Below are 144,179 nucleotides of genomic sequence, written 5' to 3'. Positions count from 1 at the left end.
AAATAAAATTTTGGCATTAGAATACAAGTTTCGTTTTGAAAGTATGTTATTACAAGGATTCTATAGGTAACTTTTTGGGCCGAGTGCAGAGCCTATATCTCCTTGTATTTTTGGCTTGAGTTAGTATCCACACTTTCTCAGAAGACTTATCAATGTGTGGTGAGGATTTTGTAAGCATTTAAATGTTTTTACAAGTAAATGATGTGATTTTCTTGTTATTAGCATCATTTAATATACTATTGACAAATTGATTGAGACATCTTTTGTTATCCACTAGAATACAATTATTTTTATTGTTTTTTTATTATTTTTATTGATATATTTGATTTTTTCAATATTCAAAGCTCATTTTAAAAAAAATAGAGTTTGATTCAAAGTACTGCCCCTTGCCTTCCAAGAGTGAAAGTAAAAGTTACAAATTAAAAGTGATGGCACGGTAAATTACATAGCTTTCTCGTCTGTCCACAAAACTCTATAAACTGATATAATACAATCTTTAAAAGGTGGAAGAAATCCCATTATAGCCATACCCCTGAAAACCTATTTGAACATTAAATAGGCAGTACACAAATGTACATTGTAAATTGATTTCACATTTATGATTATAACTGACGGCAGTATAAAAAATTAAAGAGTGAACCCCAACAAAGATTAGTGTTGAAGTCGAAAGGAACAAAAGAAGGTACTAAGGATCATTACTCTCGCAAAGAAAATGTTTAGGAATGGAGCTCAATTTGAAGAAAATAAGGAATAACTGAAATGAAAGGATGAAATGAAAGGATGATGGGACAAGTTGAGAAATTTCATCCCACTGATAAAAAAAAATGATAAACAAAGGAAGTTATGTAACAAATTCTGGGAAAATGGATGAGAAAAATTCAATAAGAGATGTAAAAGGAAAGTTAATTATAGGAATATGGAATTCATCAAAATATTAAAACAAAGTAGAAAGGCCTAGGGTAACAATTTTAAGAAGGTATCCATGCATTCTTTTATTTTTTTGCACAACCTTATGGCCACATTATTTCAGAGTACAATCTCTCTCCCAAATTTACCTCCTTGCCACTTTGTTGATTTGGCCAAAGGCTCTATATTCGTACTTGCCGCAAAATGGTGTTCAAAAACCCATCTCAAAAACAACTTTTGTTTTAATTCGACTAGTCTAGTGTTTAATAAGCCATAAAGTTCTGTTTAAACTCTCACTACTAGCTCAAAATAGAAAAAAGGTAGGATTTATAGTTCTACATTTAAATAAAGGATATTTATTCTTAAATTGTTGTCATCTATAAGCTTATAGTTTTTGTGTTATTTATTGTAGTGTTGGTGCAAATGGGACTTCTTTTGTCAATAGTATTGTCTTTGGCAATGCGACATTTTCTTTGACTAGGAAAAATAATACTTTAAATAGTTTTGCACCCCACCTTGAGTCACAAATTAATCCAATTCTTTTTCTTATTGTCACCCTTCCCACTCTGCTCTAGAATCTACCAATTTTGTAGGACAAAAGCATTATATTATTGATATATCTTTGAAAAGAACATGGAATGTTTCATTTTTTTTAAACAAAGCAAGATGTAAATGTAGAGGCTAGATATAACTTTGGAGAGAAATATGTTGTATAAATGAAAGATTTCATCACAGATCATTTTGGGAAGGGAAAGCTGAAAATGAAAATTTGGCAAAAAGTACACATTCATTGTTGTAGGAAAAAAAGTGATATGATAGTTTACCACCATTCATTGATAGATATTATGTATATGTATTGTAAGATGTGTACAACTATCACGATCATTGATTGAATGTAGGATTGGTGAGAATATCATCTCAGCTGGTATTAGCACAACCTTTGAAGCAATTGTGTTTGTGTTCGTCAGGTATCCTTTTGATGTTGGTGAGGGATGCATTGTTGATGGTGTTCAGGTGAGGGATCAAGCATGATGAGAGTAGCCAACATTCTCACTTTTTAGTTTGCCACAATCATTTATTCTTTATGGTCACTCCACATAGGAATTGATCTTTTGGCCAATTTTATTTCGGCTACGAGTACTCTATTTTGTTGCAGATGATTGTAGAAGAAATGAACATTCTCACAACATTTTTACTAAACTCAGTACTAGCAAAAGACAAACATAAGACAATAATCAATAAATCATTTCCGATATGTTATTCACATAAGTTAAGCTACAATGACCACTAAGAACTTTTTTTCCCTATACTATTTTTTCTTTTGCTACAACCTTACAGTGTTTCCTTTGTAGCATCTTGTACAATTGCTTATATATCCTTCTTAAATCAAGATCCTAAACTGGTTAATAATCAACCCCATTTCCAATAATACTTCTAAGTCATTATTCCCGCCCAAAATGGTAATGTCGCCACAATTCTTCAAACATTGATCACCACAAAATCAATACCTCCCAAATGAAATGATAATTAACTCATAGCTTCATGTCAGCGCACTTGAATAATTCAATCGGTATTTTTGGTATTACATCGTTAGTCCGAGCATTTGATCATTGTTATTAGTTTTGAACCCGTCATCGAATCAATGGTCTTTAGTTTTGAACCCGTCATCGAATCAATGGTCTTCTCTTCTTTGCTCCAGTAACTTAATAGTAATTAAGTGTCATGATAAAGATACTTGGAAAAAGGTTGAGGGTCAAAGAATCATCAATTGCTAAATTAATAGGCTTTAAGAAAACTGCATGCACTTACAATCTTTGAATATCTAGTCGATAAGTTTTTAATATTTAGTTGATAAGTTTTTCAAGTCTCAAATGTATTTCCTTCATCTTTGAAATAAGAAAACTGCATGCACTTCCAATCTTTGAATATCTAGACGATAAGTTTTTAACATGTAGTTGTTAAGTTTTTCAAGTCTCAAATGTATTTCCTTCATCTTTGAAATGTGTTTGCGGCACTTCATTATCGAAAAATGGACAAATTTTAATGGGAAAATCATTTAGAGACCTTCACTCAATACTCAAAATTAGGAGCAACAAATATTACTCCATATTGCATGTTTCTCATAATTGAAAATAGGGGTAAATGCTTAAGAGACTGGAATGGATTAGGCTGTAAAGGTTGTTAGCGTTCTCATTACCCACCCACCTTCATTGCTTGTGTGAATATTGAAGTGGATGGCAGATGTGATCAGTATGCTTTACGGTTGGAGAGATAAAGACAGTTCATCTTTTCTCTGTAAGTGGAAATATTGTCTGGTTCAGCTTTCACAGGGACCCAGTACATCTTGTGCTTTGCGTGCATCTGTCAAGTTGCAGTCGAACCAGTTTTTCGTCGGTTAGTGGGCACATATTTTTCGACGGTTAGTGGAAAGCTTATACAGCGAAGCGAAGAGTTTGAAAAAAATGAAAAGAGTTCCCAAAACTCTTATTTTATTAAAAATAATGTAGAATTGTTTAAAAGTTTCTTAAATTGATAACAGTTAGAAGTGTCCTCAGGAACTTTTTATTATATATGCACTCCCTCACCATGGTTGAGTACCATCTTCCAATTATTTTTTGGGTCTCTACACTCAGGAGTTCATTTCTTTCATGTTCCTACATTTAGTGCAATTAACAATGGTTTGCAAAAACAATTTGGCAACTGAAATAGAAAGAAAGTATCATTTTGTAATTAGGGCAACTCTGGTTAATGAATACGTAGTAGTGGTAATTTCTCCACTCTTGTTATGCAGAACAATTACCACTATGCATGTATTCACTAACTATGGTTCCCTTGATACAGAGAAGACATTAGGCAGCCATCTCTACTTGTGTATAGAAACTGTTGAAAATTGGAGAAACGCTCCTTTTATTTATTTATTTAATTGTTTGTTTCTCACAATCTTTATTTATTTTCTTGTGAATCACCAGACACGACGGAGAGCTGAAAAAGATAAGATGGTCGAACCTGTGGTGAAACAGATGGAAAAACCAGGCGTAGACGTGGCCAAACATCTAGATCAGTCAAATATTTTGAAAATACTGTCTTATGGCAGCAACAACATGGTGCGAAACGTTAGATCTTTGGGTTAGGTGGCGTGGGAAAGACAACCCTGGAAAAAGAAATTTCTATACAAAGCACTCATATTATCAGAGATCGTGCTTTCTTTTTATCAGATATGAGAGAGATAAGGCAGCCAACAGCCCTTCAGACATAAATCTTCTGAAAAGTTGACTGGATCGTAGTTTGTGTTGATTTTATTGAGATTCTATGGAAAGCAGCGACTTCATCGTTGTTCATCAAAATATTCAGAAATTCTACAAAATCTATAATCAGAATAGAGGCTCAGAAGATTGGATCGGGTGAGTTTGCGTTGATTTTATTTATATTGCATATTTCCAAAATATCTATGACAGTAGCTACTTCATCGCTGTCTATCAAAATATACAAATCTGTAAAATCAAAATATACCCAAAATCTACCTTTAAAATAAAAACGACCAGTACTCAGGGCAGTGTAGTAAATGAAAGTGCAGGACTATATAATTAACCAATTAACCAGAGGGCTTACGGCATAATATTAACTGGCCTACTTTCAGCGGATCTGTGGTGCAGGGTGGATATGTAACTTTTGTAGATAGCGGCCATATGTTTTACGGCTTACGAATTTTAGCATGCAGAGATTTGTAGGGGAAATTTATTTTATTTTATTTTATGAAGATTTATGTAGTTATGGACCAGGTTAATTATAAATATATTAACTGCTGTAACGGATAAATTTAAATTAATTATTTAAAATGATTTTAAAAAGGTTGTAACATTGTATTGTATTGTATTGTATTGGCTAAATTTATATACTGTTTGAGTGGGTCTTATGGTTAAGAACATGTGTTCCCTTTTAAGAGGTTACAGGTTCAAAATCAGAGGGGTAGAGTATGTAGACTTAGCAGTCTCTTAGCAGTCTGCAAGGAGGTAGGTCCCTTGTCCCACAAACAAAAATTCCATGTTTAACTTAGCTGTGACCTTAAAAATAAATATTATTATTATATATAACTAATTTTGAAAAAAAATTAAAATTAAATATATTTATAACCTTACTTATTTTTTTAAATTAATTTTCAATATTGAACTTCCTTTTGTTATCATCTATTGAAAATTATTTTTTAAAAGACAAAAGACATATGCATTAATGTTTAAAGTATAATATAAAATAAATCGAGTATCTTATATTTTACTTATAAAGATTATAAGATTAAACTTATATATCATTATACATATAACTTTTTGCTCTTTAATAAACCATTTTTATATTTTTTTTACTGTTCTTTTTTAACAACTTACTAAAAATTATTTTTTAAAAGACAAAATACATATGCATTAATGTTTAAAGTATAATATAAAATAAATCGAGTATCTTATATTTTGCTTATAAAAATAATAAGATTAAACTTATATATCATTATACATATAATCTTTTGCTCTTTAATAAACCATTTTTATTTTTTTTAGTTTTCTTTTTTAACAACTTACTATATTATTTTAAGACATGTTTTTAAAAAGCTAAAGATAACATAGACATCAATGTTAAATCAAGATACAAATAGAAACAAGTGCATGTACTTTAACGGCTAGGGATTTAGTAGTAAGTAATTAATACACCGAATGATTTTACATTGGTTGTAGCCCGATATTGGTATTGGTTACAGTTATATAAATATAAAAGATATAAATTTGTTTATATATATAACATTAGTTTTTATATAGGTATTTGTTTATGTGCAGATAAAAACAATTTATTTAACTAACTAAAAAATTAAAATTAAACTATACATTTTTATTTTATTATAAAATAAAAATTAATTATATGATGAAAATAAAAAATATATATATATTTTTTAAGAAGTGTATATATTATATATAAGACTATAAATGTATGATATGTTGAAAATATTAAAATTACAAATAAATGTTTTATTTTATACAATTTAATTTTTAATATTGCAAATTTTTTGGTTGTTATTTATGGAAGATTATTTTTTAAAAATAAAAAATACATATGCATTAATGTTCCAAGTATAATATAAATAAAGTCAAATATTATATATTGGGCATATAAGAGTAACAAGATTAAAATTATATATTATTTTTTTGTTTTTGCTCTTTTAAAACAATCTTTAATTTTTTTTTTTTTTTTCTCCCTTTTAAACTTCTGAGTACTTACTATCTATTAAGGAATATTTTTAAAAGAAAAAAGACATAGAAATCAATGTTTAATTTTTTTCCATTTATAAAATAATAATTCTTAATGTTGTATTTTTTTCTCTTTTTATAAATTAGGTTGATTATATATTAATTATTATAAGGGATAAATTTAACAATAAGTAATTAATCATTTAAAATGATTTTATCTTAGTTATAGCTTGATATTAGTTAAAATTATAGAAATATAAAGATATGATTTTGGATATATAAATAAATATAGCATATATATATATATATAAAATTTAAATTATACTGTAAATTTTTATTTTATTATAAAACAAAAATTACACTTATATAATGCAAATAAAATAAAACTCATAAGTGTATATATTATATATAAGAGTTTTGGTTTACGATGTGTTACCAAGATTAAAATTACATAAATTTATACCATTTTTTATTTTTAAATTAATTTTCAAAGTTCAATTTCTTTTGGCTGTCATCTATTGAAGATTCATTTTTAAAAGGAAAAAAGTGCATATGCATTAACATTTAAAGTATGATATAAATAAAATAAAGTATGGTATATTTTGTTTATAAGAATAATAAAATTAAAATTACATATAATATATATCATTTTTTGGTTTAAAAAAAAAAAAAACAAAAAATTCTCTCTTTTAAACTTCTTACAACAATATTTTTAAAAGGAATAATTTTAAAATGTAAAAGAGGAATAATTTTGAAAGGCAAAAGATAACATAGGTTTCAATGTTTAAAGAAAGATACAAAGAAAAACAAGTATAAGTGTATGCATTTACAAGATGAAAATTACATAATTAATGCACATGCCATTTTTTTGCCTTTTCAAAAAATAGTTCTTAATAGTTTATTTTTTTCCTTTTTTTTTTTTAACTTTATTTCATCCACTAAGGAAGGAGTTAGAGTGATTAAGTATGAGTTTAGAGTGGACGTGTTAAAAGGAACTAGTTATTTATAGAAATCAAAAGCTTCGGTATTATTTTAATTATGCTTTTCGATTACGACCTCCCTCGACTTGATATCCATTTCTTCTACTCTATTCCTCAAAGAAAAAGTGTATTCTCTAATTAAATAGATTACTAATTAAGAAGGAAACCCCCAAATCTCCCAGCCAAGTTGAACATTGCCTCAACTTATTAGACATACCTAAAAGGGGACAAATGATTTGTTTATCCATGGCAAGTGGGTAGGTAGGTGTTTGATTATTAGAGTTACCATATAAAAAGCGATACATAAAAATAACAAGACATATGGAGCTTAATATGACATGTTGTTATGTTCTCTTGTTCCAATGTTATCATGTAGCAAAGATTCTTTTCGTTTTCATTCTTTTATATCTATATCTTACGTAGTGTTTTCCTTTCATGTTTACAGACACAATTTTTCCTTTATTTTTAAATTGTAATTTGATATTGATAAAATATGGACAGAATTAATATATGTGTGTGTGTGTGTGAGAGAGAGAAAATCATTTATTGTTAGTAGCTTTTTTGAATAAGAATAGATGTCTATTAAATTGTAAACCAATTCATTCTTTAATAAACCATAATGCAATTGATTCTTTGATGGATCGGGTGGCAATGTTTACTAAGGGGATGTTATGTGTGGTGACAATAGGGGATATACAATTTGTTCGGATGTTGAAAATTATTTATGAAGATGTGTTTGGTCTAAATCAATAATTAATTGATGAACCTATATATTTTTAAGAGTATGGAATGAAAAAAGTTCGTTCTTTAAGTTAAATATTCCAGAAGACTTGGAATATGTAGATCCCCGTTGAGGATACAAGAATACATATTAAAATGTATGAATAAGAATGATGATACAAATGAGAGTGAAGCCTTGCTTAAATACCCTAGGCAAGTGTCCCTTTGTGAACGATCATGTTCTATTTAACATGCCTCTTCAACACTAATGAATAATCATCTAATCATTATTACAAATATCATCATCATTTATATTTATGTTATTTATATATTTTTTATTCATAACATTGGCTTCCTCTTCAAAAATATTTTTTCTCGAAGCTTACTACTGAAAGGGCTTGGTCTCTTTTCCTGTTTCAAATATCTTCTCATCTCAGTGCTTTCATCTTCGTTGATACTAGACAATATGATGCTCTGAGTGTAAAGAAAATTGTCAAATTGAGAATGGATTTGACCATCCTAGATTAATATTTTGTGGAATATTCCGATCACTGGAATTTTGTAATGAATTGTTATCACAGGACTAGATTTTACAAACTTCAGTATTCCTTGGAACATAAATTTGTTGTTTCTATTTTGAATGGTTCAAATACGTAGACTGACTTAGTTGTCTTCTTCTATGATTTAGATGTCGATAAAGAATTATTCTAATTGGATTTCTGTTTATCATGTGTGTTGCAGTTTCATGATTTACTTCAGGTTCTGTCGTTATTGAATTGACTACTGAATTGTCACTTGGAATTTCTATTATTTGAACTGCAAATTCTGAATATGTTTTAACTTCTATTTATGTTTCATTGTCTTGTGTTGTAGCGTTTATTGGATCAATATTCATTCTTTTTTCTTCAACTTGGACTATTGTATCTGAAGATTTTCATGTTTCTTTTGTGATAATTTCTTCAAATTTGTTTTGTAATGATTTCTTATCATTTTTAAGTTTTTTTAAATTGAATGATGTATATTTTGATTAAGATTTTTGAGACATAAGAGTTCTTTGGTTTCTGATTCATCAAAATTATTTTCAATGTTTTGACTTTTAAGCTTCTCATATTTTAGATTAGTCTAATAACCTCTGTTTCAAGTCTTTTAAGCACAATTTTTTTTCTTCATTCTCTGATAGAATTTCATTAAATTTATTCTCGACACATTCCTTTTCTTCTTCTATTTGTTTCTTTCTTTCCTTGGACTTCTTCACTTTCGCAAGTAATTTTCGGCAATGGTCCCTTAAACGCAAAATTTCCTCATCCTTCTCTATCAATTCTTGTTCTAGTTTTACAAGTTTTTCCTCTCCTTCTATCATTTGCATCAATACATCATCTTGACATTCTTCCACATCAAATAACTCCCCACATGTTGGACAACATAATTCACAATCTTTATGAATCCATGGATATTCTATACAAGACAAACATTTAGTCCAAAATAATGTTTGTTGTGTGGAACTCATCTTTTGATCTTTTCTTGAATTCCTTTATGAAATGATTTTTATTTTTTTAATTAAATAGCCAAAGGGCTGCCATTTAATATATATATATATATATTCTTTCTCTTTTTCTTTTCTTTTTCTTCTTTTTTTGAATTTTATGTGATACCTTTTCCACCCAATCTCATCGCCTATGATTCATTTATTTACCTATAATCAAGAGTGAAAATAAAAAACACATTTAACATTGGACATAACAATTAAATTGTAACTCGTCGATTTTTATGGATGACTATAAAACAAGGCAAGGTTTAGAATGAAATCTCTGAGATTAATTAAATTGGCGACTATAAATTTTGTTATAAGAGGTCGTCTCGATAACTATGAACATTGGGATGATGTGTTGGAAACTGTAACTATTGTTGGTCTTCATTTAATGTATTTGAGTCATCATGAAATGTACTTGTCAAAAGAATAAAGAAAATAATTTTTATTATTGTAACAATGACTTATTAAAGCATGGGTTTCATGCTTGGGTCATCATTTTATTAGTCAAAATCCCCATTGTGGACTCCTATGATTAATATTGAGTTTATAGAGTCATTTTATATTCAAAGAGACCCTTCTTGGGCTTTTGAATCATGTAAAAAGATTTACTATTGAGTCAAATATAATTTATGTATCCTCCACTTCAAGTCGGCCTAAGGACACTAATTCAACCTCACTTGGAGCCTATAAATAGATGCAAATTGAAGTCATTTAGAGTATCTCATCTCAAGATAGTTCTATATCTGAAGAGAAGTTGGAGAAGTGCAAAGTAGTTCGAAGTGGGTCTAAGGAAGTTAAAGGAAGTGTGAGTTTGGGGAAGTCTAAGGAGAAGAAGAAAATTAAACTTTTGGTGTCTCTCTCTCTCTCTTTTCTGCCCTAGTTTAGGAGATCGAAGTCTTCCAAGTTTCACTGATGTCACAAACATCCTGATGTTGGAAGTTGTTTCCAAGTCGAAATTGTTGGAAAGGAGGTCGAAGATCTTGGAGGCTAACTTAGTTTGGAGGGAAGGTTTGGTATTTGTCTATAGTGAAGAGTCTCAAAGAATTTTATTGACTTGGTTTTCCCCTTGAGGGGGGTTTTGCCCTGGTATAATGCCTACAACTTGTGTCTCTTATTTTTGTGATCTTCTTTTTTTTCTAATGCAAGAGTCGTGCCTTCTATTCAAAATGTTCAAAGGGTAAAATTACATAAAATACAAACAACCATAGGCTAAACCTTTTAGCCCTAGGTAAAAGCCTCACCAAAATGAAAAACCCACCAACTAGGTCCTAAAGACCCAAACAATAGACCCGAAGTAACTCAAATCCAAAATAAATAATGCATAAAAGGCCAAAAGACCTGGACCCACCAACATGCACGATAAAAGACCCGAACCCACTAATATGCACACTGTTCCCTGACTGTAGATTCTCCTCGCCTGATCCAACGGTGGAGGATCATATCACATGAACCAAAAGGACAGAGAATTACCATGCGATCACCTTATGACCCACTGCGCAATAAAAGACCTAGACCCACCAACATGCACATTGTTCCCTAATCGTTGATTCTCCTCACCTGATCCAACGACGGAGGATCATATCGCATGAACCAAAATCACAGAGAATTATCGTGCGATGAGGGCGGTATTTTCTCCCCAACCTTGGCCACGTGTTGCGTGGTGAGTGGAATTGCTCCCAGCTCCGAAAAACTGCTCCCGGATTTAAGGACATGTGATAAACCAAAAACCACCTCGAGGGTGGTATTGAAACCACGGGAAGTAACGCGGGGGGTTTTGAGTCCGCTAAGAAAGTTGGGACTTCGGTCTCTCACACCATCCCAACTCCCCAGGTGCTTGAACCAAAGGAAGATGAAAATCTTCTTACCATTCTTGATGTTCTCCATCTAATCATCCGAGAACCACTGTTTGCCGAGCCACTTCCACCTGAGACTTTTGGGTTTGTGCTTACCTAGGCTAAGGAGACAAACAAAAACCTACATCCCAATTGTAACATCACTTCTGAAATAACACTTCATATTGAACCTGAATCAACTAGACCCCGTCTCTGTGACTCTGTTTTGAAATAACATTCTGTCCTCATCTGCCTGATTGAGACAAAGCTCCCTCAATATATTTTGAGGCATCTCCTTCCAACTTAACTTGACCCTGCTTTTGGTGTAGAGCACCCCTTGATTGGCTAGAATGTCTGCCAATTTATTTGTCATCCTTCGCACATGAGTAAAACTCATGGTATGCAAGCACAGAAAGTGAAACTGAATCCTTTGAAGGACTTGAAGTAGCCTCCGGTGCCTTGAGACTTTTTCCGGCTCTGTGCCACAATAGATTCTCTTGACCAAGTTAATGATTAACTCAGAATCAGCTTCAATTATTATATTCTGGAGATTGTCCTGCTTCAGGAGTTCTAAACATTGCTCAAGTGCCATTAATTCTGCCATATTGTTTGTAGCTCTTCCCAAATGGAAATGAAAAATAAAAAGGATGCATCCATTTTCATCCCTTAACACCCCTCCAAAACCAGCAATACCCGGGTTGCCTTTTGAGGCCCCATCAATGTTGCATTTCAAAAAACCCTGAGGGGGAGGATGCCAGCAGTTTGGATTATTGACCAGTTTCTTCACCTTCCTATCCATGCCCTGTGGTATAAGCCCCTGCATACCCAACTGAAGAAGTATCTACATTTTAACTTTTGAAGGTGGATTCTTTGGGGAAGTTCGCACTAAAGTTCCCACTGTCTCCTTAAGCTGTCTTAAGATCTGTGCAATAATGCGCTGGGAGGAATTTTTTTCATTTTTGAAGATTCTATAGTTCATTTCTTTCCAGACATTCCATATTATGAATCTTGGAGTTAAAGCCCAAGCTGAGTGAAGAATTTCATAATCAGAGAAGTTTCTTCTCCAGTTATTAAGGGTATTGATAATGCTTCCTTTGTCCCTGTCTGTCTGTTTGAAAATTGTGGCAAAAGTATCCCACAACCTGGAGGTGAAAATGCAATTATTGAGAAGGTGCTCCATCGTTTCCTCTTGGGATTCACAAAGCTGGCATCTAGAAGGTCCCAAAACACCCCTCTTCTGAATGTTTTCCCAAGTCAAAATTTTCTTATGATGTATCAGCCACATGAAGGGTTTGATTTTAATCCATCCTTGATGCCTCCATAGGTTCTGCCAAACCCTGTCCGGTTCATTGGAATCCAGCTCCAGGATTATGCGCTTTGCCTCCTTAAGATTGAAGGTACCTTCATTATTGTTGCCCCATCTAAGTTGGTCATGCCCCTCTGAAACCAAAATTTTCCTTTGGTCCAACATTGTCAGAAGTGCCTCAAATTTTGCTTTGAAGGGGCTATCATCCCTGTATTCCATATTCTTCCAGGTTCTCCATTTTCCTTCACTATTGGTTTGATCCCAAAAATATTTTACCCTAAGTAACCTTTTGATACCAGTTTCTTTCTTGAGGTCCACAAAGTCCTCTCTTAGTAGTATAGGTTATTGTTTCCATTTATCCTCCAAAAAGAAAGCAAGATCTCCCTCTCTGATTTCCCAAAAGATATTGTTTTGCACTAGGCCTCTAATCTCCCAGGCTTTATTCTAGATGTAGGATCCTTTTATGATGCCAGTCATCATTATGTGATCATTATCTTGCCAATTTCTAGCATATTTATCTTTCCAAATACGAGCCCACTGAGCCTTTGGATCTATTACCCAACGCCACCATAACTTTGCCCCTAAAACTCTTCTTAGCACTTCTGGATCGTCCAATCCAAGACCTCCGTGGTTTTTAGGTTTGCAAATCTTATCCCAGGCTACCAAGGCCCATTTCTTTCTCTCCTCCCCCTTACCCCAAAGAAAGTCTCTTTGAAGGATTCTAAATTGTTGCAAAACTCCTTTTTGGAGCTGGAAGGGCTGAAAGCATGTAGACGAGGATTGATTGAAGTACAGCTTTTGTAGGCACCAACTAGCTTGCCAAGTTTAAAGATCTAATAGTCCATTTCCGGGTTTGATCTTGCATCTTATTAATCACCAACTCCCAAATGCTCTTGTGCAAAGGTTTATCAGTTAGAGTAACTCCCAAGTATTTGGAAGGAAGGACATCCCTTTGAAAGCCTAGAATTATGGAGATATTCCTCTGGATAGAAATATTAATGTTAAAGAAGAAAACCTTAGATTTGGAGAGATTTACCTTCATACTTGCAGCCATGGAAAAATCACTCAGGATTTGTTTATAAGCTAGTGCTTCTTTAACCATTGGGATGAACTGCAACATGGTGTCATCGACAAATTGTTGATGGGTCAAAGCCTATCCAGTCTCAGAGAGTTGGAGACCCTTGATGTTACCCACTTCTTTAGCATGCTTGGTAGATCGACCAAGTTCTTCCATCATGAGGATAAAGAGAAAGGGGGAGAGTGGATCTCCCTATCTAAGGCCTCTTGAAGGAGTAAAAGTCTTGGATGGAGAACCATTAACGAGAATTGAAAAGCTGGAAGAAGTTACCAGGGCCATATTCCATCTTACCCAGTTATGGTCAAATCCAAAGGCTAGAAGGACCTTCCTGATATAGGTCTAATTCAACTTATCATAAACTTTGGCTAGGTCTAATTGCATAATCATTCCCGCCTTCATATTGCTTTAAAATGAATGAACCACCTCATGCGCTTGAATGATGTTATTGAGAATTTGTCTACCCTCCACATATCCTGATTGCTCCATAGAAACTAGAGTAGGAAGAAGGGGTTTAAGTCTATTGGCAATAACTTTGGATATTATCTTGTACACCACATTGCACAAAGATATGGGTCTAAATCTGTCTAGAGTTTGAGCAATGTCTTGTTTGGGGATCAAAGAGATGAAGGATGTATTGAGCACCTTCAAAATGGTTCTATTCTTCCTGGAGTCCTCCACAACATTCAGAATATCTTGCTTGACAATGTTCCAGCAAGCTTTAAAGAAATCCACATTGAAACCATCAGGGCCTGGCGCTTTACCATTCTGCATTTCTTTGATGACCTCACTAACCTCCTCTTCAGTCACTGGACTATTGAGATTGAAATTATCGTCTCTTGTTACTAGCTTAGGTATGTACCTTGTTAAGTCCCTGATAAAATGAGATCTGTCTAAAATGGTCTCCTATGCAATACTTCGAAAGTGCTGAACCAACACATCTTCTATATCTTCATGAGTACTGAGTAGTTGACCTTCGGTGTCTTTGATCGATGAGATCCTATTATGAGATCTGTTCGCCATTGTGGATCTGTGGAAAAACCTAGTGTTTTTCTCCCCTTCTTTTAGCCATTGGACTCTTGATTTTTGTCTCCAAAATATCTCCTCTTGTTTACATAAGTTCTCCCAGTCTTGATGATGCTTGGTGACTTGATCATTTCTGACTCTGTTAAAGCCATCCGTGATAAGGTCTTGATTGAGTTCCTATGTTTTACCTTCAATAGCTTTTCTCACTTCAAAAATATTACCAAATTCATTCTTGTTCCAACCTTTGAGTCTGATCTTGATGTGTTTTAGTATTTTGTGTAGCTGAAACATTCTTGTACCCTGAATATGTAGATCCTTTGTCCACCATTTTGCAATGTTGCTGATAAAATCTAAGTGGGTGAGCCAGATATTCTCAAATCTAAAAGTCTATTCTTGGGGGTGCCAATGCCTTAAACCTCAAGTTGGACAGGCTAATGGTCCGAGCCTCCAAAGGGGAGAATTCTCACTGTCATTTCCTTATTTGTGACCATAAGTTCCTCTAAGATTATGAATCTTTCTAACTTTGAGGCTACTTGAGACTCTCCTTCTCTCTTATTGTTCCATGTAAAGAGGCCATTACTCATATCAGTGTCAACTAGCTTCATATTGTCTATAAAAGTTTGAAATTCTATAGAGTCTTTGTTTAAAGTTCTGGTTCCACCTTTTTTCTCTGATAGATATTTAATCATGTTGAAGTCCCCACCCATGATCCATGGTACTCCTGCATGTCTATCTCTTAATTCCACAAGAGAATCTAGCAGCTTGAGTCTATCATCCGGTCTTTGGGGGCCATAATCATTTGTAATCAAATAAGTCTCTTTATCTCCCACAGGCTGAATAACCACTAATAAATAATTCCTAGATGCCTCAGTATCTATTATGCCAATATTTTGGGGGTTCCAAACTGTAAGTATACCTCCTGTTGTTTTATCTTCTTTGACTTCTAGAAACTCATATTTATTGAACCATTTACCATGTATTTCTTTTATTTTTTGAATGGAACATTTAGTTTCCTGGATAAAGATCATATCCGGAGCTTCTTGTTTCATTCTATTGCTAAGTATTCTTTGTTTTCTTTTACTTCTTAGACCTCTGATATTACAAGATGTGAACTTCATTATGAGATATTTGTAAAGGAGTAGCTGGTTAGATCTTTCATCTTACCTAAATCTATCATTAGCTTTCCACATTTCATTAGTAACTCATTCTGCTTTTTTCTGCATCTTTTCCTTCCTGGATTTCTAGGAGCTAATCTTGGTGTGTTTTTCATAGTTTTCACACCTTCATTGCCTTGCCTTTCATTGTTTATGTGCCTTTCCAACCCTTTAACCTGAGTTTTCCATAGGAACAATTGTTGTACTCTATTAAACTCTTCTTGAGGTAGTGAGTCTACCCCTCCCATTGTCGCTTGTTTCAAGAACCCTTCCAGATCTAGATGTTCTCTATCAAGAATATCCTGTAGTTAATGATCCTCCATTTCCATCTCACTCTGGGTCATTTCTTGGTTCATTTCTAGTTCTCCATCGCTCAATGTAGTCTCTTTCTATTTATTAATATCCTATGTTTTCCCACTATTTTCTTCCTTTTCCTTCTCCCCTGGTTTACCTTCCATTACATGATCTACCTTTGTTGTCTCTTCCTCTTCTTCTAGTACTTGGAACCTGTTCATACTGGCCTATTGCCCTTCTGTTTGATGTTTCTTTGGCCCCCTTTTGGCCCCTTTTCCTCTATATCCCACTTTGTGAATGTTTTCAGTGTCTTTCACTGTTGTAGCCTTACTTTTGTTCTTTATTTTACTGAGAGGGAAGTCTGTAAACAGGTGCCCATGCTCATGGCACCTACGACATCTGAAAGGAATATGTTCATAATCTACTATTTGCACCCATTCTTCATTAAAAACTTCCAATATGACCTCATCCAGTAGAGCTCCAAAGAGATCCATCTCCACACATATTCATGCAAAGGAAGTATATTTTCCCCTTCAGTTTTCTAGTAATCTAGAGGTAGGGAATAATGTCTTACCCATACCAGGACCGAGGTGAAAGTCTCTCGCTCCGGGACAAACTTCATCAACCAAGGCCACATGTAGAGGCCTGCAGCTACATAGAAGTAGGGCCCACCTTCAAACACCCTGTCTTTGTCCTCAATATTTGTAAAGACCACAGTGAAGAAGCCCTTTGACCCAAGATGTAGGTCTATGCCTCCTTTCAGTTTCTAGTGGTATTTAATCCATGCTTGTAACGCCTTTTCTATGGGCAATAATCCCATGAATTTACAAATGATAACATAGGTCCGCATGTGGTCCCTGTGCGCCTGCAGAGCAGGATCATTTAAAACTACTCTTGGTTTGACCTCAGCCTTAGGTTTACATGGCCCCTTTTGCATTTTGTTTTCTAGTTCCTATTTCTTGTCTTCTTCCTCATTTTCTTTTGTTCTGTTATCCTCCCTTGTATTGGTCAAATCTTGTTCCTCTTCAATGTTCCTTTTCCCTTCTCCTGAAGGACCTCTGACAATTTCTATAGGTTTCTTACCCCGGCTGGCTACGACTTGACTGTAGGAGGGAGTGGAGCTCCCCCCTCTGTGTGCCTACATGGAGTTCAATGCTTGCAAAATCTTGAAACCCTATCTTCTTTTCGAAAATTCCCGAACTCTGGTCTTGTTTTTGTAATCTTCATATACACATAATATGGTAATTTCTTAATGAAAGATAAGGTAATAAAGAAGTAAAATAAGTCAACACACTCACAAGGAATTATCAAGAAAGAAGAATCAAACCCTAATATAATTTCTTTGATTTTCCAACATGGTATTAGAGATTAGGTCAGGAAAAGTCGAAGATCACTTTTTTGGAATGGATTCTCCCTATTTGATGAACTACATATGAAATGGGTATCAAAATTGCTAGAAGCTAGATCAAGAAGGTCATATACTACTTATTCAACAAGGTCAAAATTCAAGGATTCTTGGTTTCTCTTGCAGGTTCTCTTAATCATGGAAATGCATGGATTGTTGATAGTGGAACATCGAGACAAATGACAAGAGAAAGTAAACAACTTCATACACTATCAAAGGAGCCATATTCTCATGCAGTGGAATTGGGTGACAACAAAAGCTATGTTGTCAAAGACCTAGGATCAACATCGTTGAGGCTGGATAATGGATTGAAGTTGCACACCAACAAAATTCTATATGTTCCAGGTTTGAAAAAGAATTTGCTTTCTATTTCTCTTTTAAAAGATAAAGGGGAAAGAGTTGCTTTTGTTGATGGAAAAGTTTTGGTTTGGGGAAAGGAATTTAGCATTGATAAAGCTAGGGTTATTGGAGTTCATGAACGAAACCTTTATAGAGTCATTACACCACCTCCTCAATCTTTGGTTCATATGGAAGTAAGTCCCATTGAGCTATGGCATAGGAGGTATGGTCGTATACATTATAAGGTAATTGCTACTTTGAGTCAATTGGTTCATGGTATTCCCGATATGATGTTAGATCATGAAGGTGTGTGCAATGTATGTTGTTTGGGAAAACATACTAGAAATCCATTTCATAATAGTGAAACTAGGTCTAAAGAAATATTAGACCTCATTCATTCTAATGTGTATGGGCCCATCTCTAATAAATCACTTGAAGATCATCTCTACTATGTGACATTCATTGGTGATCATTCTAGAAATACATTTCTCTACCTCCTCAAAACAAAATATGAAGTATTTGATAAGTTCAAGGAGTTTAGGGCCGAAGTGGAAACCCTTATCGAAAGAAAGATAAAAAAATCTAAGGTCTGATAGTGGTGGGTAATACAATTCTAAGGAATTGATTGCATATTTTAAGGAAGTGGGTATTAAGAGGGAGCTCATTATTCCCTATTATCCCAAACAAAATGGAGTGGACGAAAGGAAGAATAGGTCAATTGAAGAAGGCATTCGAACTATGCTCCTTGATCAAGACCTACCAAATTATGGGGAGAACCAGCAATGGAAACCATATACATTCAAAATAGAAGTCCTAATAAGGGTCTTGATAATACAACACCCAAACAAGTATTCACAAGAAACAAGCGGAGTGTGGATCACCTTCGAATCTTTGGAAGTCCAACATACATCCATGTTCTGAAAGACAAGCGAAAGAAGTTGTATTCTACAAGTATCAAGGGAATATTCGTTGGATATAGTCTCTCTTCAAAATCATATAGAATCTACATCAAGGAAGGAAGATATATTGAAGTAATAAGGGATGTCATATTTGATGAAAATCAATCATACAAGAAATAAAAAGGTATTCCTATTGATTCTGATGACAAAGAAGTTCCCATATTTGAAGAAGACGTTCTTCAGGAAAAATCTACTACAAATCTCGAAGAAGAAGGACCAAGTGATCCTATTCAATTAGTTGTCATCCCAACCACAAGGAAAATGCCAAATTTTTTAAAACCTACATTAGAAGATGTTGAAGGACATAAAGATGCGAAAGGAACCTTCAGGGAAACAAAGAAACCAAATAGATATTTTGGTTATGTTGCATATATGATGAAATTGATTAAAGCATAACCATCTATATTCAAGTTGTGCATCAAGATGTTTAGAAGAAAGCAATGCATGAAGAATATCAATTCATCATGAAGAATGAGGTTTGGGAAATCGTTCCTAGACCTAGTGACAAACTGGTTGTCACATCCAAATGGATCTATAAGATCAAACATGTTGTTGATGGATGTATAGACAAGTACAAAGAAAGATTTGTTGCAAGGGGTTTCTCTCAAAAGGAAGGCATTGATTATGAAGAAAATTGTGCACCCACAACAAGGTACACTACCATTATATCATTGGTTTCATTGGATGCTACAATGGGGTGGAATATCCATCAAATGAATGTGAAGACCATATTTCTGAATGTGACCATTGATGAGGAAGTGTACATCGACAACTCGAAGGATTTGAAGTTAACAGTAGGGACTCTCATGTTTGCAGACTTATAAAGGCCCTATATGGTTTGAAGCAAGCTCCTAGGGCATCGTATACAAGGATGGATGCATATATACTTAGAATTTGGTTCGTGAAGAGTTTTGTTGATCCGATTTTTACATCAAGGTCGTGAATGATGAGCCTGTCATTATTCTACTGTATGTGGATGATTTATTCATCACAAATGTGGAGCGAAGAATTCAATAATGCAAGAAGATGTTTCCATCTAAATTTGAAATGAAGGATCTAGAACTAATGCACTATTACCTGGGTCTAGAAGTATAGAAGGGGCCTAGGGAGATATATTTGAGGTAAGGAAGTACATCATCAAGTTGTTGCATAAATTCAGGAAGATGGATTCCCAGCCGATGACTACTCCTATGATCATCAATCTCAAGAAGTTGAGGGACTTTGACTCTAGTCTCATGGATCCTACCTCCTATCAATAGTTGGTGGTTCCCTAATGTATCTGGTAAATACTAGGCCAGATATATCTTTTACAGTAAACATTATTAGTCATTTTTGGTTGGAGCCCCATTATGATCACTGGATAGATTCCAAACATATATTGAGGTATCTTCGTGGCACTATAAATCACTGCCTAAAGAATGATAGTAAGGAATTCAAACTATTTGGTTTCATAGACTTTGATTAGGGTGGCGGTGAGACCAATGGAAGGAGAACTACCAGAGGATGTTTTAGTCTAGAAGCCATTATGATCTAATGGATGAGTAGAAAGCAAGTGTTGCCTTAAGTAGTGTCGAGGAAGAATATGTGGCTACATGTGAAGTAGGAAATGAGGTTATTTGGTTAAGGAAGTTTTTGACATATTTTTTCGAGAAGTCTCCAGGTCCTACTGTGATTAATTGTGAAAATAAAAGTTGTATCAAGATGTCTAGAGATCTTGTGTTTCATGCGAGAACAAAATGTTGAAAATTGTGCAACAAGAAATGCTAAATTTAGAATGTGATAAAAATAGAACTCCTAAAAATAGCACTTCTAAAAATAGCAGTTTGGCCAATGAGAATTTTGGCCACCTTGGGTGAGAGGTGAAACTGCTAAAAATAGAATCTTCTAAAAATAGCATTTTGGGTCCCTTCCTATTTTTAGCAGTTCCTGGTCTAACTATAGGAAGTAAAAATGGATTTGGTCTTAACAGCAGTTTAAAATATTAATTAATTAATCTCCACAAGTTAATTAATTATGGAAAATTAAACTTGAAGTCTTTGTGAGATCATGCAATTATTTTCCCTCTTGATTTAGGATTTTATCCCTTGATTATAGGAGATAAGGTTCAGTTCTATAATGAGAGGATCAATTGACTTAGTTTTACTTAGTCAAGTCCAGTTAGATTAATTTAACAAGTTGTTAAATTAATGAGATATGGTTTGTTAATGCTTTCATGCATGTGACAACTATTATTTCAGATAACTGAGCATTCCCTCATGGATAACTAATGCATGTCAGTTCAGACAAAGACCCAGTTGAGTTCAGATGAGGGACAATGTACTATCATATGCTTGGATATTTCTAGTAAGTATTCCTTGCATGGAGAAGGATTTATTTACAAGAGAATTATGTGATATAGGAGATTGGAGGACTTGTGGCCTATATATTGAGGCCTAGGTAGTCTATGATATTCATCTTTTGATTGCAGAGAGTACATGATAGCTCTTGAGCTGATTCTTTTTATAAACAAAAGAGGATTTCCACTTGATTGATAATACAGATAGGGGTTTTATGCTAGTGTTTTCCCTAGTTATATATCTTGTGTTATGGTTGATTATTTATCTTGATTAGTTATATGTGTTTATGCTTGATGATGCTCATGAAATCGATTATGCTTCCACTTAATGTTTTGTAGAACTAGATCAAGTATTATGCTTTAGTACATTGCATATATCAGTTTGATCTACAAGTGTGAAATTTCTACATGAAACATATCAACAATAAGTTCCACTTTATTAGGAACCTGGTGCATGATGGGATTGTGAAGTTGGAGTATGTCTTGACAGATGAACAGGTAGTAGACATACTAACAAAGGCTCTTCCTAATAAGAAGTTTGAGTATCTGAGGAACCTGCTTGGTTTGGTAGAAATTGTTGATTGTATTAATATGGAAGGGATTTGTTGACGCTTTGCGAGTGAATCATTGCTTGGGAAGACATTTGGCTGACACTTTTTGTTGATTTCTAAGTCCAAAAGTAGGGAAGGTGGCATTGGTCGTAGATCTCTGACCATGGATACACACCTAGCTCCCTGGGTTGGTGGTTAGCAAGTAAGCCCGATGGTACCTAGAGGGGTTGAAAGCTTGAGTCCACCTTATTCCCACTTAAATAGATTACCCTGGTCAAGAATCTAGTGCATGGCATTACGGTGCCAAAATTGATGAGAGACCAATGGATAGATTCCCCTAGTCAGGAATCTAGTTCATGGAATTACGTTGCCTAAAGTTCTTCATTGTTCATATGGTTTGAGATATTCCATTGTATTTGTATATAATGAATACCTCCCTAGTTAAGACAGTGTGTTGGAAATTGTAACTAGGTTAATCTTCATTTAATGTATTGGATTCATTATGAAATGTACTTGTCAAAAGAATAAAGAAAATATTTTTATTATTGTAAGAATGAATTATTAAAGCATGGGTTTCATGCTTGGGCCATCATTATATTTTTCAAAGTACCCATTCTGGAATCACATGATTAATATTGAGTTTATAGAGTCATTTTATATTCAAAGAGACCCTTCTTATTCTTTTGAATTATGTAAAAGGGCTTACTATTGAGTCAAATATAATTAATGTATCCTCCACATCAAGTCAGCCTAGAAGAGATCAAGTTGGCCTAAGGACTCTAATTCGACCTCACTTGGAGCCTATAAATAGAAGTAAGTTGAAGTCATTTGGAGTATCTCATCTCAAGCTAGTTCGATATCTCAAGAGAAGCTAGAGAAGTGTGAAGTAGGTTGAAGTAGGTCTAAGGAAGCTGAAGGAAGTGAAAGTTTGGGGAAGCCTAAGGAGAAGAAGAAAATCGAACTTTTGGTGCCTCTCTCTCTCTGTTTTGTGCCCTAGTTTTGGAGATCGAAGTCTTCCAAGTTTCATTGATGTTAGAAGTTACCTTATGATGGAAGTTATTCCCTAGTCGAAGTTGTTGGAAAGGAGGTTGAAGATCTGGGAGGCTGACTTGGTGTGGAGGGAAGGTTTGGTCTTTATCTATGGTGAAGAGTCACAACTAATACTATTGAAAGGAAGAATTTTCTTAACTGGTTTTTCCCCTCAAGGGCGGTTTTTCCCTGACATAGTGCCTACATCTTGTGTCTCTTGTTTTTGTGATCTTCGTACACACATAATATGGTAATTTCTTGATGAAAGATAAGATAATAAATAAGTTAAAGAGTCCAACACACTCACAAGTAATTATCAAGAAAGGAGAATCAAACCCTAAAATAATTTCTTTGATTTTCCAACATGGCGGTGTGTTTGATTTGGGTTGCCAACATGGTTTGGTGTCCACAACTGTGAATGAAAGACTAAGTACAACCGCCAGGTAAGTCGCTTCTCCCTTTTTTTAAATTATACAATTCTTTTTGAAATTCGTTTTAACAATAATTTTTTTTTTTTTAATGACTTTTTTTTTCTTAATTTTTTTTTCAATAATGATCCTTTTATGTTTGTTTTTCCTTCTTCTTTTTTTAAGTATATATACATTTTTTATTTTTTATTTTTTTACCTTTATATGTTTTTATTTTACTTTGCTCTTTGTTTGTTTTTTGAATGACTTTTTTTTTCCCTCTTTGACTCTTTTTTTTAATAAATTTTCTTATTTTATTTCTTTTTTCAAACTTGGATATATATCTATATATATATATATATATATATATATATATATATATATATATATATATATATATATATATATATATATATATATATATATATATATATATTTAATATTTATGGCAAAGGGCCCGATAGTGAAAAATGGAGAACCTCCAAAAGCTTGTAGCAAAATTCTTCAACGACATCAAATTTGACTCAAGGTTAATGTCAAAAGACCTAGATGAGACTGACTCTATGTAGTGGTTGAGTGGCCAGAAGATAGAACTACTCTGATATGAAATGGAATGAACAAAGTTAGTTCTTCAAGTTAAATACTCCAGAAGACTTGGAATATGTAGATCTCCATTGAGGATAATAGAATACATATTAAAATATATGAATAAGAATGATCATGCAAATGAGAGTGAAGGCTTGCTTAAATACCCTGGGCAAGTGTCTCTTTATGAATGGTCATGTCCCATTTAGACATGCCTCTTCACCACTAATTACTAATTAACTAATCATTATTACAATTATCATCATTATTTATATTTATAATATTTATATATATTTTATTCATAACAAAGTATATCTATATATATCTATATATATATTAGTATGATTAATTTTTTTATGTTGAAACTATTTGGAAAATAAATCAACAATTAATATTAAATAATGAAAAATCAATATTTCACAAACAATCTTGGAATTTATTACTCTATTCTAGAGCATGTAGTTACAAAGCGGAATTAAATGATTCCTACATATTGACATAATAAACAAATCTTTATTATTGTTTATAAATATAATAAATAAAAAATAAACTCGCATTTATTATAAAATAACCAATATAGATTTATCTTAACCACAAATATACTAAGAACTAAGAGGGATCAAATCTCATTATATGCAAACCTCTTTTTAGAATGCAAAAAATGAAAAAAGATTTACATATCAAGAGGTTTAATCCCTTTTAGTGCTTGATAAATCAGTGATTAAGATAGATCTATAATGGTGTTTTGTTTGTTTTCTAGACAAATCGCTTCTGCAGATAAAAGCAATCTCCCTAGGTTCAATGGCCTAATCTAGAAACAACCAAACAAACTATAGTATATTTCCCTAGAGATAATTGAAATATAAGAAGGTATGCCTAGTGTTCAGTGCAAACTTCCTTCTTCGCTTCACCTACTCACTCTAGCTCCAATTTTAACTTCCAAAAACAGAACATACAAATTAGCAAAGGCAAGAAAAGAGATTGAGATATACAACACGATACAATCAAATAAATCTAAATAATAGATCAATGAACCTTATTCTACACATGTATAATCAAAGACATGATGTATGGGAAAAGCAATGCACTTTGTGTTAATGATAATAGAGAAATATTTTAACCCTTGATGTTGCGAATCTCTGCTAGCCTTCTCATCCTTTCTTTGCTACAATGATAAAGCCTTCAATATTTCAAATTAATAAGGATGGATTATGGACCTTCATACTAAAACTGACAACATAAGGGTAGAAGTAGAGTCTCCAAAAGCCAACCCAAACTCTATAGTAGGTATTACTTTTATAGTAAAAATGAGGAATTTTTACATCCACCATACTAGGACTAGATCCAATTTGAAAGGAGGTAAGTTCTATGAGATAAAGGATAAACCCTTGTTAGTAGTAATTCGAGATCATATTCAACAGAAATGGATGAATCAACTCCCAAAGATTCTAGAGAGGGAATCTTTGAAATTCTATTTTAGTTTTCCTCATTTCTAGGTGTCATCACACTTTTAGTAAAGGAAAGATGTGCTGACCAATGCAAGTTGCATGTATGCAATATGGTCCATCACAGATTGTCATGAGGCTAAGTACGATGGAGTCTTAAATTACGGTTTTGAGCCAACTTAATCCAGGATTCTTATAACATTTGGAAATAGTTTTCCTTTTGGCCTTGCAAGGGATTGATGCAAAGTGCAATGGATGATGAGAGATACAAGTTTGGAGAATTTTGACTAAGTGTGACTAAATGGCCTATAACACTCTTTGTCTCTTTCTATAGACCATGCACAATTTTTAATGATTTAAATTGTAGTTTTGAATAATTTATTATTATTAATATTTTATATTAAAAATTGAATAAGTTAAACATTTTCCTCTTATTCAAAAGTAACTAAATTATGTTACCTTTATTTACTTTTTCTTTTTGACCATTAAAATATTTTACTAATATAAACATTAACACACACACACACACACACACACACTATATATATATATATATATATAGTTAGTTAGTTAGTTAGTTATTTTTTTATTTTATTTTATTTTTTCCACGAAAAATCAGGGTAGGTCCACCGAAAGGGACCACTCCCTCCTCCCCTCCACCAACCCATGAGCAAACTAATCTGAGCCTAACCCCAAAGTCATCAAGGATATGAACCCACAACCTCCCAATGGAAAGGTGTTTTCAAAACAAGACCTTGACCAATTGAGATAAATCTCGAGGTATATATATATCTTAGTTAATATGGATATTCAAATAGTTTATTTAAGTTTTATATTGAAATTTTTATAAGAGAAATATAAGTTTTTTCTTTCATTTTAATGTAAAGTTATATAAAATTATATTATTTAACATAGAAATCAAAATATTTTATTTATTACTCAAAGAGTGAAAGTGAAATATCAATGAACCAAGTGAACATAATGAGAAGGTGATTATTAAAGTTTTATAATGATTTTAATTAAAAATAACCAAATATGTATAATAATTTATGTTTTTTGAGCTAAGAGGTTCATTCTACAATCAGAATGAGGGCGATGTGTCATTAGTCCATGCTCAACTTATACATATTTGGTTAGCTTAATTAAAAGTATTATGAAACAATAATAATCACATTCTCATGGTGCTCACTTCTTTCGATGATATTTCAATTTCCGCTCTTCAAGTAATAAATAAAATATTTCGATATCTATGTTAAATAATATATATAATTTTACATAGATAAAGTAATTAAATATATATATATATATATATATATATATAGAGAGAGAGAGAGAGAGAGAGAGAGAGAGAGAGAGAGAGAGAGAGAGAGAATATTTGAATATCCATATTAACTAATAAGTGTGTGTGTGTCTTAGTAAAATATTTCAATACTCAAAAGGAAAAAGTAATTAATGGTGTTGGGTCCTTCGATTTTGAAGGAATAGAAGTTGTGGAGGACATCTTGGATAAAGTTGTCAGAAATAGGGAACTGGAAAATAAAAGTGGGAGTGAAATATTTTTTGGGACTTGCACATCAAAAAATAACAGTGTGCACCGAAAAATATGGAACCAAATTTTGATACTGTTAAAAGGAAGCCAAGGTAATGGCTCCAAGTTTTGCAAAACTGCGGATCAAGTGAATGAGGGATCAAAGACTAGATCAAGCGAGCGTGGCTATAAAAGAAGATGAAAAGCAGTAAGAAACAATTTTAGACTACATTGCAAAGTTTAGAGAGCACTATAAATTTTATAGGGTGTTGTAATGTTTCGATCTGAGTTGTGTGAGAGAAAGATTGCTTATAGGCAGATCTAAACATGTAATGATCTGTTTTGATACTTGTTTTGAGATGTAATATTCACGAGAGAGTTTGTAATGTGTCACGAGCTATATAGGAGAAATGTTGTTGTAATTGGGCTCTGTTGTTTTAATAATAAAGGAATAATGAGAGTTCAGTCATTTGTTTATGTATTTTGCAAATGAATGTATGAATGGTTGTGCAGACTACATAATATCTATTTCTAGATTCTCTTCTATATTTCTATGGTTTTGGCTCACCTCAAATGAGACACTCCTTTGATCTAAGGGAGTGAAAATGTCGATAAAGTGATAGACTACACAAAAACCTTTGTTGGCACCCTAGGCCAAACCCTAGGTCAAACTTCATTTAAACTTTTCAACCAACAAATGGTTCCATTGCTAGGAGCTCAAGCTTCTTAGGGGATCTAGATCATGTGACCATGGTATATTTTCCGGGAGATTCAAGAATGGTGGCATGAGAAAGTTGATCACTTTGTTTTGCAGCAAGCAGAATTGAGATAGAAGGATCAAGATTGGATCTGAGAGGAGGTTCTCTATGTCGAGCCTGCTTGTGATCAATACGAGATCTTTTGGTGCAAGTTTCCTGAGGAATTATAGAATTGGTTGACTCGATTTCAGAATAAATCAGGTGATGTGGCATGGCCGAGGGTTGTAAAAAACTTGAACTGTAGCTTATCTAGTTGATCTTTGTGGGTTGGATACATATTTAACAAGATCTGCCAATTTTTGAGTTGACGTGACTCTTAAAAGCTACATCGTTGAATTTGTGTCTAAGAAGTACCAATCCCTCTCTCGTGAAGAATTCATATTCAAGTTTGGGCTATGGGGACAACTACTAAAAGAGATTCCTCTTTGGATTAAAGTACTCATGGTTGACGACAGTCTATTAGGTGTTCCATAAGGTCAAATGGAAACTTAAATTTTTAGTATTGGGGGAATGGATTAGGGGAGAGGAATGTAATGCAGATGCAGGAGAATAAAAAATTCATTCTAATTAATTAAGAAGTGTTGTGGAAGGCAAGATATTTTAGAGTGTTTTAGAGGGCAATAATAGTTAACGAGTGGTGAGAAAGGAAGTTGGGGAAGTTAGGGTTAGAAGAAGGGAATTTTAGCTCATAGGAGATGTTGTAAGAAGTTTGGTGGTGCGGAACAAGAAAATGGAGACTTCGGAGTTGCAAAAAGGAAATGAGGAAGAAGGTTCTTTTTCTAGAAAAGTAGGAGCTTCCAATGGGAGTAAAGTGGAGGCTTTAGACATGGCTAATCAAATACACATGGAATTAGAAGGATTTCAGATGTCTGAATCAACAGACCAATGAATATGATATTAAATGAGTACACAACAATATATGATGATTTGTATTTTATGATGAGGCAGTTTTTCTTTGAGGACGATTAAGTACCAGAATATAGAACCCCACAACATATGACACTAAGGCAAAGCCTCTAACACAAAACTTGACCATGGTCTTGACCTGACCAAGCCTAACCATGACATACATTTAGTCAAACACTTAGTAAGTATGCAACCTATAGGTGTAAATAAGAGATCTGAGTATAGGGGTCTCATACTTATCTAAGGTTTTCCATTATTGGGTAGGGTCCCCCTAAGTCAAATTTTTGTAAATAATCCACATTTTGAGGAGTGGAATTCAATTCGCGTAGTGTTTTAGGAGTCATAGGGGCTTTAGGGTAGGTCAAAGCCCCTTATTTTGTAAAAGAATGGGATTAAATTTTATGTTTTGAGTCTGCCCATGGTTTGCAGACCATGGTATTGTAAGGGAAAAAGATATATAAAGGGATGTCTTAGTAAGTCAAAGGCATGTTATGTTACGCTTGGACGTTTTGAGTCTGTAATTTTTATATCTTTTTGTATTCGGGTGAAGGGGAAGGCTACTTCAACTGTGCATGCGGAGACCTTGGTAAGTCTGCAACTATGTGCGCAGGCCTATACAACTATGTGCACAGGGTAAGAAAGATCGTAATTCTAAAGATTTGAAGATAATAAAGAAGATTTTGAAGGCAATTCTCTGTACTTACATGTTGTGCTATTTTACGCAATTGTCGTTCACCTTTGCGTTGTGCAACTAAAGGATAGATCAGGATTGACGTATGAATGTTGTTACAGTTAATTACAGTTAAGATCCATTGATTTATGCATAATAGATATAGTTTATATCTGTGAATAGTATTTTTGCATCAATAGATTAGATTCAGTATAATACTAAGTAAGATCGCATAGCACAGATATAGATCTAAGGCTAAGTCAAGATCCACACTCCATATACTTCCGGATGCAAAACCTGGTTCCAACATACCCTAATATTGCCTTGGTTGAGACTGTGGTTTGCATGAGAAGATTGTAGCCGAAAGGGTCGATGGTATAGTGTTTTATTGCAACTAACTCTAAACCTGGGTCTAAGCCCCTCAAGCCAAAAATCATGAATCATTATTTCCTAATCACTTTAACTTCCATTCCATCCATTAGGTCATAGATACATTGTCCATTTATTTACAAGTAAAAACATGAGATAACCATGACATGAACCAGTCATATAACCATTCTTATAACCAAGATTAAACCATGTAAATATCAAAGATATGATAGCCATCAAATACATATATAAACAAGTGCAAAGGTAAGAGGACGTAGCTTACATTAATCATAGGAAAATCTAACCAAGTTTGGGACTTCCACGCACCACCTGAGCATAGACATGGTTGAACCAAATGTTTCTTTTAGCTAGTCACCCCCATGCCATATTCCAAGCATGAATGTGGTATCTCATAGAACAACCAATCAAAGAACAACCAAGGGAATCCAAAGGTTAAACCACCTCCACCCTCATCAAACCATGATCACACCAAAACCGGTGCTTGGATCACCACTGAACTGAACTTGGAACACCATCCAGAATCCATCCCTATCCTTGAGGAATTTTCTGTTTTCTTGTCTCTTAGGCTTTACAACAATCCAAACCCAGATCACTAGGCCCAAACTGAGACTAGTCTCTCAGGCTTTACCACAATCCAAACCTGGATCAATAGGCCCTAAACTGAGACTAGTCCCTCAAGCTTTACCACAATCTAAACCTGGATCAATAGGCCCTAAACCGAGACTCCTCCCTCATGCTTTACTGTGTATCTCGCCAAAATTGGTCAAGGGATTCCAATGCCTTTGGGAATGAACCTTGATACCCCCTCTACCTCAGATTGTAAAATCCATCCGTCAAACTAAAGCTCAAAACTGAAATAAACATCTCAACACCATGGCATCTGAAAAAAGGAAAGGCTAGGTTGAAAACCACTATCATAACCCGACAAAACCATGCCACCAAAAACAAGAGAACCATACATTAACATTCAAAGCCATGCATGTCCAAACCAGCTATGAAATCACACGTGCAAAAGGTTACTTGCAAGTATTCCTGATGAAGCTTCTTGATCCTACTTTTCCTTCCTTGATCCTTGCTTTCCTTCCTTCCTGTTTTCTTGTCTTTCCTTCCTTGATCTAGAGCTAGAGTGCTCCAAGAGAACTATAAGTGACCAAGAGTGAGAGAGAGAGAGAATAATGATAGAATTCCAAACTTGAACTGACCAAGAGCTTAAATTGATAGAAGCTTAACACTGACCAACCTTGACAACTGATCTTCGTAAGAATTTTTATTAATGGGGCCTCTAATTTCTTCATTTTCCATTATTTTCCTTCAATTTCCTCCTCACATGCAACCTGAGACCTTTCACCTTACTTTTCTCTTACTTTTCTTTATTTTCAAAAATAAATGTGGAAAAAATGCAATTTTGCCTCTTTAATGCCTTTTCCCTTGTCTTTTCCAATTTCCTTTAGCCATAAAGACATCCAGTGATGTCCACTAGGATATCTTTGCCCAACATCCAGGTTGGAATAAGTGTCTCTTACCCGTGATCTTATTTTTTCCTTTATTAACTTTTATTACATGAAATTTTCACCAGAGATGTTACATCAGTGTCCTGATCTTCTCTTTGCTAAGGTACGTAAGCTTATTAAAGTCTAGCTAGTGCATAATTGATATAAGGGTAAAGGTAGTTTTGATAGTATTGGTCATCCAAGTTTAGCTAGTTGTTCTCAACTGGGTTCACAAAGATTCATATTTTTTTCCTTAAGACAATCAACTATGATCGGAGTCATAGCTAGCTCACTTACGAGATACCTAGAATTCTCAGGAACGGGGGCTGAAGATTTCGAACAACACTAGTATTTATGCGAGGTTGTCTGGAGAGCTTGGCATACCCGTCGTGCAATTAAGCTTATTGAATTTCAAACTATGTTGCAGGATAAAACGCTAAAGTGGTTTATCAAATAGATTGATGCTAACCGCAACAGCAGTATGGATCTAGTCAAGCAAGACTTTCTTTAGGAATTTAAGCTACCTTAGTCAAATCATCAACGATTCATGAAATTATTGGATATTCACCAGTGAGAGGGAGAATTTGCCTGGAAATGTATGCAGCGTTTTAAAGATGGTAATAGAAAATTATCTTATCCTATTGATCCACATCATAAAAGATATTTCTTTATTATGGCCTTGTTACAAATGACTCACATTCCTTTATCTCAGCAAAATATTGCTACATTTCAAGATTCTCTAGAACAATTGATGCATATAGAAGTTATGGGTGGTTATCCGCAATACTAGAGAACTAGTGGTTCTTCAACAGATCCTACTATTGTGGATCTTTAGAATCAAATTGCTACCTTGACAGACAGTTTAACATATTTTTTTATTCAGGCTTCTGTGATCCATAATGAATTATGCAAAATCTTTCTGTAGAAATCGCATAAGAGAAATTTTTGGCTGTCGTGTTTCTAACCAACAAGTATGGTTCATCATAAGGACCAGATGAAGAGGCAGACCATGCTAAATGCTTAAATAGAGAGCAATGTAGAGACCAAAATTTCACGTAACGGCTATATTTGAACACTAATATTTAAATTATGATATTAATTTATTAATATATTAAAAACAAATATGATTAAGTAACGACTATATTAAACGGCTAGTTTTGGGAAAATAATATTTAAATTATGATATTAGTTTATTAATTTATTAAAAACAAATATTAATAAGTAACAACTATATTAAACAGTTATTTTTTGAAAAACAATTTATTAAAACCAAATATATATATGTATATGTATATGTATATATATATATATATATATATATATATATATATATATATATATATAGATATATATAGATATATATATATATATATATATATATATATATATATATATATATATATATATATATATATATATATATATATATATATATATATATATATATATATATATATATATATATATAAGAACTAACAAGAATAAAAAAATCAAAGTCGAACTCCAAACAAGGAGGGAAGTCAAAAACTATAAAATGGTGTCAAGACCCTAATCGAGACAAGATCATTTAATAAATAAAAATAATTAATAGAAATAAAATAAACTAAATAAAAATAATTAATGGAAAATAAATAAAATAAAACAAAAATATACACAAGTCAAAAGAAAGAAATATATATATATATATATATATATATATATATATATATATATATATATATATATATATATATATATATATATATATATATTCAAAAATAAAATCAATAAATAAAACAGGGTCAACAATAAAATATGGGGTTGAGGCCCATAAAACAAATAACAAAAGTACTAAAAGGAGTTAAGAATGCATAGGATGATAAAATACTTAAGAAAACACGAAGGGTCATGAAAATAAACTCTAATGAAGAATAAATTAACAACAAATACTATAAAAATGAAACCAATACTATAAAGATATTTAACCTTCACGACCCACAAGACTTCATATTTGGTGTACTCACTATCAAGTGGAAGGAAATCATGTCACAAAATGCCCACGACTAAGGGGACTAGGACCAACAAGTGAAGCGATGAGAACTCCTCCACTGCAATCGTCTGGAGTTGCACAAATTCCATCTGCTCTTCCTTTTTATGGCCATACAAAATTCCAGTCATTTCCAAATCCTCAAGGTATTTCTAGCAATGATTATTGTGAGATCTGTCGAAGTTTTGGTCATTCAACTTGCCTATGTCCTATTCTCCAGAAGTATTCCATTGTTCCCAATAATGTGTTTTGTGAATTTTTTGGATCGCCCAACCATCATACGGATCAATGTCAGTCCTTGGATGCTTTAGCTGATCATCTTGACCGTTCATCCTTCCATATCAATGAGACTCCTTAAGGACAAGGAGGGGGAGGTCTCAGGGGAGAAAGGACAGGCGAAAAAAGCTCGATTAGGTGTTATAATTGTGATAAGGAAGCACATGTTGCGAGAGAACACCTTATGCCACGAAGACCTTGGTGTTCATATTGTCTAGTGAATACCCTTGCAATTGAAGATTGTCTTGAACTTATTGCTCAGTGGGAGGTGCGCAATGAGGATAAAGGAGCTAATTTGGTATGTGCAAAGCCTTGGGATCCTAGTCCTACAGTGCAACCTAATATCAATATTGTTACAAGAGGAGAAAATAATACTGGAGCTAATGTTGGAACCCCCTATCAACGAATTATAATAAGGCCTGCATCTCCAAAGAAGTCTTATGATCCAAATCAACAAAAGGAATACTATAGGGACGTAGTTGAACATTTCCTTCAGTCCATTTCTTCACAAGGATATCAGAATGAACAACAAGAGCAAGTTAAGGCATGTGATGAGAAACATTATGCAAAACATTTCCAACTAATAATGGATTGGTTTAAGTTATTTCTACAAATTATGAATGATGAACAAGTCACTGTTTAGTTGCATAAAATGTTAAAAACTATTGTTAAGGATGATGTGTTTTCTAAAGAACCAATTTTTGTGAATTTACCTTAGCAACATTCCATATGAGTAAGACATAACAAGAAGTGAATTGGAAGGGAGTTTTGGGTAGATGCTCCGATCTTAGGTTTTCTAAGTAAGGACTCCATGTTGGATTTGGGCTTGGATGCCAATATTTTGTCGAGAAAAACTTGGGAAGCTCTCGGAAAACCTAGGTTGGTCTTTTCCCCTATTCATTTACGAATGGAAAATCAATATTGTATTCTTCCTATTGGTAGACTAGAGGATGTTGAAGTTGATATTGCCAATGTCAAAACATATGCAGATTTTGACGTTATTGACATTATTGGGCATTGATTAGGCTTTTGAAAATGATGCAGTCATTGATTTGAAGTGGAAAACTATGAATTTTGAAGTAAATAGAACGCGGGTCATACAACCTCTTGATCCTTATTAGGGCATGATATTTACTGAATCTGTGGACGATGTTAAGTCTCCTAATCTACTGGACCAATTATATCAACTGACCGGTGGGAGGAGAGAGAATTATATCAACCCCGTGGCAGCTGGATCTATCAGTTGGCAAAGTATTTAAATTACTGATGTTGGCTCCGATGTTGCGATGAAATATTGTCAACAAGGAAATCATGAAATTAATTCTCGACATTGTGCCACTATTCGATGTGTCCACTAGATTGGTATTGAGGTATGTGAGTTTCCCGTATTCCATGGTACTAATTATGCTGTAAATTTTATTAAATAAGTTGATTCATACATAGAAGAAAGTCAAAAGGTTCCTCTCATGAGTTTTTCTTTGCAAGCAACCCCCGCAGGATGGTGGGAAGCCCATTGAGATCAGCTTCAAGATTGGAGCACAATTAAGGTTGTCCCACTTTATTGGTTTCTTACTCTGAATGATATTTTACGTAAAATCCCCACTTATGATGGTCATACTTGTCCAAAAGAGAAGAATACGCTTTGTTTTTCTGTTTGGGAGGTTAATGGTATAGTAGTTGAAATGTGGCCGCATCTATCTATCCATTCTTTAGGAAATGTTTTGCAAGTTTTCTATTTGCAAGAGGAGTTGAAACGTCAAACAACAGATTGGGATGTTTTATCTACCCAGTTCTGTAGAGACTTTTCTTTTTCTGATGCTGAAGAAAGGATAGTGCAATACCTTCGAACTATCAGAGGAGTATTATTTTCAGGTGGCACACTTTGGCAGAATGTAGTAGGTATGGATATCTTGCACACCAATATGAATCATGGTTCCATGAATTTTTGTTTGTAGTAAAGTTAATAAAGATATGAATGATGACCTGGAGGAGCTAAAACAATTTTCCTTTAAAGAGTCTGAAGGGGAATGAAAAATAAAATAGCATCTTATACATGATGCTTTGCATATGTAGCCTCTTAAGTTGAAGAAGATGAATATTAGGACAAAAGAGAAATCAAAGCTTGCTTCTATTGGGGACTATTGGGATGATCAAACCACTCGAGAAATTTTTTTATCTACTCAAAGAATACGAGGATTTGATTCCCTGTTTTGTTTCAGAGCTAAAGGTAATTAAAGGAGATCTGAGAGAAATAGAAATATCAATAATCCATATGTGAATCTAGTTAAATGTCATCCCTACAGATTGAACCCGTGGGTCAAGGAGAAAGTGAGGAAGGAAATTGACAAAATGCTAGTTGTTGGTCTTATATTTCCGGTTGATGAAGTTGAATGGATAAGCCCCATTGTCATCCAGGATAAGAAGGTTTCAAAGGAAATTTGAATGTGTTTATTACTATAGTGTGTTGATTACCGCAACCTCAGTAATGTGTGTGCGCATGACCCATTTCCAAGTCCCTTTAGAGATGAAGTTTTGGATAATGTTCGAGGAAATGAAGTGTATTATTTTATCAATGGTTTCTAGGGATATCATCAAGTCCATATTGCAGATGAAGATAAGAATAATACCACATTTAATACTGAATGGGAGTCTTATTCTTATAATTTTATTCCATTTTTGAAGAAGAATGCACCCATTTATCCCTTGCACAAGAACGTCAATAACCTGCTCCACCAAGCGATGGTGACTTCATACCTAGAGGTGAAGAAGAAACTCGTGGCTCAGGCCGATGAATTAAATGCTCAGACTAATCAACTGAATGATGCATTCCAAGCAACTAAATGTGTTATTCGCAACCTATACCTGAAAGAAAAAAGACACTTTCTCACCTTGAGCATGCTATCCACTTTACATAATCAATAGCTCCAAGATCTTGTCCAGTCGTAGCCCAGTGGTCTCTATGCATAGATAGTGGAAGAATTTTCAAGCAAGGTGTTTACACTTTTGGACTCATGGAACTCACATCTTTCTGCATACACCCCATTTAAGTAATCGACTCTTCAAAGTGTTATAGAGTTGGGGCCTCCGTTTGAAGGTGTCGCAACCAATCTAAGCGGAAGCTAACCATCACAGAGTTCAAATGCAACAAAAACACATTGACTTCAGGGTGAGTTAATGGATTTTGATTGGGGAATGTTCGGTCCTTCATTTTTGAAGGGATAGAAGTTTTGGAGGACATCTTGGATAAAGTTTCTAGAAGCAGAGCACTAGAAAATCAAAGTGGCAGCGAAATATTTGTTTTGGGACTTGAGCAGCAGAAAATAAGGGCGTACGCATAAGAAGTTGGAACTGATTTTGATACAGTGAATAGGAAACCAAGGTAATGGCTCTATGTTTTGGAAAACTATGGACAAAGTGATCAAGGGATCGAAGACAAGATCAAGTAGGTGCGACTATAAAAGAAGTTGAAAAGAAATGAGAAACAAGTTTAGACTACATTACAAATTTTAGAGAGCACTACAAAGTTTATAGGGTCTTGTAATGTTTGGATCTAAGCCATGTGAGAGAAAGAATTCTTATAGGCAAATTTGAACATGTAATGATTTGTTTTGATACTTGGATTGAGCTATAATATTCACGCGCGATTTCTTAATGTGCTGTGAGCTATATTGGAGAACAGTTGTTGTAATCGAGCTCTGTGTTTTTAATAATAAAGGGAGAATGGGAGTTTTGTCATATGTTTATGTATTTTGCAACCCATTTTAAAATCTTATACATGATGTTATTTTCTTTTAAATGTATAAGTTAAACTTCCGCAAATGAATGTATGACTGGTTGTGTAGACTACATAATATTTATTTCTAGTTTCTCTTCTATCCTTCTATTGTTAGGGCTCACCTCGGATTAGACACTCCTATGATCGAAAGGAGTGAAAATGTCAGCGAAGTGCTAGACTATGCAGAAACCTTTGTTGGTACCCTCGGCCGAACCCTGGGTCAAAATTCATTTAAACTTTTCCACGAACAAATGGTAAAATAATTTAGTTACTTCTTAATAAGAGGAAAATGTGTAACTTATTCAATTTTTAATATAAAATATTAATAATAATAAATTATTTGGTAGAAAATTTGAGAGAGAAAAGAGAGATATCAAACACACAACCAATCACACTTTGATATATTTATTGATCACAATAGTTACAAATATATAGGACATAAATCACTGACTCCAGTACATCAAGATCATGACTACAAATCATGCATTGGAAACAACAACATCTAGACTAACTCCTTGTGATTCATAATGACAACTACACATGACATGGAAGAATTACTTCCAATGCCCTCCTTTAATGCTTACATGGAAAACACATATTACAACAATAATAATAATATTTGTCTCACAGATCTTCATTAGCACTTATACCCAATTTGAAATATCTCAAACACCGCTCTTTCCTCACTACCACATCTTTGAGTTGTCACTTGATCCATTTAATACATAATAGCTTCATAACATATTTGATGTGCTTTGCAGAATTGATGCTTATCGACCTTCTGGAACATGATAGGTTGGCGTTGATACTGAACCATCCTATGGACATACCTCCATTTGCTGAACACATGGTTTTCCGTTGTATTCCGCAATTATCTAGGAAGACACTCTCAGCACTGAATCCCTTTAGAAGTCAATTATACAATGTGACCTCTTAAACACAATCAAATTAACCTATAATATGATGTTCCTAGCTCACATGACGACACCAACTTATAAAAAATTATGCATAATCAACTTAGTGATATGTTCTTGTGTCACCGTATACATCAAAAATCACTAATTTGAAAATATGTTAATCTGTTCTATATTTAATTTTCTTTTTTCAAAATATAATTGTTGCCTTGTGAGAGTCATCAGGGGGAAGACCCTAGGTTCGAGCACAAGAGTCTAACAATGGTCTGTTGTAGTCTAGGACAATGCCAACATTTTCACCTTACTCCAAAGGGCAAGGAATCTCACCCAAGGCACTTTGCGACCAAAAGAGAGAAGGGTTTAGCATGGAGTCATGAAAGTCTTAACCGAGTTGCATTTGATCAAATACATGAATACATTATATAAAGCATAGAGTTAACAACATACTCATGATATCACATGAACTACTTATTACATGAAATTGTTAAGTCATTCAAAAAATTTAAAGATCCCTTATACTTAGGGCCCAGATACATAATAAATCACAACTTATCTTAGTAGATCTTTCTATCAATCATAACAATTAAGAATTAAAACATCACTCAACTTCCGCTTTAAAAAACAACATGAAATACCTGGGTCAGTTCCACGGGTAGTGTGCAACTTCACAGACCATGTCTTCTCGGCTCCTGCGATCTTCCCTCTGTTGGCCGAAACAAGGATCCTTTTCACCTTACCTTAACCTTGCCGAATCTAACCCCGCTCCTTTCTTAGTCCTCTCCTTTTATATCCCCTCTCTTTTAGCTGGACGGCCAGTTCTTCCCCTCAGTTGCTTTTGCACCTTCCCGCTCCCTCAGCTGTCTTTGCCTTCCACTGCCACTTTTCCAAAACTCTTGTGCAATTGCTTGTTCCGCCAATCAACAGTTGCTGCCACCCATTTCCTTCTCAACCCTTGGTTAGTCAAAATTGGTGAAAACCTTTTCAAAATTTAAACAAAGGCCCCAACAGGCCCCGACCACAATAGCTTGACTCGTCCCCGAGTCAAGTCATTTCATCCTTTGTCAGTCCTGATGATCCTGTGGGTGGTGGATGCACTATTTCTTGCACTAGTTCTGTTGTATGTTGTGCAGGTGCTTCTTCTCCTTCGATAATTGCTTGCAGGGTGGCATATGCTTTTGTTGTGCCTTCTCGCTCCTGTAGTTCCCCCATTCCAAACGAAGGCTCCAACTCTGGGACAGAGGCCATTGTCTGCTGCCTGAACACTGTGTAATTTTGAATGGCGGTGTCCCATCAGGCGAGAATTGCATCGAAAACCTGAGTAAACACTTTGGCCAAGTGTGACGTCAGTCCAGTTAGCTGTTAGATTTCAATGTCACTCCATTACTACCTATTCGAGTAGCACACCTCCTTGAGGAGTAACACCTACATTCGAACCGGTGACTGCAGATCATTGATTATCTTCTTCATCTGTGTGGACTCCTCCTCTATACTATCAACCCGAACCTGGAGGGTGTCCATTTGATCGTTGATTTGTTGCAGCTCGGTGGGGTCTATGCAGTCTTTCATGTTCGCAAATAGAGTCTATATTTGCTCTCAAAGGGGGTAGACCAAGTGGTTCTTCAGTGCAAGACTGCCAGACTAGTCAAGGACCTTGTTCATCAGGGCATATCCGTCAGAGAGGGCATTGGCTAAAGCTTTCTTCTTGGCTTCCAGCTCCCTGAACTTCCCCTCGACCGACCTTGCATAAATTTCTATTGGATCTGGTAATGCAAATCTCACCGTCTCCAATTTCCTCTTCATCTCGGCATTATTGGCTGCCAGGCACGAGTATGCTACTTAGATGTGGTCTTAATAGCTAACCAGTGTGTAATTATCTATGTCTGTTGGTACTTCAACATCTGCCTCGGTGATGGTTGACCATAGTAATTTGAACCGTTCTGTGACTTGGTCGAACTGGGCCTGCAATCTAGAATTTTCTTGCTACAGGTGATCATGCTCGTCGATCACCATCTACAACTGCTTCGCTTGTCGTTCATGCTTCTGGGACAGGTCCTCATGGAGCCTTTCAACTATGTGTGCTGCCTACTAAATAAATGAAAACATATGGGCTAATTACCAGTGCTAGAGTGTCTCAACCTGCATTGTGCTAGGGTCTGGGAACTGCTGTTGTAGGGGTAGGCTGCTAGCGATGGACTTGTTGGAATGGGAGGTAGGTGAATGGGCTTGCTATGATGGAGGGGTAAACTGTGGAGTGGATAGAATGATGTTGTGAATCAGGCGGACTGAGAAACTTATAGGGAAGGGTGGCAGGTACGGGTCAACCCTTCTCCTATGTAGAGTAGAATCCAAGTTTCCCCATTCTGGTGGGTCCCAACCAAGCACCGGGAATGTGGTGAGTTCTATAGGTTGCGTCCCAGCGGTATGAGCAGTGCCTTTTGTCTACCTAGCTAACTGGACTTCTGCTTCCACATTCGTCCCTCTCTAGCCAGGCTGAAGGGTTTCAGATAAGGTCATGGAGGTTGATGCGGTGTGCGGAGATGACTCCCACGACTGGTGTAATGCGGTGGAGGTGGTGGTGGGGATCTCTTCAATGATGGTGGTTGCAGGGATTGATTTCTTGACCTCCACAATGAGGTCAACAATCGTAGTTGGCAAATTAACTTCCAAGTTCTTGACAGTTGGGCTTCGGGCGACTCGCTTTTTCTTGGGCTTGGGGACCCTGGGCTGAGAGGGGGCTTCTGCTACTTCTGTTGGGAGCTTCATATCCAGTGGCATCATGAAGATTGGTGCAAACATGGTGGAGCCCTGAAATATGGTAGGTTAGTTTCTCTCACCTTACCCGAAGGTAGTGATTGTTTGTCGGATCTCGAACATCCTTTCTTCCATCTGGAGCACCATTGGCTCGATTTCGTCCTCGGCTGGCCGTTTCTTACTGCTCTTGGCCATGAGCCCACTTCCTTATGTAGCGCTTCCTCAATTAGGACAAACCTCAGAGGCCTCATCTTAAATGTTTGAGGATGGGCGCACCTTGACTGCAGGTACATATGCACATGTGAGACGCCAAACCAAAGGTCTTATAAGAACTCGTCTAAAAAAGCCTTCAGTATACTTTCTATCAACCTAACGGTGGCTAGCATCTGCTCATACCAGTCCCTAAAGGCTATCTTGTTGATCTCCCTTGTGTTGGGGTCTCCTGATGCCTCCAGGGGTTATACCAGAGCGCAATTGGTTGTCCCTCAAGGATGGGTGTCATTTTCCTATCCTTCAGTGGCCTCCATTTCCACTTTACCAGTGACATCAACAAATATCCAAACATAAACCTAGTACCCTTTCTGTATTCGTCCTCACATGCCTCAAATAGCTTGTTGAGAACATAGGCTAACCAGTTGAGCACCTGCCCTCGGCAATAATGTTCCGCAATTGAGATGGCATCCGAGGTGCATTCATTCTTTGTGAAGTGTTGCATCGTTTTGCCTGCAATGAGGTAATAGGAAAATCTAATGTCATCCTTCTTGAGCTTATCTAACTTCGCTCCTCTCCCACCCTGCTCGGTCCTATATCTGGCATAAATGTTGTCTTCACTCTGCTTCTTGCCCTGCTTCGCCCCTTCCTGGAATGCGGGCTAACTACATTTCCACCCTCGTCCAGTCTTGTGAGCTGACTGATATCTTCCATGTGGATAGGGTACTCCTTATCTGGCCACAACGAACCTCCATGCATCCTGCTCACTAGTAGCTTGGTACACTGCATCACAAAAGATTGAGTGTTGAACACAGGTAGGCTCCTCAAATGGAGGATTGTTGATCTCTGTAATCCCTTGAATTCTTCCTTGACCCTAGAGGACTTAGTGCCATTATCCTTTAGGAAATCCTTCATGCAAACTTCTCTCTTCATTGTCGGGACTGGAAGGAGTTTGTGAAGTCATTGTCTATCAGATTTTCCTTGTCATACTTTCCATATAAATTGTCGACTACTTCAATTCATGCATCCAATATGTCCTATGGAACTGATACAATTCCTTTCTCCATCTCCTTCCTCTTGTGATAAACTATCTACACTGGAGGCTTCCTGCTTTTCTATCTCTGCTCCTGTTCTTCAGAGCGAACTTGTAACTCTTCTGTTGTCTGCAATTGGAATTTTGGAATTCCCTTCATTCTTCTAGGACTTAAGTAGTAGGTCCTGACATGATGTTCCCTGCCTCACGAGGCCTTAATAAATAATTACTTTGTCGATATTCCCATGCGTTTTGGATAGACCTTACCGACTTGGATGTGACAACCCTGACGTGGACTCGAGGGTACGGAGTGGGCTGCATGGTGTATTTATTCTATCATGATGTGTTTATTTATTAACTAACTTTATGCTTAATGGGAAAAGATATTGCGGCTCCTACTTTGACAGCTGCTTATTTAGTTACTTAATTAAGAAATGACTACTTATACAACGGACAGGACGGGTATCTGTGTGGTCATAAATGTTGGGAAAAGTGCATGCCTATGTGTATTTTCTGATTAGGATTACATGTGTGGCCACTGGCTCTACTGACTTGGGTTGCAGGTGTATCCACTGACACTACCCCCCCCCATTGATTCTACTGACGGGGACTACATGTGTGCCCACTAATGCTACTTCTCCCCCCCCGACCACAGATGGGTTGTGGTAAGAGAAAACTCTACCACAAACTTATTGATATCTGCCACCCATTCTATATATATATATATATATATATATATATATATATATATATATTCAGTTGTGGAAAGCTTTCAGGCATGCACCATTCACCCATCCATGCAGTAAGACTCCATCCAGTTGCACAAGCCTAACCGCACCCGAATCTTAGATTTCTGTTACTATGAATGGACCTAGCCAGTGCATCTGCAATTTCCCTGGGAACTTCTGGAACTTACTGTCATAAAGGAGCACTTTCTCCCCTACTCCAAACGACTTCCTCTTGATATGCCTATCGTGCCAAGATTTTTGCCTCTATTGCTCCACTGATTGATGGAATTATGCTAAAAATTGGGTGTCATCAAGTTCCATTAGCTGGTTTAGTCACTCCCTTAAGGCACTGTTGTTTTTCATTCTTGTGGCCTCTGAGATGAACATGCTAGGTAGTATAAATTCTGTTGGTATTACCACTTCCCTTCCATATACAAGTTGAAATGGCGTTTGCTCATGGATTCTTTCTAGTGTCACCCTATATGCCCATAGGGTCACGGGTATTCTTTCATCCCAGTCATCCCTATTGGCATATACGACTTTTGTGAGTCCTTTCTCTAGTATCTTGTTAAACGCTTCTACTGCATTTTTGGCTTGTGGGTGGTATGGGCTGCTCTTTTTGTGTTGAACCATGAATATCTTTAGCAGATACTCAATGGTCTTGTTCAAGAAATGCATGCCTTGGTTGCTTGTGAGGCTCCTTGGGCATCCGAACCATAAAATGATGTTCAAAAATATGAACCTTTCCATTGTTTCTATTGTGGAGTCCTTTACGGGTGTCGCCTCTGCCCACCTTGTTAGGTATACTGCTGCTGTTATGATGTACCTTGCTCGCGAATGCCTCGTTGGTGGATAAATGGGTCCAATGAAGTCTACCGCCCACTTATCAAAGATTTGCATTGCGTGGATCAGGTGTAGAGGAAGCTCATCATGTCTCTACAGCTTTCCAACCCTTTTACAGATGTCGCATGCCCTAGCAAATTATTTAGAATCCTTATGGATAGTTTGCCACCATAGTCCTGCATGGAGTATCTTTCTTGTGGTGGCCTTCCCTCCTACATGACCTCCTACGACCCCTACATGGCACTCCAATAAGACATCATTCCTTTCATGCTAAAGGACACAACACCTCAGTATTTGATCTAATCCTATCTTATAAAGGTGTCCTGCAATCAATTGGTAATCTGCTGCCCTAACTACTAAGTGTCGTCTCTGTGATACTATGTATTCTGCTGGGCAGGAACCAGTTATTAAGAATGAGGCGATTTGCTCCAGGTGATCCAGAATTGCCTCTACTCTGAATAAATTGGCACCGTGCAACTGATCATCTAGTGCTCCTTCATTTTCTCTTGTTTCCAGCTCCGACAAGTGGTCTGGTCCCACATTGAGTCTTTCGGGCTTTACCACTACTTCAAACGTGAATTCTTGGAACAGCAATAACCATCAACATATTCTCCCCTCTAGCGCTGGCTTGTTTACCAAATATTTCATAGTAGAATGGTCTGTGAAAATTTGAACGACACGCGAGTAAGTAGTGTCTGAACTTCTGGAGAGAGTAAACCATTTCTAGGGCTTCTCTTTTGGTTGTTGTGTAATTTCTTTCTGCAGTAGACAACTTTCTCCTAACATAGTACACTAGATGGTCCATGTTTTTCTCCCCTGGCTGTTATTCTTAATAGGTTGGTGTGTTTTTTCAATAGACTATATACTCTCTAGTCATCCCTGTAAACTTCTAGGAACTTATGAATATAATATCTGAATGCAGCTATGACGATTCTTGAGAAGATTGTTGGTGCATTATTCAATCTGAATGGCATGACATTGTAGGCATATGACCCCCACTTTGTAGTGAATGTTGTTTTCCTTTTATCTTCTTCAACTATTCTGACTTACTAGTGGTAACCTAAGAAACCATATGTGAACGAATATGCTTCGTTCCCCACAACATTGTTTAGGATCTAATCACTAAAGGGCATGGGAAACAGGTCATGCGCGCATGCGTTATTCAGGCTCCTGTAGTCGACACATACTCTGATTTCAGTTGCATCCTTTTTGTTTTGAATAACTATCAGACTTATCCATTCAACTTCATCCACTGGGAAGATGATTCCTGCCTCTAACATTTTGTCAATTTCCCTCTTAACTTTCTCTTTCACCCTTGGGTTTAATCTGTATGGTCTATGTTTTACCGATCGGGCATCTGGTCTCAAGACAATTTTCATCTCCCCAAGGTTTCATTTTATTCCCTTTATTTCTACCACTGAAGCCGGGAATAGGTCTTGATATTCATATAGTAAGTCAAAAATTTCCTTAGTGGCTTGTTCTTCCCAGTAGTCTCCCACCAGTGCTATCTTAGGCTTTCCCTCTAACTCAATGTTCTGCTTCCTCGACTTCATTGGTAGAAGGTGAGCACCTTCCATTAGGGGGCTCTCCCAGATATCCCTCTCCCCTTCCATTTCCCCAAAGGCTAGATGTCTCAGTCCCTCCATCCCGTCATCGTCATCTGGTCCTGTGTCTACCCTGTCGCACGCTGCATATCCTGGTGACTCTATCTCATACAAATACTGCAGAAAACGTTCGTTGGACCCTCCTTCAACCAACGACTCCGGTGTGAACAAAACTCCCTTTATTGCTTGGAGTGGCCCTGCCATTTGTGCCTCGTCCCCTTTGAATGAGAAGTTGATGACAAATTGTGCGTCCATGGTATCCCAATCTGATGTCTACCAACGGTGCTCCTCTTGGACATACCACGCTCGGGCAACAAGTCCAAGGGTATGTATAAATATGTGTACCCACTGATCCCTCGGCATTCCTCTTCTTTTCCAATTGACCATGCAATCCTTGATGTGCTCCTTTGGACTTGAATCCCCCTTGTATTTTTCCTTATCCTGTGGCTGATTTTCATCCTGGGCATACCTTTCCTTCATGGTTAGATTGATGCTCAGCCAGCCTTTCAGTTTATTGCAATGCATTCTCCACCATCTTGCCAGAGTTGACATGAGGCCGATATTTAGATAGGAGATCCTTTGATCCTTTGTTACATCCTAGTCTACTCTTCCTAAGAAGGTGTCCACTGGCTCAAGGCCATGATACCTCGAGTGGTCATCTATCTCCATTTCTCCCCAATTTACTCGGCTTATCATAACACACCATCTAGTGGTCAATTCGTATCCCCCCTACTGCCATGCATCCCATGCAGCTTCTGAGCCAGCTTTCGAGCTTTGGATACTTCACTAGCTTACTGATCCTCCAGTTATGGGGTTGATGTAGTCCTCCCTCTTCCCTGCTGTGAGCGTGTATAGTTGGTCTAACCCTCCTGGCTCATCCCTGTCATCTATTGGTTTTGTGAACCTAGGCCCTTGGTAGGGGTCTAATGGTTGGATCACCCTTAACCTATCTGCTTCAAAAATCATCAGTTCCTTCATCAGGTCTACGACCGCGTAGTTATTGTATGCCCAATCAATCCCCAGGACTGTCGGGTATGGGTCCTTATCCCCATGATGTCAGTCACTTCAAATTATGTGTGCATCTTTACCCCCACCACATCAACCTCTACATTTTCCAATCTCCCAATTGGCAGTATGTAGTACTAATTTTCCATTCTTAGTTGAATTGGTGAGTATTTTAATTGAGGCTTCCCCATTTCCTCCCAAGTTTTCCTAGGTAGGATGTTTACATCCGACCCCAAGTCTAACATGGTGTCCCTTATCTGGAATCCTACCACTTGCGCATTGATTCAGAACTCCTTGCTGCTTCTTCTCTTGTTCCATTTCACTCTTCTGGAAGCCTTCTCTAGCAACCCTGCACCTGGTTGATCGAATTCCTCTTCCTCCATGAATACCACAGCCTTTAGACTTTTTATCAGTTCCTTCAGCATGTCTTCATCCTCAACAATTATCAAGGACAGTTTAAACCATTCTCCAATCGGTTGGGTGTGATCAAGCATGTGGTTCCACGGTCTTTTAGTATCCTTCTCCGTGGTCATCCTTTCGAACAACTTAGTTGCTTCTTGATAGTGTTTCTTTTGGAGTTCAGGCTGATACCCCTTCAATGGAGACATTTCTTTAAGGATTAAGGGGGGGTCCTTTGTGTAGTGGTCCTCCCTTGTCTTCTTCCCTCCCCTGGTGACTATATTAATATTAGTTGCAGGGAGGCCATCATCAGTTCATGGTTCAACATTCACCAAGTTGGCCCCTCTCTGTCTGGTCCTTTCTTCCCACTTTGAAATGATTTTTGAACAATCCTCCATTGCATGGGTATTAATTTGACATTACGAGCACTAGGGTCTCCTCGGCAACGAACATTCTCTAGCAACATGCCCTTCCTGATCGCAATTGTAACACCTCATAGGCCCTCTTCCTCCTATTCTTCCCCCTCACCCATTTCCTCCTCGTCCCCCCTAGTTTGATTCATTGACCCTGAACATGGATCTATCCAGCCTTTCTGCTAGGGCATCTAGCACTCAACAGTGATTGGTGTGATGCGTCGTTGATGCGCAAAACTCACAGTAGGTATTGTTGGTGATGTTAGAGTACTTTTTCAAAATGTGGCACATCCGTGGAAGGTGTCCATATGCCCTACAGACTTCACAAAATTCCTGAGTATTCCTCCCTGGGAAGGCTCCTTGCGCTCCCACCGCTGCAACTCTTGCTGTTGGTTGGGATCCTCACGATCCCCCAACCCCACCTATATGATTAATCCCTTGCAACCTCGAGCATTCTGTCACAACGTACCCCTCCACCATGTAGTGGGTGCAACAAATGTTGGGTCTGGCTGGATGCACTAGCTAAAGATCTTTAAATTTCTTTGTCAAGGTTGTGATCTGGTTCTGCAGGCCTAAAGTCGATGGGTCTTTTAGGCTTTCCCCTCCCCTGTACTCATGCTGGTATCCTGCCACAGCTTCTATGCATGATGCTTGTTCCAATGCATCCTGGAGGGTTCCTATCTTCTGTTGTGTTAGTGGCATTCTGGTCAAAGGCAATAGTGCCTTAATGAACCAGTCCCACTGGTGGTTTGGGTCCAGAGTGTAACTAAACTTGGCAATGGCATCGTTAAACCTTTGCATAAGCTCCCAAGCCATCTCCCTCTCCCTCTGCTTAATTTCCCAAAGTTCTGATAGCCCTTTCTGATCTGTCTATGATACCTTGAATTCCTGCACAAATCCTCTCTTGATTTCATCTACTGTGAGGTTCTGATTCTGATCCTCCCACTTTATAAACCAGTGTAGAGCCCTTTCCATCAGTGTGGTTTGGAATTCTACTGCCCTTACATTATCTAGCATCTAACGGTCCCTCCAAATAGCTTCGAAGATATACTAGTTCTACTCTACATCCTCATTTCCTCTTCCTGCAAATTCGGGATATCTGGTAAAAGATCCCACCATATTTATCTGGGTAGGCGCTACCAACACAAACCCTTTGCACCTGGGCTGTTGGGATCCCTGTAGTCCTAAGTTACTAATATTATTGGTTCTTGTGTCACTCCCAATGTTGAACTAGATTCAATATTTCTCCCACGTGCTATATACCCGCATCGCCTTAGCTATGCTAATAATAAATTCCTTTGGACTGTGATAAAGTACTAGGGGAAGATCATGGGAAATGCTACCTACGACTTGGGGGTATTGCTGCTGACTCTTAATGGATGCTTCCTCTTCAATGAATAACCTCCTCATCACCTCACCTGTATCCTCCTTGCTTCCTTCTTCATGCCCATGTGGCCTCTTCTCTTGTGATCTGTCTGCCGCAACCTGTACTTGTGATATGGCTTCCGCAACCTGTAGGGAAGGTTCATCCCCATTTCCTCGACTCTTCCATCTTCCTTCACTACTCTCACTTTTTCCATTACCATCTTCTCCTACCTCTTCGACTCAGGGTTTTCCCTTCACCGCTCCTACTTGTTGGCGCCCCATCCTTTTCTTCCCTAGAGTTTGAATCACTCTCACCTGCCACTTATCCACTAGAAGTGCCCTTCTCTATGCCCTAACATCTCTTGCTTTCTTCAGCTCTTCAACATCCATCCCTTCAGCAGCATCTCTATCCCTCAACCGGAAACATTCCCCCCTCTACGTCTCCCACTGGTACCAGGGATTTACGTTTCCATCCCCACAAGTAGGCGAAGACAACAGTACTTCTTCCACCATAAACATCTTGATCCAAATCAACAAAAGGAATACTATAGGGACGTAGTTGAATATTTCCTTCAGTTGATTTCTTCACAAGGATATTAGAATGAACAACAAGAGCAAGTTAAGGCATGTGATGAGAAACATTATGCAAAACATTTCCAACTAATAATGGATTGGTTTAAGTTATTTCTACAAATTATGAATGATGAACAAGTCACTATTTAGTTGCATAAAATGTTAAAAACTATTGTTAAAGATGATGTGTTTTCTAAAGAACCAATTTCTGTGAATTTACCTTAGCAACATTCCAGATGAGTAAGACATAACAAGAAGTGAATTGGAAGGGAGTTTTGGGTAGATGCTCAGATCTTAGGTTTTCTAAGTAAGGACTCCATGTTGGATTCGGGCTTGGATGCCAATATTTTTGTCGAGAAAAACTTGGGAATCTCTCGGAAAACCTAGGTTGGTCTTTTCCCCTATTCATTTACGAATGGAAAATCAATATTGTATTCTTCCTATTGGTAGACTAGAGGATGTTGAAGTTGATATTGTCAATGTGAAAACATATGCAGATTTTGACATTATTGACATTATTGGGCATTGATTAGGCTTTTGAAAGTGATGCAGTCATTGATTTGAAGTGGAAAACTATGAATTTTGAAGTAAATAGAACGTGGGTCATACAACCTCTTGATCCTTATTAGGGCACGATATTTACTGAATCTGTGGGCGATGTTAAGTCTCCTAATCTACTGGACCAATTATATCAACTGACCGGTGGGAGGAGAGAGAATTATATCAACCCCGTGGCAGCTGGATCTATCAGTTGGCAAAGTATTTAAATTACTGATGTTGGCTCCGATGTTGCGATGAAATATTGGCAACAAGGAAATCATGAAATTCATTCCCGACATTGTGCCACTATTCGATGTGTCCACTAGATTGGTATTGAGGTATGTGAGTTTCCCGTATTCCATGGTACTAATTATGCTGTAAATTTTATTAAATAAGTTGATTCATACATAGAAGAAAGTCAAAAGGTTCCTCTCATGAGTTTTTCTTTGCAAGCAACCCCCGCAGGATGGTGGGAAGCCCATTGAGATCAGCTTCAAGATTGGAGCACAATTAAGGTTGTCCCAATTTATTGGTTTCTTACTCTGAATGATATTTTACGTAAAATCCCCACTTATGATGGTCGTACTTGTCCAAAAGAGAACAATACGCTTTGTTTTTCTGTTTGGGAGGTTAATGGTATAGTAGTTGAAATGTGGCCGCATCTATCTATCCATTCTTTAGGAAATGTTTTGCAAGTTTTCTATTTGCAAGAGGAGTTGAAACATCAAACAACAGATTGGGATGTTTTAACTACCCAGTTCTATAGAGACTTTTCTTTTTCTGATGCTGAAGAAAGGATAGTGCAATCCCTTCGAACTATCAGAGGAGTATCATTTTCAGGTGGCAAACTTTGGCAGAATGTAGTAGGTATGGATATTTTGCACACCAATATGAATCAGGGTTCCATGAAATTTTGTTTGCAGTAAAGTTAATAAAGATATGAATGATGACCTGGAGGAGCTAAAACAATTTTCCTTTAAAGAGTCTGAAGGGGAATGAAAAATAAAATAGCATCTTATACATGATGCTTTGCATATGTAGCCTCTTAATTTGAAGAAGATGAATATTAGGACAAAAGAGAAATCAAAGCTTGCTTCTATTGGGGACTATTGGGATGATCAAACCACTCGAGAAATTTTTTTATCTACTCAAAGAATACGAGGATTTGTTTCCCTGTTTTGTTTCAGAGCTAAAGATAATTAAAGGAGATCTGAGAGAAATAGAAATATCAATAATCCATATGTGAATCTAGTTAAATGTCATCCCTACAGATTGAACCCGTGGGTCAAGGAGAAAGTGAGGAAGGAAATTGACAAAATGCTAGTTGTTGGTCTTATATTTCTGGTTGATGAAGTTGAATGGATAAGCCCCATTGTCATCTAGGATAAGAAGGTTTCAAAGGAAATTTGAGTGTGTGTTTATTACTACAATGTGTTGATTACCGCAACCTCAGTAATGTGTGTGCGCATGACCCATTTCCAAGTCCCTTTAGAGATGAAGTTTTGGATAATGTTGGAGGAAATGAAGTGTATTATTTTATCAATGGTTTCTAGGGATATCATCAAGTCCACATTGCAGATGAAGATAAGAATAATACCACATTTAATACTGAATGGGAGTCTTATTCTTATAATGTTATTCCATTTTGGAAGAAGAATGCACCCATTTATCCCTTGGACAAGAACGTCAATAACCTGCTCCACCAAGGGATGGTGACTTCATACCTAGAGGTGAAGAAGAAACTCGTGGCTCAGGCCGATGAATTAAATGCTCAGACTAATCAACTGAATGACGTGTTCCAAGCAACTAAATGTGTTATTCGCAACCTATACCTGAAAGCAAAAAGACACTTTCTCACCTTGAGCATGCTATCCACTTTACATAATCAATAGCTCCAAGATCTTGTCCAGTCGTAGCCCAGTGGTCTCTATGCATAGATAGTGGAAGAATTTTCAAGCAAGGTGTTTACACTTTTGGACTCATGGAACTCACATCTTTCTACATACACCCCATTTAAGGAATCGACTCTTCAAAGTGTTATAGAGTTGGGGCCTCCGTTTGAAGGTATCGCAACCAATCTAAGCGGAAGCTAACCATCACAGAGTTCAAATGCACCAACAACACATTGACTTAAGGGTGAGTTAATGGATTTTGATTGGGGAATGTTCGGTCCTTCATTTTTGAAGGGATAGAAGTTTTGGAGGACATTTTGGATAAAGTTTCTAGAAGCAGAGCACTAGAAAATCAAAGTGGCAGCGAAATATTTGTTTTGGGACTTGAGCAGCAGAAAATAAGGGCGCGTACATAAGAAGTTGGAACTGATTTTGATACAGTCAATAGGAAACCAAGGTAATGGCTCTAGGTTTTGGAAAACTATGGACAAAGTGATCGAGGGATCGAAGACAAGATCAAGTAGGCGCGACTATAAAAGAAGTTGAAAATAAATGAGAAACAAGTTTAGACTACATTACAAATTTTAGAGAGCACTACAAAGTTTATAGGGTCTTGTAATGTTGGATCTAAGCCATGTGAGAGAAAGAATTCTTATAGGTAAATTTGAACATGTAATGATTTGTTTTGATACTTGAATTGAGTTGTAATATTCACGCGCGATTTCTTAATGTGCTGTGAGCTATATTGTAGAACAGTTGTTGTAATCGAGCTCTGTGTTTTTAATAATAAAGGGAGAATGGGAGTTTTGTCATATGTTTATGTATTTTGCAACCCATTTTAAAATTTTATACATGATGTTATTTTCTTTTAAATGTATAAGTTAAACTTCCGCAAATTAATGTAGGACTGGTTGTTTAGACTACATAATATTTATTTCTAGTTTCTCTTCTATCCTTCTATTGTTATGGCTCACCTCAGGTTAGACACTCCTATGATCGAAAGGAGTGAAAATGTCAGCGAAGTGCTAGACTACACAGAAACCTTTGTTGGTACCCTCGGCCGAACCCTGGGTCAAAATTCATTTAAACTTTTCCATGAAAAAATGGTAAAATAATTTAGTTACTTCTTAATAAGAGGAAAATGTGTAACTTATTCAATTTTTAATATAAAATATTAATAATAATAAATTATTTGGTAGAAAATTTGAGAGAGAAAAGAGAGATATCAAACACACAAACAATCACACTTTGATATATTTATTGATCACAATAGTTACAAATATATAGGACATAAATCACTCACTCCAATACATCAAGATCATGACTACAAATCATGCATTGGAAACAACAACATCTAGACTAACTCCTTGTGATTCATAATGACAACTACACATGACATGGAAGAATTACTTCCAATGCCCTCCTTTAATGCTTACATGGAAAACACATATTACAACAATAATAATAATATTTGTCTCACGGATCTTCATTAGCACTTATACCCAATTTGAAATATCTCAAACACCGCTCTTTCTTCACTACCACATCTTTGAGTTGTCACTTGATCCATTTAATACATAATCGCTTAAGAACATATTTGATGTGCTTTGCAGGAATGATGCTTATCGACCTTCTTAAACATGATAGGTTGGTGTTGATACTGAACCATCCTATGTACATACCTCCATTTGCTGAACACATGGTGTTCCGTTGTATTCCGCAATTATCTAGGAAGACACTCTCAGCACTGAATCCCTTTAGAAGTCAATTATACAATGTGACCTCTTAAACACAATCAAATTAACCTATAAGATGATGTTCCTAGCTCACATGACGACACCAACTTATAAAAAATTATGCATAATCAACTTAGTGATATGTTCTTGTGTCACCATATACATCAAAAATCACTAATTTGAAAATATGTTAATCTGTTCGATATTTAATTTTCTTTTTTCAAAATATAATTGTTGCCTTGTGAGAGTCATCAAGGGGAAAACCCTAGGTTCGAGCACAAGAGTCTAACAATGGTCTGTTGTAGTCTAGGATAGCGCCAACATTTTCACCTTACCCCAAAGGGCAAGGAATCTCACCCAAGGCACTCTGCGACCAAAAGGGAGAAGGGTTTAGCATGGAGTCATGAAAGTCTTAACCGAGTTGCATTTGATCAAATACATGAATACATTATATAAAACATAGAGTTAACAACATACTCATGATATCACATGAACTACTGATTACATGAAATTGTTAAGTCATTCAAAAAATTTAAAGATCCCTTATACTTAGGGCCCAGATACATAATAAATCACAACTTATCTTAGTAGATCTTTCTATTAATCATAACAATTAAGAATTAAAACATCACTCAGCTTCCGCTTTAGAAAACAACATGAAATACCCGGGTCAGTTCCACGGGTAGTGTGCAACTTCACAGACCATGTCTTCTCGGCTCCTGCGATATTCCCTCTGTCGGCCGAAACAAGGATCCTTTTCACCTTACCTTAACCTTGCCGAATCTAACCCCGCTCCTTTCCTAGTCCTCTCCTTTTATATCCCCTCTCTGTTACCTGGACTGCCAGTTCTTCCCCTCAGTTGCTTTTGCACCTTCCCGCTCCCTCAGCTGTATTTGCCTTCCACTGCCACTTTTCCAAAACTCTTGTGCAATTTCTTGTTCCGCCAATCAACAGTTGATGCCACCCATTTCCTTCTCATCCCTTGGTCAGTCAAAATTGGTGAAAACCTTTTCAAAATTTAAACAAAGGCCCCAACAGGCCCCGACCACAATTCCTTGACTCGTCCCTGAGTCAAGTCATTTCATCCTTTGTCGGTCCTGCTGATCCTGTGGGTGGTGGATGCACTATTTCTTGCACTAGTTCTGTTGTCTGTTGTGCAGGTGCTTCTTCTGCTTCGATCATTGCTTGCAAGGTGGCATATGCTTTTGTTGTGCCTTCTCACTCCTGCAGTTCCCCCATTCCAAACGAAGGCTCCAACTCCGGGACAGAGGCCATTGTCTACTGCCTGAACACTGTGTAATTTTGAATTGCGGTGTCTCATCAGGTGAGAATTGCATCGAAAGCCTTAGTAAACACTTTGGCCAAGTGTGACGTCAGTCCAGTTAGCTGCTAGATTTCAATGTCGCTCCATTACTACCTGTTGGAGTAGCACACCTCCTTGAGGAGTAACACCTGCATTCGAACCGGTGACTGCAGATCATTGATGATCTTCTTCGTCCGTGTGGACTCCTCCTCTATACTATCAACCCAAACCTGGAGGGTGTCCATTTGATCGTTATTTGTTGTAGCTCGGTGGGGTCTATGCAGTCTTTCATGTTGGCAAATAGAGTCTATATTTTCTCTCAAAGGGGGTAGACCAAGTGGTTCTTCAGTGCAAGACTGCCAAACTAGTCAAGGACCTTGTTCATCAGGGCATATCCACCAGTGAGGGCATTGGCTAAAGCTTTCTTCTTGGCTTCCAGCTCCCTGACCTTCCCCTTGACCGACCTTGCATAAATTTCTATTGGATCTGGTAATGCAAATCTCACCGTCTCCAGTTTCCTCTTCATCTCGGCATTATTGGCTGCCAGGTGCGAGAATGCTACTTAGATGTGGTCTTAGTGGCTGACCAGTGTGCAATTATCCATGTCTGTTGGTACTTCAACATCTGCCTCGGTGATGGTCGACCATAGTAATTTGAACTGCTGCGTGACCTGGTCGACCTGGGCCTGCAATCTAGCATTTTCTTACTACAGGTGATCATGCTCGTCGATCACCATCTACAACTGCTTCGCTTGTCGTTCATGCTTCTGGGACAGGTCCTCATGGAGCCTTTCGGCTGTGTGTGTTGCCTAATAAATAAATGAAAACATATGGACTAACGGCCAGTGCTAGAGTGTCTCAGCCTGCATTGTGCTAGGGTCTGGGAACTGCTGTTGTAGGGGTAGGCTGCTGGCGATGGACTTGCTATGATCGAGCGGTAAACTGTGGAGTGGATAGAATGATGCTGGGAATCAGGCGGATTGAGAAACTTATAGGGAAGGGTGGCAGGTACGGGTCAACCCTTCTCTTATGTAGAGTAGAATCCAAGTTTCCCCATTCTGGTGGGTCCCAACCAAGCACCGGGAATGTGGTGAGTTCTATAGGTTGCGTCCCAGTGGTATGAGCAGTGCCTTTTGTCTGCCTAGCTGACTGGATTTCTGCTTCCACAGTCGTCCCTCTCTAGCCAGGCTGAAAGGTTTCAGATAAGGTCATGGAGGTTGATGCGGTGTGCGGGGATGACTCCCACGACTGGTGTAATTCGGTGGAGGTGGTGGTGGGGATCTCTTCAATGATGGTGGTTGCAGGGATTGATTTCTTGACCTCCACAATGAGGTCGACGATCATAGTTGGAAAATTAACTTCCAGTTTCTTGACAGTTGGGCTTCGGGAAACTCGATTTTTCTTGGGCTTGGGGACCGTGGGTTGAGAGGGGGCTTGTGCTACTCCTGTTGGGAGCTTCATGTCCAGTGGCATCATGATGATTGGTGCAAACATGGTGGAGCCCTGAAATATGGTAGGGTAGTTTCTCTCACCTTACCCGAAGGTAGTGATTGTTTGTCGAATCTCGAACATCCTTTCTTCCATCTGGAGCACCATTGGCTCGATTTCGTCCTCGGCTGGCCGTTTCTTACTGCTCTTGGCCATGAGCCCACTTCCCTATGTAGCGCTTCCTCAATTAGGACAAACCTCAGAGGCCTCATCTTAAATGTTTGAGGATGGGCGCACCTTGACTGCAGGTACATATGCGCATGTGAGGCGCCAAACCAAAGGTCTTATAAGAACTCGTCTAAAAAAGCCTTCAGTATACTTTCTGTCAACCTAACGGTGGCCAGCATCTGCTCATACCAGTCCCTAAAGGCTATCTTGTTGATCTCCCTTGTGTTGGGGTCTCTTGATGCCTTCCGGGGGTTATACCAGAGCGCAATTGGTTGTCCCTCAAGGATGGGTGTCATTTTCCTATCCTTCAGTGGCCTCCATTTCCACATTACCAATGACATCAACAAATATCCAAACATGAACCTAGTACCCTTTCTGTATTCGTCCTCACATGCCTCAAATACCTTGTTGAGAACATAGGCTAACCAGTTAAGCACCTGCCCTCGGCAGTAATGTTCCGCAACTGAGATGGCATCCGAGGTGCATTCATTCTTTGTGAAGTGCTGCATCGTTTTGCCTGTAATGAGGTAATAGGAAAATCTGATGTCATCCTTCTTGATCTTATCTAACTTCGCTCCTCTGCCACCCTGCTCGGTCCTATATCTGGCATAAATGTTGTCTTCACTCTGCTTCTTGCCCTGCTTCGCCCCTTCCTGGAATGCGGGCTAACTAAATTTCCACCCTCGGCCAGTCTTGTAAGCTGACTGATATCTTCCATGTGGATAGGGTACTCCTTATCCGGCCACAGCGAACCTCCATGCATCCTGCTCACTAGTAGCTTGGTACACTGCATCACAAAAAATTGAATGTTGAACACAGGTAGGCTCCTCAAATGGAGGATTTTGATCTCTGTAATCCCTTGAATTCTTCCTTGACCCTGGAGGACTTAGTGCCATTATCCTTCAGGAAATCCTTCATGTAAACTTCTCTCTTCATTGTCGGGACTGGAAGCAGTTTGTGAAGTCATTGTCTATTAGATTTGCCTTGTCATACTTTACATATAAATTGTCGACTGCTTCAATTCATGCATCCAATGTGTCCTATGGAACTGATACAATTCCTTTCTCCATCTCCTTTCTCCTGTGATAAACTATCTGCACTGGAGGATTCTTTCTTTTCTATCTCTGCTCCTGTTCTTCAGAGCGAACTTGTAACTCTTCTGTTGTCTGCAATTGGAATTTTGGAATTCCCTTCATTCTTCTAGGACTTAAGTAGTAGGTCCTGACATGATGTTCCCTGCCTCATGAGGCCTTAATAAATAATTACTTTGTCGATCTTCCCATGTGTTTTGGATAGACCTTACCGACTTGGATGTGACAACCCTGACGTGGACTCGAGGGTACGGAGTGGGCTGCATGGCGTATTTATTCTACCATGATGTGTTTATTTATTAACTAACTTTATGCTTAATGGGAAAAGATATTGCGGCTCCTACTTTGACAGCTGCTTATTTAGTTACTTAATTAAGAAATGACTACTTATATAGCGGACAGGACGGGTATCTGTGTGGTCATAAATGTTGGGAAAAGTGCATGCCTATGTGTATTTTCTGATTAGGATTACGTGTGTGGCCACTGGCTCTACTGACTTGGGTTGCAGGTGTATCCACTGACACTACCCCCCTATTGATTCTACTGACGGGGACTACATGTGTGCCCACTAATGCTACTTCTCCGCCCCCGACCACAGATGGGTTGTGGTAAGAGAAAACTCTACCACAAACTTATTGATATCTGCCACCCATTCTATATATATATATATATAGATGTATGTGTGTATTTATTTATATATCTATATATCTATCAATATATATATATATGTATATATATATATATATATATATATATATATATATATATATATATATTTAGTTGTGGAAAGCTTTCAGGCATGCACCATTCACCCATCCATGCAGTAAGACTCTATCCAGTTCCACAAACCTAACCGCACCCGAATCTTAGATTTCTGTTACTATGAATGGACCTAGCCAGTGCATCTGCAATTTCCATAGGAACTTCTGGAACTTACTGTCATAAAGGAGCACTTGCTCCCCTACTCCAAACGACTTCCTCTTGATATGCCTATCGTGCCAAGCTTTTTGCCTCTATTGCTCCACTGATTGATGGAATTATGCTAAAAATCGGGTGTCATCAAGTTCCATTAGTTGGTTTAGTCACTCCGTTAAGGCACTGTTGTTTGTCATTCTTGTGGCCTCTGAGATGAACATGCTGGGTAGTATAAATTCTGTTGGTACTACCACTTCCCTTCCATATAAAAGTTAAAATGGAGTTTGCTTATGGATTCTTTCTACTGTCACCCTATATGCCCATAGGGTCACGGGTATTCTTTCATCCCAGTCATCCCTATTGGCATATACGACTTTTGTGAGTCCTTTCTCTAGTATCTTGTTAAACGCTTCTACTGCATTGTTGGCTTGTGGGTGGTATGGGCTGCTCTTTTTGTGTTGAACCATGAATATCTTTAGCAGATACTCAATGGTCTTGTTCAAGAAATGCATGCCTTGGTTGCTTGTGAGGCTCCTTGGGCATCCGAACCATGAAATGATGTTCTCAAATATGAACCTTGCCATTGTTTCTATTGTGGAGTCCTTTACGGGTGTCACCTCTGCCCACCTTGTGAGGTATACTGCTGCTGTTATGATGTACCTTGCTTGCGGATGCCTCGTTGGTGGATAAATGGGTCCAATGAAGTCTATTGCCCACTTATCAAAGATTTGCATTGTGTGGATCAGATGTAGAGGAAGCTCATCATGTCTCTACAACTTTCCAACCCTTTTACAGATGTCGCATGCCCTAGCAAATTCTTTAGAATCCTTATGGATAGTTGGCCACCATAGTCCTACGTGGAGTATCTTTCTTGTGGTGGCATTCCCTCCTACGACCCCTACATGGCACTCCAATAACACATCATTCCTTTCATGCTAAAGGACACAACACCTCAGTATTTGATCTAATCCTATCTTATAAAGGTGTCCTGCAATCAATTGGTAATCTACTACCCTAACTACTAAGTGTCGTCTCTGTGCTACTGTGTATTCTACTGGGCAGGAACCAGTTATTAAGAATGAGGCGATTTGTTCCAGGTGATCCAGAATTGCCTCTACTCTGAATAAATTGGCACCGTGCAACTGATCATCTACTGTTCCTTCATTTTCTCTTGTTTCCAGCTCCGACAAGTGGTTTGGTCCCACATTGAGTCTGTCGGGCTTTACCACTACTTCAAACGTGAATTCTTGGAACATCAATAACCATCGACATATTCTCCCCTCTAGCACTGGCTTGTTTACCAAATACTTCATAGTAGAATGGTCTATGAAAATTTGAATGGCACGCCGAGTAAGTAGTGTCTGAACTTTTGGAGAGAGTAAACCATTTCTAGTGCTTCTCTTTTGGTTGCTGTGTAATTTCTTTCCGTAGTAGACAACTTTCTCCTAACATAGTACACTAGATGGTCCATGTTTTTCTCCCCTGGCTGTTATTCTTAATAGGCTGGTGTGTTTTTTCAATAGACTATATACTCTCTAGTCATCCCTGTAAACTTCTAGGAACTTATGAATATAATCTCTGAATGCAGCTATGACGATTCTTGAGAATATTGTTGGTGCATTATTCAATTTGAATGGCATGACATTGTAGGCATATGACCCCCACTCCGTAGTGAATGTTGTTTTCCTTTTATCTTCTTCAACTATTCTGACTTACTAGTGGTAACCTAAGAAACCATATGTGAACGAATATGCTTCGTTCCCCACAACATTGTTTAGGATCTCATCACTAAAGGGCATGGGAAATGGGTCATGCACGCATGCGTTATTCAAGCTCCTGTAGTCGACACATACTCTGATTTTAGTTGCATCCTTCTTGTTTTGAATAACTATCAGACTTATCCATTCAACTTCATCCACTGGGAAGATGATTCCTGCCTCCAACATTTTGTCAATTTCCCTCTTAACTTTCTCTTTCACCCTTGGGTTTAATCTGTATGGTCTATGTTTTACCGGTCGGGCATCTAGTCTCAAGACAATTTTCATCTCCCCAAGGTTTCCTTTTATTCCCTTTAGTTCTACCACTGAAGCCAGGAATAGGTCTTGATATTCATATAGTAAGTCGAAAATTTCCTTAGTGGCTTGTTCGTCCCAGTAGTCTCCCACCGGTGCTATCTTAGGCTTTCCCTCTAACTCAACGTTCTGCTTCCTTGACTTCATTGGTAGAAGTTGAGCACCTTTCATTAAGGGGCTCTCCTAGATATCCCTCTCCCCTTCTATTTCCCCAAAGGCTAGATGTCTCAGTCCCTCCATCCCGTCATAGTAATTTGGTCCTGCGTCTACCCTGTCACACGTTGCATATCCTGGTGACTCTATCTCATACAAATACTATAGAAAACTTTCGTTGGACCCTCCTTCAACCAACGACTCCGGTGTGAACAAAACTCCCTTTATTGCTTGGAGTGGCCCTGCCACTTGTGCCTCGTCCCCTTTGAATGAGAAGTTAATGACAAATTGTGCGTCCATGGTATCCCAATCTAATGTCTGCCAACGGTGCTCCTCTTGGACATACCATGCTCGGGGAACAAGTCCAAGGGTATGTATAAATATGTGTACCCATCGATCCCTCAGCATTCCTCTGCTTTTCCAATTGACCATGCAATCCTTGATGTGCTCCTTTGGACTTGAATCCCCCTTATATTTTTCCTTATCCTGTGGTTGATTTTCATCCTGGGCATACCTTTCCTTCATGGTTAGATTGATGCTCAGCCAGTCTTTCAGTGTATTGCAATGCATTCTCCAGCATCTTGCCAGAGTTGACATGAGGCCGATATTTAGATAGGAGATCCTTTGATCCTTTGTTACTTCCTAGTCTACTCTGCCTAAGAAGGTGTCCACTGGCTCAAGGCCATGGTACCTCGAGTGGTCATCTATCTTCATTTCTCCCCAATTTACTCGGCTTATCATCACACACCATCTAGTGGTCAATTCATATCCCCCCTGCTGCCATGGATCCCATGCAGCATCTGAGCCAGCTTCCCAGCTTTGGATACTTCACTAGCTTACTGATCTTCCGGTTATGGGGTTGATGTAGTCCTCCCTCTTCCCTGTTCTGAGCGCGTATAGTTGGTCTACCCCTCCTGGCTCATCCCTGTTATCTATTGGTTTTGTGAACCTAGGCCCTTGGTAGGGGTCTAATGGTTTGATCACCCTTAACCTATCTGCTTAAAAAATCATCAGTTCCTTCATCAGGTCTATGACCGCGTAGTTATTGTATGCCCAATCAATCCCCAGGACTTTCGGGTATGGGTCCTTATCCCCATGATGTCAATCACTTCAAATTATGTGTGCATCTTTACCCCCGCCACATCAACCTCTACATTTTCCAATCTCCCAATTGGCAGTATGCAGTACTAATTTTCCATTCTTAGTTGAATTGGTGAGTATTTTAATTGAGGCTTCCCCATTTCCTCCCAAGTTTTCCTAGGTAGGATGTTTACATCCGACCCCAAGTCTAACATGGTGTCACTTATCTGGAATCCTACCACTTGCGCATTGATTCGAAACTCCTTTCTGCTTCTTCTCTTGCTCCATTTCACTCTTCTGGAAGCCTTCTCTAGCAACCCTACACCTGGTTGATCGAATTCCTCTTCCTCCATGAATACCATAGCCTTTAGAATTTTTATCAGTTCCTTCAGCATGTCTTCATCCTCAACAATTTTCAAGGACAGTTTAAACCATTCTCCAATCGGCTGGGTGTGATCAAGCATGTGGTTCCACGGTCCTTTAGTATCCTTCTCCGTGGTCATCCTTTTGAACAACTTAGTTGCTTCTTGATAGTGTTTCTTTTGGCGTTCAGGCTGATACCCCTTCAATGGAGACATTTCTTTAAGGATTAAGGGGGGGTCCTTTGTGTAGTGGTCCTCCCCTGTCTTCTTCCCTCCCCTGGTGACTATATTAATATTAGTTGCAGGGAGGCCATCATCAGTTCATGGTTCGACATTCACCAAGTTGGCCCCTCTCTGTCTGGTCCTTTCTTCCCACTTTGAAATGATTTTTGAACAATCCTCCATTGCATGGGTATTAATTTGACATTACGAGCACTAGGGTCTCCTTGGCAACGAACATTCTCTAGCAACATGCCCTTCCTGATCGCAATTGTAACACCTCACAGGCCCTCTTCCTCCTATTCTTCCCCCTCACCCAATTCCTCCTCGTCCCCCCTGGTTTGATTCATTGACCCCAAACATGGATCTATCCAGCCTTTCTGTTAGGGCATCCAGCACTCAACATTGATAGGTGTGATGCGTCGTTGATGCGCAAAACTCACAGTAGGTATTGTTGGTGATGTTAGAGTACTTTTGCAAAATGGGGCACGTCCGTGGAAGGTGTCCATATGCCCTACAGACTTCACAAAATTCCTGAGTATTCCTCCCTGGGAAGGCTCCTTGCGCTCCCACCACTGCAACTCTTGCAGTTGGTTGGGATCCTCATGATCCCACAACCCCACCTATATGATTAATCCCTTGCAACCTCGGGCATTCTGTCACAACGTACCCCTCCACCATGTAGTGGGTGCACCAAATGTTGGGTCTGGCTGGATGCACTGGCTAAAGATCTTTCAATTTCTTCGTCAAGGTTGTGATCTGGTTCTGCAGGCCTAAAATCGATGAGTCTTGTAGGCTTGCCCCTCCCCTGTACTCATGCTGGTATCCCGCCACAGCTTCTATGCATGATGCATGTTCCAATTGTTATAGACATTTTTGTGCCTTGCAGCATGGAGCATGAAATGCCAATAATTACAGGGATCCTCAGTCCCTAAACATGTTGTTCTTACCCCTAGAAGAACAAGGTCAGCAAACCACAGCACTTCCCATCAGTTCTCCACCTGAAAACACTCAGAAACGGGCTATTTTTGGATCATGTCAGCTGCTCCACTGAGCATCTGCGCTGGAATGCAACTGCTCCTCCTTGTACCTGCGCTGTAAGTCAAATCTAATGAAGGCTACCTGCGCTGGGCGAGATTGGCCAAGTGGCACCGTCATTCTGCAAGGTGTCAATTGCCCAGGAAGCTTCCAAACTGACACTTGGTTCAAGAGATTCACCCTGTGATGAGTAAGAGGTACTTGATCTCCATGTGTAAGCAAGGATCTCCAAGTGGACTCAAGAACTGAAGATTAACTGAAGAGGGAGAGGACACAAGGCAGCTTTATGTCAGTCTCAAGCTGACTCATCCTCTCTTCTTCTATCCTATATATAGAGCTCTTCTATGAGGTCTATGGAGGCTGGAATTTTGTGCAAAGCAAGGAAGTGTTGTTGGTTTACAGTTAGAGCTATTGGGTGATTGCTTTTATAGAGGTGAAGAGGAGATTTCTTGCTGCTGGGGAGGTGCTGCTGGATTGGAGCCATTGATGGTTGTAACCTTCTCAGAACCCTTTTACTTCTATCAATAAAGCTTTGAATGTTCTCCTATATACTTGTATTGCATTGATGTATTGTATTTACTTGTATATCTGATTCACTCTAATCCATGCATCAGTTATGAGTACATGTTTCTTGTAGTTTCCCTCTCTTGTTTGTGCAGGATCTGTGTGTAGCTGGGCCGGCAAAGGGAGCAAGGAGCTGGGAACAAGAGACAAAGAGAGAGGACAGGATCGATAAAAGCGAAAGACACCGGTTGGTCAATCTTTTCTTCCTTCTCTGTACTTTCATAAATGAAAATATCAAAGCTTTACTTTCAGTTGTTGCTAAGGACTATCACCCTTAGAGTAGGGATAGGGTCATCCGAGTCGGATACTTTTCCCCACAACACCAATGCATCCTGGAGGGTTCCTATCTTCTGTTGTGTTAGTGGCATTCTGGTCAAAGGCAATAGTGCCTTAATGAACCAGTCCCACTAGTGGTTTGGGTCCAGAGTGTAACTAAACTTGGAAATGGCATCGTTAAACCTTTGCATAAGCTCCCAAGCCATCTCCCTCTCCCTCTGCTTAATTCCCCAAAGTTCTGATAGCCCTTTCTGATCTGTCTATGATACCTTGAATTCCTGCACAAATCCTCTCTTGATGTCATCTATTGTGAGGTTCTGATTCTGATCCTCCCACTTTATAAACCAGTGTAGAGCCCTTTCCATCAGCGTGGTTTGGAATTCTACTTCCCTTACATTATCTAGCATCTGACGGGCCCTCCAAAATAGCTTTGAAGATATACTAGTTCTACTCTACATCCTCATTTCCTCTTCCCGCAAATTCAGGATATCTGGTAAAAGATCCCACCATATTTATCTGGGTAGGCGCTACCAACACAAACCCTTTGCTCCTGGGCTGTTGGGATCCCTGTAGTCCTAAGTTACTAATATTATTGGTTCTTGTGTCACTCCCAATGTTGAACTAGACTCAGTATTTCTCCCACGTGCTATATACCCGCATCGCCTTAGCTATGCTAATAATAAATTTCTTTGGACTGTGATAAAGTACTAGGGGAAGATCATGGGAAATGCTACCTACGACTTGGGGGTATTACTGCTGACTCTTAATGGATGCTTCCTCTTCACTGAATAACCTCCTCATCACCTCACCTGTATCCTCCTTGCTTCCTTCTTCATGCCCATGTGGCCTCTTCTCTTGCGATCTGTCTGCCGCAACCTGTACTTGTGATATGGCTTTCGCAACTTGTAGGGAAGGTTCATCCCCATTTCCCCGACTCTTCCATCTTCCTTCACTACTCTCGCTTTTCCCATTACCATCTTCTCCTTCCTCTTCGACTCGGGGTTTTCCCTTCACCGCTCCTACTTGGTGGGGCCCCATCCTTTTCTTCCCTAGAGTTTGAATCACTCTCACCTGCCACTTATCCGCTAGCAGTGCCCTTCTCTATGCCCTAACATCTCTTGCTTTCTTCAGTTCTTCAACATCCATCCCTTCAGCAGCATCTCTATCCCTCAACCGGCAACATTCCCCCCTCTACGTCTCCCCCTGGTACCAGGGATTTACGCTGCCATCCCCGCAAGTAGGCGAAGACAACAGTCCTTCTTCCACCATAAACATCTTGATCCACGTCGGGACTTCCCTCATCAACTCACCTCTCAATCCCGAGCCGAACACAACTTTTGCTTTTGAGAAATATTGATAACTCTCCGCGACAAACTCAACTATGTATCCCTCCACCGTAGTCCTTACCCAAAAGTCAACTACTCTGGTTAGATCATTATCTAACTATTGTAGCAAGGCAACATCCGACGGAGTCCAACTTCGGCAAGTTGTCACCAATCCATCTGGATGAGTCTGTCCCTTTAGCCTTCTTAACCAATTGTACAGATCCTACAGGAACTTACACCAGAAAATTTCATACTAATCATTAGTGTCGTCAGCATATAAAATTTCCTCGCTTACCTTGCTGATCGGTTGACTTCTACATGTATGTTGCTCCTCTACAAACTAATATACTTTATGGTTCCACCAATCCCTAATCTCTCTTTTAAATATCCTTGACACCATTGTCTGAACCAATTCTCATACATTCAAGTCCTAGCAACAAAACCATTTGTTGGCTCATGAGAGTCATCAGGGGGAAGACCCTGGGTTCGGTCACAGGAGGCCAACAATGGTCTGCCATAGTCTAGGATAGCATCGACATTTTCACCTTACCCCAAAGGGCAAGGAGTCACACTCAAGGTGCGTCGCAACCAAAAGGGAGAAGGGTTCAACATGGAGTCATGAAATTCTTAACTGAGTTGCATTCGATTAAATACATGAATACATTATATAAAACACAGAGGTGACAACATACTCATGATACCACATGAACTACCGATTACATGCAATTGTTATGTTAGGTCCCTATAATACTAGTGATTACCCCATTACTATTGTAGTTGTATCCCTTATTAATATTGTTGTGCCCCTATTGTCCCCATATTGTTATTATTGTGTCCCTTAAAATCCCTATATTGTTATTTTTGTGGCTTTATATTATTGTTGTTAGCTCGGCTGGGTTATATTGTGACTCCTTAGACTCCTATATATAGAAAGGAGGTTTTGTCATTTGAATCATCCAAGAATTGTTCATTTATGTAATGTAAAGGAGGTTTCCCCCTCGAAGAGGCTGAATTCTCAGGCGTTGATCTATCTTTTCTATCTTTTTGTGAGCTGGTTTCATAACATTTGGTATCAGAGCTTTGGATTCTAGGGTTTCGCTGCTCCAAATAGGTCATCGTGGAATTTTCACTATAACCTTTTTCTACGATGTTTCAGAAGCTAAAAAAAAAACCCATTTGAGACAAATTCGCTCTGAACCTCAGATCCGAATTTCAGAGCCTTTCACACTATATTTGTAGAGATATGATCTGAGGAAGTTGGTCTTTTTTCAAACTCCTAAATTACATTCCAAACAGGTGACCTAGGGAAAATTATCATAACTTTCTCTTTGAGCATCAGATTGAAATTTAGTAAGAAGATACAGAAAGAAGACGGATTGCAGTTTCTTGAATATATTTTTCAGAGCCAAAGGTCAAAACAGTGACTCGTGGCACGTTGTACAAGTTTGCTCTAAGGAACTAGTCTATAATCAGGTCACTGTGGGAGATTTGGCATAACTTTTCCCTAGAGAATCCAAGTTGGATCAGACTAGTGGCATTGGAAAGAGGACGCAGAGGGCTACTGAAGCTCGCAATTTCAGAACTAGATGATTCGAAATTATAGAGATACATCAGATTCAATATCAAGCTCTTACAAAGTGAAAAAAGGTGTGTAGCTTTTTTAAATTTTTGCATAAGCTTGGTTTGAAAAACTAGTTTGAAGGAATTCAAAGGGCATAGCAAAGCATTATTATAGGTAATTGATGCCCCGAGGAAAGAAAACGCAAACAACTAGTAAGCAACCTGAAAGCTCTAGCATGACTCATGAAGAATAGGAAGAAATGCAACATGATATATCAAAATTACGAGACCAAGTGAAAGAAGTGTCACTTGCACAAAAAGTGACTTTTGCATAAGCTTGGTTTGAAAAATTAGTTTGAAGGAATTCAAAGGGCATAGTAAAGCATTATTATAAGTAATTGATGCCCCGAGGAAAGGAAATGCAAATACCTAGTAAGCAACCTGAAATCTCTAGCATGACTCATGAAGAAGAGGAAGAAATGCAACATGATATATCAAAATTACGAGACCAAGTGAAACAAGTGTCACTTGCACAAAAAGTGACAGAATCTAAGATGGATGGTTTAAAGAAAGATGTAGAAGCTAAAATGGATGGTTTAAAGAAAGATGTAGAAGCTAAGATGAATGAGATGGAAGCTAAGATGGATGATTTGAAGATAGATTTGAAGACAGATTTGAAGACAGACATGGAAGATTTGAAGACAGGCATGGAAGATTTGAAGACAGATTTGACAAAGTTTTTACAAGAAATGCTTACTAATGGTGAAACGGTAGTAAAGGAAACTCATGATGAGAACAAAAGAAATGTTAATTATGATTTCATAGACTCTAATGTTGGACCGAAGACCCACCATATTCCAAAAATCGATATGAGGAATTTTGATGGAAAGGATCCCGCAACATGGATATTACAGATGAAGCAATTTTTATCTCAATAATGTGCAAAACACAAAAAAGGTATGTATTGCAACTTTATATTTGGACCAAATCAGTTTGTATGGTATCAATGGCTTTTCTCTCGTAAACAAATTATCACTTGGGCAATTTTTACAAAAGAATTCATAGCACATTATGAGGATAGAAAAAACAACACTTTTTTTAGCCAATTGATAAGTCTCGAACAAAAGGGTTCAATAATGGAGCACATTGAGGAGTTCCAAAAATTGAACATAAGGGTAAAAAATATTCCAGAGGAGCATATGATTGATGTGTTCATAGGGACTTTAAAGGATAATATCCAACATGATGTTCGCTTTTGGGAACTTGATTCATTAGAGAAAGCATTCAGGCTAGCAAGAAAAATGGAAAGCAAAATTATGGCAACTAGGAAGCATACTGTTATAGACATTTTTGTGCCTTACAGCATGAAGCATGAAATGCCCATAATCTAAGGGATCCAAAGTCCCTAAACATGTTGTTCCTACCCCTAGAGGAACAAGGTCAGCAAACCACAGCACTAAAAATCAGTTCTCCACCTGAAAACACTCAAAAACAAGCAATTTCGGGATCATGTCAACTGCTCCACTGAGCATCTGCGCTGAATGTCAACTGCCCCTCTCTGTACCTGCGTTGAATGTCAAATCCAACAAAGGCTACCTGCGCTGAGCGAGATTGGACAAGTGGCACAGTCATTCCTCAAGGTGTCAATGCCCAGGAAGCTTCCAAAATGACACTTGGATCAGGGAATTCGCCTAGTGATGAGTAAGAGGTTCTTAAACTCCAAGTGGAAGCAAGGATCTCCAAGTGGACTCAAGAACTGAAGAATAACTGAAGTGGGAGAGGACACTAGTCAGCTCTCAAGCTGACTCATCCTTTCCCCAAAACTCCTATATATAGAGCTCTCTCATGAGGTCTATGGAGGCTGGAATTTTGTGACTGTAAGGAAGTGTTGTTGGTTTGAGTTTAGAACTATTGGGTGATTGCTTTGAAGGAGGTGAAGAGGAGATTTATTTCTGTTGGGAGGTGTTGCTGGATTAGGCCTCTTATGGTTGTAACACCTTCTGAACTTTACTTCTTCCATTAATAAAGCATTTGAGGTTCTTCTATATGCATGTGTCTCAATGGTGTATTGTTATACTTGTGTATTTGATTTATTCTAATCCTTGAATCAATTATGAATGTATGCTTCTTGTAGTTTCCCTCTCTCGCCTTTTTGTAGGATCTTTGTGTAGTTGGGCCAGTGAAAGAGCAAGGAGCTGGGAGCAAGCAGCAAGGAGAGAAGATTGGATCAACCATTAGCGGAAGACATCGGTTAGTGGACCTCTTTCTCCCCTATTTTACTTTCATAAAGAAGAAATCTTAGATAGCTTTGCTTCGGTTGTTGCTGAGGTACTATCACCCTTAGAGTGGGATAGGGTCATTCCGTATTGGATACTTTTCCCTACAACAAATTGGCGACTCCGCTGGGGATCGTATCTTGTTGGTTGTTTGTGTTTTTGCTATTCATTTCATAAACACAGGGAGTACCGAATCGAACTGCATTTGGATCTTTCAAATGCAAAGTAGAGGGCAGCTACTCTAGCTCAGTTTCTGGGCATGTTTATGATTTGAAGAGCTGATCCACAAGGACTCTGAATAGCTCTTAGTGATAGCTTTTCATCCTCCTAATTACCCTCTAGTGTGTACTTGACTGATAGCTTCTGATTTGGCCAAAAAATGTGAATTTTTGAGTAATCTGTGACCCGGAAACCAAGAGAAACGAAAGTTTCGTTCTTCAGTGCAGGCTGTGCGAAGGCTGTCTGCATTTCAGCGCAGTTCCCGAAGGGGCTACCTGTGCTGAATGTCAAACTGACAGTGTACTACCTGCGCTGAACTAGTCTTGCCTTGTGCTACTGGGGTTCCCTGTTGTTTCTTGCCCTGTTTTCACCCTTGTTTTTGCAGCCTGTTACCAGTCAATGTGCCTATCTGAAACCAACTTTCCTTGCCACTATTCCACCTCAGTTGTATAAAGAAACTGTGATTGTTCTTTGTGTATTTCTTACATCATTTACAATTTCCCATAACGAAAAGCGAACTAGTCTTGTTGTGACCTCTTAGATCTAGACCTGTGATAAGTGTCGTATTGATCTTAAGAGTTAGTTTGTTCGCTGTTCATAGCTGATTGAGCTTTTGCTTTCGTCATATGGTTTGAATTTATACATTTCTAGTGTCGAAACAAGTAAATCTTAAGGTGTCTTTTGATTTTGGACAAGCTTGTTTGCTTTCACTTGAAATTGAATTCAAAGTTATACAACAGCTTTCTTTTTGTAATACATCAACATTAAGAAAGAGAAAAGAAATACCTGCATTGTGCATGTGCATTTTGACAGCTTGCATGTTGATTTAGGAAAAAGTGCATTAGTGTGTGCTCTATGATCTGTGTGAAAAGATGATGTCTTTCTTTTCCCTCAGTAGTTAAGATTTTCAAAGTTGAAAGATTGAAAAGCTTGCTTATCATCTTAGACTGCATTTAGGAAGTTGTATATACATCTCGTGGTGATCCATAAAGGCAAACTGCTAAACAAGATCAACTTAAAATGAATTGAATTTACATAACAACGCATTGAAACATAACACAAACACATAGAGGTCTAAGCTAGAGACGTGTTCCGGCGTCGTTAAACGTGATATCTTAGCGTTGAGTGGTTGGGTGATTCCTCCACGGTGAAGCGATAAGTATCAATACGGACTTGTGCTCCCACGTACCGTCGAGTATATATTGGGAGACCCCTATAGGAACAAAGCCTTTATCCTTAGGAAGCCGTGTCGGCCGCCCTACTGATCGCGATGCAGTGAACACAGCATTCACGAAGATCGACCACCCGTACCGTAAAACGTATTCTGTGGTTTCGCGAAAGGTTTGGCACACCCTCTGCCTAGATCTCCAGAGCAGTTTCTTTTGGCCTTTTTCAAACTCTATAACTGAAAAAGTCCATCCGAGCATTTGTCACTTCGGGCTCGTTAAAACATCGAAGGAGACTAGAGTCATCTTTAGCTTTTTCTCGACTCTTAAAAAGTGAAAAAGCAAGTTGTGTCTAAAGCGTCGTTATAAAATGTATTTTAAACGGAACATAATCACCTCCTATTCCCGCGTTGATCTGTAGGTTGAGAACATGGAACGCCCCAACCAAGGAATTCCACATGATGGAAATCCTAGTCCTTTCTCCTCTTGGGGAGAAGTTGGTGCGCCCCATATGGCCACATTGTCGCTTCCAGGACTGACAATTGGCCTGCCAATTTGGCTATTCTCAACCAATGTAGTTCAGAACACCATGGTTCCTGAGAAGTCGAGTCAACAGTTAGATCAGTCTAGAGCTGCCCACCAGCCTTCTACTTCCTATAACTCTTCCTCCAATCCCTCGTCTTCGCAAGGTAGAGCCGGCAAAAGCCAAGCTCCCATGGAGAAGAAGGAGAAGAAGAAGAGAGAGAAGAAGAAGAACGAGCCTAAGGCGACTGGGGGCAAGCAAAAGACATCTGACAAAAATCCACACACAGCACAGACTGGGCCTAAATCGCCATGTGTCATATGTAGAGGAGACCACTTCCATAGAGATTGTCCCTGTATTCCCCGGATACTAAGGGACTGGTCCCCTCGTTTGCACAATTCGGGAGCATCAACCTCTGATAGCCATGTTGAATGCTTACCATCAACCAGCGAAAGTGAAGGTTCAAGACAAAGAGGGGGAGTAAAATTCCCCTGCAGACTGTGTGAAGGTGATCACGCCATCCACCGTTGTCCCTTCTTAGACGAAGCGAAGAGAGTTTTGGAAGATCGTCCGGTTTCACCGTTAAGACTTCCTCCTGGATACAAAAAACTCGTGCCAAGTCCTTCGTTGGTTGAAAAGACAGTTGGCCCGCTCAAGTGGTCGGCTGAAGCATCAGTCATTGAAAATGAACCTACTGAATCCAGACTGGACGAAAGTCCAAAGGTCGATACAGCAGTTGACCCGGTTCTCCCTTCAGAAGTTTCATCTTCAAATGACACCGTCACTGAAGATTCGTCTTCAAGTGACACCCTCACTGAAGAGAATAAGGATGACACCATCCAGATTCTTTTTATCAACACAGACTCTGATGAGCATCAGGGCAATGTGCCCATTCCTTTATCGCAGGAAGGAACATCGTCAGGGTCATACCCGACCGTATATTCGGTCCCACCACCAAGCAACCTGGTTGTATCCTTTGATTGTAATCAACTAGGCAGACCCCGGTTGCCAGCCAGTATACCATTCAGAATCATTGTCCAAATCTATAGGATGGTAATGGCCGGCACTATCATTGATCAAGGGGCATCTGTGAGTATCCTTTCCTCTATTGCTTGGAAAGCACTGGGTTCCCCGGCGCTTTTACCTGAGATAAGAAATCTCTCGGGTTTTGATAAAGGAACCAGTCGACCATTAGGGATCCTCCCCAATGTGCCTGTTACATTGAAAGGGAAGACCGTTCAAATGAACGTGATGGTCGTTCAAGGACCCTTGGCTTATAACCTACTCCTTGGACGAGACTATATATATTGCATGGGAGCAATAGTCTCCTCACTCTTTAGAGTAATGTGTTTTCCACACGAAGGAAGAATGGTCAAGCTCGTAGACCAACTTTCATTTCCGGGATCACGCATCGCAAATAGTCAAATACCAACCCTGAATGGTCTATTCAATCAAGAAATGTCTCCACCCCCAGTCCTCCTTCCCGATGAATGTGAGTGATTCGGAAAGATAGGACTGGAACCCAGGGGGCATGCATCCTGGTCTGCTTCGGGCAGAAAAACCCTGGGTATAAGGTAGAATTTCCGCGAGAGAATATGACTAGTCCGTACCCCGTCCGTGGATGGAAGAGGGGTTGTTCTGGAATAGGATTCTTTTGTAAAAGTTACGTGTTTGACAAAGAGTCATTCACCCTTGTCTATTTCGGTAGACAGTGCCGAGGAAATGTTTTCGTTTGAAGAAGTTAACAAAACAATCTTTGGGTAACCAGAAAGAGGCAAGCCTCCCTCAATAACACCAATGTTTTGTCTTTGAGTAGTGTTCTTCTCTTGTCGCAAATAGTTGTTCGTTAAAAGTTGGGCCGACGGGAAGACAAGTACCGCGTAAGACCCCTTAAAAATAACGAGAAGACAAGTATCGTTAACATTAGATTGGCAAGACGACAAGTAGCTGGGAACACCCAAAGAAAAGCAGAGGTGGGGGAGAGGAGGGGCAACCTTGAAATTGTATTTTATACCTGGGGGCATGCAAACCTTTTGGAGTGCAAGCTAAGAGCGGTTATTTATCTGTTTTTGGGATTAGCCGTGTCCGAACTTGCATAAAGAAAGGATATGGAGTAAAGCTTAGTGAAGATGAAACTCCTTAAAAAATAGAGATCTCACAGGAGACGTTTCTTATCTTATGACTGGTATTATCGAGCAGTTTTAGCATAAAGTTCATGCTCGTTAAAAAATAAACGCAACATCCGAGCAGTTTTAACGCGGTCTTCATGCTCATTAAAAAATAAATAAAAGCAGTGAGCAATGTTTCCTCCAGAGTTTAAGCTCATTTTTATCTAAAAAAAGAACCTATCCCGGTAAATAACCATTTGTGATCGTAAATTCATCAGCCATAAAAGCCTTGGTCATGTTTGTGTACCGTCACCTCCACTTTTCATTTGGTCGATCATTCACCTCCATTTGAGTGTTTACCTATTTTGAGGAACAGCTGCGAAGAGTGATTTCACCTAGCCATCCTTGTGACACTGCCGTGATTGGAAAATTCCAACCTGTACCTGGAATCTGCTGCTATCCCTGTTTATCACTCGTTCCTCAAAAGACGAGTCTTCTTTGAGCTCTTTTCAACTGACTCGTAAAATATGAAAAGTTTGCTGAGTTTTGGCCTTCCAGCTCGTTAAACGACTGGAAGAGCTATCCCTCCTCTAGATTTTAATCTTTTTGGACCTGAGGGATTATTGCACAAAAAGATCGAGCGCTTGTTTTGTTCGGCTCGTTAAAAGTACCGAAAACTCATCCCTTCTGTATTGTTTTATACTTTTTCGGACTTAAGGGATTAGATGATGAAAAAGGAATTTTGGAGTTAACTTTCTGTACCTTTTCAGACTCTCTAAAAATGAAAAGGACCGAGTTTTCCTTGTCGTTAGACTCGTTAAAATGATTAAATAGCGACAAACTTGTCTTTAGACGAGAACGAGTTTCCCTATCGCTAGGCTCGTTAAAACATAGCGATGGGCTTGCCCGAAAGGCAGGTTATAGAACAAGCATATGTTATCCTCCTCAAGCTTGACAAAAATAAAGAGGTACTGGTCAGAAATGACTAGGGAAAAATTGGGAGAACCTCAAAGCTTTAATGGTAGCAAGTCGCTCTTGAACATGACACTTTTCCTCCGTACCACATCGGGTTGGGTTGTTTCATTCACCGGTCTCATCACCATGGTCTTCGCCAAACCATCCATTTGGGGTAATGCTACCGATCCATCGCATCAGTGTCGTTATATGTTCAAGAGATGTCATTCAGAAAGAGTCAACCGTGTCCCATCCACTGCCATACATTATCCTTCATCCATCCATGATCGCCACCCTGAATCATATGTCACAGATTGTATTCACCTCCACTAAAATCATTAGCTCCGTTCCGTGTCACTGATGTGGGATTCATTAAGGCCCTCCTTTGACGGATCGCTTCTTGTCAACTTCAGCTCATTATCCAAGAAGTTGATCTAGGAACAACCCCTTCAGTACTTTGAAGCTTGCATGCCTCAATGGCAAGTTTCTCACTTCTGGCGACAGGTATACATCAATGACCTTCGACCGAAAGATTTTGCGTGGTGTTCGACGCCAAGTCCTTTATTCACACCACGTGAATTGTACTACAGTACCTTGAGGGTCATTATCATTATCGGTGATTCCTCTCGCGCTTGTTAACGGTTTACGTCATTGACCGGTAATCAAGCGATGTCTTTCCATGTTCGACTTCAGTGCAATTCTCACATGGATCGACTTGTACTTAGAGTGAAGATCGAACGAGTTTGAAGACCCCGGATCTAGTTTCATCCATCCGGGCTGCGATATACATTCAAGAAATATAAAGACATTTGTCATGTACATCATTGCAGCAGATGATCATCCTACCCAAAGGATGATAATTTCAGCAGAGAATTATCAGTCTACCATCAGACGATCGTCTGTTCTATGTACCAAAATGAATTTATAAAGCTAAGCATGGGAATGCCCGCCTCAGCTAGATCATGAAAGCAGAATGAAAAATAATGTATTGTATTGTATCTTATTACAGGTCACCTCTCAGCGATTGAATGAACTTCGGATCCTCTGGATAAAGCATTTCACCCGATAAACGACCTCATACTTTAGGGGGCAACTGTTATAGACATTTTTGTGCCTTACAGCATGAAGCATGAAATGTCCATAATCTAAGGGATCCAAAGTCCCTAAACATGTTGTTCCTACCCCTAGAGGAACAAGGTCAGCAAACCACAGCACTAAAAATCAGTTCTCCACCTGAAAACACTCAAAAACAAGCAATTTCGGGATCATGTCAACTGCTCCACTGAGCATCTGCGCTGAATGTCAACTGTCCCTCTCTGTACCTGCGTTGAATGTCAAATCCAACAAAGGCTACCTGTGCTGAGCGAGATTGGACAAGTGGCACAGTCATTCCTCAAGGTGTCAATGCCCAGGAAGCTTCCAAAATGACACTTGGATCAGGGAATTCGCCTAGTGATGAGTAAGAGGTTCTTAAACTCCAAGTGGAAGCAAGGATCTCCAAGTGGACTCAAGAACTGAAGAATAACTGAAGTGGGAGAGGACACTAGTCAGCTCTCAAGCTGACTCATCCTTTCCCCAAAACTCCTATATATAGAGCTCTCTCATGAGGTCTATGGAGGCTGGAATTTTGTGACTGTAAGGAAGTGCTGTTGGTTTGAGTTTAGAACTATTGGGTGATTGCTTTGAAGGAGTTGAAGAGGAGATTTATTTCTGCTGGGAGGTGTTGCTGGATTAGGCCTCTTATGGTTGTAACACCTTCTGAACTTTACTTCTTCCATTAATAAAGCATTTGAGGTTCTTCTATATGCATGTGTCTCAATGGTGTATTATTATACTTGTGTATTTGATTTATTCTAATCCTTGAATCAATTATGAATGTATGCTTCTTGTAGTTTCCCTCTCTTGCCTTTTTGCCGGATCTTTGTGTAGTTGGGCCAGTGAAAGAGCAAGGAGCTGGGAGCAAGCAGCAAGGAGAGAAGATTGGATCAACCATTAGCGGAAGACATCGGTTAGTGGAACTCTTTCTCCCCTATTTTACTTTCATAAAGAAGAAATCTTAGATAGCTTTGCTTCGGTTGTTGCTGAGGTACTATCACCCTTAGAGTGGGATAGGGTCATTCCATATTGGATACTTTTCCCTACAACACATACCACTCACAACTATAAAGATGGAAGTGTTGTTGCCCCTAGTCTTCCACAACCTATAAGGTTGCAACCACAACAATTGAAAGAAATAAGAGTAAAAGGGCTTTGTTACAGTTGTGATAGAAAATACACTAAAGGTCGTAAGTGTGCTGAGAATAAATTATTCTACATAGATTGTGAAAAGGAAGAAGAAAAAGAGCAAGAAAGGTCAAAAGAAGAGGATATACTCCAGGAACAAAGCCTAGATAAAGAAGAAATAAATCCGACCATATCTTGTAATGCATTGGCTGGAATTACCACTCCTCAAACCATCAAGATAGAAGGACAAATCAAGAAGAAAAATGTAATAGTGTTGATTGATTCAAGAAGTACCCACAATTTTATTCATTGTAAGATAGCAAAAGAATTGAATTGCTTCCTATATCCAGCACCAGAGTGTCAAGTGATGGTTGCAAATGGAGGAACGATAAATTGCTCAGGAAAGTGCCATAATATTAAGCTATTCATGGGAGAATATGTATTTACTAGCCCAATGCTTTCCATTCCAATGGGAGGTGTTGATGTTGTACTAGGAGTCCAATGGCTACAATCCTTGGGTACAATTGCTTTTAATTTTCAAGAAATTTTCATGAAATTTTCTGCGGAAGGAAAGGAAGTTGAATTAAGGGGTATTGCAGGGAAACCGGAAAAGATAATCAGCTCTAACGGTATGACAAAGCTTCTAAAAAAGGAACAAAGAGGTGTAATTGCACAATTATGTTCGCTAGATGTTTCCACATCGGAATCATCTATTTCTCCAGATCTCCAAAATGTCTTAGACAATCATTCCAAGGTATTTGAGACTCCCAAAGGTCTCCCACCTATCCGTGATCATGATCATGCTATTCATCTATTGTTCCTCCAAACATGAGGCCGTACAAATATCCCTATGCCCAAAAGAGTGAAATTGAATGTATGGTTGCAGAAATGCTAGACGCTGGTATAATTCAACCTAGTCAAAGTTCTTTCTCTATTCTAGTAGTATTGGTGCACAAGAAGGATGGATCATGGCGCATGTGTCTGGATTATAGGGAGCTCAACAAGCTCACTATTAAAGATAAGTTTCCCATTCCTGTCATTGTTGAATTATTGGATGAATTGCATGGATCAATTTACTTCACCAAGTTGGATCTTCGTTCAGGATATCATCAAATTAGAATGAAGACTAAAGACATTCTGAAAAAAAAATTTAGAACTCATGAGGGTCATTATGAAATTTTGGTCATGCCTTTTGGCCTTACTAATGCACCTTCTACATTTCAAGGTTTGATGAATTCCATTTTCAAACCCTTCCTTAGAAAATTTGTGTTAGTATTTTTTGATGACATACTAATCTACACCAAGTCTTGGAAGGATCATGTTGAACATCTTGACAGAGTGCTACAACTATTGGAGGAGAAACAATCGTATGCAAAAAGATCCAAATGTTTCTTTAGAGTACAAGAGGTGGAATATCTCGGTCATATTGTATCTCATGAATGAGTTAAGGTAGACCCTAGTAAAATTAAGGCCATTAAGGAATGGAAAATCCCCACATCCATAAAGCATATACGAGGATTTCTCTGGGTGACAGGGTATTATCGTAATTTTGTTAAGAATTATGGAAGAATAGTAGCACCTCTAACAACATTATTGAAGAAAGATGCATTTTCATGGACTCCAAAAGCAACAAAGGCCTTCAAACATCTTAAAGAGGCAATGTGTCAAGCACTGGTCTTAGCTACACCAAACTTCACAAAACCCTTTATTGTAGAATGTGATGCTTCGGGAAATGGAATTGGTGCTGTTTTAATTCAATATGAAAGACCTATTTCTTTTGAAAGTCGTCCAATCAACAGAAAGTTTTTACACAAAGCTATTTATGAGAAGGAAATGTTGGCAATACTACATGCACTTAAGAAATGGTGATCCTACCTAATGGGAAGACACTTCAAGGAAAAAACAGATCATGATATCCTTAAATACTTTTTAGAACAAAGATTATCCTCTGAAGAGCAACAAAAGTGGGTCACAAAGATGTTGGGTTATGACTTTGAAATCATCTACAAAGAAGGGAAGAAAAATGTGGTCGCAGATGCACTCTCAAGAAAGGATGAGGATGTGGAAGCATTGTTGTGCACCATTTCTATTATCCAACCAGATTGGATAAACGAAGCAAGGAAGGATTGGAAGAATGATGAAGAAGTGTGAGCACTTATTCGAAAGTTACAACAAGATTCTAGTACATCTGATACATTTAGCTAGAAAAATGATTCTTTATGGTACAAAGATTGCTTATACCTCTGTAAGAATTCCCAACTCAAACAAAAGATTCTTATGGAATTGCACACTTCTCCCTTAGGAAGGCACTCAGGATTTTCAAAAACTTACCACAGGGTTAGGAAGGAATTTTTTTGGGATGGCCTTAATCGGATATTCAAAATTTTGTGGCGAAATGTTTGGTTTTCCAACAAAATAAAGTTGAAAAAATTAAGACCCCACGTCTATTACAACCTTTATCCATTCCAAGTCATCGTTGGGAGGAGGTTTCAATGGATTTTATCACAGGTTTACCCAAGTCTGAGGGAAAGAGTGTCATCATGGTGGTAGTTGTCAAACTTACCAAGTATGCACACTTTTGTGCATTATCACATCCATTTAAAGCCAGTACAGTTTCTACTGCATTTATGGAAACAATTCAAAAACTACATGGAAACCCAAAGATTATTGTAAGTGACAGAGATTCCATTTTCACTGGAAATTTTTGGACAGAATTATTTTCTTGTTTTGGTACTCAGTTAGCTCATAGCTCATCCTATCATCCTCAATCTAATGGGAAAACTGAGATACTAAACAAATGTTTGGAAGGTTGTCTTCGTTGCTTTGTATCAAATATACAAACACAATGGCTCAAATGGTTGCCTCTAGCTGAATGGTGGTATAACACTTCCTTCCATACAGCAACAAAAATGACCCAATTTATGGCACTTTAAGGATATCAGCCACCATCCATCACATCATATTTGAGAGAAAATTCTAAGGTTCAAGCAGTGGAACATCACATCGAACATCAACAACAAGTCCTCCAACTCTTAAAGGATAACCTCGTGTTGGCACATAATAGAATGAAACAACAGGCAAATCAACATTGCAACAAAAGAAGTTTTGATGTAGGTGATTGGGTATTCCTACAGCTACAACCATATAAACAAATGTCCCTCAAGCAAGCTAAGAAGGATAATAAATTATCACCAAAGTATTATGGTCCATACAAGGTGTTGCAAAAGATTGGTACTATGGCATACAAATTAGAGCTTCCTGTAGCGTCTCGAGTGCACCCAGTTTTCCATGTTTCATGTTTAAAGAAGGTTATAGGTGACAAGCTCCCAGTTCAAACAATATTGCCAGAACTTGACGAGGAAGGAAAAATTATATTGGAAGCGGTAGCAGTCACAGAAACAAGAACTTGACAGCTACGAAATTGATCAATTTCAGAGTATCTCATCAAGTGGAAGAACTTATCTGCTGAAGATTCCACATGGGAGGATGAGAGTTTTATATAGAAGCATCCAGAACTGCTCAAGCGTTGAGGACAACACTTTTTTGAAGGAGAGAGGCATGTTAGGTCCCTATAATACTAGTGATTTCCCCATTAATATTGTAGTTGTATCCCTTGTTAATATTGTTGTGCCCCTATTATCCCCATATTGTTATTACTGTGCCCCATAGAATCCCTCTACTGTTATTTTTGTGGCTTTATATTATTATTGTTAGGTTGGCTGGGTTATATTGTGACTCCTTAGACTCCTATATATAGAAAAGAGGTTTTATCATTTGAATCATCCAAGAATTGTTCATTTATGTAATGTAAAGGAGGTTGCCCCCTCGAAGAGGCTGAATTCTAAGGCGTTGATCTATTTTTTCTGTCTTTTTGTGCGCTGGTTTCATAACATGTTAAGTCATTCAAAAAATTTAAAGATCCCTTATACACAGGGCTCGGATACATAATAAACCACAACTGAACTTAGTAAATCTTTATATTAATCATAACACTTAACCATTACAACATCACTTAGCTTCCGTTGTAAACAACTACATGAAATACCCGGGTCAGTTTCGCAGTTACTGTGTAGCTTCACGAACCCTGCCTTCTCGGTTCTTGCGATCTTCCCTCCGTCGGCCAAAACAAGGATCCTTTTCACCTTCCCTTAACCTTGCCAAATCTAACCTCGCTCATTTCCTAGTCTTCTCCTTTTATATCTCCTCTCTGTTACTTGGACTGTGAGTTTTTCCCCTCAGTTGCTTCTACACCTTCCCCACCCCCCCAAAATACCTTTGTCTTTTGTTGCCACCTTGCCGCAGCTCTTGCAGAACAAGCATCGTTGTTGCCACCTATTTCCTTCTTCTCCCTTGGTCAGTCAAAATTGATTGAAACCTTTATAAAATTTAAATCGAAGCCCCAACAATAATAACATATTGCAATTTCAGCTCACACCAAAACATTTTTACAACATAACAAAACACCAAAAATGACTAAGAAAAACCCAATGCCTTGTATTTAATCCATGCAAATCCTAATTAAAGCAACGTTGAATGTGAAGATTCCATGACAACATCATCTTAATCTTGCTTCCATAACCAGTCTTGTGACCTTTTATCAAGGTATGGCCAATAGAGTTTGGTTTGTAGAGTATGGCTTTGGTAGACATCAATGTCCATGGGAATTCCGAGTGGACTTAAAATATATATTTGCAAATTACTGCCCTTCTCCAATCACTACGACCCTTTGATTTTATGGCCACTAACCAATCTGTTGCCGACTTCATAGTTCGATTTTGAGCTTGGTTTCGTATTTGAATTTTGCGAAGGCACAACATGGCCTTCTCACACAGGAATCCACGATCCCCCAAATCAACGATAATGTGGCGACTTTGATGTGAAGAAAGTCGTTTGACAGCGTCCTTTATTTTTTTCGCAACAAAATAATTTTACAACCCACACTGCACCATCTACATTTGGTAAAATTAGAACATCAATAAAACCACCACAAACATCGTTTCCTCAACAAACTCCACTATTGGAATCATTAACAACTAACACGTGGCTTATAAAATAGGAAATCGAACCCTTTGTATGTCCGGTTGTGAATATAAGATCAAAATCTCAAAATATACTCGAACCTTGACAATATGGAATCAGTTTGACCTACGGTCACATTGGAGACGTTTTGCTGGAGACCTTGCATTACTCGATGGGATGGGCCGCCATTTTCTTCTTTAGCGCACAACAGACTTTACGATTGTATGCAGCGCAATCAATAGCTTAACGCAATACTCAAATCTCCCATTCTGATCCGATCGTCGTTTCTTGATAACTTTCTGCGCTTGGAAAAATAAGAAAAATAAACCTTCGTTGCCCAGATCATCTCCCGCGACATATATTGCTCATCGAACAACGTTCTCAAGTTTGCTATCACCACCGTCCACATTTTGATCTTCTGCTCGTTGAAGAATTGACAGCGCAGGGGAAGTGATACGCAATGGCCTTCTCTCCACACGCAGATAGGAAAATGGCGGTCTCATCACAACTATATGCAGCTTCACAGCGATTTCACCCACAACTCCTCGACACTTACGACTTAAATTTTTGGAATCGTCTTTTAACTCAACGATCTTGAAATCTTAATATAACAAACTGACATCTACCGTAAATGACATCTCACGAAGATGACTCGAAAAGACGGAAGGGCTCTCATCTCATTTGCTGCTGCCCCTCAGATCTATAAAACGCAACACATTTAATTTCGCTCAAACACACTGACAAAATTTACTCACACAACACAGTCTCTTACGCTATTTATTTATAAAGAAATAAAACTCACGGCTTGCTCACATTTTTTCTGGGTCTCAGTGAAGGAGTTAAGCCATTATCAACTCTGATATTATTTGGTGGGAATTATGATTGTCGTTAATTCATGTCGCGAAACATACAGGAGTTGGTTATCCAATGTCTAACAATCTCCCCTAATCTTGAGTGAGTCAGGTGTGTATGAACTCGTGATACCATGTTAAAAAATTTGAAAGAGAGAGATTAAACACACAATCATTCACACTTTGGTATCTTTATTGATCACAACAGTGAAAAATATGTAGGAGATAAGCACATTTAGATCATGACTACATCTCATTCATTGGAAACAATAACATTTAGACTAACTCTTTGTGACTCATAATGACAACTACACATTACATGGAAGCATTACTTCCAACATTATTCAACAATACAATTTAGACAATGACAAATTATGCATGGTATATATATACAGAAAACCATTTTAGACCTATCTTAATAACTGATTTAAAATAATAAAAAGGATTAAATCTCTTGACATGTAAATCTTTTTCATGTTTTGCATTCTCAAAAAAAGTTTACATATAATGAGATTTGGTCCCTCTAGACTCTTGGTAGACCCTTGGTTAAAATAAATCTATATTAGTATTATAGCCAATAATATGTTTTCATTTAAAATATTTTTTTAAAAATACCCATATTGAATTTAAATTATACATTACCCTCATACTAAATTATAGAATAAATATCTCAGCTCAATCAAATAAAATTATCTATTATACTAATTTTATATCAAATCTATATTTACTCTCTTTTAATTAACTATTATCCCAAAAAAAAAAATAACACTCATATAATTACTTTTCTATAATTTTATAATATTAGTCTATTTTTATTATCATAAATTTATAATTATCATCTATATAATATTAAAAAATTTAAAAACTACATTGAGCAAACCATAAGAAACTAAGAAATCACCCACCTCATTGTAATTACTTACCTCATTGTTTTAAAGTGGCCATTGAGGTCACTCATCTCTTTCCGAAAGCATTTCCACCCACTATCTAAACATTATTTCTTATTTCAATCACTACTGTTGTATCATAATACATCTGTTTCCTCGAACCACTTTGCATCTTATTTATATGTTCTTGGTTTGGCAAAGGAATCGTAAAAGTTAGTGTATTATTTAATATTTTATTTGAAAATAGAAGAAATAGTGTTATGGATAAAAAAAGTTAATAAATAAAATGGTTGTTTTTTTAAGTAAATAATTAAAAAAATGAATTTAAATTGTAAAATTTAAATGTCTAAAATGTTTTTAAGTAAATAAATTTATTTATATATTTAAAAAAAAAATCATAATCTTGATTTAATTTGTATCGTCTAATTTAAATAAAAAAATTATTTTATTTATAAATTAAACTCTACTTAAAATACATGTGATGATGATAGTGGTTAATGTCTAGTGAGACCAAACTTTGGTCTATGTGACCTAAAGAAACAATCTAATTTGAATTAAGATTTTATTCTTATGGTCAAAAAGCTTGGAGAGAAGCCTCCCAGGCTCATTATAATTTTGACATGTAAAAGGTTAGGAAGTTCATTGCAACAAAGATTATGAAACTGAGATCTAATGTGGTTGTAGGCGGTACACTCTAAGAGGAAGTGATTTTCATCCTCGAGAGATGGCAAATCCTTTCCATCCATGGTGTTTTAGGAACTGCCCAATGACCTGTTTCACTATCGAGCTCATGAGAGTTTGTTCTAATCTTGGCTATATTAATTTTCTTCTTTGAGCTAGTTAAAACAGAGAGAGATATTTTTGATCTTCTAGGGTGGGGTTGATGACCTCACTATAATATCTTAATTTTCTTTTAGCTCCTAAATCTTTCTCACACCATAATTTTTTTTTGAACTTAGAAGTAACAATATTTTTAATGTTATTAATGTTTTGTAATGCAACATTCTCATCGACCTCCCAATGGTTTAACTAGGTCTCGTTTGAGGCTTAGGTGGTTTTGGTTGGAATTTAAAGCTAGCTTAGGAAGTCTATGGTCTCCTATGTTATTGAGTTTGTGCTTGTACAATAGAAGCCTAGTCATGGCTAGACTCTCTATAGGGAAAAGACCCACTTCTATAAGGAGAATAGGATATGGTGTATTGCTTTTAATTTTGAGGTTATATGTTATAAAATGCTTCTAGATTTGCTCAATATTTTTCCAAGATTCTCTAGAAATACTGCAACCCCAAACCTCACATCCATACAAAATAACAAAAATAACTAAACTAAATTATTAAAAATAATTTATTGACTATAAAAATCTATAACAAATAACTTTTATACAAATAATTATAGTAGTTATGATTAAATAATTATTTGACTTTTATACAAATAATTATAGTAGTTATGATTAAATAATTATAATTGTTATCACACAAATAATTATAGTAGTTATGATTATAGAAATCTATAACAGATAACTTTTATACAGATAATTATAATTGTTATCACAATGAAAATCTAGTTTACTATAGAAAGGTGTAACTATGTTGGTAATATATATAGAGGTTAGTTGCTTGTACTATTAAATTTGTGGAAAATTTCTAAATTTCTCTAATATGCTGAGTGGGTTTTGATATTATTTTCTTCAAAGTGGATATGGATTATAATAACTGATATTACGCTTGCATTGTTTTAACTTTTTTTTCCCTCAATCTTAATAAGATTTGAGATGTCTGTTTTTTTAATGTCCGTCCTTTTTTCCTGAGATTTCAGCATGTACTATTTGAGTTTTGTTTCAGTGTTAAATAATATATATGGAAGAATGAGATATTTTTTTCTGTAATTTCACCGCACCATGTACTATTTGATTTTCAAATGTCAAATAACATATATATAAAAGTAAGTAAGAATGAGATCAAAATAGTATTAATATGATTTTCTTTCGCATTGAAAATAATAAGAACGCTGTCCTTCTCAATCCCAAAATAATAAGAACGCTGTATTTTTCAATCCATTTATCCCCGCCTAGTTTCGAGATTAAAACTCTCCCATAGGGATAACATCTAAAAATAAAGAAAAATGAACTACAAAATATTATAAACTATAAACGAAAAAACTGGTATTGTCAAAAGGGTTTTGAATCACTATAAATGATGCATCACAATAGATAAAAATGCTTTAAAGTTAATTAATTTAAAAATATGGTATTGTCAAAAGGGTTTTGAATCACTATAAATGGTGCATCACAATAGAAAAAAAAAAAAAAAATTGAAAATTTAATGCTTTAAAGTTAATTAATTTAAAAATATGTAATTAACAAAATCCAAAATGCTAAAGGATAATTGAACTCATCCATGGAAAAGTAGTTTTTAAGTTATAGAGGAAGAAGCACATGCTTTCTCATTTATAGAAATTCTATGTGGCACCAACTAAGAACAACATAAAAGGATGATTCGTCAACATACTTAATGATGGCCTTAACATGAATAACGTCTTAAGCACTTTTGAAAAGGGTAATTTACGGATTAATTTTGATCCCAAAACATATTTGGAATTTTGTTTATTGTTGCTAAACTATGAATGCCATTATTTCGGGTAGGCTAGATGGACATTACATAGGTAATATAATTAAGATTGATTATTTGAATTAGATACAATATTCTTGAGTACATGTGATAGCAAGGAAATTTCGAAGTGAATTAAAGGATGAATATGCAGTAGAAGCAAAGAAAAGTTTATATTCTTTCTATGGAAAGCTGTGAATCTATATTTAATGGCTTTAGAATTAAATATGAATAAAAATTTAAATGAAAATATTAAAAATTTGATTTAATTTTGGTCTTGCATACTAGTTTTTTCTTTGCCGTTCGACATAAAACTATGGTTTTTTAAGCAAAACTATGTCTGGGTACATTGGCAAGGTCAATAATTTCCCAACAAATGTTCATAAAATATGTTGTGCCCTTTATAAATCTATGTCCAAGACTGGGTTGTACTTATATACTGATGTTCTAATCTTGGGGAGGCCTTTCGGCCAATCTATGGATTATGCCCCTTGTCGGCCCAATATGGAATTTGTGTGTGTGTGTTGATACACTAATGGTTGGCCTTGATTGGGGGTACCAATACATAGGGTGGTTTGGTGTTGTTCCTTTACAAGGGATTATTGGATCACATTGTCCTACTAGACTAGTAAAGACTTGCCTTTAATTATATACTCATGTAAACCCTTGAAACTAATTTTAGAATTTTGTTATGTAGCATGTGATTCGTTGGCTTAATAACTCACTCTATAGCTAGTATGAATCCTTGATGTATTGTTTAAGCAATTATCTTACAACAAAATAGATCCATCTTAAACCATAATCTATTAAGCAACAAGAGGGGTACAAAATAACTATAATGCAACCCTTTTAGTGATTAAAAAAATGGACGTAAATAGATTGATACAAAACAAAAATGACGTCATTAACCCTAAAATAAGAGACATTTCCACCATAAACAATGGAAAATATAGAATTATTTTATGAGTGTTAGAATGGTGACTCTAGGTAAAGGAGTTGAGTGTGAAGAAGGTAAAGTTGTGGGAAGTAATCCTTACTTGCCTAACAATAGAACATAAATGGGAGAGAAAAAAATGAGAAACCTAAGAGTTGAGATGGAAACAATTCCTTATTATATGTTTTTTAATGATGTAGGATTTGGGATAATAAAGTGAAGAAAACAACCAAATGAGGGTTTGAGTTAGGGTCATAGTTACAAAAAATTGAGCCTTTAATCACAAGTTTTTAGATAGGAAAGGATTATTTTTTTTCAATCATTTTTCCATCTTTATTCCATTATAGAGTTATTGGGAGGAAACCATGAGCTATAGATTAAGCCTTGGAGAATGCCTTTCTATAAGGAATTATTCATACATTCCCTAATTTTCACTCTCTAGTTTTTAATTTCTTGTCTTAGTACTCGACTACCACCAACAGTTGGTTCCATGGGCTAAAATTTGTACCGAAGTATGGCTCTATTTTATTCATTGGACTTTATTTCCAATTCTCTGGTTAGTCAACACTACTAATGAACTAGAAAATGTATATACCTATGGGAGATCTAAGTCTTGAAGCAATTCATGTATATCCAACTATTGTCTTGGTTCAATTAATCAATTCTCTTTAGACAGGCAAGCATGCTTATGTATTATGTAATGGAAACTTGTAAAACTCACATGTCCACTAGTGTTAAGATGAGAAAACATTTATTAAAAAATGGGTTGCATTAAAAACACCTTCATATGTTATTATCAAGAGATTAAATCACATATTCTACTTGCACATATGGCTCTACGAACCTTCCTATTTGCGTATCTAGTTTACATGGAACTTACCCAAAATTCCACAATCAATATTATTCAATTCTTCCATAACCATTATTCCCTATTCCATGTGAGGATGTGTTCAATACCTGATGACTATGTTGTAGAATAAGAGGTAATCACAATTGGTATTGCAATATTGTGTAATTGGTTAGTGCACATCGTAGCCACTGGGAGGTCCCATACACTTTATGGACTACCGCAGGACACTACCTAATGTGCCCACACAAGGACAATGAGGATGCCAAAAGGACTATCATGTAATTTCAAGTGAGATAGAATGTTGAGGTATATCATCAAATAAATGATATTTATCCTCATCCTTTTTTTATGTCAATTTTATGCACCAAACACCCGAATAGTATACAGATAGAAAGTAAAGTAATTATGTGCCTTGAGAGTAAGAAAGAAGAAAAAATGGAAAGTTTGTTTGGGGAGGTAATTATTATAGCTTAAAATATCATCATCTCAATCCTCCATAGCTCAAAGTGGCACCCCCTTGGGTTTATTAAAGAAGAACATGACTATGAAGACTGGAATGCAGAAAATGGTCCATCAAACTCTATAAAATTGAGGCTTTGCTCCTTCAACACACCTCGAACACTAATAGAGAGTGTTTTTAGGCATGACACACTTAATTACTTGATAGGGATATTTTAAGGGATCAACAAATCTCCATCTACTTAGCAAAAGAGAGTTGAAGTTGTAATGTGAATTGATAAGAGTAGAAGAGGTCAAAGTTGATCAATTTTTTAGGATAAGAATGAAATGGAAATATCAAACATGGTCATTGAAGTGTCTAGAAATGCATTATGATGACTTCTCCAACCATATATAAAGGAAATTCCCTCCATGGAAAAATGGGAGAAAAGTTCATTTTATCGAAGTGTTGTCAGATTGAGGAATTGTGCAGTACCTCATCACAATAAGTTGCAATTATTGTTGGGCTCGATAGTGAACTATGGTGAGAGGGGGGACATGGAAAAAGGACAGTGAAGGATCAACTTTTACACTTGATTATGGTATAATAAAAAAATCCACTTTCCCCCAACTGCAAAACAATGCATTTTTCTTTAACGCTTAATGTGTTTGTATTTGGGTTTATTGCACTAATGCTAATGGGTATTGTAGAAGGACATATTTTATGGTTTTTTTTGTTTGTGTGTAGGTAACAAGTGTAAAAAATACCTTTCGAGTAACCCTTGTTGGCTTCACCAAATATCCACCTTCGTAAACAAGGTTCACATTTTAATATTCTCCTCTTGTTTACTTCTCAAAATGCATTTGTGTAATATAGGGTTAAGTGAGTTGAGAAATCGATGTCTGTTACAGGCCTTGGCTAGGCCTATGGGTTTAAAGTATATTGTCACTACAAGGGAAATTTTGTAAAATAGAATTGGAAATTCCATTTGGGAGTCTCAGCTAATCCCTTTTTGTAGTCTTTGTATCCAAAGGATTTAGTTTATTTTTCTCAATTTTGAATAGTCATTTATAGTCCTAAGGAAATTTGTTTATGAAGTCATGTGCTTGAGAAACCTTAGAACATGTTCAAAACCCTATAAAATCTCCTTTATATCCATAGAGAGCATTGTTAGTCTTATAAATTCTTTGGTTTTCACTATGTCAAAGTTTCATTTTTCCTTTCAAATCTCTTTTTGCTCATAGTTGACAAAGTGTTGAAGAAATCAATCAAGGATTTTGACTAGGTTTTCTCTATAATTTTGGTAGTTTTATTGCATGCATTTGAGCCTAGGATTGGGTCATATTTATATCTAGTTTCCATTGTCTTCTTTCAGTTCAAAAACTCTCCACATTTAATCTAGGTGGATATTGGTGGCCACTCACTTATTCCACTTGGACTCCCAACATTATTTCCTCTCAGTTTCTTTAATTCTAGCACAACTTTTTATTTTTGGTTGTTTTTTGAGTCCTAAAATTCTGGAGTCGTTTTGAGACCCTCAGCGACATTTTTTTGAAAATCTGCCAAGCATGTATCCTATAGGTGTGTTGCGAGATTGCGAGGGGATTTTTTTTCCTCAGATAGATATTTATAATGAGCTATCGTGCTCACCAAACGATGATCATATGCCCAAATTACGACCCCAAGAAGTTGGTGTTCCAATTAATCCTAACAGGGCCCACAAACTTTTAACGCTTCATCTCCTAGGATTAGTTTTTTGGATTTTTATGGTTTTCCTTTTTTATAAATAATAAAAAGGCCTCCAAGCCTCATTGTAATGCAATTTAGAAGGCATGTAGCCATCACATCTCTTCTCAGAGATAAGCTACCATCACCTGCGTTAGTTTGCTTCCATTCTACATGTAAGCAATTTTTAGTATTTTTTAGTAATAAATGGAGGCTCAATTTTTGTTGTAGCTTTATGTTTATGTTTAAATATATATTTCATTTCATTCCTACATAAATCTAGATGAGTGGTATCAGAGCAGTCTGTTATTTGTCTTTTTTTAGTGCATGTCCCCAATGACTTCATAGTATAAAGAGTTGTATCTTGAATTGGTTGAGCCCTTGCAAGATCAGCCTTACCACCCCAATGACCTCCCATGGTAGAAGAAAAGAAAGATGAGGGAGAAGGGGATCCTTTCAAAATGTTACTCAAAGAAGCCCTCGAGCGATAAAGGATCGAGATGATGAACACTTTTTCCCAAATCCTTTGGCAATCCTTCGGCGGGTATCATTGGGAAAAGCATCTTCATCCAGCAATCACTTCAAAGGTGCCACCCAATTTAAGGTACAAGTTAACTTTGACATTCCTATAATTGAAGTCCAAATATACGTAGATGTCATAGATAAATGGTTAAATATGTTGGAAGGATATTTTTTGGTCCATAATATTTCCAATAGGGAAAAGATTACTTTTTCGCTCCTCAAAACCACCCCTGCGTCAAGTAATAGTTGGAAACTTACTATGAGTAGAGGGACAAGAAGGAATCCTCACTATTTCTAGTTGCACCCACTTGGAATTCTTTTGAGACATTGTCAAATGGCAATATTACCCTGTCGGGATCTATGAAAATAAGTACATAAAATGGACCACACTATGATAGGAAAGGGACCAAGATGTGTCAAATTTCACCAATATTTTTCATACCCTACGCATGAAGCTAGGTATTAAGGTGATAGCAAAACGTGACCCACTGGTATCTTTGACTCGTGATGTAAAATTAATTTGTAGTGCCTCTATTTTTCTCGTTGGCTGTAAAATTATTTCGTAGGGCCTTTGTTGTTGAATGATTTCACAACGCCTTTGTTTTTATCCTTCTACGTTATAGTTTTTGTGCATATCACCACTTCCACTCCTCCACAAATGAACTGGTAAACCACTAACCGCCACTGCTCATTGTGTCATGATTCCAAAGGGATACACGTGAATGTTTGATACAAGACAGTGTCAGTCGTTTTAATTTGTGTTTGAAAAGGGGTTGCAGGAAAAATGCTTTACTTCACGTCCCTTCGACTTCCAAGACACTGTAATCACACAATACTATCGAAATCTTACCTTCAATGAATTGGAATGATTTTAAATCTCTAGGTTTAAATATTAAGGTGATGCAAAAAAAGTTTGAAGGGTTACATTAAATCAAAGACACAAATAACTATAGCTCAAAGTTGAAATCAGGCATCCAACGCATTCGAAAATCCTCCAAAACAGAGACTAAGTTTCCAATGGATGTATACATAGTTCAATTTAAAAACAAAGGAAAGAAAAGATTCACATTTGTGAATACCGTACAAATGCAAATCGCTCTTTCATTCACTACAAACACACATACTCGAAGGTAGCAAAAGAGCACTCCTCCTCTTATTCAAAGTCCCTTTTATTTACAAACTTTAGAAAGTGATTTGATTCCCCTCCTCTCCTAAATGAGGGAAGTAAAAAAGACAACTACGTGAGCTAATCATTACAATGAGAAATAACTCATAAATTCTAAACTCTTCAAATTATTTCACGAATACTCCAATTCTACACTTAAATTAAATATTCATAAATCTAACAAAAAAAAATCATTTTCCAACATTAACATGTGGTCAGTCCACCACATTGTTAATCTTTGCCCAAATTCTTCATCTCTCGAGCTCAGTCTAATGCCCCTGCATCAGAATCCCCAAGAAGAAAAAATATTTTTATGACCTCCTGCTCATAAGGTCCTCTACATAGCAACCTACTTTCTTTAGAGATAAAATTCTCATCCATGTAGAATCCTCCATCAAATGGTCCTTACACTTCACCAAAAACACGAGATACTCTTTCCCCCTTGTGTTCTTTGAAAATCTGGTGTCCAAAATTCTTTCAGCTTCTGGACCCTCTGTGATATGCATCTGCTTCATCCAATTTTGTTTACCGACTTGTCCAATTACCTCATTTGTTGTAGATACATCTTCATCACCATATTGATAGGGATACAAATCAGCCACATTAAAAATAGGCGAGATACTTATGCGTGTAGGTAACTCCAACTTAGAAGCATTTGCATAAAATTTTCTGAGTATTCTATAAGGACCTATTTTCTTCATTTTGAGTTTATTATATTCCCCACTTGGAAATCTCTCCTTCCTTAGGTGGAGTAAGACCATGTCTCCTACCTCAAATTTTACCTCTCTTCTTCTTCAATATTCTATTTGTGTGTACTTGTAGATGTTGTCCTATAGCTAATGTTTTATCTCCTCATGTAAGTAACTCATTGTTGCTGCAAAATCTTCCCGGTCAATACTACTATGCTCAAGTTTACCCAAATCTCTTAGTTCGCACACTCCTATAGGATGCATTCCATACAATATCTAAAACAAAATCTTCCTTGAGCTCCTATTTAGAGAATCATTGTATGCAAACTCAGCTTAAGCTAACACGCAATCCCACTACTTGGTATGCTCACCCACAAGGCTCCTTAATATGTTTTTGAGACTCTTGTTCACCACTTCAATTTTCCGATTAGACTATGGATGATAGGCTGAATTGAAGTTTGATTTTGTTCCAAGCTTCTTCACATGGTCCTCCAAAAATTCACTGTGAACCTAATGTCCCTATCAGAGATTATACTCTTTGGCAAGCCATGCAATCAAACAACCTCATTGAAATAAAAATGAGCCACATGTGTAGCATCACTATTCTTTCAACATGGGATAAAATGAGCCATCTTTGTAAATCTGTTGACAGCTACAAGTATCTGCATCCTTGGTAAACCCAATACAAAGTCCATACTCACCAAGTCTCATGGTCTGTTGGGGATGGGAAAAGTAGTATATAGTCCAACATTTTGACTCCTCCCTTTTTCATGATGACACACTTTGGATTTTCTCACATATTTATGCACATATTCCCTCATCTTTGGCCATAAATAGAAATGGTCTAACTTCCCAAGTGTCTTATCGACACCAAAATACCCTGTCAATCCTCCATTGTGCTTATCATGTATCAAATTATCTCTCATAAAGAAATTAGGAATACATACTCAAATGTTCTTGAACAACAAACAATCCTGAAACATAAGCTCCTTCCATGGTCTATTATGTCTGCTCACAGGCTTCTTGCATGCTTCAAAGGCCTCTCAAAAATTAGCATCAACCTCAAACAAGTCCTTCAAATAGTCAAAGCCCAAAATATGTATATGGCATACTTGCACGATCAAACTCATCCTGCTCAAAGCATCGACTACCTTGTTTGCTTTCCCACTCACATGTTTTAGAAAAAAGGTTAAACTTTGTAGGAATTCCACCCACTTGACATTCTTATGTTTCAACTTGTGTTACTGCATTATATATTGTAATGCAGATTTTTCACAGAATAGAACAAACTCCCTAGGCATCAAAAAGTGTCTTCAATTCTTCAAAGCTTGAACCACCACATATAATTCCTTGTCATAAGTGGTGGGTGTGTGTTATAATCTTTCCACAACTAATAGCACGCACGAGGGGGTGATATCCCCCCTATTCGTTGTGTCGGGCGTAGTAGGGGGGTCACAAGAGGGGCCGTAACACCCCCTGTCGGGGGATTTTAGGGGGGTGGTAGCCCCCCTATATGGGGTCCGAGGCAGTGCCCCAGGTTTTTTTTTTGGACCCTATATTAGGTCGAAGAACCTATCTATGGCTTTCTGCATGGGTTTCACACATGATTTTAGGTATGATGGTTTTATGCCCATGGTATTTTGCAGATCCAGTTAAGGGAATTATGGTTAAGTTCTAATCCAAGGTTAATGGATTGGAGTTTATGAATGTTTTAGCATGTATATATATGTATTGTAACACTGAAAGGAACATAATGAAAAATCAATCTAGTAGTCACGGTTTTTGGATCCAAGGTAAAATATCTTTGTATTTGTTTTGGGTTTGTCGCTATTATATATTTTTGTTTTTTAGGAGTTCGTTTACAGGTAATTTTTGTACAGGGTTAAAACCTACTTTTGGTATCAGATTTATTTCATCTTCAAGGGGATGCTTTTGCTGCTGAGGGGTTTTTCTCAGGCTTGTGGTATACGTTGTTCAATGGGAGATTTGTGAGATCGAATCATGTAGTCAAAGAAGATGGAGAGTAGTGGAAAGCTAAAGATCGATATATTTACTGGTTAGAGTTTTGAGTTGTGGAAACTCAAGATGGAGTAGTTGCTGATGGATAAAGATCAGTGGCTCGTGGTAAATTCAGGTACTAAACCAACTACAATGTCAGTTGAATATCGAGAAAAGTTGGATTGGAAAGCAAAGAGCACAATACGGTTGTGTATCTTAGATTCAAGTATTATTGAATGTATCAGGGGATGCTACAATGAAAGCTTTGTGGGACAAGTTAGGGACTTTGTACCTATCTAAGTCTTTATTTAACAAACTTTTTCTATGGAAAAAGTTGTATAACCTGAGGATGAAGGATGGAGACTCGGTGACAGAGAATCTGAACACCTTTAATACTATGGTAAGCCAATTTCTATCTATTGATATTAAAATTTCATATGAAGATAAGTGCATCAGATTGTTGTGCTCTCTACCAGATTTGTGGGATAGTCTGGTTGTTGCAATAGGTAACAATACAACTACCTTGAAGTTTGATTAAATAGTCTCATCCTTTTTGTCAGAAGAGATGAGACGGAAAAATATGGAGGTCCATAATGGAGATGCATTTTCTATACAAGGATGGTCCCATAACAAAAAGAAAAATAAGTCCTCAATTGGGAGATCTAAATCTAGAGGGAGATCTAAATCTCTAGGAAAACCTGTAAAGGTGTGCTGGAAATGTGAAAAGAAAGGCACTTAAAAAAGGAATGTAGATATAAATCTCCTAAGAAAGAAGATGGATTTGATGATGCTCCTTTTGTAGAGACGAAAACCACTTCAGATGAAGGTGGAGATGTGTACTTGGCTGCTTCTTCAACTACACATGTAGATCATGAGTCATGGTTGATTGACTCAGGAACATCATTTCACTTCAATCCCCACAATGAGTGGTTTTGCGTGTATGAGAAATGATGGTGGTGATTTATTATTAGGGAATGACAGGAAGGCTAGAATCATCAGATGCAGAAAACTCAAGCTAAAGTTACAAGGTTGAAGGATTAGAACACTTCTAGGTGTTTTTCATATTCTTGCATTGGCCATAAATATGATTTATGTAAGTAAGATGGATGATGCAGGTGTGAAAACAACGTTCGAGAAAGATACTTGCAAGATGGTTCAGGGAGCACTGATATTGATGCAAGAAGTTCATAATGGAAATCTATACAAGCTTCTAGGTAGTATTGTTATTGATGGGTGCAATAGTGGTGTGGTTCCTGAAAGTGGAGTAGAAAATCTAGTGGTCTCTTGAGAAAAGACCATGTTATGGCATCAAAGGCTTGGACATATTGGAGAGAAGGGAAGTTGAATACTTAATGGTAATGGTATTCTAGAAGGTATGTCTAATTTCTCTCTAGATTTTGATTTCTGTGAACATTGTGTATATGGGAAGCAGAATCGGGTGAGTTGCCCCTTTAGTGCTAAGAGGGCGAAAGGGATATTAGAGATATTGCACAGTGATGTGTTTGGAACTGTGTCTGTTCCATCACTGGGTAAGTCTATGTACTATGTATTATTTATAGATGACTTCTCAAGGAATACATGGATATATTTTCTCAAGAAGAAATCTAAAGTCTTTGAAAGGTTTAAAGAATTTAAGGCTCTAGTGGAAAACCAGACAGAGAAGAAGATAAAGGTGTCGATGACAGATAATGGTGGAGAGTTTTGTAAGAAGGAATTCGAAGAGCTATCTAAGAAGTGTGGTATAGCACGACAAAAGACTACTCCATACACACCTCAGAAAAATGACGTTGTAGAAAGAATGAACAGGACATTGATGGAAAAGGCAAGAAGTATGCTCAGTGGTGTCGGGTTAGGACAAGAATTCTGCGTAGAGTCTGTGGAGACTGTATTTTACTTGGTTAATAGATCACCTTCATCAATGTTCTAGGATAAGACTCCACATGAGGTATGTATTAGTAAGAAAGCCTCTCTTTCACATCTGAGGGTATTTGGTTGTGATGCATATGTAAAAGTTCCAAAGTAGAAAAGAACCAAGTTGGATAGTAAATCTGAAAGGTGCATTTTTATTGAGTATAAGGATGGTTTAAAAGGTTATAAGCTTTGGAACCTAGAAACAAGGAAGGTTGTGTACAACCGATATGTGGTGTTTAGAGAGTACAATCGATATGTGGTGTTTAGAGAGGTGAAATATGTTATTAAACATGAAGTCCTACCTAATGAACCTGAGAAGATAGAGTTTGACCTAAAGGAGGAAGAATCAGGACTCTACAGTCGAACAAGAATCAGAAGATGAAGAGCCACAAACTCCAACAGTGAGAAGATCAGTTCAAGAAAGAAGACAATGATAAAGGTATAGTCCATCTTCTTTCTGTTCAAATTTTTCTTTATATATTACTGATGATGATCCCAGAGCTGCCAGGGAGGCAGTAGATTTAGAGGATGGAAAACTATTCAAAAAGGCCATGGTTGATGAAATGGAATCTTTGGACAAAAATGAGGCTTGCTAGGATCTGGTGGAGTTGTCGGCCGGAAGGAAACCCAATGGAAGAAAATGGGTTTTTAAGAAGATGATGAATGAAAAAGGGAAGGTGGAGAAATACAAAGCTCGGTTGGTATAAAAAGGTTATTCCCAGGTGTCGAGAATTGATTTTAGTGATATTTTTTCTCCTGTTGCCAAGGTAGCTTCTATTATATTACTTTTATTTGTTGTTGTTGCTTTTTATTTTGAGGTAGAAAAAATGAATGCGAAGACAAAATTTCTTCACGAGGATCTGGAAGAAGAGATCTGCATGAAGAAACCTGAAGGCTTTGCGGTGAAGGGCAAGAAAAAAATGTTATGTAGGTTAAAAAAGTCTATGTGTGGATTAAAACAGTCACCAAGGATGTGGTATCATAAATTCGATACATATATATGGGGACTTGGATTCACCATAAGCAAAGTGAATCATTGTGTGTATTTTAAATTAATTGGTGACCATGTTATTTATTTGGTCTTGTATGTGGATGATATGTTGTTGATTGGAAATGACAAGGAAATTATCCAGGATTTGAAGACCCAATTGTCCTCTAAATTTTACATGAAGGACCTTGGTGTTGCAAACTATTTTTTGGTCATGGAAATTAAACGAGATTGGGAAAAGAGGAAGCTCTGGTTAAACTAGAGGAAATATGTCGAGACAATACTATAGAGGTTTAATATGAAAGATAATAAACCGGTGAAGGTTCCTATTCATGTAGGTGTAAAGTTATCTACTGAACAATGTCCTAAGACAAAAGAAGAGGAAGAGTACATGTCCCTTGTTCCATATGCAAGTGTAGTCGATAGCTTGATGTATGCAATGGTTTGTACTAGACCATACATTGCACATGCAATGGGAGTATGGAGCAGGTTTATGTCAAAACTAGGGAAGGAGAATTGGAAAGTAGTGAAGTGGGTTTTCAGGTATTTGCGTGGCACTAGTAATCATGGTATGTGCTACCAAGGAAGACCAATATTAGATAGAGTTTTAGACATCATCGGATTTGTTGATGCAGAATGGGCTGGAGATCTGGATCAAAGATGATCTACAAGTGGGTATGTGTTTAACCTATTTGGAGGTGCATTCAATTGGATGAGCAAGACACAGTGTGTAGTGGCACTTTCAACTACAAAGGAAAAATACATGGCATCCACTCATGCAAGCAAGAAAGTAGTTTGGTTGCAGAGATTGTGTTCAAGTATGGGGTTATTAAAATGAGATATAAGGATATACTGTGACAGCCAAAGACAAATTTTATTGGCAAGGAACCTTTTTTATCATTCAAAGACAAAGAAAAATGATGTTCAGTATCACTTTGTGAGGGATATGGTTGAGGACAAAAAGGTGTTGCTGGTAAAAGTGGACACTTTGAAGAATGTCGCAGATGAATTGGCGAAGTATGTGAGCACTGAAATTTTTTATTGGTGTAGAGAAACAATGGGCATTGCAGGGTTGAGACAATGACTAAGCTATCATGTGACCCCCTATGTGGAAAAGAAAATAACAAGTGGGAGAATGTTGGGTGTGTGCTATATTCTTTCCATGACTAGTTGTACATGCAGGGGGGTCATAGGGGGTCCAACAACCCCCCTTGTTCGTTGCACCGGGTGCGGTAAGGGGGTCACAACGGGGGGGCATAGCACCCCTTATTGGGGGGTTTTAGGGAGGTGGTAGCTCCACTGTATGGGGTATCAGGCAGTAGCCTGGGAAAATTTTGTTTTGGATCCTATATTAGGTGACCAGACCTACTTATGGTTTTGTGTATGGGTTTCACACGTGGTTTTGGGCATGATGGTTTTTTGCCCATGGTATTTTGTAGATCTGGTCAAGAGAACTATGGTTATGTTCTAATATAGGGTTAATGTATTGGGGTTTATGAATGATTCGACATGTATATATATGTATTATATCATTGAAAGGAACATAATGAAAATCAATTTGGTAGCCCCAGTTTTGGGATCCAGGGGAAAATCTCTTTTTTTTTTTTGGTTTCTTGCCATTGTATATTTTTTGTATTTCAAGAATTCATTTGCAGGTAATTTCTATACAGGGTTAAAACCTACAATAGGAGGAATATTTATGTTTTGAATCATTCAACTTCTTGTTGAAATATGCAACAAGTTTACCTTATTGACACAATAATGCCCCAATGGTTGTGTTGTTGGCATCACATATGACTTGGAAAAGTTTATTGAAGTCAGGTAGTTTCAACAACGGTTTTTTAGTGATATTCCTCTTCAAGAGTTGGAAACTGTTGTTGTTGTTGTTGTTTTCCAACAAAATGGTTGTTTATCTTTCTTGATCATTTCAATGATGGGTTCACAAATACCATCGAAGTTCTTGGTGAAATTTTGATAGAAGCTAGCTAGGCCATGAAAGCTCCTAACTTCAAAAATGTTCTTGGGTGAATTCCAACTGACAATCGCCTTTATTTTCTTCGAATCCATTTTCATTCCATCCTTTGAAATGAAAAAGCCTAAATATACCAACTTAAACATCATGAAAGTACATTTCTTTAGGTTAATCAATAGTTTCTCTTGCTGCAACCTTTCTAGAACATACCTTACATGCCTTAGGTGTTCTTTCCTTGTTTGGATGAAAATAAAAATATCATCCAAATAAAAAAGAACAAACTTACTGATGAACTCCTTCAAGACCTCATTCATCAACCGCATGAAAGTATTTGGCTCATTTTTCAATCCAAATGGCATGGCTAGCCATTCATATGGCTTTCCATTGGTCTTGATAGTTTTCTTCCACTCGTCCCCTCTCTAATCCAGATCTGATGGTATCCACCTTTTAGATCAACCTTTTAAAAGTAGTTTCTCCACTCAAACATTCCATCATGTCATCCATCTGTGCTAATGGAAATCTGTATCTGCTTGTAATATTATTAATTTCCCTAGAATCTATGAACATCCTCCATTCTCCATATTTATTTAGGCTAAGTACTACAGGGACAATGCATGGACTCAAGATCTCCCTTAACAACCGTTTTTCCAACAACCCTTGACCCTGTTTCCTTATTTCCTCGTTCTCCTTGGGTTTCATTTGGTAAGCAGCTTTATTTGGAAGGCTTGCTCTTGGTATTAGGTCTATGTGATGGTTGATACTTCTCTTAGGTGGAATATCACTTGGTCAAATATCTACTACAATATCACCCAATTCATGCAACATTTCTTGAATCTCAACAAGTAAATCTGCAATTTCAGTGTGCAGAAATATTACCTTTGGCTTGCAAACCACCACATAGCTAACCTCTTATTTCTCCATTTCTTGCAAAAATTATTTTCCTCATAACAACAATGCTTTTGAGCTACTTGTCCTAGCTGTACTCTCCTCCTTTAATGGTACAAGAGTATGCTTGATACCATCCTTTTTAAACTTGTAAGTGTTATTCTCTACATGATGTGCCACTTTCCTATCAAATTGCTTAGGTCGGCCAAAAAGGAGGTGGCAGAAATCCATTCACATGATGTCACAAACTATCTTATCCTTATATTTTCCTATTTGGAACTCCACTTTACTTTGCCCACTCACCAACAATGACCTTTCTACATCCATGACACTTTATATGGTGTTGGGTGATTCAACCTTTTCAATATGATTTTTTCCACCATTTCTATGGAAACTATATTGTCAATGCTTCCACTGTCAATTATCACTTCGCAACACTTTCCTCTAGCCTTGCAAACAATCCTAAACAAGGCTCTTCTTTTTACTAGTTCAGTAATTTTTTGGTCAGTTTCATTAAGATTGTTTTCATCAATAAAGTTTCTCTCATATCCAATATATTTTCTTCCATAGGTGCTTGAGCTTCTGTTGCTTCTGGTTGAGATACATTAGCATATCTCTTCTCTACTTTCTCATTCTCAGGACACTCAAAATATTTTTGACCCAACCATCAACATTTGTAACACTGATAGCCAGTCTCTCTGCCTCTTCCTCTACCTCTATCTCTCCAGCAAGGTCTTCCTCCTTTGTAGTCACCTTCTTTCTCTTACTTCCCTTGTTGCCTTGGGTTATTCACATCATTTTTTTGAGTAAGAGTTTTTTCCCTTCCATTTGACTCTCCTTTTCCTCTAGAAAAACCATGACCTCTACCTAAATTTTTCTTCCTTGCTATCTTCTCTTCTACCTTCAAGGAAAATTGATATGATTCTTCCATCATCTTAGGAGAAAACATGTTGATTTCATCTTGAATCTCTAGCTTCAAAGCATTGATGTACCCTGTTGTTTTCTCCAAGATGTCTTCTACATAACCTGCCCTTAATTTCACCTTGTAAAACTCTTTGGCATACTCCTTGACTGTTAGAAACCTTTTCTTGACGTTATGCACCTACCTGTAGAGGGATAGATGGTAGTTTTTCAGAAAGAAAAAAAAAAAAAAATCCCTTCATATTTTCTACGATCCTGTAACAACTCTTTATCAATGGTTTCTGCTATTTTCTCCTTTCATCCTACACATTGTCCCACCTCAATGCAACATGACCTTTCAACCTGGTTACAACAAATTTACCCTCTTGTAGTTTTCAATCTCCCCATACCCAAAATACTTGTCTAATTCACTGATACAATCCATCAAATTTTCATCTACCAAGCTGCCATGATAGGTAGAGAAATTAGGTTTTAGTCTTGAACTTGAGCTGAACGCCAACCTCAAAAATTTCACTTTTGGAGCTTCATCGATAGGTGTTGCTTTTTCTCCTCCAAGTTCCTCCTCTGATCTGTTGTCATCTCCAGCCTTTAGATCTCGCTCCCTACCTACCTCCATGGCCTCTAAATGATATTGCAACCTCTGTATCTCTTCATGGAGTTCTGCATCAATTATGGGTCTCCCTCCTCAACCTTGTGCTCTCCTTTCTTGCATAGCCATCTCCCTATGATGTAAACAACAACACCAATGTCAAACCCACTCTGATACCACAAATTGATAGCGAAACATGGAAGGAGGTCTCTTTAACTCACACTATAAATTATTACCTAGCGCCTCTGCTTTTTTGGCTGGTTGTAGGCACTATAGAATTATTTCGTAGCATCTTCACTGCAAAATGATTTCATAGCGTTTCTATTTTTCTCCTTCTACATTGTAGTTTTGCGTGTGACCACTTCCACTCCTCCACGAACGAACTGGTAAACCACTAACCACCTCTTACCCCTATGTCGTGATTCCAAAGGGATACATGTCTGTGTTTTCTATAGGAGGGTCTTGGTCCTTTTAACTGTGTTTGAACATGGGTTATAGGAAAAAGTCTCTGCCTCATGTTCCTTCAACTTCCAAGGCATTGTACTCACACAATAATATCAAAACATGACCTCCAATCAATTGGAATGATTTTAAATATCCAAGTTTAAATACTAAGGTGATGCAACAAATGTTTTAACAGATACATTAAATGGGACATGCACAAATAAATACATCTCAAAGATGAAATCGATAGGCATCAAACACATTCAGAAATCCTCCAAAACTGAGACTAAATTTCCAATGGATGCTTACATAGTTCAATTTAAAAAATAGAGGAAATAAAAGATGCAAATTTGTGAATACTTTACAAATGAAAATCTTTCTTTCATTCACTACAAACACACACACTGAGAGGAAGGAAAAGTTTGCTCCTTCTCCAATTCGAATTCCATTTTATTTACAAACTTCAAAAAGTGGTTCAATTCCCCTTCTCTATCTAATAAGGGAAGTCGAAAAGACAACTATGTGAGTTAATCATTACATTGTGAAATAACTCATAAATTTTAAACTCTTCGACTTATTTCAGGAACACTCCAATCCTACACTTAAATTAAATATTCATAAATTCTAACAAAACAAAAAAATCATTTTCCAACATTAACATGTGGCCAATCCACCACATTGTTAAGCTCTGCCCAAATTCTCCATCTCTCGAGCTCGGTCTAATGCACCTGCATCATAAGGACTTTGAGTCACATATAGTACTCAAGTACCATTCATGTCTGCACAGATACACCTACGAAGAAATGGAGTTCTTGGACTTCTCCTTTCTTGGCGCAATGCACTAATATGCTATCAAGATTGAGTAGAAATTTTAACAAAAGAAGCGAGACTTTGGGTCTATGAATTCGAAGCAGGGAAAGAGCGCACCTCCAAGTTGCAGAACAAAGGATTGAGCCAAGAAGGAATAAAGACACAGGAAAGTGATGAGAGTTCCACAAGATCCCACTCACGACACAAATGAGTGCCATGAAAAGCAATCACTAGTGGCCAAGCTAAAAGGTTCTGAATTAGATGCATGTTCCAACTCAAAACCAAAACAAGGGGAAATAGATAATTGATGCTAAACCGAGCGCCATTATTTCCACCACCAAGGTCAAGAAAATTGAGCCCTATTATTTAGAGGAGGGTGAGCATCGCTTCCACTCACATATGTTGGTGAAGGGTTCACTGATATAGTTCATTATCGAGAACAAAAGATAAAAGAACCTCATCTCAGCTGAGGTGGTGAAGAAGTTGGGCCTGATGACAAAACCACACCATCGGATGATTCCACCAAGGGTGATATCTTCAAGTCATCCAGCAATGTCGCCTACCCTACAACATAAAAGTACGGTGTGATGTTGCTCCCCTTGAAATTTGTGATGTATTATTAGGCCAACCATACTTCTGGAAGAGTCATGTTGTGTATGATTCTAGGCCTTTCACTGCTATTGTTACTTTGGGTAGTAAGTTATACAAGATACCAGAGGTATCCCTTCCTACCACCAATTTTTTTTAATCTCTACTAAGTAATGCAGCAAGATCATCTCCCAGACCGAGAAATTTGTTTTCTTTCTTATTCACTCTCAAATTAAGGGGAAGATCATGGCCACATCCATGGACCACAGGAAGGGTTCCTCTATGCATTAAAAGTAGGTAGATAAGGTCATGAAAGATTACAGTGACATCTTCTCCTCACCCATGCTGAAAAAATGTAGCAAGAAAGGCTCAATTCAACTTTAGCCTTAGTCAAATTGAGTAAAATTGAATTTCCACTTCAGAAGGAAATCTTGGAGGTAGTTAACTAGTGTGACATGGATCATGTCACTCATTTATCTTAGTAAATTCAAGTTAGAGGGCTTGGAGTTTAGTTATGCATGTGTGATTGCTAAATTTTAGTAATCTAGTTCAGTTATTTTCAGTTAACTAGCCTCTAACTTTTGATAGAGTTAGTTGAAGGTCAGTTGTCCAGTGGGACAACAATCTAACTCAAATTTATGTCAGTTAAATAATCAATCAGCCCAAAATATCTAGTTCATGTAAGGAATTTGAATTCCTCAGTCGAAGTGGTGATGACAAGGTAGTGTAACATCAATTGTAGACTATTATTTAGTGTACATGTGTTGCATGCAATTAGTGATCAATCCTTGGGAGTTCGACAATCAATTTGGAGGAAATTCCTAAATAATAGGGTATAATTTCCACAAGATTTGCGCAAGGAAATAAGAGGCTAGGTGGGTTGATATTTTCCTAAGTGTTGGCTAGAGTTGTTCATTGAGCATAGAGAACAATTATTCTTTTGTAGGTTGAGCTCAAAGTTGGAGCTAGAAATTGCAATAGATTCTCTATTCATCTGATTAATGTAAACAAGCTTGAGAGGTTTTTCCTAGTTGAGTCCCCCTATAAATCACTGTGTATTTGTGGTTTTTCTTATTGCATGTCTATGCATGTTGTTCTAAATTGTGAATTTCATTCCGCAGATCAGTATAATGGAATAGTGTCTCTTGATTTTAGATTAAATTTCTTGAGAAGTTTTAATTCTATCAAATTTTTACATGGCATCAGAGCCTCATAATTTACATTAGAACCAATATTTCAAACTTGTCTCTCAAATAATTCTGAATTTAAAACTTTTTTGCAGTAGCTTTTCTTTAGGATTGGGAGGATGTTTTTCAACAGACCGCGATTGGAGTATGCCCTATAGAGTAGCTCGAATTTCATAACCTAGAAGGATCGAATGGAAGTACTGCTCGATGAAAATAGTGTGTTGGAATATGTTAAAACTAACATTGCAAAACCTCCATAGTTGGATGCAAATTAATTAGCCCAATGGAAGACGAATGTTGCAAAGACCAGGAGAATTATTCTAGAAGGTTTGAGAGACCGTGTGGTATCAAATCTTCATGGAAAAGAGACACAATTTTCTATGTGGAAGGCACTGACTGGGATATTCAAAAATAGGGGTGACCATAGAAAATTGGACCTGAAAGACAAACTTTGAAACATTATGATGCAGAAGAATGACATTATTCCTCAGTATTTATCCATATTTACACAAGCTAGGTATGAGCTTGGAGGGGTTGTTGTGAATGTTGTAGAAGATGACCTAGTGAGAATAGCCATTCTAGGCCTTCGAAAATCCTGGCACAACTACTAGGAATCTGTGAATGGAAGGGACAAATTACCAAATTGGGAAAGTTTATGGTCCGATTTGGTTCAAGAAGAGTTTAGGAGAAATAACCAGGATGAAACATCATCCAAATTTGAGGATGAAACATCATCCAAAGCTGAGGATGAAGAGAATTTTGCATTGGATGAAAAGGGGAAGAAGGGAAAAGGGAAGAAGAAGCAGAGAAAACCTGAGTCCAACCAAAATAATGGTAGGACGAAAGACATGAGAAAGATAAAATGCTTCCACTTCCACGAGTTTGAGCATTATGAAACAAAATGTTTGCACAAGAAGCATACCAAGAAGCCTTTAGGAGGAGTAGCAGGTGAAGCACTGACTTCACAATTCGAATTAGACTTTAGCCTAATAGCATGCATGGCCAACACTATTTATGGGGAGTGTGTGGTACTTTGATTCTGGTGCCTCGTTCCATGTGACAAGGTGAAATGAGTTTTTTAGTAGCCTGGAGGAGAAGGATCTCCAGATGCACATTGAAATGGGTGATGATGGGAGGTACAATGCTACTGGAATTGGTATTGTCACCTTTGAGAGGAAGAAATAGTGTCCTCTTCACCTCAAAGATGTTATGTTTGTACCCAGGTTGAAGAAGAACCTGACCTCTATAGTATTATTGTAGGATCGTAGCTATGATGTTATTTTTAGTAAAGGGAAAGCCTTTCTAAGACACCTAGCTACTAGGCAGGTGAAGCAAATCAGGGTTCAAGTGAAGAACCTATACAAAATTGAGGTGGGAGATTGCACTGCATTGAGCAGTAAGGCTAAAAAGGTGTAGAGTCGAGATGTTAGAGAACTTTGGCACATGAGATTGATTCATCTACCCCATGGTGCCTTAAAAATCATGTAGCAAATTACCACTAGTCTCCCTAAAGGCTATCTTGACTAGCAGGATGTCTAAAAGGGGTGCACATTAGTGAAATATGTCAAATCCACTTTCCATGACCGAGATAAAAAAAACATATGCAATATTGGAGTGAGTCCACTCTGACTTTTTTGGACCCTTTTCTATAGCCTCCACAATAAAACATAAGTAATATGTTATTTTATTGATGATTTTGTTAGAAAATGTTGGATCTTCTTCATGCAAAACAAGGATGAAGTTTTCTCAAAATTTGTTGAGTTTAAGGAATTAGTTGAGAAGGATAATGGGAAGAAGGTGAAGTCTCTCAGGAGCGACAATGGAGGTGAATTTTTTTCACATGCCTTCAAGGATTTATGTGCCAAAGAAAATATTTGAAGAGAATTGATAGCGGCCCATAACCCATAGTAGAATGTGGTAGCTGAGAGGAAGAACAAGAGCATAGTGGGAGCAGAAAGGGCCGTGTTACATGATCAGGGGCTTCCATTACATCTATGGGAAGAAGCATTGAACACCAAAATTTACCTTCAAAACCAAAGTACTTATAGAATACTTTCTATGATCACACTAGAGGAAGTCTTCTCTAGGAGAAAGCATAATGTGTGTCATTTCAGAATTTTTGGAGATTTAGTTTATTGTCATGTCTCCAAGGATTCGAGGAAGAAACTTGATCATACAAAAAAGTTGTGATCTTTTGTAGGATACACCAAAACTCCACACAATTACCAGGTGTATTTTCCTTCACTGAGGATGACAGTTGTAAGGCGAGATGTCAAGTTAGATGAAGAAAATGCTATGAGATTCTCTCTAGAATGAGAGCTAAGTATCCCACCGAAATAGGATCTTCTAGCTCCAAAGGAGGAGCCTCGGGATGAGGTTCAAGAGGTTCTAGAGCAACCACGTGCAGAGGAGAAGATAGAAAGCAAAGTGGAGGCACCCACTCAAACAGAATCTTCCAGAGAGGGGAGAAATAGAACCAAAGAAGTTGATAGATTATTGCAGGATGCACAAGAGAATGTGGGAGCCACCACATCACAATGTAGTCAAAGGAGGTCACCTGATAGGTACACTAGTTACATGGCTCTCATGACCGAGCTCATTGAGATAGAGCCTTCCTCATTTGAGGAAGTAGTTTCTCAACCAATTAATGTCGATGCCATGGTGGAAGAATATGAATCCATCATGAAGAAGAGTGTATGGAAGGTGGTGCCAAGACTAGAAGGGAAATAGTGGTTGGTTTGAGATGGATTTATAAAGTGAAGCATGCAATGGACAAGAGCATTGATAAATACAAGGCCATATTTGTGGCCAAAGGATTCTCTCAGATAGAGGGAGTGGACTATGAGGATAATTTTGCACTAATTGTAAGATATCCCTCAATTAAATCCAATATAACATTGGTTGCAGAGATGGGGTGGAAAATCCACCAGATGGATGTGAAGACTGCCTTTCTCAATGATGTTGTTGAGGAGGAAATTTACATCGAGAAACCATAAGGATTTGAGACATATGATAGAGACATGTGTGCATACTGAAGAGAGAATTGTATGGTCTCAAACAGTCACCCCAAGCATGGTACACTCAGATCGACAATTATCTCATTGGATTGGGCTTCACCTAAAGTGAAGCATATGTGAACCTATATCACATTATGGTAGATGGTAAGTTGCTTATTCTTGTTTTTTATGTTGATGATTTAATATTGACAAGTGATGCGAAACTGATTCACTCTTATAGAGAGGATCTTTCAAGGGAATTTTAGATGAAAGACATGGGCCTCATGCATTACTTCCTCGAGCTAGAAGTATGGAAAGGTGATGGTGATTTGTTTGTGCTCAAAGGAAGTATGCTACTCAGATACTTCATAGATTCCACATGGAGAATTGTAATTCCATGGACACACCTCTAGGTGCAAACTAGAGGAAGGAGAATTCCACTTCAAGTGAAGAGGTTGATGCTACCATTTATAGGCAGCTTGTGCATTCACTAATGTCTCTTTTGAACACATGACCTGACATGTGTTAAGCAGTCAACCAACTTATCCAAGCTATGATTAGGCCTACCAAATTATATTGGAAGGAAGCAAGGCATGTGTTACAGTATCTCGGAGGCACTACCTAGTATGGATTATAGTACAAACAGACAGAGGGAGTGAATCTAGAAGGCTTCGTTGATGCATATTAGGAAGGGAGTCCATCTGACATAAAAAGTGCATCATGTGTTCTCTTTGGTGTTGGGTCTGCAACTATTTCCTAGTAAAACAAGAAGTAGGGGTCTATGGCGCTCGAGTTAGTTAAGCTTGAATACATGGCTACAAGTTAAGCAACATGTGAAGAAATCTCGACGAGGGAAAAACTTGTGGGACTATTCAGTTAGGAGATCGATCTGATAGTGATATATTGTGATAATAATAGTTGCATTAAGCTCTCTGAGAATTCGGTATTTCATGACATGTCCAAGAACATTGATATCTAGTATCATCATTTGCGGGATTGTGTGCAGAGGATAATTATGATGCTACAATACATTCTAAACGAGGAGTAATATGCTGACACATTGACAAAGGAATTATTGAGAGGTAAATTCAAATTCCACGGGTACAGGATAAGGGTGGTGGAAAATCCCTTTCTTGCTAAGAGGGATTGTTGAAGAAATGTAGCAAGAAAGGCTCAATTTGACTTTAGCCTTAGTCAAATTGAGTAAAATCAAATTTCCACATCAGTAGGACAACTTGGAGGTAGTTAACTAGTGTGACATGGATCTTGTCACTCAGTTAGCTCAGTAAATTCGAGTTATAGGGTTTGGAGTTCAGTTATGCATGTGTGATTGGTAAATTTTAGTAATCTAGTTCATTTATTTTCAGTTATATTTAGTTAAATGACCTCTAACTATTGATAGAGTCAGTTGAAAGTTATTTGTGTAGTGGGACAACAGTCTAACTTAGATATCTGTAAGTTAACTAATAAATTGACCCAAAATAGCCACTGCATGAAAGGAATTAAAATTTGTTAGCTAAAGTGGAGATGACAAGGTAGTGTAACATCAACTATAGACTAGTTTTGAGTGTACACGTGTTGCATGCAATCAGTGATCAATTCTTGGGATTTGCACAATCAACTTGGAGGAAATTCCTAAATAATAGGGGATAATTTCCTCAGAATTTGCGCACGGAAATAGGAGGCTAGGTGAGATGATATTTACCTAAGTATTGGCCAGAGTTGTTCATTGAGCAGAGAGAACGTTTGTTCTTTTGTAGGTTGAGTTTAGAGTTGGAGCTAGAAATTGTAATAGACTCTCTATTCATATGATTAATTCAAAGAGGCTTGAGGGGTTTTTCCCAGTTAGGTTCCCATAGAAATCACTGTGTATTTTTAGTTTTTCTTATTGCATGTTTATGCATGTTGTTCTAAATTGTGAATTCATTACACAGATCAGTAGAGTAGAATTGTGTCTCTTGATTTTAGATTAAATTTCTTGAGCAGCTACAATTCTATCAAATTTAAACAACCCACGGGGGTACCTTTTCACTGTCAAGTCAAGCACTCAATCGATCTGACTCCCAGAGCACCCCTGCCCAATGGGCCAATATACTGCCACTCTCTTATGGAAAATGAAGAAATCAAGTGGCAGATCCAGGAGTTGCTAAAAAAATGGCACATCTAACCAAGTTCCTCACCTTGTGGGAGACCAATTATACTTGTACATAAGAAGGATGGGACATGGATACTCTGCATTGGTTATCGAGCACTAAATAAAACCATAGTTAAGAATAAATATCTAATCCCATGGATTGATGAATTTTATGACTAACCCAAGGGGGCCAACCACTTTAGAAAGATTGATTTGAAGTCTAACTATCACCAAGTTCCAATAGAACCCAAAAATATATGGAAGATTGCCTTCAAATCCAAGGAGGGCCTTTCTGAGTTGTTGGTCATGCCCTTTATGTTGACAAATTCCCCTGAAAATTTTATGAGGCTGATGGATGACATTTGGTTGCCTTTCACCAACTCGTTCATGGTTATATATCTAGATGGAATCCCTATCTTCAACAAGATTTGGGAAGGGAACTTGTAAGATATTCAATGGGTCCTTCAAACTATGCGACAACATAAACTATGTGCCAACTTGGAGAAATGCACATTTGGCATGAGCCAGGTCCAATATTTGGGTTACATCATTGATGAGAAAGGTGTGCATTTGGACCCAGCTAAGATCTAAGTCATTTTTGATTGGCCATCCCCCAACACTCTAATAGAGCTTCAAAACTTTTCGAGCCTTGCCAATTTCTATCAAAGGTTCATGTTGGGACTCTCTGCACCAGTACTCACATTTCCAGACCTGTAAAAACCATTTCAAATTGATACTTACACATTTGGTTATGCTATTAGTGCATTTCTCACCTATTAAGGGCATCCAGTGGCCTATCATAGCGAGACACTCTCCAAAATAATCTATAAATACTCTTACCACATATGATAAATAGATGTAGTCCATCATGAAGGCTTGTCAACAATGGACACATTACATTATTGGGAAGGAGACAATCATCCACGTAGGTCACCGACCTCTTCAGTTTATATAGACACAAGGATGTTGCAGAACAACTACCATCATAAATGGTCCACACATCTACAACATTTTCATTTGAACATTAGGTACAAGAAGGGTAGCACCAATAATGTTGTAGATTTCCTTAATTAGCTACTGGTCTTGGCACTGACCATTGTCCTCGACCCTTGTGCACACGAGACTTATGGATGGCCACAAATTTACAAACATGATCCATACTTCACCACCACATAGAAAATGTTGATGAAGGGCAAGAAAGTTCCATAATTCCACCTCCAATATGCACTGTTATGCCACCTAGGACACCTTTGTGTTCCTTCAATCGAGCATGCCAAGATGATTTTGGAGGCACACTATAGTCAGATCACAGTACACTTTGGTTTAGAGAAGATAGTGGCAGTACTGCAAAAGTATTTTTATTTTCCAAATCTTCAACAGGATGTTGGAAAATATATCAAATCCATCACTTCCTGTGCCATCGCCAATCTAACCATTAAGAAGCAAGGCTTGTATAATCCTCTTTCTACTCCTATCCAACCCTGGGAATCCATCTCCCTGGACTATATGTCTGACCTTCCTTCTACCAAGCATGGAAATGACTGTATATTTATGGTCAGTAGATTTCCGACGCTGGCCATATGGGCTGCCTAAAATAAGAGTATCACTGCAAAATCGATGGCCAAACTCTTCTTTGAACAAGTGTGCTACATTTCAATATCCCATAGATCATTATATCAAATCAAGATAGCAAGTTCCTAAGCACATTATGGTTGAGCCTCTGGTCATTGTTAGACCCCAAGCTCACCAAGTTGACTGCATTCCACCCCCAGACTGATGGCTAGACAGAGGTTGTCAACATGATCATTATGCACATAATACGCATGTACAAATCTAAGCATTTGTGCAAATGGGATGAGAGGCTTCCCTATGTGCAAAAAAATTATAATAGAGCTCTCCATCGCTCGACTGGCCATAGCCACTTTTAAGTGGGTCTGGGATTTCAACCATTATGTCCATTTGATGTTTCATTGCCTCTTGTAACTACAGAGGAAGAATTTTCCCATGTTCAGTTTGAAGTTGATAAAGCCACTAGGTTTATTGAACACATTCAACATATCCACTAGAAGGTTCATGATATCTTAGATAAATCCAATTCCAAGTACAAACACATGCATGATCAACATTGGGTGCCACAAAAGTTTCAAGTGGGTGACAAAGTTTGGTTGCATTTAAAGAAATAAAACCTTGCCAAAGCACATCAGAAGCTTAGACCACTCCAATATGGGCCTTAGACCATCACCAAGGTTGTGGGAGACAATTATTTCAAGTTGAGTATCCCCCCATTCCTTGGGTTGCACCTAATATTCAATGTGGACAACCTTCAACAATACTTTCCACCATTGCAAGACACATAAGACATTGTCGAGTAGCTGACACCAGTAGAGCTCAACCTAGACTACATGGAACAAGCCAAAAATTATTGGATCATGCACACCCAGATCAACAACCAACAGAGGCTCCAACTGTATTGGGTTATCAAAGTTTTCCACCTCCTACACCAAGGCAAGTGGCTCACCAGGGACCAAGTTCAATAGAAGTTTCCCCATCTCATGGAGGAACTCAAAACAATGGGGAACATTGCTCCCTAAGGGAGACGAACTCATCCAGGTGGATATTGGTGGCCACCCTCTTATTCCACTTGGAGCCCCAACACTATTTCCTTTCAGTTCCTTTAATTCTAGAACAACTTTCATTTTTTGGTAGTTTTTCGAGTCCTGAACTTCCGGAGTCGTTTTGAGGCCCTAAACAACATTTTTTTTGGAAAATGCGTCTAGCCCATTAGGCGAGGGCTTGTTAGGAAATTTTTTTTCCTCGGATAGATATTTCTAATGAGTTATTATGCACACCAAACGAAAATTATATGCCCAAATTACAACCCCGGGAAGTTGGCATTCCAACTAATCCCAACGAGGCCCACAAATGTTTGGTGCTTCATCTCCTAGGGTTATGTTTTTGGATTTTTAGGGTTTTCCATTGTTTCTCAATAATTAAAAATCCCATGAGTCTCATTGTAACACAGTTTAGAAGGCATGTGGTCGTCAAATCTTTTCTCAAAGATAAGCTACCATCGTCCAAGCTAGTTTGTTTCCATTTAGCATGTAAAATATTTTCAATATTTGCTATTAATTAATGGAGGTTCAGTTTTCATTGTAGCTATATATTTTTGTTTCAATCTACATTTCATTTCATTCATGCATAAATCTGGATCAACTTCATATAGGTGGGCTTTTCCATTTTTTGTTAGGGTTTTAAATCCTCCTTGGTTTGATTACCAACACATACATTGTGAATTACATATCTCTCTACCATTAGTATCCTATAGCCCTTTAGCTTTCTATCTACTTGTAAGTGTAGTTTAATATTTGAATATTTTCTTTGAGTGCATTCTTGCAATTAAAGTTTTGGCTTTGAGAGTGCTTTATTCGTGTTTCCTAGATTCTTTTCCATTGTTTGCTTACATTTTTTATTGTGATATGTAGTGCATGTCATAATGAAAAAACAGGGGGGTGTAAGGAATGTTTTCATGTTACATTTTGAAAGATCTAATTCACTTGTAAATATATGTCATCGAACATAAAAATTAGAAGTGCATATTCTTCATGTCTTTCTTTGAAACAAGTCATAACACCATCTCAGTTTCACATCATTTACCCTTCACATTAAAGATCAACCATTAAAATTAATGAGATATCTTTGTTTTCCTCTAGTAGAACCCCAAAATTATATTAGGATTTTATATCCTTGGATTAGTTTGGTGAGATAAACTCTCCAAGGGTACAAAAACAAACAATAGAATCTTAAGTTAGGGAGTGGAAATCCATTTGCATTCAAACATTGCCTAGGAATCCCTTCTAACACAAGGGTAAATCACGTGGGCACATAAGATCTAGTGGAGTGATAGACCCAAATTCATTTGGTTTTGGTGTTGATGTCTACATGTACTCAGATGGTATCCTTAGGAAGTTTGCATGCTCGATACCCTGCCTTCACATGTGGATTTGATTGACAATTATTCTCAAGGGTCAGGTAGTTGTAAGTGGTAACCATAGTGGCCATAACCTTAGGGACCTTACATAGGTTATGGAGAGGGGGATTTCCTTTCTGTGCTTGGGGAAGACATTAGTGAGTACTTAATCAAATCCCTCGAAGGGTGCCAGCGCATAATTAAGGGCACTTGCACCAAGGGTCAAGATGTTAAGCAAGAGACCAATGTAATTGTCCCAACCATATATTCATAGCTAACTTGGGCCCTAATTATCCAAGCTCTAGATATAGGAATATCCCCCTAATCTATTAATTTTTTTGCTTTCTCCTTAGATTTGATAGTTGTATATTGTTTGGTCATGTCTAGTGGCTCTAGATTTTCTTTACTTTACACTCTTGTACACATCCTTTGTTGCCATCGTGGTTGAGTTTAGTTTGTGTTTTCTCTCATCATCTTGAGGGTATTTCTCTTAATGAGGAGGTTCCGCTTTCCCATAAACATAATCTTAACCCTACCACTACTTCATACATACCTACTTTAGGGAACACATTCCTAGATTTTCTCAATCACTATATCTCCATAATTTGTTCAATAATTTTATATTATCTAGTTCATTTATTATTCAATCTTGGTCCATCCTGTAGTAGGGAGCAAGTCCCTATATTATCTCATTCAAAATTTACTCAATATTCTATAAAATTAAAAAATATTAGGTACATAATATGCAGTTATCTCTAAACCTTCCTAAGAACATATTAAAGCTAAAAAAGCATTATTAAGTGTATAAGGAGAGATTTAATATAACTTTTATATGCCTTAAAAAGGTTATATGGCCCTTAATTTCTATCTAACTTGGAGGCCCATCAGAAGTCTTCTTTCAAGACGAAGGATGAATTATTTGAATGGTTGGTTATGCCATTTGGGCTGAATAATGCCCCTAATACATTCATTAGGCTCATGAATGAGGTCTTGAAACCATTCTTGGGGAAATTTGTTGTAGTATAACTGCATGAAATTTTAATTATCAGCAAAAACAAAGAGGACCACTTGGAGCATGTGAGGCGAGTGTTGTAGTAGTTGAAGGAAGGGAAGTTGTTGATCAACTTGAAGAAATGTACATTCATGGAGGATGAACTACTATACTTGGGGTTTGTGATTTACAAGGAAGGCTTGAATATGTATTCTAAAGAGGTGAAGGTTATCTTGGATTATCCAACAACTCAATCCAGTTTTTAAGTAAGGACATTCAATGGACTAGCAAGGAAATTCAATGGGAATTTCAGCCTGAATTCTGCACCTCTTATCGAGTACATGAAAAATGGGATTTTTAAATGGATGGTAAAAATAGGGAAAGAATTTTTGGATTTGAAAAGGAAGGTGAGAAAGAAAATTGTTTTGGTTCTTCCAAAATTTGATAAAGTATTCCAAGTTGATTGTGATGAAATTGGGACGATAATTATATCATTTTTAAGTCAAGGAGGTAGGAAGATCACATTCTTCAGTGAAAATTTAAACGAATCTAAGAAGAATTGTTTTGTCTATGATCTGGAATTTTATGATATTGTGCATGATTTGAAGAAGTGGAGACACTATTTGTTGCCCAAGGAATTTGTCTTGTTTACTGATCATAAGGAATTACAATATACCTATAGTCAAGGTGAGTTAAATAAAAGGCATTCTAAATGGGTTGAATTCTTGTAAATTTGTACATTTGTTTTGAAGGAACAATTACCAGTTAAAACTATTGAAGAAGTGGAAGAAATTTTTGCCACAAGGATTGGAAAGAAGGCTCATTACAAGGAGTATCTGGTGTATTTAATCAAATGGAAAAACATATGATCTAAAGATCTGTCGTGGGTGACTAAACAAGAGTTATCACATATACAGGGGACTTCAATCTTTGAAGGAAATACAACATCAGTTGGTAGCTCATATTTTCTTACCAAGGGTGTCTAATGCAGGAGAATCCTTGGCCTCGGGCAATCCTCATCAACCAAAAAAAATGTTTATGTTTGAGTTCATAATAAATGTTGTCACTCCCATGTATTATGTTAGTTGTTGATAAACTTGATTGGTAGTGCTGCTACTTCTGTAGCTACATTTTTCAAAGAGATGAATACTTTCAAGTTTCTAACACTCCTAGGATCGTGTGTTGATACTCTTGTTGCATGGAGTAGCTGACACACTTAAACCAACAATTGTTTAGTTGCATTGCTACAACTAAATCAATACTAGAAGCGCTACAAGAATGAGACAAATGTTACAAATTTGGTTTGTTCACATATTGAGAGGAAGAAAATCGATTCAATTCTAAAAGGTGAAGAGGTCAATGGCATGGGAAACAATTTGTTTCAGTTGGAATACGAAGAGGTCAGAAATGAGAGGATAAATGGAAAGAACAAGGAAGAAAATGAACTTTTATGCTTTCAAGTTTTTTTCTTTTACTTAGGGTATTGGCTTTTGGATATTGTGTGATTGGAGAGACCTTCACCTTCTACATGATTGGGAGCAAGTTATTTTATTATTGTGTGGTATTCCTATGCTATCATGTGTAAATTTCAAGTGCTCTGAGGACATCGTTATGTAATATGAGTTGTTGCTTGTAACAACACATTCTAAATTATAAATGTATTTGATTTCTATTTGAGTTATTATGGGAAAGTTTAAAATTTCTCTTTGTTTCTACTTTATGATTTAGCCATTGAACTAGTTTAATACAATAGTAAAAACACAATGGTTGTTGTTGCACACTCTGTAACAACAATTTTAGTTCTGTAGTTTGTAATGAGAAATAAAGAGACTTGGATTACATCATATGTGCACTAAGAAATGGATGCTCAAGATGGGACCTCACCTTCCCACCACACTTGTTAATAACATCATTCCAAATGAAGGAAAATGATAAAAATTAAAAGTGGACCACAACAAAATAAATGAGTTTATAAGATAAAGTTGGAAAGAAAAGGTTAAGGGGGTTCTAACGATAGGATCAATTGATGTGAAGTTAAGGGACATGACTTGGTAGATGTAAGTGTTGACACATAAGACCTTTTTTGTACATCAATAGCAACTTTTCATGCCACATCATCAAAATATAACTTCATTTAAAGCTAATCTATAGCCAAAAGATTATTTTTTCCATAATAGAAGGAACTTAATTTGAAATTAGGTGAAAGTTTTATGTGTAGGTCTATGATGATAAGGGTTATAAAATTGCCAATAGAGTGATTTCCTAATTCAACTCTATAATTCTAGTAAATGTGATTGAGTGTTTTCCAATTAATAATTTGGTAGTCATTTCAAACAAACCAATTGATGGTGAAATTTGAACAATAAGGAATATGAGTAGGAATGAAGAAACCTAGTGGAGAATTTGGCTAAATTCTAAAGGGTTTGGAGTGAAGATACAAAATAGGCCAACATCCACTATTCGAGAAGACTTTTTGGTGATTTTTAAACTCTTCAATGGAGAAAAAGGGACCCTAGATAAAAAACAAATAAAATATTCCTAATTGGCATTTGCTTTCTTTAACAATCTAGACAATTTTGTCTTACTAAAGTTTTTCTAGTTTTCCTTTGTTTGAAAGATAATAGTTCTGGCAAAAAATTCTAACTCTATAGAAGGTGCAAAAAGGGAAAAGTTGACAATTCTAAATCAATTTATAGGGAAATAAGAATGGTGTGAGGAGGTAAAATCTGTTTCAGCTTTCGGATGATGTGACCTACCATTTATCGAAATATATTTTTAGGGAATACTCAACATGCTTTATGCTTACTATCTTAGGTTTCTTCACTAGCGAAGGAACATCTTCCATTCGATGCCTAAAGATAACCTAAATATCCCTTACTTCCTATTTCAATCCTTGAGAGAAATGAGCTCCAAGATAAAGAAAGGGAAGGAGAAGGCATTAGTTGAAACATCTTGTTAAGGGTGTGCATATTTATTTTAAAATTATTACATGAAACAAAATAGCTATTTAAGCATCAAACATAATGCATATCAACCAACAAATACACTAGATAAGGGCTTGGAAAAGGGCCCCAAGTAATATGCACCTAAATATGCCATATAGAAAATTGACTTTTTGAAAAATAAATATTTAAATACAAAAGCACCTATAACCTCTAACTTGTAGAAGTCCAACGCTAAGATAGTTGTGCTCTATCTCCCACAAATAATCTCCAAAGAGATTTCATGAACCATATTCAATGACAAAAGGGGGGTGGGGGCACACTAAGGGTTCATTTACTACCCAACCAATGCAACCACCTTCAGTTACCCCTCAAGTAGGGATAAATCTTAAGGAGGATCAGAACCACAAACCTACAATGCTCTCAAGGATCTTAATCACTCAAGACTAAATCAAGGGCTTACAATTAGTACAACCTAGGTATGGTGGAGAGCCTCCTAAACTTGCAACACTTCAAAATCCTATGGGATTATGGTGTGCAAAGGTATTACTACCACCTTAAGCCAATGATCACAACCATGCCAGTAGAAACACTAGAACTTACTACCACCTTCTATTAATGATCACAATCATGGCCATAATGACATCTTTGGAATTTGGGTCAAAAACATTACAAGGAGCCAAACACGCTAAACGTTAACCCCCCTTCATGTTGTGGGCACACTCTCATCCCCTTAATCCACATAGATTTGGTTTGAACAAGTACACATTATGTTCAACTCACAATCCTCATACGTAAGTGTATGAATCCTAATAAGCTTTATAAATCATTTACTCACGAACCAACTAATCCCAATAAGGTTAGGCCACCCATTTTATAAGCTAGCATAATGTAATATTTTCCTTGAGATTTTTCTCTTGGCCTTCCCTTTACTTGTGCAGAGGAAAATTTGGTCTTGATGGTGAATTTACAAGTGTCCAAATAAACGTAAAGTGAAATGCAACCCTTTCCATTTATACCCATTTACCCCAGTTAACTTTGGAGGGCATTTTCATAACTATTTTCCCATTTGCCAAGCTTTCTAGGCACTATGATTAAATAACCACCCTCTTTGAGGCAATAGTCCTTCCCTTGAGTGCATTTCCCCATTTTTCACCAAGATATCAATTAGCAATAGGTTATTTCATCCAAGAGACTAATGTATACATACAATATTATCATCATAATCCATTGCATGAAGTATCTAATTAACCAAGCATAAATAGTAAATTATATTATGAACTACATTAAATGGAGAAGGTACCCAATATAGGTGTACACAATATCAAGGCATCCAACATGTGTATACATCCTAAAACACATCATATGAAAGGTATACAATCAATCATAGCAAGGTAACAAATCATACCAAAAATGATAACATGGTATCCAATCATATCACTAATAAAAAGAAGATATGCAATCATAGCAATAACCATGATCATAGAATGGTATCCAATCACATGTACACATCACCAATTATAATATGAAACTAACCTATGATAAGGTAGCTAACACATGTACACATCTTCGATCATAATATGAAGCTACTCTATGGAAAGATATCTAACACATGTATACATTATCAATAATAATATGAAATCACTCAAATGATAAGGTATCTAATGCATGTACGTATCATCAATCATAATATGAAATCACTCCATTGGCAATGTATTTAGCACATGTGCATAGATATCATGAAATATCTTCTAGTCATGGCATCCACATAAGCCTCATTGTAAAAGAGAATCTACACATATCCATAATGGAATATCTTTCTAATAGGGCATTAACATATACAAACATCATATGAGGGTGAATCATGTCATAATACAACATAACATATTAATCTTCATCAAGGTTTATCACAACTTACTGGTCATCCTCAAGAATATGAAATATTATCATTGATATCCATAGCATAGAAACATAAAAAATTATGCTAGACAATAATTATATATGTAATATTAACCATACTATTAAGTATTAATTATGCTAACCACCATCCATTAGTTACCAGTGTTTCATAGTTATTATCAAAGAATATACAATGCTTCCATTAAGAAATGTCAATATTCATCATAATTTTAACAATCACATAGGTTTCTAGTTTCATCATACTCAATCATTAATGGAGTCAAGCATTAGAACATGGTGAGTCTAGAACACCATCCATAAGTTAGACTAAAACTTCGACACACTATCACATAACATCATATCAAATAAATATTTCTTATCATCGAACATTAAGGATATGTGCATTAATAAGGTCCTAAATATGTGCTCTGGTTAGAAAATTTCTAGCAAGGAGTCATCCTGAAAAATGATTATAACTAAATATAATAAACATCCAAAGTCTGGCCAAAAGTTAGACAATACTTATCATTTGGAAAAGCATGCTACATTAAGATAACGAGGTCCATGGTTCATACCCTGACTTATCTCTATCCACATCAGGGGTAGATGTGGTACACCTAATGGTTATAGTGGTAGTAGAAAAAATCAATCCCATGACATGCGAATAGGAGACTGCCCTAGTTGTCGATTCCACTAATCACACAAGAAAAAGTTTACAGGGGAAGGCGGGGAGGAGGGGGAGGGTTTGGGTTAGACAAGGCGGGAGTTTGGGTTAGACAATACTTTTATAATAGTTATTGAAGGGGATCACTTCACCTATTACCAAAGTACAATTTGTCAATGACTAACCATTAGGGAAATTTTTATCAAAAATCTTACACAACACCCACACACACACCATTGGTGTTAAAATCCCCCCTCTTAATAAGACTTTGTACCTACAGGTAATCCAACATTGCACATCCAATTATGAAAAACGCTTCTTTTATTTCTATATTCCCAACTCACACATCCTCTATTTCGATCAAAATATGGTTATTATAAACTACCCTTCCTCTATTTCAATCAAAATATGGTCATTATAAACTACCCTTGTTATCATCATTTAGTAATTCCTACTCATTTTTATTTGATTATCATCTCCATTAATAAGTCCATAGCAAGACATCCTTAATATTAATTATGTATTCTTCTTAAATAAATTAAGTCCTAAAATTGTTAATAATCAACACCATTTCCATTAACACTTCTAAGGCAATATTCCTAAAATTACAATGGGTAGCACAATTGGTAATGCATGTGGTTAGTGGAGGGGAGGTCGCGGGTTCAACCCCAACTTCCACCAAAACTTTTTTGCACTTGGGCATATACCCCCGCGGTCGGGACCGTGCATGTTTCGGCTTGCCGCCTCCCTACCCAAGTTCAAACCCCTCACTGCATGTTTCTAGCTGCTCCAGCCGCTTACTTCTGTAAATATGTATTCATTGCTAATTCCTATAAATAATGTAAATTGTGAATTTCGGATTAATACAAATCTACCATTCTTCAACATGGATCACCACAAAATCAATACCTCCCCAGAGCTTCATGTCAGCGGACTTGAATAATTCAATCGGTATTTTTTGTATCACATCATTAGTCCAAGCATTTCATCCTTGTTATTAGTTTTAAACCCGTCATCCAATCCAAGGTCTTCTCTTCTTTGCTCCAGTAATTAATGATAAATATACTTTTAATAAGGTTGACGGTCAAAGAATCATTAATTGTCAAGTTAATTGGCTTTAAGACACCAGGGTCTAGAGATATTTTATGCTTTCATGCATTTAGAAAACTGCATGCACTTCCAATCTTTAAATATCTAGTCGATAAGTTTTTAATATCTAGTTGATAATAATTCAAGTCTCAAATGGATTTCCTTCATCTTTGAAATGTGTTTGAGGCACTTCATTATGGAAAAATGGCCAAATTTTAATGGGAAAATCATTTAGAGGCCTTCACTCAATACTCAAAATTAGGAACAAGAAATATTACTCCATATTTCATGTTTCTCATAATGGAAAATAGGGGTAAATGCTTAAGAGACTGGAATGGACTGGGCTGTTTAGGGTTTCATTACCCACCCACCTTCATTGATTGTGTGAGATTAAAGTGAATGGCACATGCGATCGGTGAAGTCTAGATTCCATTTATGATTTACAGTTGGAAAGTGAAAGACAATATGCTTTACAGTACATCTCTTTTCTCGATAAGTGGGAATGTTGTCTGGTTCTGCTTTCACGGGGACCAGGAGCATCTTGTGGTTTGCGTGCATCTGTCAAGTTGCAGTCTACACATAGCTTTTCGTCGGTTAGTGGTTGTGCATATTGTTTTTCTCTTTGAATGCGATTACAGCTGGAAAGCTTATACAGCGAAGCCAACAGTTTGATAAAAAAAGAAAAGGGTGCCAGGGAAATCTTGTCCCAGTAAATTTTGATTATATATGCACTCCCTCACCATGCCTTGTCACGAGTTTCATTATGTTCTTATATTTGGGTATTGCACTGAGCAATGGTGTCCGAATGTTTCTGGGATGAAATGGAAAGTATCATTTTGTAATTAGGGCAATTATGGTTAATGAATACATCGTAGTGGTAATTTTCCCCACGCTCGGTATGCAGAGGACAATTACCACTATGCATGTATTCACTAACTATCGTAGCCCTCATACAGAGAAAGACCTTAGCGAGCCATCTCTAACTGTTGAAAACTGGAGAGACGCTAATTTTTTTCAGGATAAAAGCGGTTTCGAACTCGCTTTTTGTACAGTATAACTTCATGCTACTGTTTATTTATTTGTTTCTTACTATCTTTATTTACTTTCTTGTGGATCACCAGATACGACGGAGAGCTGCAAAGATAAGATGGTGGAACTTATGGTGAAACAGATGAAAAAACCAGGCCTGGACGTGGCCAAATATCCAGATGAGCCAAAAATTTTGAAGATACAGCAGCATCATAATGCGAAACTTGATCGTTGGGATCTTGCGGTTAAGTAGCGTAGAAAAGACAACGCTGGCAAACGAAATTTCTCATCATTGATCGTGCTTTCTTTTTATCAAATCTGAGACAAAAGGCCGCCGAAGGTCCTTTGCATTTGTTGCAGAAAAAAACTTGATTGAATAACAAAATATTAACCAGAGGGCTTATAGCATAATATTAATGGGCATTATATTAAACAGAGTTTATAGAATAATATTAACTTACATCATATTAACCACAGGGCTTATACCATAATATTAAAGGGCGTTATATTAAACAGAGGGCTTATAGCATAATATTAACTGGCATTATATTAACCAGAGGGCTTATACCATAATATTAACGGGCATTATATTAAACAGAAGGCATATAGCATAATATTAACTGCCATTATATTAACCAGAGGGCTGATAGCATAATATTAACTCACATACTTTCAATACAGGGCGGATCTGTGGTGCAGGGTGGATGTGGTGCAGGGTGGATATGTAACTTTTCTACAGCGCTTGTCCATATGTTTATGGCTTAGGAATTTTAGCGTCCAGAGATTTGTACAGGATTTTGGTAATTAATTCATTTTAAATTTATTTTATTTTATGAATGAATATTTGTGTCCATTATGGATTATGCTAATTAAAAATATGTTAACCGGGGAGAAATTTAATAATAATTAAAAATTTTAATCATTCCCAATGCTTTTACATTGGTTGAAACTTGGCATCGGTCATATTATATTAATATAGAACATATAATTTTGTTTGTATATGTATATGAATATAATAATAGTTTTAAAAAATTATAATTTTGTACATGTTTATATATATATATATATAATTTATTTAATTAAATAAAAATTATATTATAAAAGAATTAGAAAATAGTGGTTTATAATATATTGAAAAGATTAAAATGAGTATGTCATTTTTTATTTTTTAAAATTAATTTTCAAGTTTGAAATAATTTTTTTTAGAATTTTTTTGAAAGGTAAAAAGTGACATATATACATCAATGTTTAAAGTATGATATAAATAAATGAAATATTTTATATTTGACTTATAAGAATATAGATAGATGCACTAACAAAATTAAAAATACATAATATACTTATTATATTTTTCTTTTAAAAAATAATTTTCAATTTTGTAATTTTTTTTCTTTTAAATTTCTTACTATCTATTAAGTAAAAGGAAAAATAAGATATAGATATCAATATTTAAAGCATGATACAAATAAAAACTAGTATGTGCATTTACAAGATTAAAATTAAGGAATTGATGTACATGTCATTTTTTTCCCTTTAAAAAAATGTTATTTATATTGTATTTTTTTTATTTTTTTTAAACTTTGTGTCATTCACTAAGGAAAGAGTTAGAGTGACTAAGTATGAGTTTAATTTTTTAAGGTAATAGAGTGGAATTGTTAAAAAGAACTAGTTACTTATAGAAATCAAAATATTGAGTATTATTTTCATAAAGTCTTTTTCTTTCATGGCCGAACTTTAACTACTATGACCTCCCTCGAGAAAGGAAGATTCCGTTTCTTAAAAAAAATGAATTCCCCAATTAAATAAATGATTAATTATGAAGGAAAAACCCTAATCTCCAAGTCAATTAGAGATATCTAAAAGGGGACACATGCTTTGTTTATACATGGCAAGCGGGTAGGTCAAAATGTATGACTAGTTACCATACAAAGGGTGACACATAGAAATAAAAAGACAATGGAGATTAGCATGACATGTTGTTGTGTTCTTTTTTTCTTAATGTTATCACTTGGCAAAGATTCTTTTCAGGTTCACTCTTTCATAGCCATAGCCTATCTATATTAACAAAATATGCACAAATTGTATAGTATATCCCTTTCACATTTATGAACACTATTTCTCCCTTATTTTCAAATTATAATTTAATATTAAAAAAATATACACTAATGGTATAGTATATCTCTTTCACCTTTATAAACATTATTTTCCTTTTATTTTCAAATTATAATTTAATATTAACAAAATATGCATACATTATATAAATATATATGAAATTTTATTTATGGTTAGAGGTTTCTTAATAAAAATAGATGTTTATTAAATTGCAAAGTAATTGATTTTTTCATAAACTAAAAAGCAACTGATTGTTTTATGGATTAGGAAGTGTTGTTTACTAAGGGGATGTGATGCAGGCTTGGTTAGAATTTGATCAACATTTCTGTGTTTCTAGCTGAATCTGACAAGCGCTTCCTCAATTCGCAACCCAAGATATAAATCCATTTTTAATACACATTTTCCTTTAAACCTTCCATCAAGAAAATTAATGGGAGGAGTGGAAAGGGTATAGCATAACCCCTTTATAAAACCACTAGATTCAAGTTTCATTTTAATTATAGCCACCGGAGCCAAAATGTGCATACAAATGCATAGCCCAACCAATAACAAAACCACAGTGGCTTCGACTCTTTTATAATAAGCGTATGGGGAGAACAAGTCCTTACCTTTAATGTAACCCCTTCAAAATCATTCTCGAGACTTAAGACTTTCCTCTCGCTTCACTTAATGTGGCCATCCTTGTAACTGAGTCCTTTTTCCTTTCTCTCTTGGTGCACAATTCTTTATATGTCTGGGACATGTCACTTTCTCTATTGGTCTCATTAACCATTATGCTAGCTCCACATTTCCGCCATGACACATCAACTTTGTCTTATGTCATCCCGGTGCATCTATCTATTGCTCTCTTTTAACACTCTCAAGGAAATCCTTCGAGGATACATCAACATGATGCTTTAATCAACCTTCAACATGCCCTAGGCTACGGGCCCAATATTGTTATTGACAAGTCATCTTGGCTCACCTCTCATTAATCGACTGCCACCTCAGTCCAACTCTAGTCATCTCAGTTGTTCCTTCTTGCGTACATAACTTTTCTCACGGGAAACATACTCTTGGAGAAGGAAATAATTTATGTTAGTTGTTACATTGTCTGTTAACACTAATGGTGTAACCTAACCCTTTATTAAAGCATGCACATCCTTTATCTCTAGACAAAGTCAACATTCCTTCGTGGTCCACCTGTCAATCTTCACTCCAATAAGAACACTCCACATCATCCCGATGGTTTTCCTTTTGGTCGATTGCACATGTAAGCCCGACATCCAGTCAACCCAGCTACATCCTTATTCACTCCTCTCTCGGCCTTATGGGATGGAACCTTTGACCCATGTTGTCTCTTAACGTGAATGTTTGACAAAACTTTGAGTTCTATCTCTCGTCCTTCGTTAGCTAACAAAATCCCATCGAAGCTTTTAAAAGTAATTTTTGTCTCACTTCTCATTTAAACTTTGGCTCAACCTCTTCCTATCTTTGGTCTTCCTATTCATAGGATTTAGATTCTTATGACTTCCACTATGTCATTCTCATTGTGTTATTGCACTTATTCTAATTGCCTTGGATCTTTGATCCCGTGCACTTGATCAATGATCAAATAAAATATTTCCCTTACTATAAGAGAGTCTTGACCTTGTCTACGTTCTCCCTCTTAAGCTTTAAATAACAATTTTGTAGCCTCTACATACCTTCAATGGCACTTTCTCTCAGTACAATCCCTCTTGAGATTTTATTAACCTACAAAATGCTTACTTCTTACTAGGATCTAACATAATGATAAGGATTCAAATCCACACATATTAATTCAGAACACTCGAACAAAATGACTCTTTCTATTAATAAATACACGTGATATGTACAAATTTACATGAGGCCTCTCCTTGGGCCGATTTGCAAAACAATTTTCCCCTTATCCCTTTTGGTCATACTTGGCCTCGCTTTGCTAGCCCTATTGATGACAGATTAGGTTACCCTCACTTCCAATAACCTAGGACAACTCAACACACAACTTTCTATTCAATTTGACAGTATTTAACGAAACCTTTTAAACACGTGCAATCAACTCAAGAATATGGACTTTACTTGGATAAATGCCAAGAGAGATTATTTTCTCTCATCTTCCAATCTCTTCCTTACCCCATCCAATTCCATACATTTCCTTTTAATGATGGTAGCAATCGAAAAGCTAAAATGGGCTTTTAGAAACCAAACACACAGTCCTGAAATTTCTACCTGCAGGTGCTACCAAATAATCTTGTAGCACATTCAAAATCATGTAAGCACTATGAAATGATTTTGTAGCACCCCTAAAAAACTATATTTCGAATTTTGGGAAGGTAAAATGATTTTCCCTTGTTTGCAATCGACTACTAAAGACCCAAACTCTCTTCTTGGCACAAATAACGATTGCAGACACCTTCCTTCATCTCTTTTCCGAGGTTAACTTGACCTTACCAATTAGGAACAAATATACAATGGTTTTGACAACTTTCAACAAAACAAGGTGCTATGTTTTCTGTGGTAGCACTCTCTTCGTTGTAGATTCTACACAATCACTACTCTAGAACATCATGGCACATTCCTCTCAATGCATATTCAATGAAAAACTGTAATAAATCGAATCTTCCCATTGGAACTCAACTCTCCAGATCTCAATAAGAATTTACGCTAGTTTGTGACAACAAAACTCTTCACCAATTTATGTTGAAAAGCTTCATATGGAGGCAGGGCTAAACACAAGGTTTGATGTTGTGATTCCAACACTCATAATCGACTCCCATCTTATAGGCCTAGCAATCAAAGGTCTACTTAAATCATGAAGGTATTCAAGCTCCTTTCTTTGATGAATTTCATGTCTCTTAGACATCACAATTCTCAGGAATTCATCAATTCATATTCCAGACCAAAAGCAAGAATCGTACATCTAACTCACTTGATTGGTTATTTACATTTACCCCAAAGACCAACAACTTCATTAAAAATGCATAGATAAAGAAGTTAAACAAACATAAAGGTACATATAAGACATTGCTCATTAATAAAATTCACCATATAGTAAACTGGCCAGATATAAAATGTGGGCATGTGCAACCCAAGCCTCTCAACCCCTAACTCGTCTCCTTGCATTGAAGCTTCTCTTCTCCTCCTCCTCTTCTACCTCCTTTGCACTGCTCTTCTCAAACACCATTTCTCTTTAAAAACAAAGTTAACATGGGACAACCAAGAGTCACAAGATGAATTGTTTCCCCTTTTCCACAAATAAGGGAAATTGAAACTTCATTTACATTAGAAAATAATTCCCTCAATTTATTATAAAAACTAAACTCACATCCTAATGTAAATATCTAAAATTTCTCACAAAACATTTGAAATCTCTGCCAGCATCACCATGTGATCATCTCATCACAATGGCAAGCCTCAGTCCAGTATTCATCAAATTTTATGCTCCATCAATGCACCTACATAAGACTCCCAAGGTACAAAAATTCATGACCTCATTAGGGGAATTTTGAGGTCTAAAATGGGCCTCCTAAGAAAAATGTACAACCAAAATAAACTTTAGAAGAACCAATAGGATCCAAAATAATGATGTCAACCATGGGGGATGATTCACCATTTTTGGAGTAAAAAAATAAAAAAGATTAAAAAATAATAATATAATAAAACTACTTTTTTCAACTTGTATTTTCAACTTATCTCCCGAAGGTTTTACTCAAATTTTGAGTGGGAGTACTCATTGGATGTAAAATTTAATTCCTCATCCAAGGAATACCCATGTTTCATACTTTCGATGGGCCCTACTACACAAAAAATGAGAAATACATGAAAACATGTGATTGAAATCACGTTTTGCATTTATTTCTCATTTTTCGTGTAGTAGGGTCTATCGAAAGTATGCAAGATGGGTACTCCTTGGATGAGGAACCCTATTTTGCATCCAACAAGTGTTTCTTCTCGAAATTTGAGTAAACCCATAGGGAGATAAGTTGGAAATATGAGTTGAAAATATAGTTTTTTCTTTTTTCCCTCTAAAATTTGATGGTGTAATCTAATATTATTTTATTATTTCCACTATTATTTTATAATTTCCTTAGGAGGCCCATTTTAGACCTCAAAATTCCCCTAATGTCTTGTTCATATGCATCTGGCCTTATCGTAACAACATCAACTCGTGAGTTGCAACGCGCCTCTGTAGTAACAAGTCTCCACCTTACTACATGATACCTCACCAAACCTTCTCTTGAGTTTGGGATTTTGGCATCTTCTTCCTCCTCTTATCTGGAACCCTTCGAGCACTTCTTGCTCTTGGCTATTGCAAATCTCCTCAAATTCCTCTACTATCACCTACACAGTGAAACCTAAAAATCTTTACAAATCTTTAATCAACTTGTACCTTCTTCTACCACTTTTGTTGCGAACTATGACCTTTACTTATTGCTAAATTGTTGAAACTTGCCAAAATTTTCCTTAGAATTATAGGTTGTCTCTTCATACAAACAATTATACCTTCTTTCTTTCCTTCTGTCAATTTCATCTTCTAATTCAGTCCTTGGCTGAAATTTTTTGTCTTCAAGTTGTTGCATACCTTTTATTTTCATTTTCAAGATTTATTCAAAATTGGAAATTCCATCTGTACATAGATCAACTCTTCTTGACATGCAAGCATCTCCACTATTACTTCATTTCTCTTTTAGCTATACTATAACTCTAAAATCCAATCTCTCTTGTTATGTCTACATCACTAAAGAGAAATTTGGATCTAATATTCTCCAAGAAAGTAGCTTTCTCTAATACCGCTTGATTACGGAATACTTGATGATAGACCGAGTTACCCCAACTGCTAATAACCCATGACAACTCAACACATAACTTTATATCAAATTTGACAACATTTAAAGAAACCTTTTAAACACATTCAATCAACTGAAGAACATGGCCTTACTTGGAAAAATTCCATGAGAAACTCTTTTTTCTCATCTTCCAATCTATTCCTTACCCCATACAATTCCATATGTTTCCTTTTAATGAAGGTAGCCATGGACAAGCCAAAATGTATTTTTAGAAACAAAACACATAGTCTTGAAATTTCTTCCTGTAATTATTTCATAGCACAATCAAAATCTTGTAGGCACTGCGAAATGATTTTGTAGCGCCCCTAAAAAAACTGTATTTCAAATTTTAGGAAGGTGAAACGACTCTCCCTTGTTCCCAATCAACTAATCAAGGCCCTAACTTACTTCTTGACACAAATAATGACTTCATACACCTTTCTTCATCTCTTTTACAAGGATAACTAGACCTTACCAATTAGGAACAAATCTACAAGGGTTTTGACAACATTTAACAAAACAGGGTGCTCTATTTTCTATGGCAACACTCTATTCACTGTAAATTCTAAATAGTCACTACTCCATAAGCATCATGGCACATTCCTCTCAACATAGGTTTAATGATAGACTTAAATAAATTGAATCTTCCCATTGAGACTCGACTCTTTGGATCAATCAGAGTTTACGTTGATTTTTGACAAAAAAAATCTTCTCCAATTTATGTTCAAAAGTTTCATATGGAGACAGGGCTAAACACAGGATTCGATGTTGTGATCCCAACGCTCATAATTAGATCCCATTTTATAGGCCTAGCATTCAAACCTTTACTTAAATCGTGAAGGTATTCAAGTTCCTTTGTTTCATGAATTTCATGTCTCTTAGACATCACAATTCTCACAAATTCATCCATTTATATTCTAAACCAAAAAAATGCATCATACATCTAACTCACTCGGCTGGTCATTCACATTTACCCTAAAGACCAACAAATTTAATAACAACACACAGGCAAAGAAGTTAAACAAACACATAGGCACATAAAAACATAATGATAATTAATCAAATTCACTATACAATAAACTGGCCAGATATTCAATGTGGGCATTTGCAGCCCAAGCCTCTCGACCTTTGTCTCTTTTCCTTTCACTCGAGCTTCTATTCTTCTCCTCCTCTTCTACTTGCACTACTCTTCTCAAACACTATTTCTCTTTAAAAAAAAGTTAACATGGGACAACGAAGAGTCACAAGCTGAATCGTTTCGCCTTCTCCACAAAATAATGGAAAATAAAACTTCATTTACTTTAAGAAATAATTCCCCTAATTTATTCTAAAAACCAAACTCACATCCTAATACAAATATCTAAAATTTCTCACAAAACATTTAAAATCTCTCCCAACATCACCATGTGACCATCCCATCATATTGGCAAACCTCGATCCTTTCTTCATCGAATTTTGTGCTCCATCTATGCACTTGAATCGCTTCTCGACACTCCTCTCTCACTCACTTCTTCTACATACATTTTTAGTTCGTTTACATAATTATAAGGAAGAGGATTATGAATTATAATTAGTTCAAATCCACAAAATCCTCAACAAACCCCTATTCTAGTATACTCTAGATCTAACTTATTCTGAAATATGTGTAACTTACTCAGCATTCTCGAGATTACTTCTTAGAAGTAGATCTAATTACAATATTCACAATTTCTCTTAAAAAACATAGGAAATACAAATAATTAAACTAATAAACTCAATTAGGAATCAACTCCCTAAAAAATGAAAAACCCCTAATGTATTTTGACTTGGAGGTAAGATGCTACTCAATCATAATCCCAAGGTGAAAAAAATGCATGGTCTCCTGACCATGTGTGTTTCATATGTTGATGAAGTCCTCATGGGTCCCTACCTTTAGTTTGTAGATACCTACCTACTATGTTTCCTTATTTTTACTTTGTTGCCTTTAATTCTCCAGGCTTCCACATTTTATATTGTTGTTTCCCACTTTCCTTATTCATACAAATTTCTTAACTCAACTACATCTCCCTCAATTGTATGTCCTCCTCTAGATGCAATATCTCCTCTTGGATGTCTTCCTCATCAATATCCACAATTCATCGATCACTTTATCAATCTCTATCTTTGGTTAAACTTTATTTTTTTCACTATCCATGAGTTGTTGCACATCTTCCTCTATCATAATATTTATAAAACTCTTGTCATTCCACTTATCACATTTTCTAGTTCTCTCCTCATTTCTTTTGAATGCAATTACCTATAACTCTAATTTTGCAAGCTAAATATGCAGTCTTTTTCATTCTATCCTCTCATCCAAGAAATTCAACTCCTCATACAATTCAACAAAATCACCTTGAATTGTACCTATGTCCTCCATGCAATATCCATCACTTTTATCTTCTACCATTTACTCCTATATAAGTTCTATCTCATCTTCATTTATTCCTTCTCCCTCTGACATGAGATTTTCAATGAGTATTGAAATCTCCTTGAGCATGTCTTCATGAAGTAATTCTCCACCTTCTGATTCTATTTCATCTTCTGTACTTACATAATTTCCATGAGGTGATGTTGATTCATCCTCCTCTAAAACATAATTTAAAGTTTGTTCTCCTTCAATTTCCTCTGTCATAACAACTTCCCTGTTAAATCCATCATCTTCAAACACGTGCTTACAAAATTTCTCCATCTCAATCATCTCTTCTAGAAGTCGCAATAATCATCAACCTAATGAAGAACATTATTTAAGTGTTGACCATCACCTACCAAACCTACATTCATACACAAAATGTTAGATTAAAAAACATAAGGCTCTTCATTCGATGCCCCAACTGCCTCATCTTCATGTTAATCTGAACTAAACCCATAATTCATCAAGATGTCTATAAATTCTTTCTTAACATTTTTGTTTCATCAAGAAATAAACTTTGTTAAAAGAAATTATTTCATAGTCAATTTCTCCAAGTTATTCCTTCAACCTATCATACATCCTCTTCCTCAACTTCCTTTGCAATGGATGTCATCTCACCTTCTCTTTCTTCAATGTCTATCCATATCTTTGGTCTTCTTGGATTTCTTATAGCTACTTATTCAAATGAATGAATTTAACTCTTAACTCAACCATATCCTTCTAAAATTCCTCATCACTCATCCTCTTTATGTCATTTTATTTGGCATTTCCTTTCATCTGATTGTGACCTCTCCTCTTTGAACCCATCCCATGACAATCAATACTCATATTTACCTTTTCTTCTTGTTAATTCTCCTTGTTCACCTATGAGTTGCAACAATCCTCCTTCATATTTGTAAGAAGTCTACCTTTTGTCACAGTACCAAGTTCTCCTCTTGGTATGCTTCTCTTTTCTTTCTCTTGAAAAAGCTATCCACACTCATTGTGGAACTGTCTTTTACAACTTTTACCCAACCTTAACTATTTGAAGTTGTCCTCTTCTCATTGTTTTTATTAGAACCACTTTTCCTCCTAGAGCACGTCTGCTCCTCAAATTTCAAAGTTTTTAGGATTTTGTTGTTAATTTCGCATCTCAAGGACAAATACCCTCCTTTGGAAAACCTTCCTCATCAAGAAATAGCCCTTGGAAGAATTTAATTTGGTTAAGGAAAAATGTATTTTTAATATGACAACCTACATCTGCACAAAATTTCAGTTCAGCTTCAAAGATAAATTGGGTCTCCAAGGAAGCATATGAATACAAGTTAAGTTAGCCTCATTTGAACATCATGAAGCATTTGCTTCTTCTTTCTTCCTTGATGTGGCTCAGACAGGTCTAAGATTGGTTCACGAAATATGTTCGAACAGGTCTAAAATTGCAAGTTCTGAGCTCACACGTGTGGAAAGAAGTTGCCTGGAGGTACAAGCTTAGTTTGTGAAAATATCGGTTGTATCTACTTGCTTGATATTGTCCTCACTATGGATGGGAAGCTTTGGCCACACTCACTGCACAAGTGTTATAAGCCATTTTGTCAAAACTGTTCAATAAGCCTTCAACTAGATCAATCAACATCCTTTGACCTCCTTTTCATCATCCTTGTACAAATACCTAAGAATGACTCATTCTAATCCCTGATTTTCTTCCCGAAGACACCTTGTTTCAGTCACTTCAAGGACCAATGCTCCCTGGCCTCCTACTAGACAACGTTGACTACCCAGTTTCTCCATTGCGGCATGCATTCATCACGTACATGTTTCTCCACTATGTACCTACGTTAGTTCTAGAAATTCAGGGAAAAGAGAGAGAATCCTGAATCCTCTTCTTCTAGAAGCTTCTAGGATCCATTTTTGTTACCATTTACCTCAGATAAAATTCTTGAATCCTATCCTATCCTACCTTAGAATTTTCATCCCTTATCCCTTGATCTCATCCTCCCATCAAGAGTGGATCACAATCCCTGATTGGTAAAATGATAAGAATTCATGAACTACCCCCTTCACCTATATATTTACTACATCCATAGGCAAGAGGTTGGATTTTAGAGAGTAATTCTACCCTTGCGCTGCTAATGCGACAGATATCTTTCCATGCATTAGGGTGATTAGAGGTGCACTTTGTGACAATTAAAGGACAAGTCAACTTGGAGGAGCCCTTTTATAGGATCAACATCTATTTTTGGTTGTAGCTCATTCCATTTCTATTAATGAAAAGAGTTATTTGTTTTCCTATATATGATGTTATGGTTTCATATATTTAAATACTAGGTTTATCTATTGAATAAAGTAATTAGACTATGCTACATAGATTCCTTGGATCCTTGTCTTGTGTTACTTGATTGTGCAGGTTCTAATAATATCGATTAGAGCTAGGATTGGAGCATTCAATCGAAGGTAGGATTGAATCATACAACAAATTCTTGGTAGGCTTCATCCCATTATATATTTACTTTAAGGAAAACATTAGTTCCTTTGTCTTTCTTTTGTTCTAGGTCAGTACATGAGGCCTAGGGAAGATAGTTTTGTATGCAATCGTAGATTCTGCATAACAAATTAGCGAACATACTGGGGACAGGTGTATTGCCTTGGTGGTTTATTTTTCCATTATGATTCTCTTACCTCTTTTTTGGACCTTTACTATCTTATCCAATCAAGAATAGACCTAGGAAGACCTTTCATTGAGCCTCAATTACAATCTTTGTGTTGGTACTTTGCATCCCTAGACCAACGCACCCTCTAGTCCTCTTACATAGTGTCACACCCTAGCTGAGCCTTCTCTATGTCTATGTTGCATAACATTGATGCCTACTTTTCCCCTGTGTTGGCCCCTATTCATGCACAAGTTTTTCTTTGCCTTGATTTTATCTCTGATCCAACCTTGATTCTAGTTGTTGTTCCTTGAGTTTCTGAGTGCCTTATCATCCCTCTGAAGTATCCATTTGGTTTTCCTTTGTTTTGATATATTTTGTAAGGATTTGTTTGAATATTTTACTTTGTTCTTATCATTAGGTTGTTTTCAAATTGATTTTTTTTTATCATTGAATGCTTAGATGAATTGGTGTTCTAGTCATCGTTCTAGAAAGCTTGTTTGAATTAGTGATTAGACTCTGCATCTTTTTTTTCTTCACTTTTTAGAATTAAGTGACTTGAAAAGAAAAATATTTGCATTGACATTTAGGGTTTTGTGTGTGCATTGAAATTTGAACAGCTGCATTGAAAAGGGATTGAACTTTTCATATCTTTTGTTGCATACTCTTTGTCTCTTCCCTTGCTTAAATATATTTTCTTTGAATGAGAAAGATTCCATTTCCTCATGCTAGTTTGCAATTTACAATATTCAAGTGACATTCGAGGTGAGCCCCAAAACTAAAACCTAATTGAATATAAGCAGTAAAATTTATTGAATCAACCTAAGGAGCATTTGTAAAATTAACGCAAACATTTAGAGGTCTAGGCTAGAGACGTGTTCCGACGTCGTAGAATGTAGGAATTGTCATTGTTTTCTAGCGTTGTATCCCGAGGGTGAAATATTGTTCCACATACGTTAGTGTATAGGAACGTTCTCCACATACCTTTGGTTATATTGGACAACCCTCCACGTATGTAAAGTACATGGGAATGCTCTCATTTAATGGCTACACATTATAAAACACTACTACAGACCGCACTTCCATGTACTGTTGAGTATAGTTTGGAAGTCCCCTATAAGTTTCTATCCTCGCCATAGGTAATTGAGTCAGTTTCCTTATATATTGTGATACACCGAACCAAACATTCAATGATATTTCATGCACGTACATTAAGTGCTTGGTTTTGCAGTTCACAGTTGCTTGGTAACCATTTATGCCTAAATTTTCCTCTTTTCGATTTATTTTTGTGTTAATTTCTAAAATTTATTATCCAACATGGAAGAATGAAATCCCCCACTTTTTCATTCACGTAGAATGAAAAATAAACCTCCTCTTCCACCAGAGGCTACTCATGTCCATCGTCAAAATCATAAGAAGACACAAACTACTGAATTAGGAAATTCAAGAACTACTTCTGGTCCTCCTCCTCAATCTGATCAAGCAGAATCATCTTTCCCTTTGAGTAATAAGTCTGAGATCAACTCTACTCGTTTTGGTGAATCTGACACAATCAAAACAGAAGCCCCTGAAACCTTATTGCCTAAAGTCATTGAGCTTGACTTTCCTAAGTCATATACTTTACTTCCTGATGTTTTTGAACCTGGGGAATCTAAACCATCTTCACCAATTACTTCGGGTCCTTCCCCTTCTCTTCCTTTGTCTCAGACAGAACCTCCAACTATATATCATGGACCTGACGGTGAACCTCTTCCCTACGAGCTTGTGCGTATTTAAGAGATCTCATAAGGAGAGCCTTGTCCGTCTCCTCCTATTCATTGGAGTGGAATCCATTTTTATCAGACCGATCCTCTTCCTCCTCCTCAAACTCTGACAAAAAATCCTTTACCTGATTCTTTGGACTTACCCATTGATTTCTCACAAAAATATTCATTGGGATTGCTAACCATGACTAGATCTGATCTGATCCCCCAACATGTGTCCACCACTATGGTTGAGACATCAAACATTTCTTTCTCATGCATGTTTGCAACCTCACCAAAGGCACATATGTATGGAAACTCATCCATCCCACTTGGTTATCAGTCTTTATCTAGTACCTTCTCTAGTGCAGCTTCCAATCCTTGGACCTCTCCCATGTCATCCATTACAGGAATTCCATCTAGTACTTCTCTCATGAATGGTACACAACCTACTCCTTCTCTTTTGCCTATACCTATGATTGAATAACAAGTTGTCTCTTATGTTATTGGGCAAGGTTATCTTCAACATCCTAAGTCTCCTTATGTTGGGTACCCTCCATTTGGATTGTGGTTTCCTCAATCATCCCCTCCTCCTATGGCAGGGGGGAAACCTATTGCTGGTATACCTCAAGTTGGTAATCAACCTTATTATAATCCTTCTTATATTGGGATGGTTGCTAGTGTTTGTAAGCCTACTTTTCCCATCCAACCTGTTTCATTTTGGGATACATTGTTGAATCCTCAACTTGTTTCATCTTCATATAAAATTCCTACCCATCCATCCATACCTCAACAAGTTCAAATACATTCGATTCAACCTTCACAGGTTTTCATTGCATCTCAACCCATTCTGTTGGCATCTAGTACCCCTCACGTTCCACTTACCCAACCTTTACAAGGTACCTTACAGTCTCAACCACTTGGGCAAGGTACTCCCCAAATTTCGATAGGACATGTATAATATGGCACAACCCCAATTGAACCCACCTTATGCTAGGATGATGTAAAATCTCGTAGGGAAATAGTATAGACCTTATCAGGGTGTTCCTCAAGTGCCTTTTCAATGCCAACATATCCAAACCCAACCATTCCAACCTTTGCAGGGTTATCCTAGAGTTGATCAACAAGGTTGCATGTATCTTGGTTACCAAAATCCTCCTTATTCTAGTGCCCAGGTTCCTCTCTATCAGAACCCTCCTTATCTATGAACATAAGTACCTGTTTCTTAGGCTATTCCTTCTTATCCAGGCTATCCTCCACCGGATTTTTACCAAAAATTACCTTTTGAGGAAACTCTCAAATTGCTAGATTTGACTCAGTTTACCAACGATCCCATTGCTCATTCACCTTGCTAGCTGATAATTCCCACCAAATTTCCATCCAATATCCCAAAATTCAATGGGAATCCTAGACAAGACCCATCAACCCATGTCATGATGTACCATCTGTGGTGTTCTTCAAACTCCCTTAATGATGATTCCATATGATTATGGCTTTTCCAACGTACTCTTAGAGATACCACAACTAAATGGCACATTGAGTTGCCTAGAGCTTGTTCCATGATTTTAGTTCCTTGGAAACCACCTTCCTTATACATTTCCAGTTACCCATATGATATGAAAATCAAACAAAACTTCTTATCAACTTCAATCACACTAAGGCCACTCAAATTTCAGATCATATTCAAGAGTGGCGACGTCGTCGCCAGTTGGTTAAGACCTATGCTTCAAATCAATTGCTAGCAGAATGGTTTATTAAATCCATGTTTCCATCTATCACAGAGGATGTAGCTAAAGGTGGAGTCATGATTGAAGAGAAATTAATTGCCCATGCTAAGTATTTGGACCTCATCTATACCCAATATGCAATGCTCTATGAAAAGATACCAGATGCTCTGAGACCTTCGAACGTTGGTCCTCCTGATCTTGGTAATGAATATCTTACTGTTGATGGCATAATTGGTTCTCCCAATTCACAGATGGTGAGTAAACCATCTGGTGTTTCTATCACTACTTCTTCTCAAAAATATTCATCCAATCCTCCTGTGACTTCTTCTTCTGAAATAAATGTCGTTTCATTTGATAAAGAGAGATCTCAACAGCAACCAAGAAGAAAGAAGAAAGGAAAAGGTAAAAAGAAGAAATATTGTTCACCGCAGGAAAAAAAAACAAATCAATTCTCTGATGAGAAATGAAAGCCTCACTACCCATGTTTTATTTACAACAAGGATCACTTTACTCGTGACTGTCCTCACCGCGTAAAACTGAATCAGTTTCTGAAATATTCCACTTCTTCTGTTATGTTGACCGACCTGTTTCCCAATCAAGAGACCCATATGTTTTCTCGGGACCCATCTTCCTTTAACACAATTTTAATGCTCTCCTCCACGAATAATAAATATGATGTTATGTTGGCTACTCGAAACAAGGACTATGGTAATGCTAAACATCTGAAAGGTCAAGATGTTGATCAAACTACCAGTTTGGCATCACCCCCATCCGATCCTCCTCCACCCATGATTCCTATAGAGTTAACTATCGAGCCTCCAAAGGGAATTTTTTATAAGTCTTCTTTCAACCCTCATACTAGGGCTGCTCAAAATTATAGTGTAGTTGAGGACTTGGCTCAATCTCCATCAATTATGTTGACCCTTGAGGTGTTACAAAACTGCCCCACCTAGAAAAAATATTTTCTTTCAACTATCAAATGTGTGGATCCTTCGTATTCTAACCTAGTTGTTTTTAGTCATGAAAAATATACCCCTTACCTTCCAGCCCAATTTTCCTTTATCATTCAGGTCGTCATTTGTGGTAAGAACATTCATCATTCTATTGTGGACGAGGGAGCCTCTGCTTGTATTATGTCTATGTCCTGCTGGAAAGTGATTGGTTCACCTCAATTGAGTCAGTCACATACCACATTGAATTCTTTTGATGGGATAACATATAATCCGTGTGGTATTCCAAATTCCTTACAAGTAGAATTAGGGGCAAAACTGTATCCATAGAAGTGGAAGTTATTGACAGACCTCTTTATTATAATATTCTATTGGGTCATACATAGGTTTATGCCATGGCCTCATTAGTTTTGACTTATTTCAATATGATTGTGTTTCCTCATAAGGGCAGGATTGTGGCCATTGACCACCTTGAATTTTTTCCCTCTGATTCTCATGTTACTGGAAGTGTCCCACTTGTAGGGGAAACTCTACATTCTTATCAACATGTCGGGGTTGGATTGTTGAAGGATTCCTCACTCATGGGAACCTTTTCTCTTCCTCCTCCTCCTCTTCCCAAAAACTCATATTTGGTTTCTTATATCAATATGATATCATCTTCTACTTTCCAGGCCGATCCCTGCATTGTACTAGATGAAACTAGCATCCATAGTTTTGGTGACAGAATGCCACTTAGGCTTATTAAACTAGATTACGAAGCTATATATTTAGCTTTTGCAACTCATACCTTTTCTTTGGTCAATTAGGTTGATCAATCATTGGATTATGGCATGTCTTCTGATCCATTATATCCCATATTATCTACTGACAAGAGAATCATGGAGATCATGATGCATCGTGGGATGATCATCACCATCATTCCTCCTTACCAAATTTCATTGACGATACTCTCAGTGATATGTATCTAACCAATTTCGCTAAATATTTTACAAGTTCCATTTCTATCCACAAAGTCAATTCTGAGAAGAATCTCTCGAATATCGAAGAGACAATACTTCTTGATATATCTGTTAAACTATGTATTTTCGAAAATCTACACATTGGTGTGTCTTGCTCTCCATCTGAGATTGAGACCTATAAAGCCCTATTTCAAGAGTTTCGTCATGTCTTTACCTAGACTTGTGAGGAAATTCTAGTTATTGACCCAAATATAGTAGTGCACGAGATTAAAATGTATCCTGATGCTAAACAAGTCTAGCGGCACTTGTGTCCGGTCCATCCAAAGAAGTATGTCGCGATAAAGAGTGAAGTTTAAAAACTCCTTCGTGTTGGTTTCATCTACCCCGTTCCTCTCATTGATTGGGTATCAAATATTGTCCCTGTCATGAAGAAACAAGGGATAATCCATGTATGCTTCGATTATCAGGATGTGAATCACGCTTGTCCAAAGGAAAATTACCCAACCCATTCATCAACTAGATTGTTGATGACTATGCTAGTTGTGAAATATATTCATTTATGGATGGTTTCTCCGAATATAATTAAATAAACATTCTCCTAATGGATCAACCTAAGATTACATTTATTGGGGTACATTTACCTGCCGAAAACTCCCATTTGGTTAGAAGAATGTTGGGTCCATGTTTCAACGGGAAATGGGTTACTCTTTTCATGATATTAAAAATATCGTGCAACCCTATTTGGACGATCTCCCTACTCATTCCAAGTATCGTACTGATAACCTGATGCATATTAGGGTCATTTTCTTACGGTGTAGACACTATAATATTCGACTCAATGCACAAAAATTTGTGTTCTATGCTAGTTCTGGTTGGCTTCTCAGTTTTGTTATTTTGAAACATGGAATTCATATTCATCCTCTGAAAGTATAGGAAATAATTGACTTTCCTGCACCTTCTTCACTCATTTAGTTACAACGACTTCGAGGGAAAGCTAACTTCCTGTGATAATTCATCTCGAATTATGCTGAGTTGACCAAAGGATTCACTTGCCTACTTAAGAAATGGGTTCCATTCCATTAGGATAACACATCTTAGAAAGCCCTTGATTCCCTCAAAGATGTTCTAGTTCAGGCATCTCTATTATATCCCCATGATTACCAACACAACTATTTCATGTATCTTGCTACTATCGTTTCTACTATAGAAATTGTATTGGTTCAAGAAGGCGATGTAGGAACATAACACCCCATATATTATCTGAGTCAGAATCTCAGTGATATAGTGATTAGGTATACCCATGTAGAAAAGTTGGCTTTGGCGATCGTTCAAGTCATTCAAAGGTTTTGACATTACATCTTTCTCTGAAAAACTACGGTAGTTTCAAATTGCAAACCTAAGACATACATTTTGTCACGTCAATTTCTAGGTGGAAAATACTCTAAATGGATCATCATCCTACAAGAGTTTGACCTGGAATTCATCAAATCCAAGTCAAAGACATCCTTGGTTTTCACTGACATTATGTGTGACCTTCCTTGCCATAATTTGGAATCAACATTTGACGATTCTATCCTTGGAGATTTGTTGTTTCGAATTCGTCATCTGACTCGTGGTATGGATAAATTCTGATTTATCTCTAGACTCGGACTTTCTATTCTAATACCTCTTGCTCTAAGTGGTGAGATATTCGATACTAGGCAAAGAATAACATCATCATTGATGACACCCTTTATCAATGCGGTATTGATACGATTTAACGAAGGTTCCTCATGCATCACGAGGTTGACAAAGTCCTTAATGATTGCCACACGGGGACATGTGGTTGTCATTTATATGGTTTCGTTACCACGTAGAATATCTTACACGCTCGTCACTTTTGGCCTACCATTTTTCAAGGCTATATTCTCGTTTTCCAAAAGTGTCATGTGTACCAAATTTATGATCGTAACACCCATGTTACACCCTCTCTATTACATCCCATTATCATCATTGAACCATCTAATAAATGGGGTATTGAATTCATGACATGTAACCCTCACTTGACAGGGGGGGCATGGTTATATCATTGTCAGAGTAGATTATTTTACTAAATGGGCCAAGGTGATGCCTACATTTAACAACACTGGTGAAACTGATGCTTACTTCTTTTTCAATCACGTTATCGCACAGTTTTGTGTTCTACAAGCCATAGTTATGGATCACAAAAAGCATTTCCAGAATCATATGATGACCAAACTAACTACTAAGCTGGGACTTTCCCATGAAAGTTCCACTCCATACTATCCTCAGACTAATGGAAAAGTTGAGGTTATCAATAAATTTCTCAAAACTATGCTTCAATGTATGGTAGGGATCCATAGACAGGACTAACATTTTCTCTTTTATGCTGCCTTTTGGGTATACTAAACGTCAGTAAGGATTTATACTATATTTACACCCTTTTAGTTGGTTTATGGACTAGAAGCAATCCTTTGAATCAAATGTGAGGTTCCATCACTGAAACTAGTTGTTGAACTTCTTCGTGCCACTTCTATAGAAAAGGAGCATATTTTACATCTGAACTGATTATATGAGACACTACATGATGCTGCTATAGCTAATAAAGCTCATAAAAGCCATATCAAGGATCAATACGAAAAAAGCGCCAAGCCTTGTGTCTTCTTAGAAGGATATCTTGTTCTTTTATATGACCGAGAATTTGATAAGTTAGGTTCAGTGAAGTTCCAATGGTCATGTCCATATATTGTCAAGCATGTCCTTGCAAAAGGGGCCTATGAGTTAGTCGATTTTGATGGAATTTCACTGGTGCAACCTAGGAATGGGTGCGTACCTAAAGAAGTACTACGCTTGATCTCATGTGTAGTAATAATGTGTACATATTGTCTATAGGTGTGTTGAGTGTGTTTTCGATGTGTCTCTTTAGAGTTTCCTAAGGTTTCTGTTGATTCCTTTAATGTTTGGTTTGCAGATGTTGACATCCCTTGAACTTTATTTTGGTTATGTTGATGGTGCTAGTCATAGTACTCAAGACCTATCCTCCATGGCATGGGATATATTTTCTCCAAATGGTGAGATAGTGAGTCTGCAATGGATTTGTAATGGTCACTCTACCAATAATATCGTTGAGTATAGTGCAATGGTTGAGATATTGTTTGATGTTATTTCAAATGGTATATGTTTTTTAATCATTAGGCTTGAATCACAACTCGTGGTACTACAACTTTCTAAAGTTTATTCAGATAGAAGTCCTACCATCTTGCGTATGTTTTTAAGGGTTCACCTCTAAAAATACATTTCGATTTCATACAATATGAACACATTTCTAGAAATCTAAATACATTGACAAATGTGCTTGTTAATCATGTTTTAGATAGACATTTGCAATGAACGTAAAGAAATTTCAATACACATCACATCATGGAAAGTACAATAGGAATCTGGAAACACTGAAGCTATATATATATATATATAGATATATATATATATATATATATATATATATATATAGATATATTGGTTTTAGAAAATCTGTGCCTGAGACACATATGACCACATGGCCCATATATAAAACTACATGTGAATATCTAAGTAGACTAATCAAAGTGCTCATGATAACAATCCACTACTTGAGCTATCGTGTGCAATAGCCGACCAATATGGCTTGGAACTCCGATGGTGTGTTGTTGAAGTCATAATGGAACCTTGTATATCGACGGTTTCATCTATCCCATGAGTCAACCCCTCCATGTGGTGCTCCACCTCAGTTAGGATCTCGACTACATTCATATATCGTAGTGCATCATGTCCTACTACAACAACATTTTCTATTTCTACTACTGCTTGTGGTTGTTCTCCTGCATGACCGAGATATGAAGCATCTATTATTCGAACATGCCCAATATCTATTTGAAAAAATCAATAGTTTAAGTCTCAAAAACATCAAAAACAAAAACACAAAATTGTAAAACTTTAAAAAATTCAAATGGTCGAAATATCATACCTATAACATCCCATTACTCACCCTCAGGAAGCATGAGCTCAGGGTCATCGTGGAAATTCATCCCTACGTATGGATAATCATTGACCATAATGAAATGTCTTTGCAACCATCCAAAGAAGGTTGGTGTGATGCTGATCACTGAGGGACCTGCATGTTTGGACATATTATCTATCCACCTCCTCATCCATGGTACCCTCGCATCAACAGGCTTAAGCATAATCTGTTGAGCCTAAAGTAATGGAATTTGTTCTAGGGAAAAAGAGACTAAGATGGAATTGTATCTAAAGGTTTTCAACTTTCCATCTCTTGATTTAATAAGTTGTTCATTCATATTGATCAATACCCCCTCACTCCAGTTGAAGACTGTTGTCTCTAAGCACTCCACGCCATACTTCATGTATGATCTTTTGGCCACATGAAGTGTTGAGCTACCCACCAATTTGGAAATGATGAATAAGATCATTCTTAAGGGAAAACTAGTTACTTTTTTTATGCTAATATTTTCATCTCCAGTTGGTTTGGATCGAGGTCCACAGTAAGTAGTCATATAGTCTTAAATTGTTTCTCCACCCCTTCTCCCACCTAGGAGAGAGACGAGGCAAAATCTCCTAGATAAACTAGTAAGAAAATATATGTCCTCTACTGAGATCTTGAGAAGATGTTCCCAAAATTAGAATGCATATTCTTGCACATCCCATGCATGAACAAGATATCCTAGTAGCTACATTTGTTGCCTCATACCAGGAAGTCAAAAGAATGTTAACAATCCACAATCCTTTGGTGCTTTGATGGTAGTAGGATCAGTAGTTGCATTTAAATCTTGTTGTTCATGTTCTCTTTCTCTCTAGATAAAAACCATTTTATACTAATGAAGATCTAAAACATCAATGGGAGACTCATTATGGTCTTTTCCATGCAACAAAAATCAAAACATTTGAAGGGAAATTGGCAAACAAATTTTGGATTTGTGCCCAATTCACACCCAAGGAAGGATACAGAGCATTTCACCCTTGCTTACAGTGTATCCTGACTTAGGTGCAACACAATTTTCGACTCCCTGGGCCCACATTGGTCCTAGGGAAAAGTTTTAGAACCCCAGGGCC

The sequence above is a fragment of the Pinus tabuliformis genome, chromosome 1_1 (assembly GCF_031772625.1).
Source record: "Pinus tabuliformis cultivar Carrire ecotype Pingquan chromosome 1_1, CPIR1, whole genome shotgun sequence".
Taxonomy (NCBI): domain Eukaryota; kingdom Viridiplantae; phylum Streptophyta; class Pinopsida; order Pinales; family Pinaceae; genus Pinus; species Pinus tabuliformis.
Note: the sequence above shows the minus strand (reverse complement) of the source record.